Here is a 122,297-nt window from a genome sequence, read left to right as displayed (position 1 = left end):
ACCATTCCCGGTGACTACCTCTTGAAGCTCATCAAGAGAATGCCAAGAGTGTGCAAAGCAGTCATCAAAGCAAAAGGTGGCTACTTTGAAGAACCTAGAATATAAGACGTAATTTCAGTTTCACGCTTTTTTGTTAAGTATATAATTCCACATGTGTTAATTTATAGTTTGATGCCTTCAGTGTGAATTTACAATCTTCATAGTCATGAAAATACAGAGAAATCTTTAAATGAGGTGTGTCCAAACTTTTGGTCTGTACTGTATGTATATCTATATATATAATTGTCTAAGGGTTTTTCCATCTGTCTGTCTGTCCTGGAAATCCCGCGCCTCTGCGCGACAGGCACAGCATGGCGACGATGATGTCATAAAGGTTGCCTCGACCAATCAGCAACGGGCACAGCGACGATGATGTCATAAAGGACGTAGAAATCCCACGTTTCTGATTCAGCGACGGGCACAGTATCGACGTAGATGTCATAATGGTTGCCATGGCGACGATGATGTCAAAGGTTGCCTCGACCAATCAGCGACGGGCACAGTCTGCCGCGAATTCTGGAATCATCATTGTCCATATACTACGGGGACATGCATATTCTAGAATACCCGATGCGTTAGAATCGGGCCACAATCTAATTATATATATATTTTTATATTAGCTATTGAACCCGTTCTACGCCCGGGTGGCTAGCATCTATATTGGTATATGGTCTCCATCCTGGCATGTGCTGCTCCATCCTGCACCCTCATTCTGACATGTGCTGCTCCATCCTGCGTCCCCATCCTGTCATGTGCTGCACCCATCCTGCCATGTGTTGCACCCATCTTGCGCCCCCATCCTGCCATGTGTTGCACCCATCTTGCACCCCCATTCTGACATGTTCTGCACCCATCCTGCGCCCCCATTGTGACATGTGCTGCACCCATCCTGCGCCTCCATTCTGACATGTTATGCACCCATCCTGCGTCCCCATCCTGTCATGTGCTGCACCCATCCTGCCATGTGTTGCACCCATCTTGCGCCCCCATTCTGTCATGTGCTGCACCCATCCTGCTCCTCCATTCTGACATGTTCTGCACCCATCCTGCGCCTCCATTCTGTCATGTGCTGCTCCCATCCTGCGCCCCCGTTCTTTAATGTGCTGCTCCCATCCTGCTCCCCCATTCTGTCATGTGCTGCTGCCATCCTGCGCCCGTTCTGTCATGTGCTGCTGCCATCCTGCGCCCGTTCTGTCATGTACTGCTGCCATCCCACGCCCGTTCTGTCATGTGCTGCTGCCATCCTGCGCCACCATCTATAATATAACAATGGGAGCGTCACTCTGTCCGAAGCCTTTATAGACTGCGCAGGCTGGGCCTCACAGAGTGACGCTCCCGGGAGATCACAGTGTGCGTTCACACTGAACGCACACCGCGATCTCCAACAGAGAAGCAGGGACCGCCAGGAGGGTAAGTATCGGTCATATTCACCTGTCCTGCGTTCCATCGCTGAGCGCCGCCATCTTCCCGGTCTTCGGCCTGCAACCTTCAGTTCAGAGGGCGCGATGACGCGCTTAATGCGCGCCGGTGCCGCCCTCTGACTGAACAGTCACAGCCAGGAGACCGGGAAGATGGCGGTGCTCAGCGATGGAACGCAGGACAGGTGAATATAGTAAGTGCTGGGGGGCCTGAGCTGGCGGCGATACCGGCACCTGACCCCCACAGCGCGCCGGTGTCCCCGCCTGCTCAGGCCCCCGGATGGATGCAGCACATACCAGGGTGGGGACGCAGCACATACCAGGGTGGGGACGCAGCACATACCAGGATGGGGCGCAGGATGGGGACGCAGCACATACCAGGATGGGGACGCAGGATGGGTGCAGCACATACCAGGATGGGGACGCAGGATGGGTGCAGCACATGACAGGATGGGGACGCAGGATGGGAGCAGCGCATCACAGGATGGGGACGCAGGATGGGAGCAGCGCATCACAGGATGGGGACGCAGCACATACCAGGATGGGTGCAGCACATGACAGAATGGGGGCGCAGGATGGAGCAGCACATGACAGGATGGGGACGCAGGATGGGTGCAGCACGACAGGATGGGGACGCAGGATGGGTGCAGCACATACCAGGATGGGGATGCAGGATGGGTGCAGCACATACCAGGATGGGACGCAGGATGGGTGCAGCACATGACAGGATGGGTGCAGCACATACCAGGATGGGGACGCAGGATGGAGCAGCACATACAAGGATGGAGATCATATACCAATATAAATGCTCGCCACCCGGGCATAGAACGGGTTCAATAGCTAGTTGTATTATATGCCCCCCATAAGATGCTCCATTATATATGACCCGTATGCTGCTGCCATATATATAAAAAAAAAAAAAAATACCATACTCACCTATCGTCACCGGGCGCCGAGTGCTGGGGGCCTGAGCAGGCGGGTACACCGGCGCGCTGTGGGGGTCAGGTGCCGGAGTCACAGCTAGCTCAGGCCCCCAGCACTTGCTATACTCACCTGTCTGTCCCGTTCCAGCGCTGCGCGCCACCATCTTCCGGCTCCTCTGGCTGTGACTGTTCAGAGGGCGGCGCCGACGTGCATTAAGCGCGTCATCGCGCCCTCTGAACTGGGAACGTCACAGCAGAGGACCCGGGAGACGGAGCCGCACGCAGCGCTGGAACGGGGGACAGGTGAATATACTTACCCTCCTGGCGGTCCCTGACTCTCCGGTGGAGATCGCGGTGTGCGTTCAGTGTTTACGCATACCGCGATATCCCGGGAGCGTCACTCTGTGAGGCCCAGACTGCGCTGGCGCTTGCGCAGTCTATAAAGGCGTTGGACAGAGTGACGCTCCCAGCGTTCTATTATAGAATATATATATATATATATATATATATATATATATATATATATATATATATATATATATATATATATAAATAAAAATGTTTTATTACATGTGTGAAAAAGTGTTTGCCCCTTCCTGAGTTCAGACTCCCAGATCACAAAACAAAATTCATTAGTCACAGATAACACAAAATGTAGTTTTTAAATGAAGGTTTTTTTTTACTAATAGAGAAAGAAATCCAAACCTACAGGGCCCTGTGTGAAAAACATCATTGCCCCCCCTCCCTTTAAAACAAATGAATCGCGGTTTAGCACATCTCTGGGAAGTGGAGTTCAAATTCCCTAGCCACACGCAAGTCACAATAAATCACTTAAATTGTACGTGACTGACAAAGTGAAGTAGACCAAAATATCCTCAAAAGCTAGACATCATGCCTCGATCCAAAGAGAATCTGGAAGAAATGAAAAACAAAGTAATGGAGACCTATCAGTCTGGAAAAGGTTATAAAGCTATTTCTCAAGCTTTGGGACTCCAGCGATCCACAGTGAGAGCATTATCCACAAATGGCGAAAACATGGAACAGTGGTGAATTTTACCAGGAGTGAACAGATGACCAAAATTACTCCATGAGTGCAGCAACGACTTCTCCAAGAGGTCACAAAAGACCCCACAACAACATCCAAAGAATTGCAGTCCTCACTTGCATCAGTCAATTTCACTATTCATGACTCCACCATAAGATAGAGACTAGGCAAAAATGGCCTGCATGGCAGAGTACCAAGACAAAAACCACTGTGACCAATAAGAACGTAAAGATTTATCTCAAAACATCCATGCCACAAAACATCTTGATGACCCCCAAGACTTTCAGGAGAATAGTGTGTGGACTGACAAGACAAAAGTTAAACTTTTTGGAAGGTGCATGTCCCATTACATCTGGCGTAGAAGTAACAACATATCAGAAAAGGAACATCATACCAACAGTAAAATGTGGTGGTAGTGTGATGGTCTGGGGCCGTTTTGCTGCTTCAGAACCTGGAATACTTGATGTGGTAAATGGAACCATAAATTAAGATGTTTACCAAAAAAATCCTGACAGATTGTCCGACTATTCGTGATCTCAAGATAAAGAACACTTGGCTTATGCAGCAGAACGATGATCCAAATCACACCAGGAAGTCAATCTCTGAACGGCTTAAGAAAAAACAAAATTAAGACTTTGGAGTAGCCTAGTCAAAGTCCTGACATTAATCCGATTGAGATACTGTTGCATGACCTTCAAAATGCAGTTCATTCTTGGAAACCCACCAATGTGGCTGAATTACAATTCTGCAAAGATGAGTGGGTCAAAATTCCTCCAGAGCGTTGCCAGTTATCGCAAACATTTGATTGCGGTTGTCACTAAGGAAGGCCCAATCAGTTATTAGGTTGACACAGCAATCACTTTTTCACACGGGGCCTGTAGGTATGGATTTCTCTTTCCCTTAATAAAGGCCTTCATTTAAAAAAACTGCATTTACTGTTTACTTGTGTTATCTTTGTCTAATATCTAAATTTGTTAGGTGATCTAAAAACATTTAAGTGTGACAAAAATGTAAAATAGAAAATCAGGAAGGGGGCCAACACAGTCACACAACTGTATACACGCACACAAACACAATTTTCAGAGAATTTTCCGTGAGTGCTTACACAAAATTCTGGTATTTCAATTTTGCCACAAGTATTTTTTAAACAACTTTTTTTGTAATCCTTATAGAGGATTTGAACATTCAATCGTCTGATCGTTTGTATTATATACAGAAATACTAAGGTTTTGCTGTACGTAGCAAAAATCATGGTCCATTGTGAACAACAGCACAACAGGCAGGCTAAAGACCCCCAGCTGTCATGGTCCCCTGGGTCGCGAGCTGTAAATCTGCTGTCACAGACTAACTTTAAATATTAATAGCAGATGAATAGCCATGCCATCATCTGCCAGTAAAGATGGAATCTCAGTTCCTTAGCCTGCATTAAGACACGGAAGGGAGCTATGACACACCAGTATGTCACATGTTAATAAGGAGTTGCAATGGTGTTACATACTGACAGATGCTGCCCCACCCCCCCTCAAAAAAAAACCTAGTGGGGCATTCTTGGTTATTATTTAGGTGTTCTAATAAGAGATATACTGTATACATCATTGGCTTTAAGCAGATTGATTTACTCCCCTTTGGTTGTAGGTCATATAAGGCTAGAGACTTGAGCTGGGTAATACATTCCAGTGCATAATGTACACTGCCCTGCTCATTGCCCCGATGCCAACCACTAATCATCCATCATTGGCATAGAATGTCAATAGGAGTCAAATCTTAAATTTTAAACAGAAACTTTTCTAGTTATGTAAAAAGAGTTGTTAATGCAAAGAAAGAAAAGATAATTACATATCTGGTAAAGGTCAACTGTACTTTATTGTAACAAAGTTTGTAGTCAGACGAGAATCACAAAGTCATTTATAAACTTGTACAAAGCTTTAGCTACACTAGCGCTGAATATCCTACAATGAATATATGAAGCTTAAAGACCCCCTCTCCAGTGGAATAACATAGAATACTATCTCCTGGACTCTTTATACAAACACACATACGTCACAGACAAGGTGAGGGATATTGTTCTATTTATATATGAGCAAAGTGATCATGATGGAGAAAAGATTGAAAATTTTAATGAAATAAATGCTTCAGTATAAAAAAAAAAAAAAATAAAAATCCTCCTGAACTTCACATTTTAGATGATCCAAAGCTTCTAGGTTTTATGAATTCTTCTGAGGAATTTTAATGGTCACCTGTAAAAAATAAAGAAAAGTTGGACGTGGCATGAGATTTTAGAAAAATTTAACAGTAGAGTTGATGTGACAGCAGTGATATGACAATGGAGGCTGTATTCAAAACTACAATCAGAAAAAAGCAGTATTAATGCCACAGTAGCCACACACGGACACTTGCGGGACTTACATTTTTCACCTCTGTATACGCTTCCAAGCCATACTCCCCAAGCTCTCTTCCGTTGCCTGAAGCTTTGTATCCTCCAAATGGTGCTTGAGCGCCAAAGACATCATAGCAATTGACCCTGGAAAACGTAATGAAGAACCCCCCATAAAAGTAGGAACCAAAATGCTGAAGCTGTAAATTATTACCAAAGCTATGGCAGAGATATAACCAACTTTGCAGTGATAGATTTTGTTGAAGCATTACAATGAAACCCTGCAAAGTGCTCTGGATGAAGCTGCTCCTCCTATACATAAAACAACTCGGCACAGACGGCAACAACCGTGGCACACGCTGCAAACACGTTTCCTGCAGCGGTGCTCCAGGTGCGCAGAACGTCTGTGGAGAAAATCTAATCTACCCGAAGATTTCATCCATTATAAGTTCATGCTAAAGACATACAATTCTGCCCTTCACCTCTCCAAACAAACCTACTTCAACACCCTCATCACCTCCCTTTCCAATAACCCTAAACGTCTCTTTGACACGTTCCAGTCCCTACTCAACCCAAGAGAGCAGGCCCCAACCACGGATCTCCGTGCTGACGATCTGGCCAATTACTTCAAAGAAAAAATTGACCACATTCGACAGGAAATCATCTCCCAATCTCTTCATACCATGCACTGTCCTCCCTCCCCCACTGCATCTAGTTCACTTTCTGACTTTGAAGCAGTTACAGAAGAAGAAGTAAGCAGGCTCCTTGCATCTTCTCGCCCGACCACTTGCACCAGTGACCCCATTCCGTCACATCTCCTCCAGTCCCTTTTCCCGGCTGTCACCTCTCACCTAACAAAAATATTCAACCTTTCCCTCACTTCCGGTATTTTTCCCTCCTCATTTAAGCATGCCATCATACATCCATTACTTAAAAAACATCCCTCGATCAAAACTGTGCCGCTAATTATAGACCTGTCTCTAATCTTCCCTTCATCTCTAAACTCCTCGAACGCCTGGTCCACTCCCGTCTTACCCGCTATCTCTCAGATAACTCTTCTCGACCCTCTTCAATCTGGCTTCCGCTCTTTACACTCTACTGAAACTGCCCTCACTAAAGTCTCTAATGACCTACTAACAGCTAAATCTAATGGTCACTACTCCATGCTAATTCTCTTGGATCTCTCTGCAGCATTCGACACTGTGGATCATCAGCTCCTCCTCACTATGCTCCGCTCCATCGGCCTCAAGGACACCGTTCTCTCCTGGTTCTCCTCCTATCTCTCTGACCGATCCTTCACTGTATGTTTTGCTGGTTCCTCCTCCTCTCACCTTCCCCTTACTGTTGGGGTTCCTCAAGGATCAGTCCTAGGCCCCCTACTCTTCTCGTTGTATACTGCCCCTATTGGACAAACAATCAGTAGATTTGGTTTGCAGTACCATCTCTATGCTGACGACACCCAATTATACACTTCTGCTCCCAATATCACACCGACCTTTTTAGAAAACACCAGTGATTGTTTTACCGCTGTCTCTAACATCATGTCCTCCCTCTATCTGAAACTAAACCTGTCAAAAACTGAACTCCTCGTGTTCTCTCCCTCTACTAACCTACCTTTGCCTGACATTGCCATCTCCGTGTGCGGTTCCACCATTACTCCAAAGCAACATGCCCGCTGCCTTGGGGTCCTACTTGATTCTGACCTTTCATTCACCCCCTACATCCGATCACTGGCTCGCTCTTCTTACCTGCATCTCAAAAACATTTCTAGAATTCGCCCTTTTCTTACTTTCGACTCTGCAAAAACTCTGACCGTTTCACTTATTCATTCTCGTCTGGACTATTGTAACTCTCTACTAATCGGCCTCCCTCTTGCAAAACTCTCCCCGCTCCAATCTGTCCTGAATGCTGCAGCCAGGATCATATTCCTCACCAACCGTTACACCGATGCCTCTACCCTGTGCCAGTCATTACACTGGCTACCCATCCACTCCAGAATCCAGTACAAAACTACTACCCTCATCCACAAAGCACTCCATGGCTCAGCACCACCCTACATCTCCTCTCTGGTATCAGTCTACCACCCTACCCGTGCCCTCCGCTCCGCTAATGACCTCAGGTTAGCATCCTCAATAATCAGAACCTCCCACTCCCGTCTCCAAGACTTTACACGTGCTGCGCCGATTCTTTGGAATGCACTACCTAGGTTAATACGATTAATCCCCAATCCCCACAGTTTTAAGCGTGCCCTAAAACCTCATTTGTTCAGACTGGCCTACCGCCTCAATGCATTAACCTAACGATCCCTGTGTGGCCTATTTATAATAAAAAAAAAAATAAATAAAAAAAAAAAGGTTCCTCGCATCATGTTCTCATACACTTTATGCAGTATTAGCCCTCTGTGTCTGTACTGCTACATACTTAGGCAGTTAACTGGTTCATGCAGCTTTACATGAACACCTGAGCCTTACACTATAGCTGGTCCGAATAACTAAAGCAATTGTTACCATCCACCTCTCGTGTCTCCCCTTTTCCCCATAGTTTGTAAGCTTGCGAGCAGGGCCCTCATTCCTCCTGGTATCTGTTTTGAACTGTATTTCTGTTATGCTGTAATGTCTATTGTCTGTACAAGTCCCCTCTATAATTTGTAAAGCGCTGCGGAATATGTTGGCGCTATATAAATAAAAATTATTATTATATTATTATTATTATTATTATAAGAAAGAGGGGAAGATAAATATAAAGTTCTAATTGATTGTTAGTTTCAGAAACCATTGATTGTTTAACGCCTTTACCCGCCCCAAGGGTGGTTTGCACGTTAATGACCGGGCCAATTTTTACAATTCTGACCACTGTCCCTTTATGAGGTAATAACTCTGGAACGCTTCAATGGATCCCGGTGATTCTGACTTTTTCTTCTCGTGACATATTGTACTTCATGTTAGTGGTAAAATTTCCTTGACAATACTTGAGTTTACTTGTGAAAAAAATGGAAATTTGGTGAAAATTTCGCAAACTTCCAACTTTGAATTTCCATGCCCTTAAATCACCGAGATATGTCACACAAAATACTTGCCACACACTTGTCACACAAAACATTTCCCACATGTCTACTTTACATCAGCACAATTTTGGAACCAAAATGTTTTATTTTGTTAGGGAGTGAATGGTTAAAAGCCGACTAGCAATTTCTCATTTTTACAACACCATTTTTTTTTATTTTTTTTTTACACTTAAAAATTTTTTTATGGTAAAGTGTCAGATCGCTGATGCAGTGTGTCAGATCAGCGATCTGACTGGCTCTGAGCAGGCGCTTGCAAGTCACCTCCCTGCAGGACCCAGAAAGGAGCCTCGCGGCCATCTTGGATCCGGAGGACACGCTCGGAGCAACGCGATAGACGTACTATCCCATCGGTGGTCATATAGGCCCATACCACCTCGACGGGATAGTACGTCTAATGTCAGAAAGGGGCTAACACGGGAACAATTTGAAAAAAAATTTCAGTTGAGTTAGGTTTTTGAGCTGATTTATACTAAAATTGGCATGCTGATTCCAAAAATGTAGTCAGTTTTTTTCTAGCACAGCAAGTTTTTCCTACACAACTTACCTGCCAGAGAAGCACAATTGCACTGATATCTGTAATAAGACTTATCTGATTACAATTCGACTCATATAGAGCTACATGGCAACTTGTAAGAGTAGTCACAACTTTGTCATGCCTATTTCTTATATATTTCATTTTTTGTTCATATTTGTACTATTTAAAAAAAACAAAACACTTTTTAGGTACAGTAGTTTACATAGTTTTGAGAAGACAAAAATCCTATAGTTCAAAAACTTGACGTGATAGAGAAAAACTGAGATCATTTCTGGATTCAGCATCCAAAAATTAATTAAGGACAGTTGTCTGACCTAACTCTTAAATTGTGTTCCCCAGTGATAAGAAAAAAAAATGAAACTAAAAGAATATGTTCATAAAATAGCGCCAGTATTTGGACGGAATCTAATAACAGCTCCATAATAGTAATGAGCGAACGTGCTCAGATAATGTCTTATCTGAGCATACTTTGTGTTCTCCGAGTATCTCGGGAGTGCTCGTATATTATGTTTGAATCCCTGCAGCTGCATGATTTGCGGCTGTTAGACACAAAACATGCTAGGATTGCCTATTTGTTTGTGATTCCCCACGTGTTGAGGCTGTCAAACAGCCACAAATCATGCAGCCGCTGGGACTCGAACATAATATACAAGCACTCCCGAGATACTCGGAGAACACCAAGTATGCTCAGATAAGACATTATCTGAGCATGTTCGCTCATCACTACTCTATAATACTTTATAGTGTTTGGATTGAGAGAGATAGTCATGTTATGTAGAAGATTCCATTTAGGGAAAAAAATTAAAAATAGAATCTATAAATATAATTTGGGGAATTTTTACTCATTTTATTCCCCCCCCCCCATAACAATCGTATATTCGGGGTATTTTCGGCACACCAGGTGGTGCTTTCTCATATATTCATCAACAGTGCCACACTATTGAATATATCTTTGCAATCTGGCACAGCAGGATGCATGTTATAAAAATAATAATCTTTATTTTTATATAGCGCTAACATATTCCGTAGCGCTTTACAGTTTTGCACACATCATCGCTGTCCCCGATGGGGCTCACAATCTAAATTCCCTATCAGTAGGTCTTTGGAATGTGGGAGGAAACCCATGCAAACACGGAAAGAACATACAAACTCCTTGCAGATGTTGTCGTCCAAGGTGGGATTAGAATTCAGGACTCCAGCGCTGCAGTGCTAACCACTGAGTAAATGGTTTTTTTTGGTGTGTGATGTGTTGACTTCCCATCTATAGCCATAAATGTACTAAGGTAATGCTTTCTCACATATTAGTGAATAGTTTCAGACTATTAAAACAAGTTTGCAATCTGATATAGTAGGTTGCATTATCTACTATATAAAGCTGAATGTGTGTGTGTGTGTGTGTGTGTGTGTGTGTGTGTGTGTGTGTGTGTGTGTGTGTGTGTGTGTGTGTGTGTCCAGGATCGGCATCTGCACCGTCGCAGCTACAGCCGCAAAATTTTGCACAGTCGCACGTCTGGACCCCGAGAGCGTCATAGGCTATATTGTGAGGCGAAATTTTAACCCCGCGCATTCCAATTCACCAAACAATTTTGCCCCTATCTACATAATGGGGAAAAAAGTGAAAGGAAAAGTGTTGGAGGCAAATTGACAGCTGCCAGATGTGAACAAGGGGGACTTAAAGAATGAGAGCGATGGCGCCAAAGAGTATATACCGTACAGTTGCTAAGGTGGGACCCCGACATGGGATACTCACCACACACGGGGTTATGAACACACACACAAAAATGCGCCACACACTACCATGTGCTTGAACACATATACCACGTGCTTGAACACATATACCACCCTCAGCACACATTTCACCACACATACACCAACCTCGCCACATAAAAGTCGAAACACAAAAGTCGCCGCTCAAAACTCACCACGCGCAAAAAATAGGCTCACGCAAAACTCGCCACAAGTGCAAAACTCACCTCATGGAAAACTCGCCACACGCAAAACTTGCACATGCGGAAAAATTGCCACATGCACAAAATTTGCAACACATGCAAAAGTTGCCTCACCAAAACTTGCACATACTCAAAAGGCACCAGACATAAAACTCACCACGCGCAAAACTCGCCATGCGCAAAACTTGCTGCACACAACTTGCTACACTAACCTGTCACATGCAACTCGACACACAAAAAGTTGCTACACGCATGTTGCCACACACAACTCAACACACACAACTTGACAAACGAAACTCGCCCTAAAACACACACAAGTCTGGTATTAGCCTTCAAAAATAAAAATCTGATTAATAAGCAGACAAACTACAAGAGCAACAAATGTACCATATAGGAAATACGGCAGCTGTCAGTCACATGACCTGTCTATTATGTGTATGTGTGAGCTAATATATACTGCCAGGGGGAGGGCTTCCTGTTGGCTGGGGATTTATCAGGCTGCCAATTTAGCTTAAAAATTCTGAGGTAAAAATACTGAGCAAATAACGTGTTAACGAGGTCTAATACAGGAGATCACACAGGTATATACTATATACAGGGGAGATGACATACAGGTATATACAGGAGATGACATACAGGTGTATACTATATATAAGGGAGATGACAAACATGTATATACTGAGGTGAAAATGAGGGGTGTGAGGTGAAAATGAAAAGGTGTGAGTGCAAAATGAGAGGAGTGAGGGAAAATAGTGTAGTGATCGGAAAATGACAGATGTGAGGTCGAAATGACAAGTGTTAGGCGGGAATGAGAGGAGTGAGGGAGAAAATGAGAGGTGTGAGGGAGAAAATGAGAGATGTGAGGGGGAAAATTAAAGATGTGATTGGGAAAATGAGAGGCGTGATGGGAAAATAAGAGAAGTGACGTGCTATAACTAACCACAGATATTTACTATGCCCAGGCAACGCCGGGCTCTTCAGCTAGTTATACATAATGGGGGTTTTTTCTCTCAGTGTGAACTGTTAACTTACCATCTATATCAATAAATGAACTTCGGAAATGCTTTCTAATGCTTTAGTCAACAGTTCCAGATGCTTCCTGGTTTTTGGTATGAACCCAAGCAATAGGGAATGTCTTATTTTGGCTGGTTTCTTTATTTAAATCAAGTCTGTATCACTATATTCATAACAGGACTAAGGAAAGTTTGATGTCAGAAACGCGTGGGTTTTTGGTTAGACGCAATATTTTTAATGTACCTGGAACCTTTTAATTTGTACTAATAAAGAGAAATGTTATATCCAAATGCCTGGATACCTTACTTTGCTTTGTCTACAGTCATGTTTTACTCTTTAACCTGGTCATCTAGAAGGCTATATTTTGGTAAAGGAAAAGAAGCCGTAGAATATGAATACAGGGATTTTTGTGTACTCACCGTAAAATCCTTTTCTCCAAGCCAATCATTGGGGACACAAGACCATGGGTGTTATGCTGCTGCCACTAGGAGGAGGACACTAAGCAAATACACAAAAAAAAAGTTAACTCCTCCTCCGCAGTATACGCCCTCTGTTGGCTCTCTCGTGAACCAGTTCGGTGCCAAAGCAGTAGGAACTCAAACAGAATTGCAATATGTCAAAACCAACAAAGACTACAAGCCAACGGGCTAACAGGGTGGGTGCTGTGTCCCCAAATGAATGACTCGGAGAAAAGGATTTTACGATGAGTACACAAAAATCCCCGTTTCTCCTTCGCCTCATTGGGGGACTCAGGACCATGGGATGTCCTAAAGCAGTCGCTGGGTGGGAAAACGTCACAACAGGTGAAATCTCGCGCACCCAATACTTCTAGAATTAAGTTGTTATGTGAAGCCTACAGATGTGAAACTGCTGATTGCAGAATCTGTCTGCCGACGGCCGCATCAGAGGAGGCTTGAACATGAATGTTGTAATGTTTAGCGAACGTGTGAAGACTGGACCAAGTCGCAGCCTTACACACTTGCTGTGCGGATGCCTGGTGCCGATTGGCCCAGGAGGCCCCCCTCTGACAGTGTGCCTTAATCCCCACGGGGATAGGCTGGCCTTTGACACGGTAAGCTTCTTGGTAAGTTAAGGTCCCAAGGTTCCATCTTGTAGATAGGGACAAGATGAGAAACTCCCTGCATGAAGGTCTTAACCTGAGGCTTGAAAGCTATCCGACGCCGGAAAAGGACAGAGAGGGCTAAGATCTGGCCCTTGAGAGAGGCCAGTGCTAGGCCTTAATTCAGACCCGCTTGGAGAAACTCCAGAATGAAGGGGATAGAAAACACCAACGGGGAAAGACCCTTATCTTTACACCATGAGAAAAAAGTTTTCCAAACGCGATGGTAAATACGCATTGAAATAGGCTTCCTAGCGTTGATCGTGGTAGATGCCACTTGACGGGAGAATCCGGCCTGGGCTAGGATCCAGGATTCAATGGCCAGGCCGTTAAACTCAGAACTCTCGAGTTCTGGTGGCAAATGGGTCCCTGGGAGAGAAAGTCTGGACGATCTGGTAACCTCCAGAGAACATCTGCGACGAGATGCATTAGCTCCGCGTACCAAGCTCACTCGGCGTGGCCAGTCCGGAGCGACAAGGATAACCGGGACGCCTTCCGCTTTGATTGTTCGGATGACCCTTGGGATCAGAGGAAGAGGCGGAAAGATGTAAAGGAGACGAAATTGGCTCCATGGGAGTACTAGTGCATCCGAGCCGATGGCTAACGATCGCGGGATCAGGCTACAAATGCCGGAACCTTGGTGTTCAGCCTGGAGGCCATGAGGTCCACATCTCAAATGCCCTAATGCTGGCAAATCCCATGAAAGACTTCCGGGTGAAGAGACCACTCTCCTGAGGCTATGCCCTGGCGGCTGAGAAAGTCCACACCCAATTCTCTACTCCTGGAATGTGAACTGCGGAGATGAGCGATTGATTTGCCTCGGCCAATTGTAGGATGTGCGAAACCTCGGTCATCTCTCTTCTGCTGCGCGTGCCTCCCTGGCGATTGATGTATGCCACAGCTGTGGCGTTGTCTGATTGGATCCGGATGGGATGTCCCACCAAGAGGTGATGGAATCGATGAAGAGCCAGCGTTAACACTCGGATCTCGAGGATGTTGATCGAAGGTTGGCTTCCTGAGCAGACCAACGTCCCTGAGCCGTGTGGTGACGAAAAACCACGCCCCATCCGAGGAGACAGGAGTCGGTGGTCACTACCAGCTAGTGAACCGGGAGGAAGGACCTTCCCTGATCCAAGGACGACATTGAAGTCCACTACCTGAGAGATGGCCTGATTCTGGGTGCCAGGCGAAAGCGGCAACCCAGGGAGGCTGGATTCTTGTCCCATGCCGAGATCAAAGCCTGCTGCAGAGGACGGAAGTGAAATTGGGCAAACGGCCCTGCCTCGATAGATGCCACCATGTTCCCGAGTACCTGCTTGGCGAACCGCAGAGAGTGAGAGTGGCACAGGGATAGCAATTGGTCTCCCTGGATTAGAGAGGAAATCTTTTCCAGAGGGAGAATTACCAACCCTAGGAAGTGTCCAAGATCATCCCCAAAAAGGGGACTTGCTGGGATGGAACTGGAGACGATTTCTCCATGTTCACCAGCCAACCTAGACGAGACAGTCGACGGTGACCGTGATGCTCTCTTTGCAAGCCCGATAGGACGGACCGACCTTTGACGAGAAGATCGTGCAGATATGGAAGAATCACCACGCCCTGGGAGTGTAGAATAGACATGACGGCTGCCATGACTTGTGAACACCCTGGAGGCGGTGGCGAGCCCGAAGGGCAGAGCAGTGAATTGAAAATGATCATCTCCGACCGCAAGGCGTAGGAATCTTTGATGACTTTTGAAGATTGAGATGTGAAGATATACGTCTGTTGTCGATTGATGCCAGGTATTCCCCTTTTTCCAAAGAAGCGACGACAGTGTGTAGGGATTCCATCCTGAAATGGCGCACTGAGAGGAATTTGTTTAACAACTTCAGGTCCAAAATGGGACGCATGGTTCAGTCTTTCTTGGGGACCACGAACAGGTTAGAGTAGAAACCCTTGAACCATTCTGTGGGAGGAACCGGAACGATGACTGCGCTGTTGAGGAGGGCTTGTAAGGCCTGGTAAAAGGGGACTGCGTGCGCCTTGGACTTTGGAAGAAGAGACTGAAAGAAGCGCGTCGGAGGGGGGGGGGGAGAGAATGAATTCGATCCTGTATCGGGAAGACATGAGATCTCTGACCCACTGGTCGTGAACGACCGATAACCATACTTGGTGAAACAAAAGTAGGATGGCTGCCTACCCTGCCTGTGTCCTCCGGACACTGCCAGAAATCATTGAGAAGAGAATTTTCGGGAAGGGGCACTTCTGGGCCTGGATCGGGGAGATCTGTTTCTCCAGGAATTAGAAGGTCTGAAGGAAGATTGCGACCCCCTGCCTCTGTGTGGGGGGAGAGACGAGCTAGCGGGAGCGGCTGAGAATGACCAGCCTGTGGTACTGCGAAAGGGTCGGAAGCGAACCTGGGATTGGTTCCGAAAGGGGCAAGTGGGCCTACACTGAGTGAGGAATTTGCTCTTTCCGCCGGTAGCATCTGAGATAATCTGATAGAGTTTATCCCCGAACAGGCGCCCGTGCCAACAGGAGTCTGCCTGCCATTCTCGGAGCCACAATGCCCTCCTGATGGAAACAACGTTAGTGGCTGCAAGTGCGGTACAATTAGCTGCATCTAGAGTGGCATGAATTATGTAATCCCCTGCCCGGGCAATCTGACAGGCGAGATTGAGCACCTCGGGCGGTAAGCTATTGTCTCTACTGGATTTCACTTTGGCCTCGGCCCGGGCCACCATAGCTCTAGCTACCCAAGTGGTGGCGATTGAAGGGAATAGAGTTACTCCAGCGGCCTTGAAGACCGACCTAGCCAGGTTGTCAATCTGACGATCAGTGGGATTCTTAATGGAAGATCTGTCCACCAGAGAGGAGAGTGTTTTTGAAGCGAGTTTTGATATAGGTGGATCTACTGCAGGGGACTCAGTCCATTCCTTTCTTCGGGCGGGTAAAAAGGGGTACCGAGCTTCTAGCGGTTTTAGGCCTGAGAAACGCTTAACTGGGCGGCTTCTATGCCTTGTAATAATGTCCGTAAACTCAGGGTGGTTGGCAAAAACCCTGTGAGCCCGTTTTGTAAGCTTAAAGGACACTGGGTGAGCCTGATTAGTACCGGGTACTTCGTCTATTTTTAGAGTGTGATTAACCGCCTCGATGAGGGAATCAATTGTGAGGTTGCACTTACCGAGTGTATTGGGGGACACTCGCTTGGCACGGGATTAACACACAAGACCGTATTTTCTTCTAAAAGTTCAACTGGGTTTATTACTCCATAAACCCCAGTGGCAGAAAACACAAAACAACAATCTTCATAGCATGGCAAAACAAAGTAACAATGTTCACAGCGTGACTCTGTTCCATCAGGACTCTTGGTAGAGCCCAATATTCAGGCTCGCTCTGGACCCAAACACACAGTCTGGTATTACCTGCTTGTCAGCACTGCAGGCCTTCCACTGGCAGTACCACACAGGACCCATTTCTGGCTCTGCAGATCCCTGTCCTCACCTCGTGCTGTTCAGGGATCCAGTCCTCCTCCCAGGACCTCCCAACACCAAGGTTACTCAGGATCACACAGGTGGCCTGTCCGGGTACAACTCAGGACGTCCGTCCCCAGCTGGGACCGTCCAATACCCAGGTCACCAGTAGCAAAGTCCCACCAGGTGCTCTTCAGGGCTTAGCACAGCCAACACCGAGGTACCTGCCAGGACCTTGCACGTGGACCATTCAGGTCCCCTCACCCAGACCATGTAACCCACACCCTGGTCACATTATGTAGGTGTAACCACTCCCCTGGGTGGGAGTGTGGGTGTGTGGCTAGTTTGTCCCACCCATCTCACATCACTAGCCCTGCCATCCTCCCATTATAAACATACCAAATACTTGTGGGACTATAGGTCCCAGAACACCACATTGCTTCAGGTTGGCAGCGCAGAGTCTTCTCTGCGACACGTATCGGCCATTCACAATACTGCCAGACTTTATCATATTACCACAGTCATGCCTGCGATTGCCATATATTCCTATGGCCTCAATACGCCTCCGTGCATATACTCTGGAGACCATGCAGCGCCCCCTTACCTGTTCCAGGAGTCTATTGTGTGATGCAGTGACCCCTGTAACTCAGGGGATTCCAGGTCTGGGGCCACATAGGATTTGTATTCTGAGTTGTGCTCACTGTAAGCCCCTGGAGAAGTGGAACGAGATACAGAACTAGCGGATGAGGAAACATCGGAGTTCTGTGGGGAAGTGGCAAGGGTACGCTTCCTGGAGGAATGTGTACTCCCATCGCCGTCTGGCCCGTCTGAAGACTACTGTTGTGCAGCTGGGAGACCCTCTTTTGGGGGTAAGGCGATGCCCTGGCTTGTGGATGAATCATGAAAGGATTCTAGGGCCCGTGCGAGGGAAGCCATGTACTATGTCGAAGAAGCCCACTCAGGGGGGGTGGCACCGCTGTGTTCTATGGTAGCAGGGGGCTCCCGAGAGCCTGAAGCTTCACAGTCTGTACAGAGTGGTTTTGGACGTTTCCGTGGTAGGGAAGCATTGAATGAGGTACATGAGGCATAGATCACTGTATGCGTTTTATCTGCCTTTTTATTAGCCTGTGGCTGACACATTTTGCAGACTTTGGAGGGAGCTGCAGATGGCTGCTGAGAGGCTGTTGGGCTGAGCCTGGCCTAGCAGAGTGAGCCTGCAGCGGAGGGGTTAAATATGTATCTGCCGTGGAGTGGGTTAAGCAGCGAGCGCTAGCTTACCCAGGTCCTGCGTCCGTGCCCCAAGTGAGGTCATCCTGCCGTGGTGTCAGGCGTTGGGCGGGTGGAAACGTCCACGCTAACTTCCTTCCGTTATCTAGGAAGCAGTCCCCAAGAGTGAAGTCGACACTTCTCGTGGGCAACGAGAAGCGCCAGAAGGAGTAGGCGGAGCTATGGGAGGGAGGGACGCAGCTGCAATGTGTAGCGTCCCAGGAAGAAAAACCGTCCGGCGAGCGTCAGAAAGAGGGGCGGAGTCGGCTCGGTGAGCAGGATCTGGCCTACCATGGCCAGAAGCCGGGGCCTAAATTAGCATCCTCGGCCAGCACTGTGGCATGCCGTGGCCGGCGCACGCAGTGGTCAGGGCAGAGGGGACAGCTCCAGCGAGGACTGGGGGGTGGGGGGGAAGTTGGGGACTCAAACGGCGGTGGCAAGGAGAGAATTATGAAGAGTACTGATCCCCTCTGGGCTCCGGACTTCCACACAGGACCCCTGGAGGGGTGAGGGAATGAGTCTTCCTCCCCCCTGCCACCAGAGTGCATTTGTCTGCAATCTCCAGCTAGGTACTCATGATTTCCATTGTCTGATTGGATCCGTGTAAGGGATCTGTGGCACTTTATTCTTCCTCAATACACCATCCCTAACAGCTTGTCGGTGAAGGCCTGGCTCCTGAAAGGGGTACGTGAGGGCGACACCTCATGTTCCAGTCTGTTGTTGGTGTGGGGAGAGCAGACTCGTTTAAGGATCTGTCACCCCTAAAAGCCCAGGCAGATGCAGAAGTTGCAGGAGGGGGTACGTGGAGGCGACACTCCGCGTTCCTGCCTGTTGATGATTTTGGGAGATCAGGACCTTGAAAGGCCCGTCGCCCATCTAAACCGTGAAAATGGAAAAAAAGAATTGAAAAATAAAATAAAGTCTGGGTCTGAAATCAGACCCTAGTGCCTCCGAAAGACACTAAGCAAGAACTGGTTCACGAGAGAGCCAGCAAAGGGTGTATACTGCGGAGGAGGAGTTAACTTTTTTGTGTATTTGCTTAGTGTCCTCCTAGTGGCAGCAGCATAACACCCATGGTCCTGTGTCCCCCAATGAGGTGAAGGAGAAAAAAAAGTGTTTTCCCTTTATTGATTAAATATTAATACCAAAATGTACGTGCAAACTTTCAAAAGTAAATTTCCAGCAATATGCATGAAAAGATCAGATTCGATAGATGGATTGGAACGTTCAAGTAAGTGAGGAGGGTCAGATATGTTCCTCTGTAAGTAGGGATCTAAACCCATTTCTATAAGTCTTTGCGGGCAAACTTACCAAACTGTTCCTGCCCGCAGTCCTTGAGAAACATAATTAGCTTTATCAATATCTTTTGTGAACACAGCGGCAGCCAAACCGTACATAGAGTTGTTTGCCCGTTCAATAACATCCTCAATGGACTTAAATTTTAATATTTGCATTACTGGTCCAAATATCTAATAAAAACAAAATGAAAATTAAGTTACAGGAGCACAATTTTATCAGAATCCTGTATGATCAAGCAGTTTTAAATGAAGGGCTTAATTTTCTACATGATTTCAGTTTTGACTTCGGTGTACAATTTCTCAAATACATGCTTTATCTTCGTTCTGGCAGTAAGGCTATATTACAGCGCTTTAGATTTAGTGCTAACGAAAGGATTGGGTTTCAATCCTGTGAGATCAGGCAAGCCTTTCTCAAGCTTTCTGATCTGACAGGTCAAAAGCGGATCCAGACTTTAGGCTTTAAATAAATGGCTCCTGCTGTTATACTGGTGTGGGCAAGAGCCTTAATTATATTTAAAGTATTTAAAAAGGTTAACTAGAGGGGGAAAATGATTACAGGTCCAGAAGAATAATCATTCTATGCAAGGCTATTTAAAAAAACAAAACAAAACAACAATTACACATCAAGAATGCACACTGTTCTAGGAATTACAAATTTAATTTGGGGGGAGAGAGAGAATCAAAATGTTTTACCTCTTCTCTAGCAATGGTCATATTATCAGACACATCTCCAAAAATTGTGGGCTGAATAAAGTAGCCGCGGTCTGCAGCAGGGTTCCCACCACAAAGCAATTTGGCACCTTCTTGTTTTCCAGATTTGATGTAGCCCAAGATCTTTTTGAACTGCTCCTCATCCACCTGAAAATGTCAAGTTGTCTTTACTGGCAAAAAAAAATTACCTGCTTCCACTAAATCTTTATCGATCATTTTTAGTGTAATTACAATTGTTGGGCACGTATACGTTGAGTCATTGGTGACGAAATTGTATTGTTTTTACTAATTTTTTCCTCCCAGACCCTTACCTGGGGTCCTTGTTCAGTTTTGAAGTCAAATGGATTCCCGACAATTCTGTTCTTTGCTCGTTGGACACTTCTCTCCACAAATTCGTTGTAGATATCCTCCTGTACATATGTGCGAGAGCCGGCACAGCAGCACTGTCCTTGGTTAAAGAATAGGGCAAAATGGGACTGTTCTACCGCCCAGTCCACTGTGCAGATGAAAAAAAAATATTGCAGAGTATGAATGTCAAAGTTTCTACTGTTTGGACACAAAACAGGTAGTGTGTTTTTATCAGATAAATACTATTTTGCTATACTATTTCAGCAGATAATTACTATTAGACTAGGTGGGTGGATATTGAGTTTACACCTACAAAAAAAAAAAAAAGGATCTTATAGCCATTCTAAAACTGATTTTTCAAAGCTAATCAGTCTTTAAAGATTTCAGGGTTTGAAAGGTCTGTTACAGAATGTGATCTTTCTCCTTAATGTCACTTAGCGTTTCCCCACCTACCCACCTTTAACCCCTTAGTGACAGAGCCAATTTGGTACTTAATGACCGAGCCAATTTTTGCAATTCTGACCACTGTCACTTTATGAGGTTATAACTCTGGAACGCTTCAACGGATCCCGCTGATTCTGAGATTGTTTTGTCGTGACATATTGTACTTCATGTTAGTGGTAACATTTCTTCGATATTACTTGCGATTATTTATGGAAAAAAACGGAAATATGGCGAAAATTTTTAAAATTTTGCAATTTTCAAACTTTGTATTTTTATGCCCTTAAATCAGAGAGATATGTCACGAAAAATAGTTAATAAATAACATTTCCCACATGTCTACTTTACATCAGCACAATTTTGGAACCAAAATTTTTTTTTGTTAGGGAGTTATAAGGGTTAAAAGTTGACCAGCAATTTCTCATTTTTACAACACCATTTTTTTTTTTTTTAGGGACCACATCACATTTGAAGTCATTTTGAGGGGTCTATATGATAGAAAATAATGAAGTGTGACACCATTCTAAAAACTACACCCCTCAAGGTTCTCAAAACCACATTCAAGAAGTTTATTAACCCTTTACGTGCTTCACAGGAACTGAAACAATGTGGAAGGAAAAAATGAACATTTAACTTTTTTTTGCAAACATCTTAATTCAGAACCATTTTTTTTATTTTCACAAGTGTAAAAACAGAAATGTAACCATAAATTTTGTTATGCAATTTCTCCTGAATACGCCAATACCCCATATGTGGGGGTAAACCACTCTTAGGGCGCACCGCAGAACTTAGAAGTGAAGGAGCGCCGTTTGACTTTTTCAATGCAGAATTGGCTGGAATTGAGATCGGACGCCATGTCACGTTTAGAGAGCCCCTGATGTGCCTAAACAGTGGAAACTCCCCACAAGTGACACCATTTTGGAAACTAGACCCCTTAAGGAACTTATCTAGATGTGTGGTGAGCACTTTGAACCCCCAAGTGCTTCACAGAAGTTTATAACGTAGAGCCGTGAAAATAAAAAAATTGCATTTTTTCTACAAAAATGATCTTTTTGCCCACAAATTCTTATTTTCACAAGGGTAACAGGAGAAATTAGACCACAAAAGTTGTTGTGCGATTTCTCCTGAATACGTCGATACCCCATATGTGAGGGTAAACCACTGTTTGGGCGCACCGCAGAACTTGGAAGTGAAGGAGCGCCGTTTTACTTTTTCAATGTAGAATTGGCTGGAATTGAGATTGGACGCCATGTCGCGTTTGGAGAGCCCCTGATGTGCCTAAACAGTGGAAACCCCCCACAAGTGACACCATTTTGGAAACTAGACCCCTTAAGGAACTTATCTAGATGTGTGGCGAGCACTTTGAACCCCCATGTGCTTCACAGAAGTTTATAACGTAGAGCCGTGAAAAAAAAAATTGCATTTTTTCTACAAAAATGATCTTTTTGCCCACAAATTTTTATTTTCACAAGGGTAACAGGAGAAATTGGACTGCAATAATTGTTGTCCAATTTATCCCGAGTACGCTGATGCGCCATATGTGGGGGTAAACCACTGTTTGGGCGCACGGCAGAGCTCGGAAGGAAGGAGCGCCTTTTTGGAATGCAGACTTTGATAGAATGGTCTGTGGGCATTATGTTGCGATTGCAGAGCCTCTGATGTACCTAAACTGTAGTAACCCCCCACAAGTGACCCCATTTTGGAAACTAGACCCCCCATGGAACTTATCTAGATGTGTGGTGAGAACTTTGAATGCCCAAGTGCTTCACAGAAGTTTAGAATGCAGAGTCGAGAAAATAAAAAATATTTTTTTTTTTTTCACAAAAAAGATATTGTAGCCCCCAAGTTTTTATTTTCACAAGGGTAGCAAGAGAAATTGGACCCCAGAAGTTGTTGTCCAATTTATCCCGAGTACGCTGATGCCCCATATGTGGGGGTAACCCACTGTTTGGGCGCACGGCAGAGCTCAGAAGGGAGGGAGCACCATTTGACTTTTTGAGCGCAAAATTGGCTGTCGTGTTTGGAGACCCCCTGATGTACCTAAACAGTGGAAACCCCCCAATTCTAGCTCCAACCCTAACCCCAACACACCCCTAACCCTAATCCCAACCTGATCCACAATCCTAATCACTAACCCTAACCATAATCACAACCCTTACCCCAAAACAACCCTAATGTCAACCCTAACCATAACCCTAATCAAAACCCTAAATCCATCACACCCCTAATCCTAATCTCAACCCTAACCTCAAACCTAACCCTAATCCCAATACACCCCTAATCACAACCCTAACCTTAACCCTAATCCCAAACCTAACCCTAATCCCAAGCGTAACCCTAATGCCAACCCTAACCCTAATACCAACCCTAATCCAAACCCTAACCCTAATCCCAGCTCTAACCCTAACTTTAGCCCCAACCCTAGCCCTAACTTTAGCCCCAACCCTAACCCTAAGGCTACTTTCACACTTGCGTCGTTTGGCATTCCGTCGCAATCCGTCGTTTTGGACAAGAAACAGATCCTGCAAATGTGCCCGCAGGATGCGTTTTTTGCCCATAGACTTGTATTGCCGACGGATCGTGACGGATGGCCACACGTCGCGTCCGTCGTGCACTGGATCAGTTGTATTTTGGCGGAGCGTCGGCACAAAAAAAAGTTCAATGAAACGTTTTTTTTTGTACGTCGCATCCGCCATTTCTGACCGCGCATGCGTGGCCGTAACTCCGTCCCCTCCTCCCCAGGACATAGATTGGGCAGCGGATGCGTTGAAAAACTACAGCTGCTGCCCACGTTGTGCACAATTTTCACAACGTGCGTCGGTATGTCGGGCCGACGCATTGCGACGGCCCCGTACCGACGTAAGTGTGAAAGAAGCCTAACCCTAAGTTTAGCCCCAACCCTAACCCTAAATTTAGCCCCAACCCTAACCCTAAATTTAGCCCCAACCCTAACCCTAAATTTAGCCCTACCCCTAACCGTACCCCTACCCCTAACCCTATCCATAACCCTAACCCTAACCCTAATTTTAGCCCCAACTGCTATTCTCCTGCCGGCCGGCAGATGGAGACAGATGGCGGGCGCACTGGGCATGCGTCCGCCATGTTCTTCTGCCGGCGGCCAGGAGGAGCAGCAAGAGGATCCAGGGACCTAGGCGAGTATGCTAGGGTCCCCGAATCCCCCTATTTCTCTGTCCTCTGATGTGCGATCACATCAGAGGACAGAGAATTACACTTTACTTTTTTTTTTTTTTTTGCGGTCGCCGGTAAACAGTTAATTACCGGTGATCGCAAAACAGGGGTCGGTAATACCGACTCCGATCATGCTCTTTGGGGTCTCGGCTACCCCCGGCAGCCGAGACCCCAAAGATTCTCCCGGTGCCGGCCGGCGGGCGCACTGCGCATGCGCCCGCCATTTTGAAGATGGCGGCGCCCACCGGGAGACACGAGGAGCATCGGGGGAGCTAGGTGAGTATTGGGGGGCCACCTGGGACCCCTTTTCTCTGTCCTCCGATGTGCGATCACATCGGAGGACAGAGAAATTATAAAGAGATCGCTTTTTTTTTTTTTTTTGCGATCGCCGGTAAACGGTTAATTACCGGCGATCGCAAATGCGGGGTGGGTTAAAAAAACCCCGAATCATGTTCTCTGGGGTCTCGGCTACCCTCGGCAGCCGAGACCCCGGAGAAAATCGGCCTCTGGGGGGCGCTATGGACTTTTTCCACAGCGCCGTTAATTAACGGCGCTGTGGTTTAAGTACCCTTAGCGGCCGCCGTTAAAAGGCGTATCGGCGGTCGCTAAGGGGTTAAATTTTTTTTCTGCAAATGGAAAACCCCTTCTTATCAACTCAAGTGTGTAACATAAAATTAAGAGGAAAAAAAAAAAACAAAAAAAAAACCCCCCACAACTTTTACTTCCCACACCAACATTGTCCAATCAATGACAGCACCGTATCTCCTGGCAGTCAAGTGACGTATGCAACATGAAAATTGTGGCTGATTAGCTGCATACTGTATTATAAATCACCAGAGGATGTCGACACTGACTTAATACTGCAGCCGATCAGACTGCTGACTGGTAGATCACGTGACCACTCACTCAGTCACATACCTCCCAACTTTTGAAGATGGGAAGGAGGGACTAAGTTTGCGGCGCGCAACGCGGCAAATTTTAGGCCACGCCTCTGACCACACCCATTCACTAGTCACACCCATATCCATGTCTCAACCACACCCATTTAGCACTGCTGATCACACTATTCATAAAGAATAATTATAAAGAAAAAAATATGGCCACACAGTGCTCCATACTGTATAATGGCCACACAGTGCTCCATACAGTATAATTGCCGCACATAATGCTCCATACTGTATAATGACCGCACATGATGCTCCATACTGTATAATGGCCACACAAGACGCTCCATACTGTATAATGGCCCCACATGATGCTCCATACTGTATAATGACCGCACATGATGCTCCATACTGTATAATGACCGCACATGATGCTCCATACTGTATAATGACCGCACATGATGCTTCATACTGTATAATGACCACACATGATGCTCCATACTGTATATTGGCCGCACATGATGCTCCATACTGTATATTGGCCGCACATGATGCTCCATACTGTATATTGGCAGCACATGATACTTTGTACCGTATAATAGCCACACATAGCTACTCCTACACACGCGGCTGCGCTTCGTACACTTTGCACACACGGCTCCACTCCATACATCTCATACACACACGGCTCCGCTCCGTACATCTTGTACACATTCAGCTCAGCTCCATACACCTCATATACGGCTCCGCTCCATACACCTCATACACACACGGCTCCGCTCCATACATCTCGTACACACACGGCACTACTCCGTACACCTTGTACACACACGGCTCCGCTCTATACACATTGCACACACTCCGTATACTTTGAGCACGCATGGCTCTGCTCTGTACACCTCAGACACGTGGCTCTGCACTGTACACCTCTTACACACACGACTCCGCTCCGTACACCTTTCACACCCTGCTCCGCTCACCTCGTACACACACGACTCCGCTCCGTACACCTTTCACATGCTGCTCCGCTCCGTACATCTCGTACACACCCGACTCAGCTCCGTACACCTCGTAAACACCCGGCTCAGCTCTGTACACCTCGCACACACGCGGCTGTGCTCCGTACACCTCGTACACACGGCTCCGTACACCTCGTACACACGCGGCTGTGCTCCGTACACCTCGCACACACGCGGCTGTGCTCTGTACACCTCGTACACACGGCTCCGTACACCTCTTACACACGACTCCGCTCCGTACACCTTTCACATGCTGCTCCGCACACCTCGTACACACGCGGCTGTGCTCTGTACACCTCGTACACACGGCTCCGTACACCTTTCACATGCTGCTCCGCTCCGTACATCTCGTACACACCCGGCTCAGCTCTGTACACCCTGTAAACACGCGGCTGTGCTCCGTACACCTCGCACACACGGCTCCGTACACCTTTCACAGTACGAGGTGCACCGAGCGGAGCCGCGTGTGTGTACGAGGTGCACCGAGCGGAGCCGCGTGTGTGTGTACGAGGTGCACCGAGCGGAGCCGCGTGTGTGTGTACGAGGTGCACCGAGCGGAGCCGCGTGTGTGTGTACGAGGTGCACCGAGCGGAGCCGCGTGTGTGTCTGTGTACGAAGTGTACTGAGCGGAGCCTCAGCCGCGTGTGTGCACCGAGCGGAGCTGTAGCTTGTAATTAGCACATGATGATACAGTGACTGACTGTCATAGGGGCTTAGCCCTTTTATGCCTGGGGAAATAAAGCAGCCACATTGATGTGTTGTCACTCTCTCCCAGGGAGCTGCAGCTGCTCCTCCTCCTCCACAATGCACTGGATGGAGTGAGTCATCTCTGTGACATCCACTACTCACTGGTCTGCATCTGTCCCGTTAGCAGCTCCAGTCCACTCATGGTCTGCTGCTTACATTGCCGCCGGCACCCAGGCTGTGTCCCGCTGTGTTATGTTCACCTCAGGTGTCCCCTCTCTCTGAACTGTGAGGCACACTGGAAGACTCAGGAACACACCGACGGGGAAGGGGCGTGACCTAACAAAAGGGGCGTGTGACAGCAGCTTCAACTGTTCTGTCTGCGGGAAGCTCTGCGTCCCGGGCAGGACAGCCGGGGCAAGCATCAAATCCGGGAAAGTCCCGCACAATGAGGGACGGTTGGGAGGTATGCAGTCATGACAGTCACCTGACCGCCGAGAGAGACCGTGCTGCCAGTGCAATAACGGCGCTGGTTCGTGAGGCAAGTACAAAGGTTTTTAATTTTTACATTGCACAATGTTAAAGAGGGCTTGTTTAGTAGTGGACAACCCCTTTAAGATAACCATACTGATAACTGGCCATGAGGCACAATAATGTAATCTGCAGTACTGATTTACCACATTAATATTGGACAAAATTCTAGGTTTCTAAATTAATTAATAAAATAAGAACCAAATTGAATACACAAGATAGTGCTAACTTACTATCAGCATCTGAGAGAATGATGTTAGGGCTCTTGCCACCAAGCTCAAGAGTTACCTTCTTCAGGTTGGATTTTCCAGCTGCCTGCTGGATTAGACGACCCACCTACAGAAGAAAAAAACAAACGAAAAAAAAAAAAAAGACAGCATGCACTGTATATCTGTTATAAGAAGGAGGCTGCTTTTTTCTTTTATTATTCTGCATGAATCAGAAACAAGTAAATCTGATGCGAGGACTAATCTCAACATAGACCTGACAAACCCATTACAGTTGGCTGAGCCTTAACCTTTCCCATCTGGCAGGTCTTCGGGGCAGGGTCATGTCTATTTCCCTTTTTCTGTTGATTTACACACTGCATTACAGTTCTTAAATGATAGCCTCTAAAAGGCTCAAAGGATAACAGGATTGTCCTTAATTCCTTAATTATAAAAAAAGCCTACAACAAATCGCATTTTAGAGCTGCTCCTGAAACCTTTACCAACTTAAGGAGCTTCCGTACTACAGGTAACTACAATATGGAAAAGCAATTACCTGTGCTTCTTCATAACATGTTTAACCCTGCTGTACTGTTCGGGTCAATATGACCCGAAATGATTTTTGAGACCCTGTAGATTTTTTTTATATGAGGATTTGAAGCTAGTGGTATCTTGACTTCTCATTTGTGGAGCTCTATATATTTTTTTGTTTGTTTTTTTTTTTGTTTACTTTTTGCTACACGCTGATTGTTACACTTGTACTGTTCGGGTCAATATGACCCAATAGCATTTTATACTGTTCTACAGGTCTCTGATTATTTTTTTTTTTTAAATTCGTTTATTAATTACAGGATAGATTATACACACATTTGCTTGCATTCATCATTATCCATTAGTTAGTTACAGAAAATTACCATACATAGCCATGTATAAAATATTATAAAGATAATAAACTGTGCATGTTAATCGTTAACATCTTATTTGAACCTTAACTACATTAACTTCTAATAAAGCTTCTAAAACTAACATAACATAGTGCCTCTTGCAGGAGAGTTCTAAATAGACTCCGCCCTGTGAGTGAATAGTGTCTGCATAATCATATACCCTTTTTTTTTTTATGCGTATACTGAGTTATCTTGGCCTAAACAGTATGACAGGATGAGTTCCATCTTCCCCATATCTTCTCAAATTTGGCTGGACAACCCCTGTTTTGGTACAGTGTCCGCTCATACGGAATAATTGAGTTCACTAAGTCAATCCATGCTCTAAGAGATGGACAGGAACCTCCCATCCAACGCATTGCCAATACCTTTCGTGCCATAAATAGCGATTCTCTCAGAAAGATTCCCGTGTGGTGATCCCAAGTCTCTGCCTCCCACACCCCAAACAGGCATACCAGTGGTTCAAGTGGAACAGGGATCGACACCAAGGATGTCAACAGTACCGTTACCTCTCTCCAAAATTGAAAAACAACAGGACATTTCCATATCATATGAATGAAATCTGCGTCACTGGAATGACACCTCAAGCAGTCTGATGAATGAAGATGGCCCATTTTAAATAGACGAGTCGGGGTCAAATAGGATTGATATATAATATACAGTTGGATCATCCTATTATTGATTGATGGGGAGACCTTAGTTGGAGATTCCAAGATTTCATCCCATTCTTCTCCTAGTGTATCTGGAAGTACCCTCCCCCATTTTCCCTTAATTAAATCTAAGGTGGATTCTTCGCCTATGGATATCAGATAGGTATATAAAGAGGAGATAAGTCCCTGAGGCCCTTGTGATTTGAGAATTCCTATTAACGGTAGAGTTGAAATAGCTCTACCTGCACCCGTATTCCGTATATATGATTGGAAAGCAGATCTTAATTGTAAGTAGCGGAAAAATTGAGATCTCGGTATATTGTGAGTATTTTGTAATTGTTCAAAAGAAACAAAAATCCCCTGGCTATGTATATCGCTCACTGTGAGGACACCATACGATACCCAAAATTCAGTAGATGGGTGGCCTAATAATCCCGGGAAATAGCTATTGTTCCACAGTGGCATTTCGGCTGCTATATCAACAGATTTTGTTACTTTTTTAATTTGCCTCCATATCGATCGAGCCAATCGGAGCAAAGGAAGCAAACGAGGGACAGTAATTTTCTCCATTTCCAAAAAACCCAGCGGGCAATCAATTTGAGCTGAATGTAATACATGGCTTTCAGAGTTGGGAAGAGACTCCCCGGGCATCCACTTATTTATCATTTTAGCCTGCCCAGCAAGGTAGTACAGATAGAAGTCCGGCACGGCCGCCCCGCCCCCCTGTTTGGGTCTCTGCAGAGTGGATAGTTTAAGTCTAGGCCTAGCTTTCCCCCATATGAAAGATGTGGTAAGGGAATTCAGGGTTGCAAAAAAAGATTTAGGTATTAAAACGGCACTATGTTGAAAACAATAGCTCAATTTTGGGAGTAATATCATTTTGATCAGGTTAATACGACCAGCCACAGATAGCGGGAGCTTGTCCCAGGTAGCAAATTTAGATTTAACCACGTCCAGTAGTGGGTATATATTGAGATGCAAATCTTGGTGACTGCGCTGAGACATATGTATTCCAAGGTACTTAAAATTGGAGACTATGGGTAGCAGCGAGAGGGTTTCAAGGCATGGCATTGGGGTATGGGAGAGAGGCATCAAAGCAGATTTATCCCAATTTATATATAGGCCAGAAAATTTACTAAATTTATCAATCATCGTTATTACTTTTGGTAATATATCTTCTGTCTGGTCCATAAACACCACCATATCGTCTGCATAAAGACCAATAATGTCCACTCGATCAGCAATATGTATCCCTTTAATGTCTACAGAGGACCTCATCCGTATTGCCAGGGCTTCTATAGCCAAGGCAAATAGAGCTGGGGAGAGAGGGCATCCCTGGCGAGTTCCCCTATGCAAGGAAAATGGTGCAGATATAGAACCGTTTACCACCATACGTGCCCCAGGTTTCGCATATAGTGTACCTATCCCTCTTAGAAATTTATTCCCAAACCCATATTTCCGTAGGCATGCAGTTAAAAAGGACCACTCAAGGGAGTCAAAAGCCTTGGCTGCATCCAACGAAGCCAATGCCCACTTATTGTCCGGCTCTAATGAACTATATTGAATGACCGATTGCACTCTAATATTAATAGAAGTATTTTTCCCGGGCATAAAGCCGGTTTGATCTGGGTGTATGAGATCTAATATGATCGCATTCAATCTAGTAGCCAGAATTTTAGTGAAAATTTTGTAGTCCACATTCACTAAAGAAATTGGTCTATATGATCCACAATCCAGAGGATCCTTCCCCTCCTTCCTAAGCACGATAATATTAGCATCATAAAACGATTCGGGTATCGATTCTCCCTCCCATATTCCCCTAAGTACCTTCAGCAATATAGGTGCTAATTTATCACGGTATTTCCTATAAAATTCAATGGGAAATCCATCAGGTCCCGGGGCCTTCCCAGTAGCCATATCTGCTATAGCATGTTCTACCTCTTCCAGAGTAAATTCAGCCTCCATAAGAGCTCGTTGGGATGGACTCAGCGAGGGGAATGTTATATCCGATAAATAATCCAGGCATTCATCGACATCTAAACCACTATTAGACTTATACAACGAAGTATAATAATCATAAAAGCCCTGAAGTATTCCATCAGTAGAGGACACCAATGAGCCATCGGACACCCGGATCTGCAATATTGTGTTGGAGGTGCCATGTTGGCGCACCAAGAAGGCCAGGAGTGTGCTGGCCTGATTCCCTAGCTCAAAGTAGGACTGACGAGTAAAAAATAATTTGCGCTTTGACTTAGCATCTGTATGTTGGGTATACAATCTCTGGGAAGTAAGCCACTCAATTCTGTTACTGCTGGACTGATTAGCTATATAAGTGGCCTCCGAGTCTTTTAATCTTTGCTCTATCTCTTTGTCCTCCCTCGCTGTCACCCTCTAAATATAGGAAATAGTAGAAGACAAGCATCCTCTCAGGTATGCCTTCAGGGTATCCCAGAATAGACCAAGGTTTTGGATTTCTGAATGTGTCAGCACAAAGCCATTCAACTGATCAACCGTCCTATCACTAGAGTCTATCAATTTTAACCAAAAGGGATTTAATTTCCAGGACCTATTACTATTATCGGATTGCCCATATTTAAGTTTAAGAATGATCGGGCTATGATCTGAGATCCCCCCGGTTACCATGTTCAATGCTATTTACCCGTAACGCCAAGCCACCCGACCCAAATATATAGTCTATTCGAGATAAAGACTGCCTAGTAGACGAGTGGCAGGTGTACCCTTTAACTTCTGGATGGTTTATTCTCCATAAATCTAGCCACCCACTCCCTTCCATAAACAGCGCTAATTGTGAGGGGTGTTGAGGCACAGCTTCCCCTGAGTCCACATCGTCCAATCTCAATCTATCCATGGACTGATTCATAATTAAATTAAAGTCCCCCATACAGATAACATTGGCTTCCGGATATTTTAAGGAGAAGCCCAGAGCTATACGTAGGATTGACATGTTAGCAGGAGGGGGGTTATAGATACACAACAACACATACTCTCGTGAGTTAATAAATGAATGCACAAAGACGAAACGACCCTCTGGATCACATCTCGCCTCTTTAGCCTCCCATCTGACCTCTTTGTGTATCAGCAGAGAGACCCCTCTTGAATAGCTAGTGTGGAATGCGTGTAGGGACCATTGTACCCATGGCTTTTGCATACATCGAGCCGTGTCTCTTGTCAAATGTGTCTCTATTAGTGCTACAACTTGAGGGTGATATCTTTTAATCTGCGAAAACACCTTAATTTTCTTTCGAGGGGTTTTTATATCTCGTATGTTCCAGGTCATACATATACCGTATATACTCGAGTATAAGCCGAGATTTTCAGCCCAAATTTTAGGGCTGAAAGTGCCCCCCTCGGCTTATACTCGAGTCACGGTAGCGGTGGGGTCGGCAGGTGAGGGGCTGAGGGCGCTGGGGTATACTTACCTAGTCCCAGCGATCCTCGCGCTGTCCCTGCCGTCCCACGGGCTTCGGCGCTGCAGCTTCTTCCTCTCTTCAGCGGTCACGTGGGACCGCTCATTACAGAAATGAATAAGCGGCGCCACCTCCCATAGGGGCGGAGCCGCTTATTCATTTCTCTAATCAGCGGTGCCGGTGACCGCTGATAGAGAAAGAAGCTGCAGCGCCGAAGACAGGAGGGGACAGCGCGAGGATCGCCAGGACTAGGTGAGTATGTTATATTCACCTGTCCACGTTCCAGCCGCCGGGCGCCGATCCATCTTCCCGGCCGGTGCCTCCATCTTCCCGGCGTCTGCGCTCTCTGACTGATCAGGCAGAGGGCGCGATGACGCATATAGTGTGCGCGGCGCCCTCTGCCTGATCAGTCAGAGCAGAGACGCCGGGAAGATGGAGGCGCCGGAACGAGACGCCGGGAGCTGCAATCAAGGGAGGTGAGTATGTGTTTTTTTTTTTTTATTGCAGCAGCGGCGGCGGCACAGATTAATGTGGAGCATCTATGGGGCACAGTGAACGGTGCAGAGCACCGTATAAGGCACAGCTATGGGGCACAATGAACGGTGCAGAGCACCGTATAAGGCACAGCTAGGGGGCACAATGAACGGTGCAGAGCACCGTATAAGGCACAGCTAGGGGGCACAATGAACGGTGCAGAGCACCGTATAAGGCACAGCTAGGGGGCACAGTGAACGGTGCAGAGCACCGTATAGGGCACAGCTAGGGGGCACAGTGAACGGTGCAGAGCACTGTATATGGCACAGCTAGGGGGCACAATGAACGGTGCAGAGCACCGTATAAGGCACAGCTAGGGGGCACAGTGAACGGTGCAGAGCACCGTATAAGGCACAGCTAGGGGGCACAATGAACGGTGCAGAGCACCGTATATGGCACAGCTATGGGGCACAGTGAACGGTGCAGAGCACTGTATATGGCACAGCTAGGGGGCACAGTGAACGGTGCAGAGCACTATATGGGGCACAGCTATGGGGAAATATGAATGGTGTAGAGCACTATATGGCACAGCTATGGGGAAATATGAATGGTGTAGAGCACTATATGGCACAGCTATGGGGAAATAATGATCTATTTTTATTTTTGAAATTCACCGGTAAATGCTGCATTTCCACCCTAGGCTTATACTCGAGTCAATAAGTTTTCCCAGTTTTTTGTGGCAAAATTAGGGGGGTCGGCTTATACTCGGGTCGGCTTATACTCGAGTATATACGGTAAGTTCAGCCCCCATATTTACTCTTAGAGGAAGAATTGATACATATCATTATCATTCGGGTGCAGTCCTGCAGCATCACACAGAGCAAAGAGTTAGCATTGGAGGCAACCATGCTTAGTAAACATCCAAAACTAGTATATAAAACCAAACTAAACAAAACTTGAACAGTTGGGGAGCATATTTCCATACTCCCACAGTCAAATTGAATAGGGGATACCCTCACTGGACTCAGTGTCCGGTATTGTTGACATTTTCCGCACCCAGGCAGAAAGCTCTATCTATGTTGCCATTAATCAGGGAACTCAGGTTAGGAGTCTTCCACATTCGACCCCCCGCGAGACCGCAGCCACTCGGTCGCCTCCGCTGGATCCGTGAAGAATAAGGAGGAGCCCTTATGAACGATACGAAGCCGGGCTGGATAAAGCATGGAGTAAACGATGTTCTTATCTCTAAGTTGTTTCTTGATATCCATAAATCGTGCCCGCTGCTTTTGAAGTTCCATGGAAAAATCTGGAAAAATCGATATGGTAGCGTTATCGAATTTGATGAGGCCCTTCTGTCGTGCCAAGCGGAGGATGATATCTCTGTCTCTACAATTAAGGAGACGCGCCAGGAAAGGCCGCGGCGGGGCTCCAGGAGGAAGAGGCCTGGTCGGGACCCTATGGGCCCTTTCCACCGCATATGTCGAGGAGAATCCATCTCCCAATGATGACTTGAGCCATTCCTCCAGAAACTGTTCAGGCTGCTGACCCTCCGACCGCTCCGGGAGACCTATAATTCGGATATTATTGCGGCGCAGTCTATTTTCCAAGTCGTCTGCCTTTTGCTTCCAGGCATTTACGGATCCAGCAGCTTTGGTCAGTTTAGCCTCCATAGGGGTGATAGTGTCTTCAATATGAGACACCCTCGTTTCAACCTCCGTGATGCGCCCTCTCATAGTTTGCATGTCATGTCACAGGCGTCCCACCTCAGTATGCACATCTTCTATTTTCTCCGTAAGAGCTGATCTAGTGAGGGAGATAGCCTGCATCAACTGCTCTGATGCCTGTTTAAGAGTCAGTTCATCCTCTCCTCCCTCCTCATTACTGTCAGAGGGGCGTCCTTTACGTTGAGACGGTGTAGGATTATTTCTAAGATTGCGCACATTATCATGAGGATCATCTTTGGCATATTTTTTTAATTTTTCAGCAGCCGATGCTCCTCTAGGGTGCTGCATGATGGATACTCACAAGGGGATTTCACAAAGCGACCCAAGGGGTAATTATGGATAAGCTGTACTCCGATTTTGAGTCTTGTATTATGGAGCCCAAGGTTATAAGACAGGAGTCCACTGGGCAGGCAGCTTAGGGTATCCGGTATATAAAGATAGCTGCTGTAACACTCAAGCCGTGCAATTCCACAGTTACCATAAGGGGAGCAGCTAGAAAGGGGTTAATCCCTGTAATGTTATGGCGCTGGCAGGGAAAATGTCCACCCGACAGGGGGGCGCAGGTCCCACTTTCTCAGGGCACACACTGCACCACCCCTACTTCTTCAGGCGCACACTCACCGCCCAGCGCCGCTGATAAGATTAGAGGCGCACTTTCCCTATCTGTCAGGGTGTGCGCTGAGATGATGGCCGCTACCCCAGGCACGTACCGCCACTTGTGTCAGTCCTCACAGCTCACCGGCACTATCCACCGCCGCTGTCTCCAAGATGAGGGGGACCCGGCTCCAGCAGAGAGCAGCACCGTGTCCCGTATGTCTTCCCTGCTTCCCCTTGCAGGCTCCTCGTCGCGCCCACCAGTGCGGTCGGTCACCGCTGCCTCCGAGATGGCAGGAGGCCCAGCTCCGGCAATAAGCAGCGCCGCGTCCTGTGCTCCCTAGCGCGCGCTCCCAAGATGGCCGCCGCTGCACATGGGGTTCTCCTGCCTGTTTGGCTTCCGCAGCTCCCGGCTCCACAGCGGTCTCCCAGAAGGTCCACCAGACTCTCCGGTATATGGGGTCCCGATCCGGGTTAGTACCGCTCGGTCACTTACAGTATTTATAGCAAAATCAGCTCCGGATATATGGAGCTCTCCTAGGATGCTTCCTTCTTCTTCAGCTACATAGCCACGCCCCAGGTCTCTGATTATTTCTGACTGCAAAAGTTATGTTTTTTTATGTGTACTTCATCTCAAAATGGTGGTTGTTTCACTGTTCTTATCAGTAAACAAGTAATTCTTTAGTATTATCCATAGCCGTTTGTGAGAGAGGAGACTGGTTGTCTATTATTCAAAGGCTGGGGGTTTCACAGTCATCAGTAATCAAGTATTTATTTAGTCAAATGCATTTTCAGTTTGTGAGAGAAGACACTGTTGTCTTATAAATTGGCCACCAGTCATTTGACTTAAGGTACCGTCACACATAACGATATCGTTAACGATATCGTTGCATTTTGCGACGTAGCAATGAAATCGTTATGCGTGACAGCGACCAACGATTAGGCCCCTGCTGGGAGATCGTTGGTCGCTGGGGAAAGATCAGAACTTTATTTCGTCGCTGGATCTCCCGCTGACATCGCTGAATCGGCGTGTGTGACACCGATCCAGCGATGTCTTCACTGGTAACCAGGGTAAATATCGGGTTACTAAGCGCAGGGCCGCACTTAGTAACCCGCTGTTTACCCTGGTTACCGTTGTAAATGTAAAAAAACAAACACTACATACTTACATTCCCGGTGTCTGGTCACGTCCCTCGCCTTCAGCTTCCCGCACTGACTGAGCGCCGGCCGGCCGTAAAGCACGCTGTGCAGCGGTGACGTCACCGCTGTGCTTTCCGGCCGGCGCTCAGTCAGTGCGGGAAGCTGAAGGCGAGGGACGTGACCAGACACCGGGAATGTAAGTATGTAGTGTTTGTTTTTTTACATTTACAACGGTAACCAGGGTAAACATCGGGTTACTAAGTGCGGCCCTGCGCTTAGTAACCCGATGTTTACCCTGGTTACCCGGGGACCTCGGCATCGTTGGTCGCTGGAGAGCTGTCTGTGTGACAGCTCTCCAGCGACCAAACAGCGACACTGCAGCGATCGACATAGTTGTCTATATCGCTGCAGCGTCGCTTAGTGTGACGGTACCTTTACACCTTGAAGCTAAGTCCTGTGAAAGACACTGGAATATCTGAGATTGAGAGCACTGAGCTGTGAATACACATCTTTATTTTTTTTTTTCTTCAAAACTTGGATAAAAAGGTTTCTAAAATGTCTATTGACTGACGCTGTGAATACATATCTATACATCTATTCTTATCTTTTCCAAACTTAGGTAATTCTAATGAGCACAATGCACCATGACAATGCCCTAAGTGATAGAGAAGACAGAAAGCCTGACATTATTTTGGATTATAATGCCACAAAGGGAGCAGTTGATACTTTAGACCAAGCAATATCAACATATACATGCAAACACAAAACCAATCGGTGGCCAATGATTTTATTTTATAACATGCTGGACGTTTCTGTATACAATGCATTTGTCTTATGGAGAGAAATCGACCCCGATTGGAACTGGAATAAGCTGCATAAAAGAAGATTATTTCTTGAGGAATTGGGCAAATCCCTGGTTAGGCCATATATTGAGAGCAGAAAAGTGACTTCCAGAAGTGAAGGAGCAACAGCCATTGTAAAAAGTGTCCAGCATGCTCAAGAAAGGGACTCCACATCCACGGCCTCCACCAGCACAGCTACCAGCAGCACAGCTACCAGCAAAAAAAGGAAGAGGTACCGTATTTTCTGGTGTATAAGACGACTGGGCGTATAAGACGACCCCCCAACTTTTCCATATAAAATATGGAATTTGGGATATACCCGCCGTATAAGACGGGGGTCATCTTATACGCCCAGTCATCTTATACGGCGTGTGGTTCCCAGGGTCTGGAGGTGAGGAGACAGGATCCTTCAGGCCCTGGGATCCATATTCATGTAAAAAATAAAATAAAAATGAAAAATATGGAAATAATCACCCCTCCAACAGACCCTGGCTCTCAGCGCTGCAGGAGTCTGCCTCCGTTCCTAAGAATGCAGTGAGTGAAGGACCTTCGATGACATGGCGGTCACGTGGGTGGTCAGGTGCCCGGTCACCTGACCGCGACGTCATCGCAGGTCCTACGTTCAATGCATTCTTAGGAACGGAGGCAGACGCTTGCAGCGCTGAGAGCCAGGGCCCGTCCGAGGGTGAGTATATCCATATTTTCTATTTTTATTCTTTATTTTTTACATGAATATGGATCCCAGGGCCTGAAGGAGAGTCTCCTCTCCTTCAAACCCTGGGAACCATCCAGGATCGCTCCATGCACCCGTACCCGGCGTACCTGGTGGTCACAGCGCTGTTTCTCCCCCACATCTTGCTTAAGTTCCCGTTGGTGGCATAGTGCTTCTCGCATGCGCAAGTGCCGAATGCACTGCGCAGCTGTAGAAAAAGAGCGCGCTCGCCGCTATTCAGCGGTTTCTCGGTGGGCGCGGCCATCTTCCCGGGGCCGCGCGTGCGCAGATGGAGTCTCCTGCTTCCCAGGGCTTCAGGAAAATGGCCGCCGGATGCCGCGCGTGCGCAGATGGACATTGCGGCGGCCGTTTTCCTGAAGCTGAGTTCGAATCTCGGCTTCAGGAAACCAACCAACGGGAACATAAGCAAGATGTGGGGGAGAAACAGCGCTGTGACCACACCCATCCGACCTGACCAGCCTGATTGACAGGCGAAAAAGGCCACTTTTGTAAGGTATTGCAGCAGCATAGGTAGGGAATCAGGGGACAAAAAATACCCTATTGTAAAACACAGCTCAGGCCCTATTTAACTGTATTTTTATCTCCTACTGAAAAAACGGGGTGACAGGTTCCCTTTAAGACAAGCCTAAACAGAGACCAGAGATTTTACCTCTGTAGAGCCAGTGAAGGCAACTTTATCCACATCCATGTGAGAAGAAAGGGCAGCACCAGCTGTGGGACCCATGCCAGGTAGGATATTGACCACGCCTGGTGGGAATCCAGCCTGAGAAAAGACAAGATATGTTTCGGAGATTATTGGTTCAGTACAAAATATATTTGTGTGTGACTGAAAGGCTCATCCCTTCTACAGGGTAAGTGGGTCAAAATGGTCCTCTAGTTCTATACCTGGCAAATCATGAGATTAGCAGGTTGGGCAGGAGACAGAAGACCGACTACAGGTCTATTTACGTGCTAATACTCGGACCATGCAAACAAGCTGCTGCTTCAGAACCGGATAATTGGTTCAACCAAATAAAGCTCATCCAATTTAATGCCTATAACGTAAAACCTATATTAGGCAATAACTCCATTACCAGGTCTACTAAACAAAGTGGGAATTTAGACTGCATTTAGCAGCTACAGCCGGATTTTCTCTAGGCCGAGAAAAAAAGCATTTTACAGCCCAGTGATAATTCCACCACGATCCCTTTAGAGGTTTTACAAGCAGCATTCAGTTAATGTTTAAGGGAAAAAGTCATGTCCCAAGTACAGTACATGCTCTTTATTGTGCCCATCATTTGACTAAAGCAAAGAGGAAATAATCCATAGTTAAAATGAACCTATAAAGTTTGGAAGCAACTTATAGGGGGTTGTCCCACGAACAAAATAATAGATCTTAGAATAAAAATAAAAGTTGCACAATTGGATGTGTTAAGGAGAAAAAAAAAAAAAAAAAGGTTCGTGTCTCACGAGCACTGTCGCCATACCATAGAAGGAGGGGGAGAAAAAGAAATGGGATAGTGGGGAGGTATATGTACAGTTAGTAAGGGGTAGGAAAGCATGGTGGGAATAAGTATGGATGTTTGTAAGAACCTGCTAAGAGTGAGGTATAGGAAAGGATAAGGTTGTTATGTAGCCAGAGCTACTGTAACTTCTGTTGAAATGACTGATGTTAAGAGGTTGGAGTGGTGGGACCAAAGACCCAGTGAAGATGACAAGTCAGAAAAAGGCAGGTAAAAATATGTACATACACACATATACATACATACATTTATTTATTTATTTATATTGAGCCTGTGCAGTGCACAGGTAAAGATATGTGGTGTGTATTAGAGGGTGAGGGGATATGTATTGGTAATGGACCATGAGCCCAGTAATGAGAAAAAATGCAGATATGCAAGTATGTAAACAAAAATGTCCGCAAACATATCAATGCTACTAAAAGGGTTCCTCCACCATGAAAGGAAGTCCCAAAGGAAGCATAGAAGGGGTGTTGAAACTTACACTAACCCAAGAGATACATAGTATCATATCACACCACTCAGAGAAAATAATTAAAAAGGTAACAAATTTTATTAAAGTACAATAATTACAGAATTCATAACAAAATACAGTAAGAGGAAGGATTTTCTTTTACCCAAGTAGGATGCACAAAAATGGGATTGAGGTAGAAAGTAACACAGGCTGTGGGATTATGCTAGCATGTAAAACCAACCACATAGTGACATGCATAAAGAGATAGCCATATTTCTAAAGTGCTAAGTGCAAGTGCATAAAGAGTTAATACGGCAGCCAGCTCATACCCATATAGTCCGCCTGTCCTCAATCTCCGAAAGCCCCGACGCGCTTTTCGCGTACCGCTTTATCAAGGGGAAAATAAATTGTGTGATATGCAAGAATGGGTGAAAGGATAGGCAGAACGTACTGCAAGCAGAATGGTGAAAATGGTATGCAGTCATGGAGAAGACTTAGCTTATATGGAAAGTCGGGATAAGACCAGTGGCAAAGCATAGTGATGGTGGAATAGTGTGCAAGAGGAAGAATCGGTATAACAGCAGTTAGTCAAAATGGAGGCTTACCTACAGGAAGAACTGGAAGGGGGTCAGTGAATGTGGCATGGAGCATGCCATGTGAAGGTGTGGGGGGAGCTGTGTGCGTATATGTGGATGCAGGCCCCGGAACCCATAAGTGCTCGTGATGTTGCATCATCAAGTGAGTGACATGAGGTGTTTGAGTGTACAGGGGAGAGGACGGTCGCGCCGCGTCAATGGTGTGCGCGTGGTGGAAGCTGCACTGATAGTGTTGATGCCAGATTGTGGTAGAGAAGGAGGACATGAGGTATGCCATTTGTTGCAAGGTCTACTAGCAGGCCAACACTAGTAGACATTGATTAGACAATTACACATGGATCTGGATAAGTTGGAAACTTGGGCTGAAAGGTGGCAGATGAGGTTTAACAATGATAAATGTAAGGTTATACACATGGGAAGAAGGAATCAATATCACCATTACACACTGAACGGGAAACCACTGAGTAAATCTGACAGGGAGAAGGACTTGGGGATCCTAGTTAATGATAAACTTACCTGGAGCAGCCAGTGCCAGGCAGCAGCTGCCAAGGCAAACAGGATCATGGGGTGCATTAAAAGAGGTCTGGATACACATGATGAGAGCATTATACTGCCTCTGTACAAATCCCTAGTTAGACCGCACATGGAGTACGGTGTCCAGTTTTGGGCACCGGTGCTCAGGAAGGATATAATGGAACTAGAGAGAGTACAAAGGAGGGCAACAAAATTAATAAAGGGGATGGGAGAACTACAATACCCAGATAGATTAGCGAAATTAGGATTATTTAGTCTAGAAAAAAGACGACTGAGGGGCGATCTAATAACCATGTATAAGTATATAAGGGGACAATACAAATATCTCGCTGAGGATCTGTTTATACCAAGGAAGGTGACGGGCACAAGGGGGCATTCTTTGCGTCTGGAGGAGAGAAGGTTTTTCCACCAACATAGAAGAGGATTCTTTACTGTTAGGGCAGTGAGAATCTGGAATTGCTTGCCGGAGGAGGTGGTGATGGCGAACTCAGTCGAGGGCTTCAAGAGAGGCCTGGATGTGTTCCTGGAGCAGAACAATATTGTATCATACAATTATTAGGTTCTGTAGAAGGACGTAGATCTGGGGATTTATTATGATGGAATATAGGCTGAACTGGATGGACAAATGTCTTTTTTCGGCCTTACTAACTATGTTACTTTGGGCCACGGGCCTGAGTTTGACATGTATACTTTAAAGGAAACCGCAACCAAGGAAAAAAGTTACCTCCTTCACCAAACTGGCAACATGTAGAGCAGTGAGCGGTGTCTGTTCTGCAACCTTCATGACTATTACATTCCCAGTAGCCAGTGCCGGGCCAAACTTCCAGGCCAACATCAGAAGAGGGAAATTCCACTGCAAGAAGGCAAATGAATTAGATCTGCCAAGTAAGCGGCTACACCGAGGAGAATTTCCACAACGGCTTGCATTAGGAATTATACTACTGTAAGTGATCTAGTACACTTGTAAAGTTTAATTGTCAAGCTAGCTATAAGCCATATTTTCAATGGCAAGTCAGGGATCGAACAAAGCTTACCGGTATGATCTGTGCGCATACACCAACTGGTTCATGTCTGGTGTAGGTGAAATAGTCTCCATCAATTGGAATTGTTTTTCCGTGCCATTTGTCAGCCCATCCTGCGTAATATCTTAAAAGCAAAAACATTATTCAAAACTACATTGGAGCAAACACGTTACCTTAAAGGACCATCACATCCATATTTAATAATCTATACCAGCAATTGAACAGTATAGGAGCAAGATGCAAACCATCCTATAAATAGATGGTTTCAGTTAAAACTTCTCATCTTCTGAAACAATTAATGTGTGAACATTCCCATATTGTGTTGGCATTTGGAAAAAACCATCATGCAATTCAGATTTAAAAAAAAAAAAAAAAATCTGTCAGCAGATTTTTGATATTTAATCTGAGGTCAACGTGAGGCAGAGGTTGAGACACTGATTTCAGTGATGTGTCACTAATTAGACTGTGTGCTTTTCCAATACAATGAGTCTTACCAGCAGGAGATGATCACTGCCAATCTAGGTGCCCTTGTACATCCTGGTCCAACTCCTGACGCACACTACTGATTAGCAGCTTACTGTCATTAGACAATGTATACAGAAAGCTGTGGTAAGGGAAGAGTTAGCTTTCTGAGCTCTGCTACATCTAAAAAGTCAGTATCAGAATAGTTGCACCCAGTAAACTAAGTGATAAATCGTTGAAATCAGGATCTCTTTTCGTACATTATGCTGCTCTCAGATGAGGTGGCAAAAACCTGGTCACAGATTCCGCACCTGACCTCTGCTGACCTGCTCCTCAACCTCAGATCTCTCCTAATAAAACAAGCTGGCCACTATCCTCCCACCTGCTCTCCCTCTCTCTGCTTCTCCTCACTGCTGGCGACATATCTCCCAACCCTGGACCCCCACAGCTCTTACCTCCCATTACTACCCCCTCCTACCGCTCCCTAATATGAACAACCGCAATCTTTCCAACGTAAAACCCATGCCCCTGGCACCCACCCCCCTGCTCCCTCTGTCTGAACACTCTGGAATGCCCGCTCCATCTGCATTAAGCTTTATGTGATTTATGACCTCTTTCTCTCTCCAAATCTTGCATTCCTCGACCTCACAGAAACATGGCTGATACCCTCCTACACTGCCTCCCCTGCTGCGTTATGGCGGCCTCCACTTCACTCACATGCCTCGACCAGGCAACAGACATGGTGGAGGAGTGGGTCTTCTTTCCATTAACTGCACCTTCAACCCAATCCCACCTCTACCCTCCCTTATCCTCCCCTCTTTTCAAGTCCACTCTGACCGCATCTACTCTCCTTCCAACCTCCAAGTGGCCGTCATATACAGACCTCCGGGCCCAGCCACTGCCTTCATTGGCCAGTTCTCCACCTGGCTTCTTCACCTTCTTTCCACTGACATTCCCACTATTCATCATGGGTGACTTCAACATCCCCACTGATACCCTTCAGTCAACAGCCTCCAATCTTCTGTCCCTTACTTCATCTTTTGGACTTATTCAGTCCTCTGCAGCCACCCACACAGGCGGACATACACTAGATCTGGTCTTCACCTGGCTCTGCTCTCTATCTTCACCCTCTCCCTCTATCCGACCACCATCTACTCACTTTCTCATCCCTGACCTCCTCACCTGTCACCCATGTCCAGCAACTTGCGCACCCCTGCAGAAACCTCGCACACCGAGACACGCACACTATATTCTACCACTGGAGTCCATATCCTCACTCCACGACACAGACAGTGCCACTGCTTTCTACACTGCCACTCTCGCATCAGCTATTGGCATGGTCGCCCCTCTCATTCATGGCAGAGTGCGACGTATCAATAAACAACCCTGGCACAATATCGTCACTAAAAAGCTCCAGCAAGGGTCCAGGGTTGCAGAGTGGCGTTGGAAGAAAAATTTGCAAGATGATTTCACTGCATTCAAACAGGCAACACTCGCTTTCAAATTCACCCTCACCTCTGCTAAACAGGCCTACTTCACAACCCTTGTATCTTCCCTATCCTACAACCCTAAACAGTTATTCAAAACTTTTAACTCCCTCCTCTGCCCACCAATGCCCCCTCCAACATCTCTGTTGAGAACTTTGCCACACACTTCAAAAATAAGATCGACCAAACATGGCAAGTCTTTACAGTTCATCCGTCACAACCTCTTTGTATACCAGACCAATGCCCAAACCCCATAACCTCCCTCTCCAACATCACTGAAGGAGAGCTTAATTGTCTCCTCTCCAAATCACACCTCACCACTTTTGCCCTAGACCTCATGCCATCCCACCTCCTCCCCAACCTCACCACCACACTTAGCCCATCCCTAACCCATCTCTTCAACCTATCACTAACTTCTGGTACCTGCCCTTCTGCTTTCAAACATGCCAGTTACGCCCATCCTTAACATGCCAACCCTCGACCCAACTGCTATTTCCAGCTATTGCCCAATATCGCTGCTCCCATTCGCTTCCAGACTCCTGGAGCAGCACGTCCATGCTGAACTTTCCTCCCACCTCTCATCTAACTTGCTCTTTGACATTCTACAATCTGGTTTCCATCCTCATCACTCCACTGAGACAGCCCTGACCAAAATTACTAATGACCTACTTACAGCCAAAGATAATGGACAATACTCTATACTCCTCCTCCTGGACCTGCCCTGTGCTTTTGACACAGTTGATCACTGCCTCCTACTACAGATCCTCTCCTCCTTTGGCATTAACCCCTTCATGACCCAGCCTATTTTGACCTTAAAGACCTTGCCGTTTTTTGCAATTCTGACCAGTGTCCCTTCATGAGGTAATAACTCAGGAACGCTTCAATGGATCCTAGCGGTTCTGAGATTGTTTTTTCGTGACATATTGGGCTTCATGTTAGTGGTAAATTTAGGTCAATAAATTCTGTGTTTATTTGTGATAAAAACGGAAATTTGGCGAAAATTTTGAAAATTTCGCAATTTTCACATTTTGAATTTTTATTCTGTTAAACCAGAGAGTTATGTGACACAAAATAGTTAATAAATAACATTTCCCACACGTCTACTTTACATCAGCACAATTTTGGAAACAAAATTTTTTTTTGCTAGGAAGTTATAAGGGTTAAAATTTGACCAGCGATTTCTCATTTTTACAACGAAATTTACAAAACCATTTTTTTTAGGGACCACCTCACATTTGAAGTCAGTTTGAGGGGTCTATATGGCTGAAAATACCCAAAAGTGACACCATTCTAAAAACTGCACCCCTCAAGGTGCACAAAACCACATTCAAGAAGTTTATTAACCCTTCAGGTGCTTCACAGCAGCAGAAGCAACATGGAAGGAAAAAATGAACATTTAACTTTTTAGTCACAAAAATGATTTTTCAGCAACAATTTTTTTATTTTCCCAATGGTAAAAGGAGAAACTGAACCACGAAAGTTGTTGTCCAATTTGTCCTGAGTACGCTGATACCTCAGAAGTGGGGGTAAACCACTGTTTGGGCGCACGGCAGGGCTTGGAAGGGAAGGAGCGCCATTTGACTTTTTGAATGAAAAATTGGCTGCACTCTTTAGCGGACACCATGTCACATTTGGAGAGCCCCCGTGTGCCTAAAAATTGGAGCTCCCCCACAAGTGACCCCATTTTGGAAACTAGACGCCCCAAGGAACTTATCTAGATGCCTAGTGAGCACTTTAAACCCTCAGGTGCTTCACAAATTGATCCGTAAAAATGAAAAAGTACTTTTTTTTCACAAAAAATTTTATTTTCGCCTCAATTTTTTCATTTTCACATGGGCAATAGGATAAAATGGATCCTAAAATTTGTTGAGCAATTTCTCCCGAGTACGCCGATACCTCATATGTGGGGGTAAACCACTGTTTGGGCACACGGCAGGGCTCGGAAGGGAAGGCGCGCCTTTTAACTTTTTGAATGGAAAATTAGCTCCAATTGTTAGCGGACACCATGTCGCATTTGGAGAGCCCCTGTGTGCCTATGCAATGGAGCTCCCCCACAAGTGACCCCATTTTGGAAACTAGACCCCCCAAGGAACTTATCTAGATGCATACTGAGCACTTTAAACCCCCAGGTGCTTCACAGAAGTTTATAATGCAGAGCCATGAAAATAAAAAATAATTTTTCTTTTCTCAAAAATGATTTTTTAGCCTGGAATTTCCTATTTTGCCAATGGTAATAGGAGAAATTGGACCACAAATGTTGTTGTCCAGTTTGTCCTGAGTATGCAGATACCCCATATGTGGGGGTAAACCACTGTTTGGGCGCACGGCAGGGCTCAGAAGGGAAGGCACGCCATTTGGCTTTTTAAATGGAAAATTATCTCCAATCATTAGCGGACACCATGTCGCGTTTGGAGAGCCCCTGTGTGCCTAAACATTGGAGATCCCCCACAAATTACCCCATTTTGGAAACTAGACCCCCAAAGGAACTAATCTAGATGTGTAGTGAGCACTTTGAACCCTCAAGTGCTTCACAGAAGTTTATAACGCAGAGCCATGAAAATAAAAAAAAAAAAATTATTTTCTCAAAAATGAATTTTAGCCCGCAATTTTTTATTTTCCCAAGGGTAACAGGAGAAATTTGACCCCAAAAGTTGTTGTCCAGTTTCTCCTGAGTACGCTGATACCCCATGTGTGGGGGTAAACCACTGTTTGGGCACACGTGGGGGCTCAGAAGGGAAGTAGTGACTTTTGAAATGCAGACTTTGATGGAATGGTCTGCGGGCGTCACGTTGCGTTTGCAGAGCCCCTGGTGTGCCTAAACAGTAGAAACCCCCCACAAGTGACCCCATTTTGGAAACTAGACCCCCAAAGGAACTTATCTAGATGTGTGGTGAGCACTTTCAACCCCCAAGTGCTTTACAGAAGTTTATAACGCAGAGCCGTGAAAATAATAAATACGTTTTCTTTCCTCAAAAATAATTTTTTAGCCCAGAATTTTTTATTTTCCCAAGGGTTACAGGAGAAATTGGACCACAAAAGTTGTTGTCCAGTTTCTCCTGAGTATGCTGATGCCCCATGTGTGGGGGTAAACCACTGTTTGGGCACACGTGGGGGCTCAGAAGGGAAGTAGTGACTTTTGAAATGCAGACTTTGATGGAATGGTCTGCGGGCGTCACGTTGCGTTTGCAGAGCCCCTGGTGTGCCTAAACAGTAGAAACCCCCCCACAAGTGACCCCATTTTGGAAACTAGACCCCCCAAGGAACTTATCTAGATATGTGGTGAGCACTTTGAACCCCCAAGTGCTTCACAGACGTTTACAACGCAGAGCCGTGAAAATAAAAAATCATTTTTCTTTCCTCAAAAATGATGTTTTAGCAAGCAATTTTTTATTTTCTCAAGGGTAACAGGAGAAATTGGACCCCAGTAATTGTTGCGCAGTTTGTCCTGAGTATGCTGGTACCCCATATGTGGGGGTAAACCACTGTTTGGGCACACGTCGGGGTTCGGAAGTGAGAGAGCACCATTTGAATTTTTGAATACAAGATTGGCTGGAATCAATGGTGGCGCCATGTTGCGTTTGGAGACCCCTTGAAGTGCCTAAACAGTGGAAACCCCTCAATTCTACCTCCAACACACCCCTAACCCTTATCCCAACTGTAGCCGTAACCCTAATCACAACCCTAACCCCAACACACCCCTAACCACAACCCTAACCCCAACACACCCCTAACCCTAACCACAACCCTAATTCCAACCCAACCCTAAGGCTATGTGCCAACGTTGCGGATTCGTATGAGATTTTTCAGCACCATTTTTGAAAAATCCGCGGGTAAAAGGCACTGCGTTTTACCTGTGGATTTACCGTGGATTTCCAGTGTTTTTTGTGCGGATTTCACCTGTGGATTCCTATTGAGGAACAGGTGTAAAACGCTGCGGAATCCGCACAAAGAATTGGTATGCTGCGGAAAATACAACGCAGCGTTCCCGCGCGGTATTTTCTGCACCATGGGCACAGCGGATTTGGTTTTCCATATGTTTACATGGTACTGTAAACCTGATGGAACACTGCTGCGGATCCTCAGCCAAATCCGCACCGTGTGCACATAGCCTAATTCTAAAGGTATGTGCACACGCTGCAGAAAATGCTGCGGATCCGCAGCAGTTTCCCATGAGTTTACAGTTCAATGTGAACCTATGGGAACCAAAAATCGCTGTACACATGCTGCGGAAAAACTGCACGGAAACGCAGCGGTTTACATTCCGCAGCATGTCACTTCTTTCTGCGGATTCCGCAGCGGTTTTACAACTGCTCCAATAGAAAATCGCAGTTGTAAAACCGCAGTGAAATGCGCAGAAAAACCGCGGTAAATCCACGATAAATCGGCAGCGGTTTAGCACTGTGGATTTTTCAAATCCGCTGCGGAAAAATCCGCATAGGACCAGAATACGTGTGCACATACCGAAACCCTAACCCTAGCCCTAACCCTAACCCTACCCCTAACCCTACCCCTACCCCTAACCCTACCCCTACCCCTACCCCTAACCCTACCCCTAACCCTACCCCTAGTTCTTACCCCAACCTTAGTGAAAAAAAAAAATTCTTTATTTTTTTATTGTCCCTATCTATGGGGGTGACAAAGGGGGGGGTCATTTACTATTTTTTTTTATTTTGATCACTGAGATATAACCTATCTCAGTGATCAAAATTCACTCTGGAACGAATCTGCCGGCCGGCAGATTCGGCGGGCGCACTGCACATGCGCCCGCCATTTTGGAAGATGGCGGCGCCCAGGAAAGAAGACGGACGGACCTCGGGCGGCTAGGTAAGTATAAGGAGGGGGAGATCAGGGCACGGGGGGGGGGGGGGCGTCGGAGCACGGGGGGGTGGATCGGAGCATGGGGGGGTGGATCGGAACACGGGAGGGAGGATTGGAGCACGGGGGAGGATTGGAGCATGGGGTGAGGGATCGCTGTGCGGGGGGGGGTGGATCGGAGCACGGGGGGGGGGGTCGCTGTGTGCGGGGGGGGGGATCGGAGTGCGGGGGGGGTTTGATTGGAGCGCGGGGGGTGCGATTGGTGCACGGGGGAAGCGGACAGGAGGACGGGGGAGCGGAGCACAGGACGGAGGGGAGCGGACCACAGATCGGGGGGCTGGGGGGGCGATCGGAGGGGTGGGGTGGGTGCACATAAGTGTTTCCAGCCATGGCCGATGATATTGCAGCATCGGCCATGGCTGGATTGTAATATTTCACCAGTTTTTTAGGTGAAATATTACAAATCGCTCTGATTGGCAGTTTCACTTTCAACAGCCAATCAGAGCGATCGTAGCCACGAGGGGGTGAAGCCACCCCCCCTGGGCTAAACTACCACTCCCCCTGTCCCTGCAGATCGGGTGAAATGGGAGTTAACCCTTTCACCCGGCCTGCAGGGACGCGATCTTTCCATGACGCATATGCTGCGTCATGGGTCGGAATGGCACCGACTTTCATGACGCAGCGTATGCGTCAAAGGTCGGGAAGGGGTTAAAGACCTCGCCCTATCCTGATCCCCTCATACCTTTCCAACCGCACATTCAGCTTCCCATACTACCTCCTCACCCCACCCTCTCTCTGTTGGAGTCCCCCAATGTTCTGTTCTAGGACCCTTACTCTTCTCAATCTATACAATTGGCCTGGGACAACTCAGTCACATGGATTCCAGTACCACCTGTATGCTGATGACACTCAGATCTACCTCTTTCACCCAGACGTCACCTCTCTGCTGTCCAGAATCCTGTATTGTATCAGCCATATCCTCCTTCTCCTCTCGCTTCCTCAAACTCAATGTTGGACAAATCTGAACTCATCATCTTTCCTCCATATCACAGATCTTCCTTACCTATCACAATTAAGGACATCACGCTTTCCCCTGTACCGGAAGTGTGCTGCATCGGAGTAACCCTTGACTCTGCCCTGTCCTTCAAACCGCACATCCAAGCTCTTTGCACCTCCTGTCGCATCTAGCTCAAAAATATCTCCATAATCCGTCCTTTCCTCAACCCTCAATCTACTAAAATGTTTGTGCATGCCCTCATCTCACGCCTCGACTACTGCAACATCCTTTTCTGTGGCCTCCCTGCTAACACCCTTGCACCTCTGCAGTCCATCCTTAACTCTGCTGCCCGACTAATCCATCTCGCTCTTCGCTACTCTTCCGCTTCTCCCCTCTGCAAATCTCTTCACTGGCTCTCATTCTCTCAGTGTATCCAGTTCAAGTTACTAATACTGACCTACAAAGCCATCCATAACATGTCTCCGCCATATATCTCTGAACTAATCTCCCGATATCTTCCCTCTCGTAATCTTTGGTTCTCCCAAGACCGCCTTGTCTCCTCCACACTTAAATCGCTCCTCACCTAATCACCTCCATGACTACTCCCGAATACCCCATCCTCTAGAATTCTGTGCCCCAACACATCCAACTATCAACCACATTCGGATCCTTCAAACGGAACTGAAAACCCACCTCTTCAAGAAAGCCTACAGCCTGCACTGACCCCGCTGCCTCCTCACCACTACAGGATCTACCACCTCACCAACACTGGAGTTGCCGCAACCCCCCAACCTACTGTCCCCTTCCCCTCCATCCTGTAGAATGTAAGACCACAAGGGCAGGGTCCTCTCCCCTCTGCATCAGTCTTTTATTGTAAGTCTGTTTACTGTAATTTGTATGTAACCCCTTCTCATGTACAGCACCATGGAATCAAGCATCAACCAAAAGTTTCCAAAACTGACTTACCGAATGCATTTTATTACAAGTTCCAGATCTACTGCATAGGATATGGCATAGGGCTTTCCATTATCCAGGGTTTCCAAATTCTTAAAAAAAAATAAAACAAAAAACAAACCAACTATTTAAAAAGTTTCAGAAGAAAGACTAAAATTCTCCTTTTTTATGCATTTTAGGAATAGTGTATGGTGGCAGCATGCATTCACTAAAGGGGCCTCTGGGAAGCCGTCGGAGTCACTCTTTACTTATGGGTAAGCATATAGATTTAACTGCAGCGTTGTCTGGCTTATAATGGGCATTTCTCCCATACATTATTTGATGTTTTTGACCGATTTAGCCATTAAACTCTGCGCATTATGATCGTAATCATGATTGTGCCCTCTTGGGAAATACCTCGTCTCCCACTCCTTCCCTAGTCTACTCCTGTCTCCTCTATATCTCCTGTTTTTGGGTCTTCATTGTATTGCGTTGATTGAAATTACTTTTGTATATGTTCTGTCTTAACAAAAAAATTTTTTATTTTAATCATGTTGGTGGAACATTTTGCATACTCCATTTTTTTTGCTTGCATTCACTGAGCATCTACAGCAGCTGCCAGGATTCTGTTTATGGCCTTTTAACGCAAGAAATTTGATTTCACCAATCTTCTAACCTGAACCCATCCAATTTGACAAAAGTCAATATAATAATGGCTGTAAGGCTACATTCTCCTTCTGGCTCACCAAGGATTCATTAGTGTTCCTTTAGGGCACAAACAGGACACGAAGCTCAGCAGAGAACATTATGTAGAGGGTGGGGGAAGACTGCTAACAGCCAAACAAGGGTCTCACTGACGGTAACCTATAGTATAACTAGGCTTTAGGAAAACTCATATCTGAGCTTCTATGAAGACGTAATTAGATAAAAGCCTGAAGAACTTACTGGAGTGATGTGGCCTCTTCATTTTGAGGATTAGTGAAATCCTCAGGGTTGAACCCTCAAAGATCAAAACCTGGTGTCTTATCCTAATGGTAAGCCATTAATACTTTACTTCAAGAAAACCCCAGACATTTCCACCATTGTATAAGATGCAGCAATAACAGATTAGGTAATACTTAACCACTGCAATTAATTTTATTTATTTATTTTTTTTTTTAAACCTACCATAAAAAATAAAAAAAAAGATACTTACAGCAAGTATAGCTCTGTCCCGCTCAATAAGATCGGCCAGTCTATTCATCAACACTCCCCTTTGGGAGGCATCCATTCTCCTCCATGGTGACCCCAGTTTAAATGCCTCTTGTGCAGCTTTCACCGCTTTGTCAACATCCGCCTAGTTGGACAATAATAACCACCATGTAAAGTCTGTACTGATCACAGCATTTACACTTAAAAGATAAGGCATTAATAAAACCAGAATACTGTAAATAAAGTAAAATATCTGAGGAGTTGGTACCAAGCGCAGCTCCGGGAGGACTGGTTTGCAAATGCATATTCTAGGCTTGATAAGATATAATCAAGGTCTCGTTTTAAAGGTACCGTCACATTTACCAACGCTACAGCGATGCAGACAACGATCCCGATCGCTGCAGCGTCACTGTGTGGTCGCTGGAGAACTGTGACACAGACAGCTCTCCAGCGACCAACTATGCAAAGTCCCCTGGTAACCAGGGTAAACATCGGGTTACTAAGCGCAGGGCCGCGCTTAGTAACCCGATGTTTACCCTGGTTACCAGTGTAAATGTAAAAAAACAAAAAACAAACACTACATACTTACATTCCGGTGTCTGTCCCCCGGCGCTGTGCTTCTCTGCACGGTGTAAGCGCCGCCGGAAAGCAGAGCACAGCGGTGACGTCACCGCTCTGCTTTACGGCCGGGGCTCAGTCAGTGCAGAGAAGCAGAACGCCGGGGGACAGACACCGGAATGTAAGTATGTAGTGTTTGTTTGTTTTTTTACATTTACACTGGTAACCGGGGTAAACATCGGGTTACTAAGCACAGCCCTGCGCATAGTAACCCGATGTTTACCCTGGTTACCAGTGAAGACATCGCTGAATCGGCGTCACACACGCCGATTCAGTGATGTCTGCGGGAGTCCAGCGACGAAATAAAGTTCTGGACTTTCTGCGCCAACCAACGATGGCACAGCAGCATCCTGATCGCTGCTGCGTGTTAAACTGAACGATATCGCTAGCCAGGACGCTGCAACGTCACGGATCGCTAGCGATATCGTTCAGTGTGAAGGTACCTTTACAGTGTTATATAATGGTTTGAGACCTAGCATGAGAATTAGGTTGTATAAATTACTAGAAAGAACCCAAATTCAGAGAATATCAAAGATATAGGAATGGCTGGATATGCTTTGTCCCGAAAAGAGTGAAAAGAGATATATAATATGTTGGTACAAAGACCTGCATTAGGTGTGTGACCTCTGAAATTGAACGGATAATTGCTGGCCCTAATTGGGGTAAAATCATCAGAAATGTTGGGTAAGAGAAAAAGGGGGAAAAAAAAAAAAAGTCTTAGTTAAAACGTAAGTGCAATGCAATGTGGTCTCCAGTAGGCCCGCTAAGAGTTGGCCAAGTTCAGCAACAACTTTAACTACTTCAAGACCTACCATAGACTATAAATATCCAGGCGGTTCATGCCCCATTCTGAAGTGACGTTCTAAAATGTCACTGCATAACAGAGCTGCTGCACACATTGTACAGCTGTGAGAGCAGGAACCCAGCTGTCAGACATTTATCAGAATATTAGAATAAAACATCTAATATATAGTTGCCACTCTGCTCTGTCACAGCTTCCGGCGATTGTGTCGCTATCCCACAATTTACTGCAGCTGGATGGCCACGAACTCTGCCTCCACAAGTGACAAAAACGGCACCGCTATTCAAATGGGGTTTTAGATATTGAGCCGTGGGACCTGCAGGTGCCAAACCGTTCAGCAACTGCACCCAGGAGCAACCTGTGCACCTAGTCAAATCTGAGAAAAAAATAAATAAATAGCAACAGCACGGCTCGGAAATGTGTAGAAGAAAATATGCAACCAATGAAGCGTAAAACTGAAATCCTTGAATCGGTGGCATATTTGGTGCAGGCGTCCACTCCAACTTGCTATCACAAGGAAAATAAGGTCAGAAGCAAATAATTCCACTTTTGAATCTATAACGGCCATCAGAAAATGTTGATAAATCTGTTTGATAAAGACACAAGTCCATTGGGAAAATAAAAACCTAAAAAGGCGAAGTAACGGAGTGATTTACCAATAATGGTGGTTGCAGAATGTGTACCTACTATGGAGATCTTTTATAACACCACTTGGCACCAAAATAATTATGAAAATGTGAAGTTTAAGAATATGCCATCTTGTAAAGGTTTCATTATCCGTTCTAATGCTTCATTGTCCGGCTAATCCCGGATTAGAAGATCTTTAAATAGTAGAAGAAAACAAAACTAGCACAAAAGATGAAGTTGTGATCTTTGCACCTAGACCAGATGGAAGGTACCAACAAAGCAGATTACCGGTAATCGGACACATCTGCATGTAAATCACTTAAAAAAAAAAAAAAGTACCGTAATTGAAAAATATCATACGGCTTAAAATACAGGGTAATCATTAAATACATCCATTTCCATTAATCCATTCTCCAGAATGTCGAGAGAGATCGAGAGACATGATTTCTGTTAAAAACTGGATCCAGTTGCCGGATTCAGCCATTTCTACCTGCGTTTCATACGTTCTTAGCCGGATCAGTTGTTGTGCAGTTTTGCGCTGGACAGAAAAGACGTTGCTCTGGACGTTTTCTATGTCCAAAATAAGACTAATTTGACGGATCCAGCAAAAAAAACGGATGAAACATTGAGACATCAGGCACAATCAAGCACTAATACAACTGTATGAGAAAAAAAAAAAAATGATCTGGTGGAAAAAAAACCCAAAAACTACAGATTTTTTTTTTTTTTTTTTAATTTGCCGGATTCTGCCTGATGCTAAAAACCTGATGTGTGAAAGTAGCCTAACCCTTTGTGGCCGATCGTGGGCTGCCGATTTGTTGCAATGGCAGCTGGGAACCTGCGATGTTGATTCTCTTGCACCATACAGCAATACCCTGGGCATCATAAGATTTTGACTATATACTGTAAAGGTACCGTCACATTTAGCGACGCTGCAGCGATATAGACAACGATGCCGATCGCTGCAGCGTCGCTGTTTAGGTCGTTGTGTGGTCGCTGGACAGCTCTCCAGCGACCAACGATGCCGAAGTCGCCGAGTAACCAGGGTAAACATCGGTTTACTAAGCGCAGGGCCGCGCTTAGTAACCCGATGTTTACCCTGGTTACCATTGTAAAAGTTAAAAAAACCAAACAAACAGTACATACTTACATTCCGGTGTCTGTCCCCCGGCGTCAGCTTCCCTGCACTGTGTCAGCGCGGGAAGCTGACGCCGGGGGACGTGACAGACACCGGAATGTGAGTATGTAGTGTGTTTTTTTTTACTTTTACAATGGTAACCAGGGTAAACATCGGGTTACTAAGCGCGGCCCTGCGCTTAGTAACCTGATATTTACCCTGGTTACCAGTGAACACATCGCTGGATCAGCGTCACACACGCCGATCCAACGATGACAGCGGGTGATCAGCGACCAAAAAAAAAAAAAAAAAGGACCTGATCATTCCCAGTGACCAACGATCTCCCAGCAGGGGCCTGATCGTTGGTCGCTGTCACGCATAACGATTTCGTTAACGATATCGTTGCTACGTCACAAAAAGCAACGATATCGTTAACGAAATCGTTGTGTGTGAAGGTACCTTAAGGCGACGTTCACACTTTGTTTTTTCAATGCAAATTTTCAGCTTCTTTTCACATTTACCAGCAAAGTATGAGATTTCATGCACACAGCTTGTTTGTCCTAAGTATTTGTGCAAAACCTTGATTTTTGCAGAATGCAGCATGTCACTTTCTGCATTTTTTTCAGCGTTCACCCATTGAAAACAATGAATGGTGCAAAACACACTGCAAAAACGCAGGTATCAGTTTTTGCTGCGTTTTTTGTGTCAAAACCTGATGAAGTAGACTCAGATTTTTCTTAATGCACTAAACTTTATCTCCATGCATAAGACACAAATGTAGCCTGACAGACGCAGAAAAAAAAAAAAAGAAAAAAAAAAAAAAAAGCGCAACATTTAGGATATGTTCCCACTATGCGTTCAAATACGCCAGCGGCCTCCATGTGTAAACAGGCATGTGGCGCTTCTTTCCAGACCGCAGCATGTCCATGTTGTGGAGATGCGGAAACGCAGCTTACTACCCATGTGAACCAATTTAAATAATGTCTTACATTGTGACACAGCCAGAACTTCGCAGACACTGCAGTTCTTGCGATGAGGTCAGCTGACCGCGAGAACTGCCGTGTACATGACCGCCGGGATGATCTCCGGGCACTTGCCAAGTTTTCATGGTAACTGATCGTGAGAACTGCAGTGCAGGTGACCAAGTTATCTCCGGTGTTCATCTACAAGCTCCGCTGTGTCTGGATGTCAGCATAATGCCACCGTTCAGCCAAAGGCATCCAGATTTAGCAGACCTGAACTCGTCGTGGGACATTATGGATTATCCTATTGGCGGACAGGGAAGGGAAGGCGCGCCATTTGACTTTTTGAATGGAAAATTAGCTCCAATTGTTAGCGGACACCATGTCGCGTTTGGAGAGCCCCTGTGTGCCTAAACATTGGAGCTCCCCCACAAGTGACCCCATTTTGGAAACTAGACCCCCCAAGGAACTTATCTAGATGCATATTGAGCACTTTAAACCCCCAGGTGCTTCACAGAAGTTTATAACGCAGAGCCATGAAAATAAAAAAAAATTCTTTCCTCAAAAATTATTTTTTAGCCTGGAATTTCCTATTTTGCCAAGGGTAATAGGAGAAATTGGACCCCAAATGTTGTTTTCCAGTTTGTCCTGAGTACGCTGATACCCCATATGTGGGGGTAAACCACTGTTTGGGCGCACGGCAGGGCTCGGAAGGGAAGGCACGCCATTTGGCTTTTTAAATGGAAAAATTAGCTCCAATCATTAGCGGACACCATGTCACGTATGGAGAGCCCCTGTGTGCCTAAACATTGGAGATCCCCCACAAGTGACCCCATTTTGGAAACTAGACCCCCAAAGGAACTAATCTAGATGTGTGGTGAGGACTTTGAACCCCCAAGTGCTTCACAGAAGTTTATAACGCAGAGCCACGAAAATAAAAAAAAAAAAAATTATTTTCTCAAAAATGATCTTTTAGCCTGCAATTTTTTATTTTCCCAAGGGTAACAGAAGAAATTTGACCCCAAAAGTTGTTGTCCAGTTTCTCTTGAGTACGGTGATACCCGATATGTGGGGGTAAACTACTGTTTGGGCACATGCCGGGGCTCGGAATTGAAGTAGTGACGTTTTGAAATGCAGACTTTGATGGAATGCTCTGCGGGCGTCACATTGTGTTTGCAGAGCCCCTGATGTGGCTAAACAGTAGCAACCCCCCACAAGTGACCCCATTTTGGAAACTAGACCCCGAAAGGAACTTATCTAGATGTGTGGTGAGCACTTTGAACCCCCAAGTGCTTCACAGACGTTTACAACGCAGAGCCGTGAAAATAAAAAATCATTTTTCTTTCCTCAAAAATGATGTTTTAGCAAGCATTTTTTGTTATTTTCACAAGGGTAACAGGAGAAATTGGACCCCAGTAATTGTAGCGCAGTTTGTCCTGAGTACACTGATACCCCATATGTGGGGGTAAACCACTGTTTGGGCACACGTCGGGGCTCGGAAGTGAGGGAGCACCATTTGACTTTTTGAATACAAGATTGGCTGGAATCAATGGTGGCGCCATGTTGCGTTTGGAGACCCCTGATGTGCCTAAACAGTGGAAACCCCTCAATTCTAACTCCAACACACCCCTAACCCTAATCCCAACTGTAGCCATAACCCTAATCACAACCCTAACCACAACCCTAAGGCTATGTGCCCACGTTGCGGATTCGTGTGAGATTTTTCAGCATCATTTTTTAAAAATCCGCGGGTAAAAGGCACTGCGTTTTACCTGCGGATTTACCGCGGATTTCCAGTGTTTTTTGTGCGGATTTCACCTGTGGATTCCTATTGAGGAACAGGTGTAAAACGCTGCGGAATCCGCACAAAGAATTGACATGCTGCGGAAAATACAACGCAGCGTTTCCGCGCTGTATTTTACGCACCATGGGCACAGCGAATTTGGTTTTCGGTAGGTTTACTTGGTACTGTAAACCTGATGGAACTCTGCTGCGAATCCGCAGCGGCCAATCCACTGCGGATCCGCAGCCAAAACCGCACCGTGTGCACATAGCCTAATTCTAAAGGTATGTGCACACGCTGCAGAAAATGCTGCGGATCCGCAGCAGTTTCCCATGAGTTTACAGTTCAATGTAAACCTATGGGAAACAAAAATCGCTGTACACATGCTGCGGAAAAACTGCACGGAAACGCAGGGGTTTACATTCTGCAGCATGTCACTTCTTTCTGCGGATTCCGCAGCGGTTTTACAACTGCTCCAATAGAAAAATCGCAGTTGTAAAACCGCAGTGAAATGCGCAGAAAAAACGCAGTAAATCCGCCATAAATCCGCAGCGGTTTAAATCCGCAGAGGAACAGAATATGTGTGCACATACCGAAACCCTAACCCTATTCTAACCTTAGTGGAAAAAAAAAATTATTTTTTTATTGTCCCTACCTAAGGGGGTGACAAAGGGGGGGGGTCATTTATAATTTTTTTTATTTTGATCACTGTGATATAATCTATCTCAGTGATCAAAATGCACTTTGGAAGGAATCTGCCGGCTGGCAGATTCAGCGGGCGCACTGCGTATGCGCCCGCCATTTTGGAAGATGGCGGCGCCCAGGGAGAAGACGGACGGACCCCGGCAGGATCGGTAAGTATGATGGGGTTGGGGGGGGAGCACCGGGCGGGGGGAAATCGGAGCATGGGGGGGTGGATCGGAGCATGGGGGGGGGCAAGAGCACGGGGAGAGCGGAGCACAGGACGGAGGGGAGCCGGAGCAGTGTACCGGACAGATCGGTGGCTTGGGGGGCGATCGGTGGGGTGGGGGCACATTAGCGTTTCCAGCCATGGCCGATGATCTTGCAGCATCGGCTGGATTGTAATATTTCATCAGTTTTAATAGGTGAAATGTTACAAATCGCTCTGATTGGCTGTTGAAAGTGAAACTGCCAATCAGAGTGACCCCCCCCCCCCACTGGGCTAAACTACCACTCCCCCTGTCCCTGCAGATCGGGTGAAATGGGAGTTAACCCTTTCACTGGATCTGCAGGGACGCGATCTTTCCATGACGCCACATAGGTGTCACAGGTCGGATTGGCACCGACTTTCATGACGCCTACGTGGCATCATGGGTCGGGAAGGGGTTAAAGAACCTCTAATTATGTAAGTTAGTTCACATGGGTAGTAAGCTGCGTTCCCACACTTAATATGCATGTGACTGTAAAGATAGCTGTGCTTTTACCATATCTAATGAAAATGTATGGGTAATTTACACAGCGGAGACTGAGCGTCTCGGCTACATAAAAACATTCTGCGGTCTGGAAAAATGCGCCGCATGTCAGTCTCCGCAGGTGAGCCGTGGGTATTTGTTCACACATTCTGCAAACATGAAATCACTTTTTTTCCCCCCTTCACAGGAGCCAACTTTCAATTAGCTTTATTTCAAGTGACAAAACAAAAACAAAAAAAAAACCCACATGCAATGAAAAAAAACTTATCAAAAACGCTTGTAAAAAACGCAGGTGACCTGCCAGTGACTTCAGATGCAGATTTCACCTGCGTCAAATCTGAGCAAATACTGAACCATTCCTGACTGTGAAAACATACCACTAGCATGTTGCAAAACAGAGAAATGGAAGCAGAACACATGGAAAGTGAATACATCCATAAAAAAAGTAACAATTTCAGAAAAAAAAAAAAAAATACTGTCAGCCAATAAGTGACGACTGATGTGGGACCACTGGAGTTCCATGCTGGATCCATAGGGAATTGAAATCACAAGGACGGTAATTTGTTATAGGATACTAATTAGACCTCTTGAATAAAAAAATGGAAACTTTTCCTACCTTGTTAAATACTTTGCTTGAATGAGGAATTTTGTACTTATCAGTCCAGCACCGATCTGTGATCAATTGATTAATCCCTACACTAGATACTATCCATGTAGCTAAAGTTTAACAGGGTCTTGAAAGAAAGGGATCACATAAGAAATCACGACCCCCCCCTCCCAAAAAAAAAAACAAAAAAAAAAAAACAAAAACACAACTCTAAACATTTTCTGCATTGTTGCACATGGATAAAATAAAGCTGAACACATGATAAAGCAAATATTTGTGCCATTTTATCTTGGATCTCACCCAAACTGCATCATAGTTATGCAACTCGTCTGTTGATTTCCCTACCTATGAACTGCTACCATTGCCAAAAGTGTTGCTTAAGGCTGTGTTCACACGTTCCGGTTTTTTCGCGGTTTTTCCCTATAAAAACGCTATAAAACCGCAAAAAAACCGCATACAAGAAGCATCCCATCATTTAGAATGAATTCCGCATGTTTTGTGCACATGATGCGTTTTTTTCCGCATAAAAAACGCATCAGGCACAAAATCCGGACATGCTCATTCTTTTTGCGGTTTTTATGCGGATTTTCCACTACAAAATGCATTGGGAAGTGTCCGGAAAAAACGCGTCAAAAACGCGTCAAAAAACGCATGCGGATTTCTTCCGGATTTCATGCAGAAAATGTCCGGTTTTTCACAGGAATTTTCTGCATGAATTCCTGAACGTGTGCACTTAGCCTTAAACTTGTCTAACATTACCTGTTGCCTACAAAGATTGCTACATGAGCGTTATCTGCTCACAATCACAAGATATGTAGTATACACCACTGTTGCTTAAAGGGAACCCATCAGCAAATTTTTAGACCCCAAAGTAACGTCATCATAAGAAAGTACCTATAATGATGATTACTTCCGTACCTCTAAGTTACAACTCCGTGTCTCTGTTGTCTTGTACAGTAATTGGTGAATTGTAAAGCAAATCTGAGCAGGGGCTTGGTCAGCACTTGCAGCTCTATGGCCCCTCTCCCTCTTTCTCCTCCCTCCACCGGCCTCCTGCAAGTGACTGACAGTTCCCTCTTGACTGATCTGTTTCCCCAGCCAACATTTTACACAGTTGCAATCATTTCATGGGCGGCATATAGACAGTAACATCCTGATTACATTGCAAGACTCAAAATACCCATCTGTCCATGCTCCGGCTCCCAAAATGAGCAAGAAATCAGTCTCTTTGACCTGCTTCCCCGCCTAACATCTTGCGTAGGCACGGTCATTCCTGGGGATGTGTGCACAGATGGATATCCTGGCAACGAGATATCGGCCGGGGGGAGCAGGTCACAGAGAAGAGTGACCTGTCAGGAAGGCGGCGAGCTGTAAGTGCAGACCAAGCCAATATATAAATATATCTCGAACGTTTGGTTGGTATCCCAGTAGGGGCTCAAACACTTGCGATTCTCATAACTCATCAATCCATGATTCTCAAGCATCACCTGTGCAATGCTAAGGAAATCCTGAAAACATGACCTGTTGGTGGCTCTTGAGGACCGGAGTTGGGGAACACTGGTCTACAGCCATGTTCACATATCCTAGATTTTTCAGAGAACAAGACCTGAACTCAAGAAAACCCTGATAAAAATTGGACCAAATTAACACTGTCCAGAATAAATAGGACATCCGGATGAATCCTTGCAATAAGGCCACGTGCACCCGTAGAGTATTCTACCTCAGTATTTGTAAGCCAATACCAGGAGTGAGTGATAAATACAGAAGTGGCGACATGATTCTATTATGCGTTTCCTCTGATTGTTCCACATCTGGTTTTGGCTTACAAATACTGCGGTAAACAAAAACCTAAAATACTTAACGTGTGCACGTGGCCCAAGACTACCAAGTAGCACAGAATGCCAACGTGGACAGCAAAGGCCCAAACACAAGACTGTAGACCTGGAATGGGAAATCCCCACACAGACCGAAGGGTTATCCAGGAAGTTGTGTAGATGACATTTTAGTGGGGGTGGAGTGTTTATTTTTAACATCTCCCAATGGTGGGGAGTCGGGGCACATAATCGAACGTTGGTTAGTGAGTAACGAGAAAATTTGGTTGGTTCAGTTAACATTTGTCTAATATATAGGGCCACATCTTTACAACAAGATATTAATCCAACAATTGATGGGATGAAGTGAAGCGATGATTGCATGGACCGAGTCCCGTATTTTTATGCACCAAACCGCTCTGTCGCCTTCTAGCAGTAAAAGTAGGAGCAGCATCAGACTTATCAAGAAAATCTGATAACGTACAGTCTAAAGAACGCTGGCATGCCTGATGATGTGCCCACAGGTACTGGCAGCACTACGGGATATTAAAATGTACTACATAAGAGAATAGAAAAAGTTACTAAATGCCTCATTTCTACAAGGTGGGTGTTTATTTACTGCTGTTGCGATGCGGTCAATTAGCTTTCTTTCTGGAGAAAAACAAACATTTAATTATTATCTGCCATTTCAACAATGTACATTAACCAGTTACCTTATCTGCCTCTGCAACGTGACAGATGACCTCTCCAGTGGAAGGATTGATTGTCGGGAATGTCTTCTTGCTGGCGGCATTTTGAAACTCATTGTTTATGAAGAGCTGAAAAGAGAAATCTTAATATTTTACAAGTCCCCAAATCAGATATTTAATATTAAACGGCATTCATCTGTTTAATGAGGAGTAAAGCTCATCTTTGAATATTAGCTTTTAACCCCTTTGTGACAAAGTACATTTTTTCAAATCTGATGTGTCACTTTAATGCAGCAATAACTCTGAAATGTTAAAAAATACCAGTGATTATGAAAACATTTTTGTGATACATTGTACTTTATGTTAGTGGTAAATTTAGGTCAATATGTTTTGCGTTTATTTATGCAAATAGACATTTGATAAATAAATAAAATGAGCAATTTTCAATCTTTGGATGTTTATACCATTAATCCAGATAGTCAGACCACACAACATATATCAGCAGCATTAATAAAACACCTTTTTATTTTGTTAGAAGGCTTAAAACATTTAGAAGCCTCCCCACCCCACCAGGAAATTTACAAAACTTATATTTACCACTAAAATGTTACCAACATCTGAATAGGTCAATCTTGATAAAAAAAACAAAACAAAAAACAGTACGTTGTATTATTGTGTATATAACAGTAAGTTGTAGTATTGTGTATATTGTATAAAGAACATTTGATGAGTTTGTGGCGTGTAGCCACCCCAAGTCATATTCTCATATATCTCCGGTCAGTAAAAAGATGTATTAGTGGTTGCTAGGGAGTTCAATTTTAAATAAAATAAGACACACTATATTCATCAAAGTACAGTAGATTTTCTAAAAGGATACTCACACTCTGCTCGCGAGACCACCATCACAATACTCCTTTTAAAAGGTTCTCCAGGCTTATGGTATTGGTTATCTCTAAGGATTTGTCACAAGTCATTTCTTTTGGAGTACAACAATTACCATCCCCAATCAATCAGCTGTTTTTAGCTCTTGAATTGTAAAAGGGTATATGAATACGATCTGGAGTTGCTGCAGGTTGGATGCTGCGTAATTATGCAGAGTCAAATCCGCAGTGTCCAGATGTTACAGCAGAGTGGATGGGATTTCAAGAAACCCCATGCCCACTAGCCAACCACAGACACCTGCGGATCACTCAGACGGACATGCAGCGCGCCTTTCCAAACTGCAGCATGTCAATTTCTCTTGCAGTGACGCTAGTCTCTGCGTTACCTGCGTTGGGGTGCCCAACCTCAGACTTTTCATACATTGTGTGGTTGTTCTCTACTGCTAACCAGGAATCACTTTGCCAGTTCCCTGATCACTAAGCGCTCGATGCACCCTTGGCATGGCCAAACATTTAAGAGCATTTTCCACCTACTTGTTTTCCATCTAAATCCACCCTTCTTAGGCCGGCTTCACACTTGCGAGCTTTACGGACGCAAGAGTGCAGAAACTACGTCCGTAAAACTCGCAAAAAATACGGCACAATTATTCTCTATGCCCCTGCTCCTATCTGCCGTATTAAACTGATCAGTATTATACGGCTTTCTACGGCCGTAGAAAATCGCAGCATGCTGCGTTTGTCACCGTATTGCGCAAATAAAACGTCAATGAAAGTCTATGGAAGCCCCAAAAATACGGATTACACACGGACCAGCAGTGTGACTTGCGAGGAATACGCAGCGGTGTTAGCGAGAAAAGCCGGCAATTCAGTGCGGTGTACAGTAAAATCACACTGACAGCTTACAAAAGAATAGGTAGAATAAATGTGTACACATAGAAGATATATATATATATATATATATATATATATATATATAGAGCCAGGGAGCATTCTAGGAAAGTTCCCACGATCTAGGAACAGCCAGCAGAGGGCGCCTCACCCCAAATGAAGCTAAATATAGGTCATTGACCTACTTTACCTTCATTCGCTGGGTTTTTGCAGGCAGGAGTAGCGTTGCATTAGCAGAACTCCTGCCTGCAAAATATTTTAACCCCTTCAGATGGATTTACATCGTTGGACCTTACAGATCCTCGGAAGGTATGTATATTCTTGGTTTATTATTTTTTTTTTATTTACAGATCGAGGGTCTTCAGTGAGTGGATTGAGAGTAGAATAAATTTATACAACAACCTTTGTGTTTTTTTCATTAAATTAATTTTTAATAATGTGTGGGGGTTTTTTTTTAACCCTTTACGAGTATTGGTTTAATAATGGATAGGTGTCATAATTGACGCCTCTCCATTATTAATTTGGCTTAATGTCACCTTACAATAGCAAGGTGGCATTAACCCTTCATTACCCCATATCCCACCGCTACACGGGAATGGGAAGAGAGTGGCCAAGTGCCAGAATAGGCGCATCTTCCAGATGTGCCTTTTCTGGGGTGGCTGGGGGCAGGTGTTTTTAGCCAGGGGGGGCCAATAACCGTGGACCCTCTCCAGGCTATTAATATCTGCCCTCAGTCACTGGCTTTACTACTCTGGCGGAGAAAATTGTGCGGGAGCCCACGCCAATTTTTTCCGCCATTTAACCCCTTAATTTACTAGCTAGAACGGCCAAATTTTGCATAGACACACTACTGACAGTAGTGTGGAATATGCAAACAAAATGGTGATATGAGATGGTTTACTGTATGTAAACCAGGTCTCATATCATGTCGGGTTTAGGAAGGAGAAAGCAAAAGTCGGTAATTGAATTACCGGCTTTCTGCTATATCGCGCTGGATGAAATATTAATATATATATACACATATATGTGTCTACTGATATATATATATATTTTAACACATGCATCCCTTGTATATCCGTATGTCGGTTTTGCAAGCCTGCGATAAAAACACGCAGTACGGATGACATACGGATTACATATGGAGGATGCCATGCGCAAAAAACGCTGAAACACCCTGCCTACGGAGGAGCTACAGACCACTATTTTCGGGACTTTTCAGCGTATTACGGCCGTAATATACGGACCGTATTCTCATACGCTGAGTGTGAAGCCGGCCTTAGGCGCCAAAAGGCTATGTTCCCAGGATGAACCCTCAGTACATTTTCTGAAGGTGTGCTTTTGCTGAATCAAGAATACAGTGTCTTACAGTTCTAGCAAGATGGGATTTATAGAAATCTAATGCCCACTCTACTTTTTAACACAGCATAACTGACCTGCGGTGCTTTTTTCAAATCTGCATCATGTCAATTTCTTGTGCGGGTACACAGAGATTTCTGAGAGCAGTTTCCCCATTGCCTCGCAAATTCCACAAGTAAAAATGCACGTTGATGAAGTGAGGACGAAACATGGGTCGGGATTGATGAGCGCTGGCTAGGACATTCCATGTACGGTATATTGAAGGTAATGACTACAGGCTACTGCCCTATTATAATGGAAATGTTGCAGATTAATTGATTGTGGTATTGTGCCCTATGGAATTTGCACCAGTGACAGTTACTCTAGCACACAATAGGAGTCCCCAGATATATCAAGATGCACTTCATTCATATATGTCGCGGTTGCTAACTTCCATTACAAACGCCGCACTTTTAATAATTATTCAATATTTAGAGGCACTACATGGAATTTATACTCAAAACTGCTAAACATATTAACACAATTAGTCTATGCACAACCTTCTTGATATTCATTGGGTGTCCCCAGCTAATCACATTCCTCACTATTGAGGCATTTGCTTTTATTTTATTTTTTTATGCGTCTTTGAATTTAATAAAATTGTCATTTATTCTTCATTTTTCTTGTGCAACTCCGGTCATTTTGCTCTGGATGAGCATTTAGGGTGATATATGGGGATTAATTTGCTCATATAAAGTAGGGTCAGCATCCTTCAGCCCTCTACTACAGCATTCATTTATTTGTCCACAATCCGCTCTGCAAGGAACAAAAAAAAAAAAAAAAAAATGCTTTTATTATACCCACACTGTGCAGTTCTCTGGTCTTGATCCGGCGCCTCCTCTCTTATTATCGCCATCCTCTTTCCCTGCTTCATATGCAATCTGTGTCCTACACAGTGTCCCCCATTGTATTCCTGTACAGGTGAACTTCCCTCCACAGAGAAAAGTAGTGTAGTGCGCGTGCGGAGAAAGGCCAAAGAGCGCCAATGACCCGTAGATAAAGTCAGCGCATGCACGCTACAGTGATTGTGTTGATCTGCTTGGTTATAACAGGTTCCCTTTAAACAAGAGCAGTTTCTGTGGAGGGCATAAACCAGATCATGGGTAAGATTACATCAAACATTCCGGAAGTTTGGAGATGAACAGCAGATTAGAGACAGGTTTTTCGGCTATTGGTTCAAAGGCTGTTTTACCAGCTTGGTTATACAAACCTGTCAGACTAAATGAAGCGACAGCGGCACTGATTTTTATAGTCAGTCATTTGTCTGTCACAGTTTGTGGTGAACAGTCAGGTGGGTGCTGCTAGGGGGCCACCTTCCAGTCGATGATTGGGGACCTTCTTAACAAATATACTCTGAATTGTAGAATATTTTGGCACCATGTGGCGCATCCAGTATCATCAGGAACCGGTGGTGTTACCAGTACTGTGTACGGTGTCCTCTGGGAGAACAGAGTTGGCTGGTGAGGTTTTACGGTATGAGCAACAGTTTGTTAGCCTTTATTCAGCTTTTAAATTCCCAGAAATCAATTTGAAAGTCCTCTCCAATGTTGCTTGATTTATTGCTTCCTGACAAAACTATAAATATGGAAGGATTTTTGCAGCAGTGTATGAGGATATGGTCTTTAGTTGGGAGAGGGGTGTTGGGACCAGAAGACAAACATGTTCATGCTTACAGAAGATGCATTCATGTCACTCTCCAACATCTAGAAATTTGGGGACCCACTCAAAGATTGCTATGGGGCCCAGCCTTTCCCAGTTAATCCCCTGATCAGACATTTAGGGTTTTAAAAAGTTAGCCTGTGAGAAAAAAACAAACAAATGGTATTTACATCCATCTATAGTGGTAATCTGCGGGTAAATAATAGTTTTCAAGCCGTACGCTTCAAGTCATCATGGCGGTGCAGGGAGCTTACAGTCACAGCTTGTTACTCAGTGAGCATGCTGAAGTCAATCAATTTCCTGCTCTGCACACCCACTACAGAACAGGGTGCCAATCAAGGACATAACAAAAAAATGTGAAACCACTGAAATTAAGTATATAATTCCACATGTGTTAATTCATAGATTTGATGCCTTCAGTGTTGTGAGTTCTGTTTTTGGGCTCCCTCTGGTGGTTACTGATGGTACTGGGTGACTTGTCTTTCCTGGGTTTCTGGGTTCCACCTGTTCCATCAGCATATGGGAGTTTCCTATTTAACCTGGCTTTGCTGGCATTTCCTCGCCGGTTATCAATGTATCCAGTGTGTCTTGTTACCTCTGCTCCCTGCTCCTAGAACCTTCTGGACAAGCTAAGTTTGGATTTTCCTGTTTTGGGTTTTGCTTAATTTGGTTTTTAGTCCAGCCTGCAGATATGTGATTCTCTGCTGCTGGTTGCTCTAGTGGGCTGAAATTGCTTTTCATGTACCATGAGTTGGCACATGAGTTCAAGTAATTTCAGGATGGTTTTTTGAAGGGTTTTTCGCTGACCGCGCAGTTCACTTTTGTATCCTCTGCTATCTAGCTTTAGCGGGCCTCATTTTGCTGAAACTGTTTTCATACTACGTATGTGCTTTCCTCTCATTTCACCGTCATTATATGTGGGGGGCTGCTATTTGCTGTGGGGTATTTCTCTGGAGGCAAGAGAGGTCTGTGTTTCTTCTGATAGGGGAAGTTAGATCTTCGGCTGGAGCGAGACGTCTAGGATCATCGTAGGCACGTTCCCCGGCTACTTTTATTTGTGTGTTAGGTTTAGGGTCGCGGTCAGCTCAGGTTCCATCGCCCTAGAGCTTGTTTGTATCTGTGCTTGTCATTTTTGTGATCCCCTGCCATTGGGATCATGACAGTATAACCGGACCACAAAGTGTTAATTGTATTGGCTGAAGTAGGAGGATAAGTAGTCTGAGGAAGTTTTTTTTTTTTTTCCCCTTTCCCTCAGAGTTTGCTGCCTAGCCTTATTGCAGCCTGGCTACTTCCTCCTCCTCTTAATCTTTGAATGGCTCTGATCTCAGCTGTTTATCATGGACGTCCAGAGTTTGGCTTCCAGCCTGAATAATCTTGCCGCTAAGGTTCAAGATATACAGGATTTTGTTGTACATGCTCCTATGTCTGAACCTAGAATTCCTGTCCCAGAGTTTTTTTCTGGAGATAGATCTCGTTTTCTGAATTTTAGGAACAATTGCAAGTTGTTTCTTTCTTTGAAATCTCGCTCCTCTGGAGACCCTGCTCAGCAAGTCAAGATAATTATATCTTTCCTGCGGGGTGACCCTCAGGATTGGGCATTTGCATTGGCACCAGGGGACCCTGCGTTGCTTAATGTGGATGCGTTTTTTCTGGCATTGGGTTTGCTCTATGAGGAACCTAACCAAGAGATTCAGGCTGAAAAAGCTTTGTTGGCCCTCTCTCAGGGGCAAGATGAAGCAGAAATTTATTGTCAAAAATTTCGGAAGTGGTCGGTACTTACTCAGTGGAATGAGTGCGCTCTGGCTGCAAAGTTTAGAGATGGCCTTTCTGAGGCCATTAAAGATGCTATGGTGGGGTTCCCTGCGCCTGCTGGTCTGAATGAGTCTATGACTATGGCTGTTCAGATTGATCGGCGTTTACGGGAGCGCAAACCTGTGCATCATTTGGCGGTGTCGTCTGAACCGTCACCTGAGATAATGCAATGTGATAGAATTCAGTCCAGAAGTGAACGGCAAAAGTATAGGCGGAAAAAAGGGTTGTGCTTTTATTGTGGTGATTCAGCTCATGTTATATCAGCATGCTCTAAACGCACAAAAAAGGTTGATAAGTCTGTTGCCATTAGTACTTTACAGTCTAAGTTCATTCTGTCTGTGACTCTGATTTGTTCATTATCATCCATTTCCGTCGATGCCTATGTGGATTCAGGCGCTGCCCTGAGTCTTATGGATTGGTCATTTGCCAATCGCTGTGGGTTTAGTCTGGAGCCTCTGGAAGTCCCTATTCCTTTGAAGGGAATTGACTCTACACCTTTGGCTATGAATAAACCTCAGTACTGGACACAAGTGACCATGCGTATGACTCCCGTTCATCAGGAGGTGATTCGCTTCCTGGTACTGTATAATTTGCATGATGTTCTAGTACTTGGTCTGCCATGGTTACAAACTCATAATCCAGTCCTTGACTGGAAATCGATGTCTGTGTTAAGCTGGGGTTGTCAGGGGGTTCATGATGATGCACCTCCGATTTCTATCGCTTCATCTACTCCTTCTGAGATTCCTGTGTTTTTGTCTGACTATCGGGATGTTTTTGAGGAGCCTAAGCTCAGTTCGCTTCCTCCTCACAGGGATTGCGATTGTGCTATAAATTTAATTCCAGGCAGTAAATTTCCTAAAGGTCGTTTGTTCAATCTGTCAGTGCCAGAGCATACTGCTATGCGGGATTATGTTAAGGAGTCCTTGGAAAAGGGACATATCCGTCCATCTTTGTCCCCTTTGGGAGCAGGTTTTTTTTTCGTGGCCAAAAAAGATGGTTCCTTGAGGCCTTGTATAGATTATCGTCTTTTGAATAAGATTACCGTAAAATATCAGTATCCTTTGCCATTGTTGACTGATTTGTTTGCTCGCATTAAGGGGGCTAAATGGTTCACTAAGATTGATCTTCGGGGTGCGTATAATCTTATTCGAATAAAGCAAGGTGATGAGTGGAAAACCGCATTTAATACGCCTGAGGGCCATTTTGAGTATTTGGTAATGCCTTTTGGACTTTCTAATGCTCCTTCAGTCTTCCAGTCCTTTATGCACGATATTTTCTGTGAATATCTGGATAAATTTATGATTGTGTATTTGGATGATATTTTGGTTTTTTCTGATGACTGGGAGTCTCATGTTCAGCAGGTCAGGAAGGTGTTTCAGGTCCTGCGGGCCAATTCCTTGTTTGTAAAAGGCTCAAAGTGTCTCTTTGGAGTCCAGAAGATTTCTTTCTTGGGGTATATTTTTTCCCCTTCTACTATTGAGATGGATCCCGTCAAGGTTCAGGCTATTTGTGACTGGACGCAGCCTACATCTCTTAAGAGTCTACAGAAGTTCTTGGGCTTTGCTAATTTCTATCGTCGTTTTATAACTAATTTTTCTAGTGTTGTTAAGACTTTGACGGATTTGACTAAGAAGGGTGCTGATGTTGCTAATTGGTCTCCTGCGGCTGTGGAGGCCTTTCAGGAACTTAAGCGCCGGTTTTCTTCTGCTCCTGTGTTGCGTCAGCCAGATGTTTCGCTCCCTTTTCAGGTTGAGGTTGATGCTTCCGAGATTGGAGCGGGGGCGGTTTTGTCACAGAGAAGCTCCGATGGCTCAGTGATGAAGCCATGCGCGTTTTTTTCTAGAAAGTTTTCGCCGGCTGAGCGGAATTATGATGTTGGTAATCGGGAACTTTTGGCCATGAAGTGGGCATTTGAGGAGTGGCGTCATTGGCTAGAGGGTGCTAGACATCGTGTGGTGGTGTTGACTGATCACAAAAATTTGATTTACCTTGAGTCTGCCAGGCGTCTGAATCCTAGACAGGCTCGTTGGTCACTGTTTTTCTCTCGTTTCAATTTTGTGGTTTCATACCTGCCAGGTTCAAAGAATGTGAAGGCGGATGCTCTTTCTAGGAGTTTTGTGCCTGACTCCCTTGGAAATTCTGAGCCCTCTGGTATCCTTAGGGATGGGGTGATTTTGTCTGCTGTCTCCCCAGACTTGCGACGTGCTTTGCAGGAGTTTCAGGCGGGTAAACCTGATCGTTGTCCGCCTGAGAGACTGTTTGTTCCGGATAATTGGACCAGTAGAGTCATCTCCGAGGTCCATTCTTCTGCGTTGGCAGGTCATCCTGGAATATTTGGTACTAGAGACTTGGTGGCCAGGTCTTTTTGGTGGCCTTCCTTGTCGAGGGATGTGCGTTCTTTTGTGCAGTCTTGTGAGGTTTGCGCTCGGGCTAAGCCTTGCTGTTCTCGGGCCAGTGGATTGTTGTCACCTTTGCCTATCCCGAAGAGGCCTTGGACGCACATTTCCATGGACTTTATTTCGGATCTCCCTGTCTCTCAAAAAATGTCCGTCATCTGGGTTGTGTGTGATCGCTTTTCTAAAATGGTTCATCTGGTACCCTTGCCTAAGTTGCCTTCCTCCTCTGAGTTGGTCCCTCTGTTTTTTCAGAATGTGGTTCGTTTGCATGGGATTCCTGAGAACATCGTTTCTGACAGGGGATCCCAGTTTGTGTCTAGATTTTGGCGGACGTTCTGTGCTAAGATGGGCATTGATTTGTCCTTTTCGTCTGCATTCCATCCTCAGACGAATGGCCAGACTAAACGAACTAATCAGACCTTGGAAACTTATTTAAGGTGTTTTGTTTCTGCTGATCAGGATGACTGGGTTACCTTTTTGCCGCTGGCCGAGTTTGCCCTTAATAATCGGGCTAGTTCTGCTACCTTGGTTTCTCCTTTCTTTTGTAATTCGGGGTTTCATCCTCGTTTTTCCTCTGGTCAGGTGGAACCTTCTGATTGTCCTGGAGTGGACATGGTGGTGGATAGGTTGCATCGGATTTGGAGTCATGTGGTGGACAATTTGAAGTTGTCCCAGGAGAAGGCTCAGCAGTTTGCTAATCGCCGTCGCCGCGTGGGTCCTCGACTTCGTGTTGGGGACTTGGTGTGGTTGTCTTCTCGTTTTGTTCCTATGAAGGTCTCTTCTCCTAAGTTCAAGCCTCGGTTCATCGGTCCCTATAGGATCTTGGAAATTCTTAACCCTGTGTCGTTTCGTTTGGATCTCCCGGCATCGTTTGCTATTCATAATGTGTTCCATCGGTCGTTGTTGCGGAAGTATGAGGTACCTGTTCCTTCGCTTAAGCCTCCTGCTCCAGTGCTGGTGGAGGGAGAATTGGAGTATGTTGTGGAGAAGATCTTGGATTCTCGTGTTTCCAGATGGAAACTCCAGTATTTCGTCAAGTGGAAGGGTTATGGTCAGGAGGATAATTCTTGGGTGGTTGCCTCGGATGTTCATGCTGATGATTTGGTTCGCGCTTTTCATAGGGCTCATCCTGGTCGCCCTGGTGGTTCTCGTGAGGGTTCGGTGACCCCTCCTCAAGGGGGGGGTACTGTTGTGAGTTCTGTTTTTGGGCTCCCTCTGGTGGTTACTGATGGTACTGGGTGACTTGTCTTTCCTGGGTTTCTGGGTTCCACCTGTTCCATCAGCATATGGGAGTTTCCTATTTAACCTGGCTTTGCTGGCATTTCCTCGCCGGTTATCAATGTATCCAGTGTGTCTTGTTACCTCTGCTCCCTGCTCCTAGAACCTTCTGGACAAGCTAAGTTTGGATTTTCCTGTTTTGTGTTTTGCTTAATTTGGTTTTTAGTCCAGCCTGCAGATATGTGATTCTCTGCTGCTGGTTGCTCTAGTGGGCTGAAATTGCTTTTCATGTACCATGAGTTGGCACATGAGTTCAAGTAATTTCAGGATGGTTTTTTGAAGGGTTTTTCGCTGACCGTGCAGTTCACTTTTGTATCCTCTGCTATCTAGCTTTAGCGGGCCTCATTTTGCTGAAACTGTTTTCATACTACGTATGTGCTTTCCTCTCATTTCACCGTCATTATATGTGGGGGGCTGCTATTTGCTGTGGGGTATTTCTCTGGAGGCAAGAGAGGTCTGTGTTTCTTCTGATAGGGGAAGTTAGATCTTCGGCTGGAGCGAGACGTCTAGGATCATCGTAGGCACGTTCCCCGGCTACTTTTATTTGTGTGTTAGGTTTAGGGTCGCGGTCAGCTCAGGTTCCATCGCCCTAGAGCTTGTTTGTATCTGTGCTTGTCATTTTTGTGATCCCCTGCCATTGGGATCATGACACTTCAGTGTGAATGTACAATTTTCATAGCCATAAAAATACAGAAAAATCTTTAACCCCTTCCCGACCCATGACGCCACGTAGGCGTCATGAAAGTCGGTGCCATTTCGACCCATGACGCCTATGTGGCGTCATGGAAAGATCGCGTCCCTGCAGGCCGGGTGAAAGGTTAACTCCCATTTCACCCGATCTGCAGGGACAGGGGGAGTGGTAGTTTAGCCCAGGGGGGGTGGCTTCACCCCCTCGTGGTTACGATAGCTCTGATTGGCTGTTGAAAGTGAAACTGCCAATCAGGTGAAATATTACAAATCGCTCTATTATAACGGGTGAAATATTACAATCCAGCCATGGCCGATGCTGAAATATCATCGGCCATGGCTGGAAATACTAATGTGCCCCCACCCCACCGATCGCCCCCCCAGCCCCCCGATCTGGCCGGTACACTGCTCCGGCTCCCCTCCGTCCAGTGCTCCGCTCCCCCCCGTGCTCTTGTCCGCTCCCCCCCGTGCTTCAATCACCCCCCCGTGCTCCGATCCACCCCCCCGGTGCTCCGTTCCACCCCCCCGTGCTCCGTTCCAGCCCCCCCGTGCTCCGTTCCACGCCCCTCGTTCTCCGTTCCACCCCTCCCGCGCTCCGATTCCCCCCCCCGTGGTCCCCCCCACCCCATCATACTTACCGATCCAGCCGGGGTCCCGTCCGTCTTCTCCCTGGGCGCCGCCATCTTCCAAAATGGCGGGCGCATGCGCAGTGCGCCCGCCGAATCTGCCGGCTGGCAGATTCGTTCCTAAGTGCATTTTGATCACTGAGATATAATCTATCTCAGTGATCAAAATAAAAAAAATAATAAATGACCCCCCCGCTTTGTCACCCCCATAGGTAGGGACAATAAAAAAATAAAGAATTTTTTTTTTCCACTAATGTTAGAATAGGGTTAGGGGTAGGGGTAGGGTTAGGGCTAGGGTTAGGGCTAGGGTTAGGGCTAGGGTTAGGGCTAGGGTTAGGGCTAGGGCTAGGGCTAGGGTTTCGGTATGTGCACACGTATTCTGTTCCTCTGCGGATTTTTCCGCTGAGGATTTGATAAATCCGCAGTGCTAAACCGCTGCGGATTTATGGCGGATTTACCGCGTTTTTTTCTGCGCATTTCACTGCGGTTTTACAACTGCGATTTTCTATTGGAGCAGTTGTAAAACCGCTGCGGAATCCGCACAAAGAAGTGACATGCTGCGGAATGTAAACCGCTGCGTTTCCGTGCAGTTTTTCCGCAGCATGTGTACAGCGATTTTTGTTTCCCGTAGGTTTACATTGAACTGTAAACTCATGGGAAACTGCTGCGGATCCGCAGCGTTTTCCGCAGCGTGTGCACATACCTTTAGAATTAGGCTATGTGCACACTGTGCGGATTTGGCTGCGGATTGGCCGCTGCGGATTCGCAGCAGTGTTCCATCAGGTTTACAGTACCATGTAAACATATGAAAAACCAAATCCGCTGTGCCCATGGTGCGGAAAATACCGCGCGGAAACGCTGCGTTGTATTTTCCGCAGCATGTCAATTCTTTGTGCGGATTCCGCAGCGTTTTACACCTGTTCCTCAATAGGAATCCGCAGGTGAAATCCGCACAAAAAACACTGGAAATCCGCGGAAAATCCGCAGGTAAAACGCAGTGCCTTTTACCCGTGGATTTTTCAAAAATGGTGCGGAAATATCTCACACGAATCCGCAACGTGGGCACATAGCCTTAGGGTTAGGGTTGGAATTAGGGTTGTGGTTAGGGGTGTGTTGTGGTTAGGGTTGTGGTTAGGGGTGTGTTGCGGTTAGGGTTGTGATTAGGGTTATGGCTACAGTTGGGATTAGAGTTAGGGGTGTGTTGGGGTTAGTGTTGGAGGTAGAATTGAGGGGTTACCACTGTTTAGGCACATCAGGGGTCTCCAAACGCAACATGGCGCCACCATTGATTCCAGCCAATCTCGTATTCAAAAAGTCAAATGGTGCTCCCTCACTTCCGAGCCCTGACGTGTGCCCAAACAGTGTTTTACCCCCACATATGGGGTACCAGCATACTCAGGACAAACTGCGCAACAATTACTGGGGTCCAATTTCTCCTGTTACCCTTGTGAATCTAAAAAAATGCTTGCTAAAACATAATTTTTGAGGAAAGAAAAATGATTTTTTATTTTCACGGCTCTGCGTTGTAAACGTCTGTGAAGCACTTGGGGGTTCAAAGTGCTCACCACATATCTAGATAAGTTCCTTGGGGGGTCTAGTTTCTAAAATGGGGTCACTTGTGGGGGTTTCTACTGTTCAGGCACACCAGGGGCTCTGCAAACGCAACGTGATACCCGCAGACCATTCCATCAAAGTCTGCATTTCAAAAGTCACTACTTCCCTTCTGAGCCCCGACGTGTGCCCAAACAGTGGTTTACCCCCACTCATGGGGTATCAGCGTACTCAGGAGAAACTGGACAACAACTTTTGGGGTCCAATTTCGTCTGTAACCCTTGGGAAAATAAAAAATTGCAGGCTAAAAGATCATTTTTGAGAAAATAATTTTTTATTTTCATGGCTCTGCGTTATAAACTTCTGTGAAGCACTTGGGGGTTCAAAGTCCTCACCACACATCTAGATTAGTTCCTTTGGGGGTCTAGTTTCCAAAATGGTGTCATTTCTGGGGGATCTCCAATGTTTAAGCACACAGGGGCTCTCCAAACGTGACATGGTGTCCGCTAATGATTGGAGCTAATTTTCCATTTAAAAAGCCAAATGGCGTGCCATCCCTTCCGAGCCCTGCCGTGCGCCCAAACAGTGGTTTACCCCCACATATGGGGTATCAGCGTACTCAGGACAAACTGGACAACAATATTTGGGGTCCAATTTCTCCCATTATCCTTGGCAAAATAGGAAATTCCAGGCTAAAAAATCATTTTTGAGGAAAGAAAAATTATTTTTTATTTTCATGGCTCTGCGTTATAAACTTCTGTGAAGCACCTGGGGGTTTAAAGTGCTCAATATGCATCTAGATAAGTTCCTTGGGGGGTCTAGTTTCCAAAATGGGGTCACTTGTTGGGGAGCTCCAATGTTTAGGCACACAGGGGCTCTCCAAACGCGACATGGTGTCCGCTAACAATTGGAGCTAATTTTCCATTCAAATAGTCAAATGGCGCGCCTTCCCTTCCGAGCCCTGCCGTGTGCCCAAACAGTGGTTTACCCCCACATATGAGGTATCGGCGTACTCGGGAGAAATTGCCCAACAAATTTTATGATCCATTTTATCCTACTGCCCATGTGAAAATGAAAAAATTGAGGCTAAAAGATAATTTTTGTGACTAAAAAGTTAAATGTTCATTTTTTCCTTCCATGTTGCTTCTGCTGCTGTGAAGCACCTGAAGGGTTAATAAACTTCTTGAATGTGGTTTTGAGTACCTTGAGGGGTGCAGTTTTTAGAATGGTGTTACTTTTGGGTATTTTCAGCCATATAGACCCCTCAAACTGACTTCAAATGTGAGGTGGTCCCTAAAAAAAATGGTTTTGTAAATTTCGTTGTAAAAATGAGAAATCGCTGGTCAAATTTTAACCCTTATAACTTCCTAACAAAAAAAAAATTTTGTTTCCAAAATTGTGCTGATGTAAAGTAAACATGTGGGAAATGTTATTTAACTATTTTGTGTCACATATCTCTCTGGTTTAACAGAATAAAAATTCAAAATGTGAAAATTGCGAAATTTTCAAAATTTTCGCCAAATTTCCATTTTTATCACAAATAAACGCAGAATTTATTGACCTAAATTTACCACTAACATGAAGCCCAATATGTCACGAAAAAACAATCTCAGAACCGCTAGGATCCGTTGAAGCGTTCCTGAGTTATTACCTCATAAAGGGACACTGGTCAGAATTGCAAAAAACGGCAAGGTCTTTAAGGTCAAAATAGGCTGGGTCATGAAGGGGTTAAATAAGGTGTGTCCAAACTTTTGGTCTGCATGTATTTTGCATGCATGTATCTATCAAGAGGTCTATAGCAACATTAAGGCTATGTGCACACGATGCAGATTTTGCTGCGGATTCGCAGCGTTTCTGCAGCTGCGGATCCGCAGCAGTTTCCCATGAGTTTACAGTACAATGTAAACCAAAAACGCTGTGCCCATGCTGCGGAAAAAAATGCGCAGAAACAGTGGATTATTTTCCGCAGCATGCCAATTCTTTGTGCTGAATCCGCAGCGGTTTTATACCTGCTCCAATAGAAAACTGCAGATGTAAAACTGCAGCGGAATCCGCAGTAAAAACCGCAGCGGTTTTCCACTGCGGATTTATCAAATCTGCTGCGGAAAAATCCGCAGTGGTCCATTCTATGTGTGCACATAGCCTTAAGGAGCTGCAGGAATTTCTGTTAAGTACTGGTTGTGTATTGCATGTGTCGATAATCTGTTGTATTATTCATATTTCTGGCCTGTGCTGTAGGGGGGCAATACAGAAGCCTTTTCTTGCATAGATTGTGAGCCCCAATCGGGGACAGTGATGACAATGTGTCTAAATTGTAAAGCGCCACGGAATATGTTAGCGCTGTAAAAAAAAAAAAAAATTCTTCTTTGTAGGATTTTGTTTTTACATGACAACCCCCCCCCCCCCCCCAGACATTTTAACAGGGGTGTGAAGCTGTCTATATCTACTGTACCTTTCAGCTGAAATATAGGGAAACATCAGTTAATTGCTGCATTTGTACTATAGCTTTATTGAGCCACCCTCATTTTGCCACAAATCTAACAATTTCATAAAAGGATCCTGGCGCACTATAAGGGTAAGTTCACACAGGGCGTTTTTGCTGCTTTTTTATGCTAATTTTCAGCTGCTTTTTACAGAACCAGAAAAGCCTATGATATTTCAGTAATCTCATGCACACACAATGGTTTTTGTTTGATCAGTATTTTGTGCTTTGCTGCGTTTTTTGGACATAGAGCATGTCACTTCTTTCAGCGTTTTTTACCCATTGACTTGAATGGGTGTTGGAAAAAAAAAAAAAAAAACGCAGCAAAAACGCAGGTATCTTTATTTGCTGCTGAAAATTCAAGGACATTAGCATGGACAAAGAAAAAAAAAAATGCACCAAATACGCACCTAAGCCTGCGTTTTTGACGCAGATTCTTTTGGCCAAGAAGATCCGGTTTTGCTGCAGAAAAAAAACCAAAAAAACAAAGACACCCAGTGTAAAGTTACCCTAACAAGTAATTTGACGTCAGCAATGCCTGAGGTAACACAGACATCGGAGAGAGGGGGTGGGGATAAGAGTGAAAAATAAATGATTGCTTCATATACTACAGTAAGTATGTGTACCGCTAAGGCATTGCAGAAACAGGGCTGCAACACAAGTATAGTCAACCTCTATGGGAGTACTCCATTATCTAGCAGAAATAACTCCGCTCTACCCTTTAATGACCGCCAATACGCCTTTTAACTGACCTGAGATATAAGAGAATATCCTCCCCATACAGGTAACAATCCAGCATCTGTCGGCTGTACACTACAGCTGACAACTTTCTGCATCAGCCACGATCAGTGTTTGCATCGTCCAAATCTGTTTAACCCCTTAGATGCTGCTGTAAATAGTGACTACACCATTATATATGGTTAACAGAGTGTGGGGGCTTCCTCTTTATCCAAATTTGTGCCCTCAGATCATGATTGTGTGGTCCTGATGTTTGCCGTGGCAATTCATGACCAAATAGCGGCCTTAGAGTCTGGCGGCTGTTGTAACCTGTTCAGAAGTTAGAGGCATTTAGGTGGTAAAAAAAAATGCACATTTTCATTTCTGTCATACCACTTTGCATTAATTCCTGTAAAGCACCTGAAGGGTTAATAAACGACCTGACAGCAGTTTTTGATATGTCTGGGGGTGTTGTTTTTAAAATGGTATGACGTTTGGGGGGTTTCCCAATATTTGAGACCCCTAAAGTCACTTCAAACATGGATAAATCCCTAAAAAAATAAATTTAGTAAATTTCCTTGAAAATATGAAAAATTGTTGCTACAATGTTAAGCCTCCTAAAATGCTAAAAAAATAAAATAACATTTTACAAATGGTGCTGATGTAAAGCAGACATGTGGGAAATGTTATTTATTAATGGTTTGCTGTGGTATGGCCATCTGGATTAAAGGGATAATCATTCAAATTTTGAAAATTGCTAATTTAACATTTTTCTCAAATTTTTGATATTTTTTATAAATAAACACAACATATTGACCTAAATTTACCATTATCATAAAGTATAATATGTCACGAAAAAACAATCTCAATATCACTGGGATTTGTTGAAGCGTTGCAGAGTTATTACCACATAAAGTGACACTGGTCAGATTTCAAAAATTTGGCTCTGTCACTAAGGGGTTAAGGCTATGTGCACATGTAGTCTGGGTCCACTGGATTTTTCCGCAGAGGATTCCAGTAGAACTGATAAATCCGCAGTGGAAAACCGCTGCGGATTTATCGCGGTTTTCCTGCGGTTTCCATTGCGGTTTTCCATAAGGGCAGTTGTAAGGCTACGTTCACATTAGCGTCGCGTCGCTGTTGCGTCGGCGATGCGCCCCTATGTTTAACATAGGGGACGTGTGCGTCTTTTTGCACGCGTTTTCCGACACGTGCGTCGTTTTAGACGCTAGCGTCGGACGCAAGAAAACGCTACAAGTTGCATTTTTCTTGCGTCCGATTTCGTCAAAAAACGACGCACGCGTCGCAAAACGCGCGCGTTTTTGCGCGCGTTTTTCCGTGCGTCGCCGACGCAGGGCGGCGCAACGCTAGTGTGAACGTAGCCTAAATCCGCAGAAAAGAGACATGCTGCGGATTGTAAACCGCTGCGTTTCCGCGCGTTTTTTTCCGCAGCATGTGCACAGCGTTTTTTTTTTCCCATACGTTTACATTGAACTGTGCTGTAAACGCAGGGGAAACTGCTGCGGATCCGCAGCTGTGCAAACGCTGCGGATCCGCAGCAAAATCCGCATCGTGTGCACATACACTTAAACAGAAAATATTAAAACCTGAAAGACCCCTTTAATTTCCATTTAATGTGAACACAGGAAGATAAAGGCAGTCAGAAGTCTCTGATGCTGCTCATATGTTAGGGAAACAAACGTAAATGGCCTGCCAACACCCACACATGTGATAGTCAGTGGATGCTGATGAAGCCACTAAGAACTGCTGACTAAAATCAATGGTCTTTTGCGACTTCTGCCTACAGCCAGTCCAAAGCTCCAGTAAGAACCGTAGTATTCATAGGATATTCACTCAGTCAATGGAAAAATGTGAGCCAGATTTTACCCCTCAAACTACTTATACGCGCATGTAGCTCTTTCAAAGAAACGTCCCGCAATACCTTTACATGGCCAGTCAGTTCCTGTGTTTGAGAAATCAGCATTTAATTGATATGGAAATGAAGCTGAAGAGCTACTGTAGATCTGAAGTCTCTGCCACTCCAGCTCTATTTCCAATCTAGCACCACATGCTCCTGCTTAACTAACAAGTAGTTTCCCCGACTCCTTTGCCCAAAGTCATTTGTCAGTCAAGCAGGAGGAGATTGTACTGGGCGAGGAATAAAGCTGGTGTGAGAGGATTCAGATCTACAGCCTCATTTATATGTAATAAATAAATAATTAGTGATGAGTGAATACACTTGTTACTTGAGATTTCTCGAGCACGCTCGGGGGTCCTCCGAGTATTTTTTAGTGCTCGGAGGTTTAGTTTTCATTGCCTCAGCTGAATGATTTACAGCCATTAGCCAGCGTGGGGGTTGCCTGGTTGCTAGGGAATCCCCACATGTAATCAAGCTGGCTAGTAGCTGTAAATCATCCAGCTGCGGCTAAGAAAACTAAATCTCCAAGCACTAAAAAATACTCGGAGGACACCCAAGCGTGAAATCTCGAGTAACAAGTATATTCACTCATCACTAATAATAATCTTTATTTTTATATAGCGCTAACATATTCCACAGCGCTTTACAGTTTGCACACATTATCATCGCTGTCCCCAATGGGACTCAATCTAAATTCCCTATCATTATGTCTTTGGAATGCAGGAGGAAACCGGAGTACCCGGAGGAAACCCACCTAAACAGGGGAGAACATACAAACTCCTTGCAGATGTTGTCCATGGTGGGATTTGAACCCAGGACTCCAGCGCTGCAAGGCTGCAGTGTTATCCACCGTGCCACCCGTCAATTCAAACACTGATTTCCCAGTAACAGAAGAACTGACAGACCAAGTTAAAGGTATTGCTGGACTGGTCTTTGAAAAACCTAAATGCTCATATAGTTTGAGGTGTGAAATTATGAAGACAGATTCCCTGGGGCTATAAACAGATAACTGTTGGGACAATTGATCATTCATCCAACAGATATAACATGGGTCAAAAGATGGGATACACCCCTGTTTATGCGATGGTTGTCCTTGTGCTCATTGTGCACAGTGTAGATTCAGACTGTAGGCAGCAAAATCAGTAATGATCACATGTGTAAATTAACACGTGTGAAACAAACCAGAATGTATGATAGCCCACCTTAAATTGCTCAAGCTACCTCCTTTTCTCCATTGACAGCTTTACACCCCCTTGGCATTCACTCAAACAACTTCATGTGGTAGTGATCTGGAATGTCTGCTAATGTCCAGGCCCAGTCAAGAGTTCATTTGTGGAATCTATGGCATTCAGAATGTGTTTGCAACAATCTGGAGTGTTTTGCAGAAGAACTATTGGTACACAGTTCCATACAATGCCGAGTCATATTCCACAACTGTTGTAAGCCAGAATATGACAACCCCTCAACCGAGTAAAGAAAAAATAGTCCATCAATACTTTTAAGATATCAAGGCTAGTCAATCTGGAAAATTCCTAGAACCTTGAAGATCTCAAGTGCAAGTCATATAAACCATCAATCACTATGATGAAACTGGCTCACATGAGGACCACCCCAGAAAAAACAAACAAACAACTAATTACCTCTGCTGCAGAGGATAAGTTCAACAGATTTACCAGCCTCAGAAACTGTAAATTGACAGTACCTCTGATAACAGCCATCATAAGTACACAGATGTGGAGATGTGTCCGCTACTTTACATCTAGTGCTCAGTAGAGACTGCTAAAGGCAAGACTTTATGGGCGAATTGCTGCAAAGAAGTCACTGTTGAGCTCTGCAAACAAGAGACTTGTTTGAGACAATACAAGAACTGGATATTGGATCAGCAGAAATATGTACTGTGGCCTGAAGAGTCAAAATATGAGAACAAACATGGCTTTGCAAAAAGGTGAGCAGATACAGCTTCTACTTGTTTGGTTCCCACCATGAAGCAGGGGGAGGTGTAATGGTGTGGTAGTGCTTTGCCACTGAAACTTGTTGATTTATTCCAAATTCAAGGCATTCTTGTCCAGCATGGCTACCACAGCATTCCACAACATGCGTTTTGCATTCAATGGGATCATTATTGATGTTGCAACACGTCAATGACTCCCCACCCTTAAATAAAAAAACCCTCCAGGCAATGTGCCCAAGAAGGAGAGGAATGGAGTGCTGCATCAGATGACAGGACTCCACAGTCACCAGACAGTTTAGATGGTTTGGAATGAGTTGGAGCACAGAGAATTCAAAGCAGCGACGTGTGCTCAGCAAGTTTTTCAGGGCAGTCAGAAAGCCAATCTAGGGACTGCCTGATGAAGCGGCTTGAGAGAATGTCAAGGGGGTGTAAAATTATTAAAGAAGGGGTACCTTCAGGAATCTAAGGTTTAACATATTCGGTTTTGTTTTTACACACATTTCTTAACCCTTTGGTTCCACATGTGTGTCTTCACAATTTTGCTGCCTTCAGTCTGAATCTACAATATGTACATTACAATAAAAATCAGGGACACCCATTGCATCAACATGTGCTTTTCATACTATTCGTCCCTGTGCTTTCCTGCGCATGCCTGAAAAAGGAAAGCACAGCGCAGGCGACGGGTACGTTACTGAAGGTAGAGGACGCGCGCCGGACAGGGCTGAGTGATGGCTGGGAGGCGGTTGTGTCCGGGGGAAAAGATGTGCCCCCCCCAGACAGACTAAAGGTATGGCGCACAAATTATAAAAAGTAGTATTGCAGCGTTAGAAGGGACCCCAAAAAGAAGAGCCACCTTCACAGAATGCAGCATTAGTGCTCTTTTTAGTTAAAAATGCCTGGGGGGGAGTGACAGGTTCCCTTTAACCCTGCTGTTCTGTTCGGTCTGGGGAGACCTATTTTGAACTTTGGTATTTTTTGGGGTGTTCAAGATGCGGTTCTGAAACTTGTGGTTGATTGACTTAAATGAGGATGGGTCGGTCGGCCACGAGTTTCAGAGCCGCATCTTGAATATTTTAAAGAATATTGAAGTTCAAAGTCGGTCATTTTTGACCAACAGAACAGCAGGGTTAATGGAATGCTCTGCGGGTGTCATGTCATGAATGGAGAGACCCTGATGTGCCTAAACAGTGGGAATCCCACAAAAGTGACCCCATTTTGGAAACTAGACTCCTCAAGGAATTTATCTAGATGTGGGGGGCTCTTTGACCTTTCCCGCACGGCACACACTGCAGTACTTTACTCTGCACTCAACGGGGTGGTTAAGTACGCCTGTGCAAGAGCGCGATGCCAAGGAGATTGTGTGGATGACGAAGGAAGACGTCATTCACATGAAGCAATGAGGACAGGGATCGTAAGAAGATGGAAGGCGCCGGACCAAGACCTGAGACACCCCTCGGACCGGACCGCCCCGCAGATGAGTATAATTAAAGTCATCTTTCTTCTCTTACAGGTTGGGGGCAGATATACGTCATTATAGAAGGCCATCAGTCCCGAAAGGTGGTGGTCTTACTTCATACCAGCCAAAACTGGTGACAGATTCGCTTAATCCCTTACTGACATCGGACGGTATAGTACGTCCGATGTCAGCTCCCCTGCTTTGATGCAGGGCTCCGCGGTGAGCCCGCATCAAAGCCGGGACATGTTAGCTGTTTTGAACAGCTGACATGTGCCCGCAATAGCGGCGGGTGAAATCGCGATTGACCCGCTGCTATTAACTAGTTAAATGCCGCTGTCAAACGCAGACAGCGGCATTTAACTACTGCATCCGGCCGGGCGGCCGGAAATGACGTCATCGCCGACCCCCGTCACATGATCGGGGGTCGGCGATGCGTCAGGATGGTAACCATAGAGGTCCTAGAGACCTCTATGGTTACTGATCACCGGTGGCTGTGAGCGCCACCCTGTGGTCAGCGCTCACAGCACACCTCCATTTCTGCTACATAGCAGCGATCAGCAGATCGCTGCTATGTAGCAAAGGCGATCGAGTTGTGCCTGCTTCTAGCCTCCCATGGAGGCTATTGAAGCATGGCAAAAGTAAAAAAAAAAGTTAAAAAAAGTGAACAAAATAAAAAAATATAATAGTTTAGATCACCCCCCTTTCCCCCAATCAAAATAAATCAATTAAAAAAAAATAAAATCTACACATATTTGGTATCGCCACGTTCAGAATCGCCCGATCAATAAAAAAAAGCATTAACCTGATCGCTAAACGGCGTAATGAGAAAAAATTGAAACGCCAGAATTACGTTTTTTTGGTCGCCGCGACATTGCATTAAAATGCAATAACGGCCGATCAAAAGCACGTATCTGCACCGAATTGGAATCATTAAAAACGCCAGCTCGGCACGCAAAAAATAAGCCCTCAACCGACTTCAGATCATGAAAAATGGAGACGCTACGAGTATCGGAAAATGGCGCAAATTTTTTTTTTTTTAGCAAAGTTTGGAATTTTTTTTCACCACTTAGGTAAAAAATAACCTAGTCATGTTAGGTGTCTATGAACTCATAATGACCTGGAGAATCATAATGGCAGGTCAGTTTTAGCATTTAGTGAACCTAGCAAAAAAGCCAAGCAAAAAACAAGTGTGGGATTGCACTTTTTTTGCAATTTCACCGCACTTGGAATTTTTTTCCTGTTTTCTAGTACACGACATGGTAAAACCAATGATGTCGTTCAAAAGTACAACTCGTCCCGCAAAAAATAAGCCCTCACATGGCCAAATTGACGGAAAAATAAAAAAGTTATGGCTCTGGGAAGGAGGGGAGTGAAAAACGAACATGGAAAAACGAAAAATCCCACGGTCATGAAGGGGTTAAACCCCGGACCCCAGAGCTGCAGTGCTAACCACTGAGCCACCGTGCTGCCCATACATAGCACAGATTGGACAGAGAGTCTGTGTACCCCCAGTTTTTATTCCTCGACATATGTTTATAAGTTGACAACAGAAGAACAGCAGCAATATTCTCCCAAATGGTTTTATGGTGGGAATGTAAATACTTACTAAATAGACCTAGGAGGAGAGCTGCCGGATCATGTGTTAGGGTATGTGCAGACGTTCAGTAACTGGCAGCGCTTTGGACGCAGCACATGTCTGCTGTGTACAAAGCGCTGCCGGCAGGTGACTCCTCTGTGTTCACTGAACCTTGCGGATTCACTGCGTCCAATACATTGTGATATTTATCTTGAGGAGGCTCACATCTCTGCAACATAAATAGACATACTGCAGTCTGGAAAGATGCGCCGCATGTCCGTCTCCGCAACTGAAACCCGGGTGTCTGTGCACACATAGTGGATACGGCATTTCTTGAAATTGCATCCTCTATGCTGTAACATCTGGATGCTGCGGGTTGGAAGATGCACAAGTACACGTCTGCACATACCTTAATAGGAAACAAAGTCACAAAGTATCAGTCATTCTTCCATGGGACATCTGGCGGCTCAGATGAGGCTGTTACTCCGGCTCTGCCCATCACTCCGCCTGTGTAATACTAACGATCGCTGTAATGGCTGATCTCACCCGCCATCATTACAACATTCCTATGAAAAATTATTTCAAAGCTGCAAAAAGTGAGAAACATCTGGTGCTGCGACCGATCACTGCGGTGCCATTGTGTAACACCAGAGGCACAGGGCTGGGTGTATACACTGCAGCCTATAGAGCCCACACTCCAACTTACAGAGCCAGGAAATCGCAGGACTGAGGCCGAGATCTGCGCCAGATCACACTGCAGAGAGACGGGAGATCGGTAGGACGATCAACTCTAGTCCGACATCGCAGCGATTTCAGCCTCAGCGTCTACATTTACCATAGACTTCCATTGTAGCCCATACACAACACAACCATGGGGTCATTACCTGGTTATAGTGGACGTCGGGCTTAGGGTTGGGGGCAGGAATGGCAGCAGCAGAAAATCTGCCGATCTGGACCCCCAGAGGCACCGGTGATGCCCTGGAGCAGAGTTTCCCCAGCACAGCTCGGAACATGGTGCCGCCTCGTACACACAGAGCAGCTGCAGTCCGGTCACCAGCGCCACAGACTGAGCGGGGAGGAAACTTCTGCAAACTCGGAGCCGCACAGACCACGCCCTCCTGTCAGAGAGAGCAGAAGTTCAGGATTCTGACCAATCAGCGCGAAGATTAGAGATGAGCTCGACCAATGGGAAGAAGAAAAAGACCCCTCCCCCAGAGGTAAACTTCCCCGCAGCTAACAGGAGTGCTGTGTCATGTCAGACAGACAGTGCGTGCAGCGGTGGAATGCGGGGCGTGTATATAGCTGGTGTGTGTGTACATAGCTGGTGTGTGTGTATAGCTGGTGTGTGTGTGTACATAGCTGGTGTGTGTGTGTATAGCTGGTGTGTGTATATAGCTGGTGTGTGTGTGTATATAGCTGGTGTGTGTGTATAGCTGGTGTGTGTATATAGCTGGTGTGTGTGTGTGTATATAGCTGGTGTGTGTGTGTATATAGCTGGTGTGTGTGTATAGCTGGTGTGTGTGTGTATATAGCTGGTGTGTGTGTGTATATAGCTGGTGTGTGTGTGTATATAGCTGGTGTGTGTGTGTATAGCTGGCGTGTGTATATAGCTGGCGTGTGTATAGCTGGCGTGTGTATATAGCTGGCGTGTGTATATAGCTGGCGTGTGTATAGCTGGCGTGTGTATATAGCTGGTGTGTGTGTGTATATAGCTGGTGTGTGTGTATAGCTGGCGTGTGTGTATATAGCTGGTGTGTGTGTATATAGCTGGTGTGTATATAGCTTGTGTGTGTATAGCTGGCGTGTGTATATAGCTGGTGCGTGTATATAGCTGGTGTGTGTATAGCTGGCGTGTGTATAGCTGGCGTGTGTATATAGCTGCTGGAGTGTATATAGCTGTTGGTGTGTGTATATAGCTGTTGGTGTGTGTATAGCTGTTGGTGTGTGTATATAGCTGTTGGTGTGTGTATATAGCTGGTGTGTATATATAGCTTGTGTGTATATAGCTGCTGGTGTGTATATAGCTGCTGGTGTGTGTATAGCTGCTGGTGTGTGTATATAGCTGCTGGTGTGTATATATAGCTGCTGGTGTGTATATAGCTGTTGGTGTGTGTATATAGCTGTTGGTGTGTGTATATAGCTGGTGTGTATATATAGCTTGTGTGTATATAGCTGCTGGTGTGTATATAGCTGCTGGTGTGTGTATAGCTGCTGGTGTGTGTGTATAGCTGCTGGTGTGTATATAGCTGCTGGTGTGTATATAGCTGCTGGTGTGTGTATAGCTGCTGGTGTGTGTATAGCTGCTGGTGTGTATATAACTGCTGGTGTGTATATAGCTGCTGGTGTGTATATAGCTGCTGGTGTGTATATAGCTGCTGGTGTGTATATAGCTGGTGTGTGTGTATAGCTGCTGGTGTGTATATATAGCTGCTGGTGTGTATATAGCTGCTGGTGTGTGTGTATAGCTGCTGGTGTGTGTGTATAGCTGCTGGTGTGTGTGTATAGCTGCTGGTGTGTGTGTATAGCTGCTGGTGTGTGTATAGCTGGTGTGTGTATAGCTGCTGGTGTGTATATAGCTGGTGTGTGTGTATAGCTGGCGTGTGTATATAGCTGGCATGTGTATAGCTGCTGGTGTGTATAGCTGCTGTTGTGTATATAGCTGGTGTGTATATAGCTGGTGCTCTGCGATCTGTCACCGAGCGAAGGCGCCGCAGCCCGGAGAGCTCGGGCTCATCCCCACTGTTACCACGCACAGGGTCACTGCAGTGCAGGACGCAAAAGTTGGGTTATTCAGCCTTTTTTTTTTTTTTACAGGTTTCACAACAAAAATCACAATAATAAAAAAAATAATACAGCGAGGTGGAGTGATGTGAAAAGTGTATTCGGCTACCAAAATTATAACGCTGGCACAAACATGGGCATCAAAGTGGGCAGCAAGGGCGTCCTGATCCGATGGGCATCACGGTCCAGTCCGGGGCCTCCCATCTTCTTACGATGACGTCCTCTTGTCTGCACGCTGTGGCTCTGGCGCAGGAGTACTTTGCCCTGTTTAGAGCAAAGTACTGCAGTGCGCAGGCCTCGGGAAAGGTCAGAGAGACCCAGCGCCTGCGCACTGCAGCATCTTGCCCTGCTATCAATAGGGCAGAGAAGTACGCCTGCGCAGGGGCTGCATGCGTTTTTGCATGTGTTTGCGGATGATACGCTGCGCACATAGACGCAAATGTGAAACTAGCCTTACTAACTATTTTGTCTGCATGGCTGACAGTGCTGGTGCATTGCACACTGTATGCATTAGAACTGCAATCAGACTGCAGAAAAGAAAAAAATCGTAAAACTTTTAAAATCACAAAATAATTAAAATGTATTGTACCCCAAAATAAACAAAAAAATACACATATAGCAGCATCCGGAACAACCCGACCTACAAAACTGTTCCATCAGTTAACCCCTTCAGTGAATATCGTAAAAAAAAACGCAAAAAAATGCCGCCAAACAAAAAGTGGAATAAAATGTGATCAAAAAGACCACTGTAAATGAAAATGGTATGGATGAAAACATAAACTTGTCCTTCAAAAAATAACCTGCCACACAGCAGAAAAACAAAAAAGTTGTAGTTCTCAGAATAATGCAATACAAAAATAACAATTTTTTTCTATAAAGTATATTTTATTGTGTAGAAGTGACAAAACATAAAAAAAAGATACAAATGCAGTATCGCTGTAATTGTACTGATCCGAAGAATAAAGCTGCCTTATCAATTTAACCACACGCAGAGCGGCATAAAGAAAACCCCAAAAAACAATTCCTGAAATTTCTGATGTCTGTTCATTCTGCCTCCCAAAACTTGGAATAGAAAGTGATCAAAAAATGTTATCTGCCCAAAAATGGTACCAAGAAAAACGTCAACTTGTTCAACAAAAAAATATAGCCATAACATAGCTGTTGAAATATGGCTATGCACAGTGCGTTTTACCTGCGGATTTTTCAAAAACTGAGCAGAAAAATCCAATTGCATAAAAGTGCTGTCAGCCACAGGTTTGTGCACCTCTGAAAGGAAGGACACAGCTGAACAGAGACCAGACAGAGTCCAGATTAACTGTGCTGCCTCATTATAGTGAATGGATCCCTCAGGGGTTTCATCTGAATCAAGTCACTTGGACATTTAGATGGAAACCCTGATGTGAGTGCTATGCATAGAACGCCAGATAAGGGCCACTTTCCACTTGTGTGAGAAAAAAACGGTCCGATTTACGGACCGAAAAAACAGATGTAACGTGTGCGATTGTCATGCGAGTGTCATGCGAGTGTAATGCGATTTTTTAATCGCATCATCCGTTTTTACATCCGTATGCAATCCGTTTTTTTTCTCTGCAACTATTTTTATACAGTCATTTACAGGACTATTTACAGTGTTCTGTGCCACAGAATGGTAAGGTATCCATAAAAAACAGATGGAATACGGATGGTCCGTATTCCATGCGGTTTTTTTCTCACACCCATTGACTTGCATTGGCGAGTCTCGTCCGAGAATCTCAGCAATACGCAGCATGCTGCGATTTTTTTCTCAGCCGACACAGATTTTTCTCAGTCCGATTTCGGCTGGGAAAAAAATCGCAAATGGAATGTCACCTATTGAAAAACATTGGTCCGAGTGCAATCCGATTTTTTATCGGATTGCACTCGTCCGTTTTTCTCACAAGTGGAAAGGGGCCCTAAATGTGATCCCAAACGTTATGTAAAATGTTCCTAACAGATTCAACTCAATCCACAAAAGAGCAAGACCTGTAGCCAGTTTGTGAATAACTGGATGTACTCAGCTGTGACACAGATGTGCTGCTGCTCTCTCTCTTCAGTTGTATGTACAATAGGTACAAAAAGTATTCAAACTCCTTTACATTTTTCACACTGTTTCATTTCAGCCATTTGGTAAATTCATAAAAGTTTATATTTTTTTTCACATTAATTTACACTCTGCACCCCATCTTGACTGAAAAAAAAGAAATGTAGTAAGTTTTGCAAATTTTATAAATAAGAAAAACTGAAATATCACATGGTCATAAGTATTGACCCTTTGCTCAGACACCCATATTTAAGTCACATGCTGTCCATTTCCTTGAGATCCTCCTAAAGATGGTTCTACTCCTTCATTGGAGTCCAGCTGTGTTTAATTAAACTGATAGGACTTGATTTGGAAAGGCACACACCTGTCTATATAAGACCTCACAGTGCATGTCAGACCAAATGAGAATCATGAGGTCAAAGGAACTGGCCTAGGAGCTCAGAGACAGAATTGTGGCAAGGCACAGATCTGGCCAAGGTTACAACAGAATTTCTGTAGTACTCAAGGCAGTGGCGTAGCTAGAGCTTTTGCCGCCCGGGGCTGTTCCCGAGTTTGGCGCCCCCCCCCCCCCCCATGCGTGGACGGAACTCCGCCCCCACCTCCCCGCACCTTACAATGGGGCAGCGGATGCGCCGGAGACATGCATCCGCTGCCTCCGTTGTGCAAAGCGTTAAACGCTAGCGTCGGAATCTCTCCCCGACGCATTGCGACGGGGAGATTCCGACGCCAGTGTGAAAGTAGCCAGCCTAAGGCTACTTTCACACTGGCGTTTTTTTTAATACGTCGCAATGCGTCGTTTAGGGGAAAAAACGCATCCTGCAAAGTTGTTTGCAGGATGCGGTTTTGCCCCATAGAGTAACATTAGCGACGCATTGCGACGTACGGTATTGACACACGTCGCAACCGTCGTGCGACGGTTGTGCCGTGTTGTGGCGGACCGCCGGGAGCAAAAAACGTTAAATGTAACGTTTTTTGCTGCCGACGGACCGCTTTTTCAGACTGTTCATGCGTGGCCAGAACTCTCCGCCCCCACCTCCCCGCACCTCACAATGGGGCAGCGGATGCGTCGGAGAAATGCACCCGCTGCACCCGTTGTGCGGCGCATCAAACGCTAGCGTCGGAATCTCGGCCCGATGCAATGCGACGGGCCGAATCCGACGCTAGTGTGAAAGTAGCCTTAGTGTTGCACTGGTCACAACATACAATATACATTTAGACAGTACCATAAGGAAGTGGTACATAAACCCTAGATGCCTGGCCCTCTCTAAAGTCACAAACCAATATTAAATTCCACATAAAAACTGTGCTTAAAAATACCTGTTAGGGACTGCAGCTGCGCAGCATGCCTGAGAGTCTGCTGCTCTGAATGAATCTGATCCGAATCTGATGTGATCTGTAGCTGCCTGCTGCTGCTGTGCATGCAGAGATCCCCAGGACCCCAGCGCAGCGAGTCTGCCTCTGATGATCTGACTGAATGAATCTTCTGATCCGATTCGAATCCGATGTGATGTGATCTGTTACTGTAGCTGCTGCTGCTGTGCAGCCAGTCAGAGATCCCCAGCGTTAGCCTTCCTGGAATCGCTGCAGTGGCAGCCGCCTCAGGAGATGTGAAAGTGAAAGTTAAAGTGAAAGTTAGGGCCGGCGGGTAATAATAAGATGCGAACACATGGGCACACGGCTTCAAGAAAATGGCCGCCGCGATCTCCAGCTGCATCCCGCGGCCATTTTCCTGAAGCCCCGGGAAGCACTACCATCATCTGCGCACGCGCGGCCTCCGTAAGATGGCCGCCGCCGCCCCACCAACAAATGGTATAGCGCAGATAGCGCTCTCTCTCTCATCTTCTTCTTCAGCCAGCGCCGGCCCACCCCCCGCATTGTGCCGCCCGGGGCGGCCCGTCCCCCCCTTCCTACGCCACTGACTCAAGGTTCTTAAGAGCACAGTGGCCTCCATAATCCTTAAATGGAAGAAGTTTGGGACCACCAGAAGTCTTCGTAGACCTGACCGTCCAGCCAAACTGCGCAACCGTGGGAGAAGAGCCTTGGTGAGAGAGGTAAAGAAGAACCCAAAGATCACTGTGGCTGAGCTCCAGAGATGCAGTAGGGAGATGGGAGAAAGTTCCACAAAGTCAACTATCACTGCAGCCCTCCACCAGTCAGACCTTTATGGCAGAGTGACCTGACGGAACCTCTTCTCAGTGCAAGACATATGAAAGCCTGCATAGTTTGCTAAAAAACAAATGCAGGACCCCCAGACTATGAGAAATAAGATTCTCTAGTCTGATAAGACGAAGATAGACCTTTTTCGTGATAATTCTAAGCTGTATGTGTGGAGAAAACCAGGCACTGCTCAATATAATCCCAACATTCAAACATGGTGGTCGCAGCATCATGCTATGGGGGTGTTTTTCTGATTCAGGGACAGGACGACTGGTTGTCATTGTAGGACTTTAGAAATACCCTGGTTTAGGGAAAGAGGGGGAAAAAAAAAAAAGAGACAAGTGCGGCGCTTCCTCTGAGCGTAATACGTTTTTACCAACAAGTTAAAAACATTTCTTTTATTTGTAGTTATGCTCACCTTCTATCGGTAAGAAATGCACGTTGAGATTCTCAAGGAATCAATTCTTTAGGCAACTCTTCTTCGTATGTTGTATAATCCAATAAGGTGTGCAGCTCACTTTGGAGAACTATGTGTTGATCCTGCTTCAGATCCACATAAGTGGCAATTTCAAAGAGAAAAAAAAAAAAAAAACTCCAAGTAAATGTGGCGCTAAGCACCTACGGATTTTTTGAATTCATCCACTTCAAGTGAAAAATGTTAAAAAATTCATTTATTTTCTCAAAATAAAAAAATAAAGTATATTTGTAAATTTTTTGAAAAAACAGTACAACGCGTTTCGGCTGCTATTTTTACAGTGCAGCCTTCATCAGGTAGTAAAAAAACAAAAAGAACAAACAATACAATAAGCACTATAAAATGATCATTTTATAGTGCTTATTGTATTGTTTGTTCTTTTTGTTTTTTTACTACCTGATGAAGGCTGCACTGTAAAAATAGCAGCGGAAACGCGTTGTACTGTTTTTTAAAAAAATTTACAAATATATTTTATTTTTTTATTTTGAGAAAATAAATGAATTTTTTAACATTTTTCACTTGAAGTGGATGAATTCAAAAAATCCGTAGGTGCTTAGCGCCACATTTACTTGGAGTTTTTTTTTTTCTCTTTGAAATTGTCATTGTAGGAAACATGAATGTGTCCAAGTAAAAAGATATCCTGGATGAAAACCTCTTCCAGAGAGCTCTGGACCTCAGACTTGGCCGAGGTTCATCTTCCAACAAGACAATGACCCTAAGGGCTCATACCCATTTGTGCAAGAAACAAATGAGTGCAATCAGATAAAAAATTGGATTGCACTCGGACCAATGTTATTGAATGAGTTACATCTCATCTGCTATTTTTTTTTTATTTCAGCTGAAATCAGACTTGAGAAAAAAATCACAGCATGCTGCGAATCTCAGACGAGACTCGCCAATGCGAGTCAATAGATGAGAAAAAAACGCACATCACTCGCACCATGCGAGCGCTGTCTGATTTTTACGCACCGGTGTCCATTGAAAAGCGTGTAATTCATATGCTGCTACTGTAAAAATCACACTGACAGGTTATAATAGAAAAGATAGAATATACATATACACATAGAATATATATATACATGTGACACAGATTATATATATATATATATATATATATATATATATAAACAGAGATAGACAGAAGAAAAGCAGGTAATTAACCCCTTTCTGACCTCGGACGGGATAGTACGTCCGAGGTCAGATCCCCTGCTTTGATGCGGGCTCCGGCGGTGAGCCCGCATCAAAGCCGGGACATGTCAGCTGTTTTGAACAGCTGACATGTGCCCGTAATAGGCGCGAGCAGAATCGCGATCTGCCCGCGCCTATTAACTAGTTAAATGCCACTGTCAAACGCAGACAGCAGCATTTAACTACCGCTTCCGGCCGGGTGGCCGGAAATGACGTCATCGCCGACCCCCGTCACATGATCGGGGGTCGGCGATGCTTCAGAATTGTAACCATAGAGGTCTGTGAGACCTCTATGGTTACTGATCACCGGCAGCTGTGAGCGCCACCCTGTGGTCGGCGCTCACAGCACACCTGATTTTCAGCTACATAGCAACAAACAGCAGATCGCTGCTATGTAGCAGAGGCGATCATGCTGTGCCTGCTTCTAGCCTCCCATGGAGGCTATTGAAGCATGGCAAAAGTGAAAAAAAAAAGTTAAAAAAATGTGAAAAAAATAAAAAAAAATATAAAAGTTTAAATCACCCCCCTTTCGCCCCAATCAAAATAAATCAATAAAAAAAATTTCAAATCTACGCATATTTGGTATCGCCGCGCTCAGAATCGCCCGATCTATCAACTAAAAAAAACATTAACCTGATCGCTAAACAGCGTAGCGAGAAAAAAATTTGAAACGCCAGAATTACTTTTTTTGGTCGCCGTGACAATGCATTAAAATTCAATAACGGGCGATCAAAAGAACGTATTTGCACCAAAATGCTATCATTAAAAACGTCATCTCGGCACGCAAAAAATAAGCCCTCAACCGACCCCAGATCATGAAAAATGGAGACGCTACGGGTATCGGAAAATGGCGCAATTTTTTTTTTTTTTTAGTAAAGTTTGGAATTTATTTTCACCACTTAGGTAAAAAATAACCTAGTCATTTTAGGTGTCTATGAACTCGTAATGACCTGGAGAATCATAATGGCAGGTCAGTTTTAGCATTTAGTGAACCTAGCAAAAAAGCCAAACAAAAAAACAAGTGTGGGATTGCACTTTTTTTGCAATTTCACCGCACTTGGAATTTTTTTCCCGTTTTCTAGTACACAACATGCTAAAACCAATGATGTCGTTCAAAAGTACAACTCGTCCCGCAAAAAATAAGCCCTCACATGGCCAAATTGACGGAAAAATAAAAGTTATGGCTCTGGGAAGGAGAGGAGTGAAAAAGGAACACGGAAAAACGAAAAATCCCAAGGTCATGAAGGGGTTAATTTGCCGGTTTCAGTAAAAATCACTGCAGGAGCTGACAGGATAGAAGAGATGGATTACATACAGTAAATACATGTAGGTCGATATATAGATGTCCGGGACAAATACAATTAGTACAGTGTGTGCGCTAATTACTGGACATGTATTTAATAAACTATTTTTTTTTTTAAAAATGGTGTGGGCTCCCACAGTTTTCAAAACCAGTGACTGGGGGCAGATGTTTATAGCCTGGGAAGGAGATAATACCCATGGAGCTTCCCAGGCTATTAATATCAGCTCATAGATATATACTTAGCCTTTACTGGCTATTAAAATAGGGTCCCCCTATAATTAGTAACCAGCAAAGGCTATGCAGACAGCTGCGGGCTGATATTAATAGCCTAGGAAGGGACCATTAATATTGCCCCCCCCCCTCCCGGCTTAAAACATCAGCACTCAGCTGCCCCAGAAAAGGCACATCTGTAAGATGCACCAATTCCAGCACTTAGCCTTGCTCTTCCCACTTGCCCTGTAGTGGTGGCAAGTGGGGTAATAGTTGTGGGGTTGATGTCACCTTTGAATTGAAAGGTGATATCAAGCCGGTTTAGTAATGGAGAGGTGTCAATAAGATACCTATCCATTACTAATCCTATAGTTGGTAAATGGTTAAATAAAGACACAGCCAGAATAAAGTATTTTAATTAAATAAAACACTGAACACAGTTTGACGATTTTATTGTTACTGCTAATCCATGCGACACCCTCAATCTCCTGTAATAAATGAAAAAATAACAAACTAACAATATACCATACCTGTCCGGCGTTCATTCCCACACCGTAATCCATATCTAGGGGATATACAGTTTACAACTGTGATCGGTGCTAATGCGACTGTCACAGCTGTAAACCACTGATGAATGAATGAGAAACAGCCGGCAGCAGCATCAGTGACTAATGCTGACGTCACTGATGCTGCACTGACTCACAGCTTGACCAGCGGTGAAATCCTGAGCGTGGGAAAATGAACTGGCAAATGGGGTGCAGAGTGTACATTAACGTGAAAAAAAAAGAACTTTTTTGAATTTACCAAATGGCTGCAATGACACAGAGTGAAAAATTTATAGGGGTCTGAATACTTTCCGTGCCCACTGTATGTGTAGAGTGAAGCCAGTGCTGATTGGCTAGAGGGATCACATAACGTAACGCTGGTACATGGTCCAAGTAGGAATTGGAGGAGTGTATACATTTTATTATTTTAAAAGGGGGAAACATTTGGATTGATAAGAGGTTGTCTAAGTAGTATACATCCCCTTTAAAGTGATTATCCAACACATTTAAGCAAGTGGGGTAACAAGTAAAACAAAATTCGACACGACCTGTCAGTGTTCTACGATTTGAGTTGAGAACTTTTATTTTATATGGGCTATTGAATTTTGTGTACCAAAGCTGCTTTTCATCCCAGCCTGGCCCTGAATCACCCCCATTATCTGAATGCAAGTAATAGTGTGAACTTGCGCTAATTGTGCAGTAACCCATTGTCGTCTGCTCCATCCTGTCTTCCAGCACGAGGTTAGAAATGCTCCAGCTCCATATCTGGCTCCATGGCTTGATCATAGATGCTGAATCCTGATTCCAAAGAAAATCCCGCCAACCCAAGATTGTGAAAGAAACGAAGAAAACACTTTTATTGGATGTTAAATCGACCAAATTTTATAACAAATCACATTATTATTTCATTCAGTGTATGAAATTTAGAATCAGGCAATTGCTATGAAAAAGACAGTGAAAATGGCACAACCCCCGACTCACGAAGAATCATCCTTCAGCACTCAGGAGAGGAAAACCCCTGTGGAGGAAACCTCTAGGGAATCATGGCTGGAGGACTGCCCTTCCCTTGGGCTTAGAAGGTTAATGCCGAACTGTAACAGAAAATTGTACCAGCATTTGTACATTGTTTCATATTTACAGTGAGACATAACATACATCCACCATAGATATGATAGCAGTGACATCTCATAGTCACACAGGTTACACATTACATCAACAGAAAACAGACAGTAATGGAGGTCAAAGCCGTGCCCTGTACAAGCGCTGTATGGAGAAGCCTAATGCGACCTCTCCAGGCAGTACATATAAAGGAGAAGGTGGCTAGTACCAGACATGAGGGAGATCTGGCTGCAACATCTGTCACCTGTTATGAAAGGCAATTCAGAATCACAATGGACATGGAGGTCAGAGCACATACAGTGAACTGACAATAACCCAAAATAATAGAACGAGCTCTGAGACGTGGGAACTCTGCAGACCGCAATCCCTAAGCCTATCAAACCACACTAAAGGTAGCCGTGGAGCGCTCCTGACCAGAACCTAGGCGCCTCGTCACAGCCTGAGAAACTAGCTAATCCTGAAGATAAAAAAATAAGCCTACCTTGCCTCAGAGAAATTCCCCAAAGAAAAAGGCAGCCCCCCACATATAATGACTGTGAGTAAGATGAAAACACAAACATAGAGATGAAACAGATTTAGCAAAGTGAGGCCCGACTAGCTGAACAGAACGAGGATAGGGAAGATAACTTTGCGGTCAGCACAAAAACCTATAAAAAACCACGCAGAGGGGACAAAAAGACCCTCCGCACCGACTAACGGTATGGAGGTGGTCCCTCTGCGTCTCAGAGCTTCCAGCAGGCGAGAAAAACCAATAAAGCAAGCTGGACAGAAAAATAGCAACAAAATAACATAAGCGAAACTTAGCTTTGCAGAGCAGCAGGCCACAGGAATGATCCAGGGAAAAAACAAGTCCCACACTGAAACATTGACAGGAAGCATAGATCAAAGCATCAGGTGGAGTTAAGTAGAGAAGAAGCCAACGAGCTCACCAGATCACCTGAGGGAGGAAACTCAGAAGCTGCAGTACCACTTTCCTCCACAAACGGAAGATCCCAGAGAGAATCAGCCGAAGTACCACTTGTGACCACAGGAGTGAACTCTGCCACAGAATTCACAACAGTACCCCCCCTTGAGGAGGGGTCACCGAACCCTCACCAGAGCCCCCAGGCCGACCAGTATGAGCCACATGAAAGGCACGAACAAGATCGGGAGCATGGACATCAGAGGCAAAAACCCAGGAATTATCCTCCTGAGCATAACCCTTCCATTTAACCAGATACTGGAGTTTCCGTCTTGAAACACGAGAATCCAAAATCTTCTCCACAATATACTCCAATTCCCCCTCCACCAAAACTGGGGCAGGAGGCTCAACAGATGGAACCATAGGTGCCACGTATCTCCGCAACAATGACCTATGAAATACGTTATGTATGGAAAAAGAATCTGGAAGGGTCAGACGAAAAGACACAGGATTAAGAACCTCAGAAATCCTATACGGACCAATAAAACGAGGTTTAAACTTAGGAGAGGAAACCTTCATAGGAATATGACGAGAAGATAACCAAACCAGATCCCCAACACGAAGTCGGGGACCCACACGGCGTCTGCGATTAGCGAAACGTTGAGCCTTCTCCTGGGACAAGGTCAAATTGTCCACTACCTGAGTCCAAATCTGCTGCAACCTGTCCACCACAGTATCCACACCAGGACAGTCCGAAGACTCAACCTGTCCAGAAGAGAAAAGAGGATGGAACCCAGAATTGCAGAAAAACGGTGAAACCAAGGTAGCCGAGCTGGCCCGATTATTAAGGGCGAACTCAGCCAAAGGCAAAAAGGACACCCAGTCATCCTGATCAGCAGAAACAAAGCACCTCAGATATGTTTCCAAGGTCTGATTGGTTCGCTCGGTCTGGCCATTAGTCTGAGGATGGAAAGCCGAGGAAAAAGACAAGTCAATGCCCATCCTACCACAAAAGGCTCGCCAAAACCTCGAAACAAACTGGGAACCTCTGTCAGAAACAATATTCTCTGGAATGCCATGCAAACGAACCACATGCTGGTAGAACAAAGGCACCAAATCAGAGGAGGAAGGCAATTTAGTTAAGGGTACCAGATGGACCATCTTTGAAAAGCGATCACAGACCACCCAAATGACTGACATCTTTTGAGAAACGGGAAGGTCAGAAATAAAATCCATAGAGATATGTGTCCAAGGCCTCTTCGGGACCGGCAAGGGCAAAAGCAACCCACTGGCACGAGAACAGCAGAGCTTAGCCCGAGCACAAATCCCACAGGACTGCACAAAAGCACGCACATCCCGCGACAGAGAGGGCCACCAAAAGGATCTAGCCACTAACTCTCTGGTACCAAAGATTCCAGGATGACCAGCCAACACCGAACAATGAAGTTCAGAGATAACTCTATTCGTCCACCTATCAGGGACAAACAGTTTCTCCGCTGGGCAACGATCAGGTTTATTAGCCTGAAATTTTTGCAGCACCCGCCGCAAATCAGGGGAGATGGCAGACACAATTACTCCTTCCTTGAGGATACCCGCCGGCTCAGATAAACCCGGAGAGTCGGGTACAAAACTCCTAGACAGAGCATCCGCCTTCACATTTTTAGAGCCCGGAAGGTACGAAATCACAAAGTCAAAACGGGCGAAAAACAACGACCAACGAGCTTGTCTAGGATTCAAGCGCTTGGCAGACTCGAGATAAGTCAAGTTCTTATGATCAGTCAATACCACCACGCGATGCTTAGCTCCTTCAAGCCAATGACGCCACTCCTCGAATGCCCACTTCATGGCCAGCAACTCTCGGTTGCCCACATCATAATTACGCTCAGCAGGCGAAAACTTCCTGGAAAAGAAAGCGCATGGTTTCATCACTGAGCAACCAGAACCTCTCTGCGACAAAACAGCCCCTGCTCCAATCTCAGAAGCATCAACCTCGACCTGGAACGGAAGAGAAACATCTGGTTGACACAACACAGGGGCAGAAGAAAAACAACACTTCAACTCTTGAAAAGCTTCCACAGCAGCAGAAGACCAATTGACCACATCAGCACCCTTCTTGGTCAAATCGGTCAATGGTTTAGCAATACTAGAAAAATTGCAGATGAAGCGACGATAAAAATTAGCAAAGCCCAGGAACTTTTGCAGACTTTTTAGAGATGTCGGCTGAGTCCAATCATGGATGGCTTGGACCTTAACAGGATCCATCTCGATAGTAGAAGGGGAAAAGATGAAGCCCAAAAATGAAACCTTCTGCACACCAAAGAGACACTTTGATCCCTTCACAAACAAAGAATTAGTACGCAGGACCTGAAAAACCGTTCTGACCTGCTTCACATGAGACTCCCAATCATCCGAGAAGATCAAAATGTCATCCAAGTACACAATCAGGAATTTATCCAGGTACTCTCGGAAGATGTCATGCATAAAGGACTGAAACACTGATGGAGCATTGGCAAGTCCGAACGGCATCACGAGATACTCAAAATGACCCTCGGGCGTATTAAATGCAGTTTTCCATTCATCACCTTGCTTAATTCACACCAGATTATATGCACCACGAAGATCTATCTTTGTGAACCAACTAGCCCCCTTAATCCGAGCAAACAGATCAGATAACAATGGCAAGGGGTACTGAAATTTAACCGTGATCTTATTAAGAAGGCGGTAATCTATACAAGGTCTCAGCGAACCATCCTTCTTGGCTACAAAAAAGAACCCTGCTCCTAATGGCGACGATGACGGGCGAATATGCCCCTTCTCCAGGGATTCCTTCACATAACTGCGCATAGCTGTGTGCTCAGGCACGGACAAATTAAACAATCGACCTTTTGGGAATTTACTACCAGGAATCAAATTGATAGCACAATCACAATCCCTATGCGTAGGTAGGGTATTGGACTTGGGCTCATCAAATACATCCCGGTAATCAGACAAGAACTCTGGGACCTCAGAAGGAGTGGATGACGAAATTGACAGAAATGGAACATCACCATGTACCGCCTGACAACCCCAGCTGGACACCGACATGGATTTCCAATCTAATACTGGATTATGGGCTTGTAGCCATGGCAACCCCAACACGACCACATCATGCAGATTATGCAACACCAGAAAGCGAATAACCTCCTGATGTGCAGGAGCCATGCACATGGTCAGCTGGGTCCAGTATTGAGGCTTATTCTTGGCCAAAGGCGTAGCATCAATTCCTCTCAATGGAATAGGACACTGCAAGGGCTCCAAGAAAAACCCCCAAAACGCTTAGTATATTCCAAGTCCATCAAATTCAGGGCAGCGCCTGAATCCACAAATGCCATGACAGAATATGATGACAAAAAGCAGATCAAGGTAACGGACAGAAGAAATTTTGACTGTACAGTACCAATGGTGGCAGACCTAGCAAACCGCTTAGTGCGCTTAGGACAATCAGAGATAGCATGAGTGGAATCACCACAGTAGAAACACAGACCATTCAGACGTCTATGTTCTTGCCGTTCAACTCTGGTCAAGGTCCTATCACACTGCATAGGCTCAGGTTTAAGCTCAGGTAATACCGCCAAATGGTGCACAGGTTTACGCTCACGCAAGCGTCGACCGATCTGAATGGCCAAAGACATAGACTCATTCAAACCAGCAGGCATAGGAAATCCCACCATGACATCCTTAAGGGCTTCAGAGAGACCCTTTCTGAATATTGCTGCCAGCGCAGATTCATTCCATTTAGTGAGCACTGACCACTTTCTAAATTTCTGACAATATACCTCTATCTCATCCTGAGCCTGACAAAGAGCCAGCAAATTTTTTTCTGCCTGATCCACTGAATTAGGCTCATCGTACAGCAACCCAAGCGCCAGGAAAAACGCATCGATATTACTCAATGCAGGATCTCCTGACGCAAGAGAAAACGCCCAGTCCTGAGGGTCGCCGCGCAAAAAAGAGATGACGATCCTAACCTGTTGAATTGGGTCACCAGAAGAGCGAGGTTTCAAAGCCAGAAATAGTTTACAATTATTTTTGAAACTCAGAAATTTAGTTCTATCTCCAAAAAACAAATCTGGAATAGGAATTCTCGGTTCAAGCAAAGAATTCTAGACCACAAAATCTTGAATATTTTGAACTCTTGCCGTGAGCTGATCCACACATGAAGACAGACCTTTAATGTCCATTGCTACACCTGTGTCCTGAACCACCCAAATGTCTAGGGGAAAAAAAAGACAAAACACAGTGCAAAGAAAAAAAAAATGGTCTCAGAACTTCTTTTTTCCCTCTATTGAGAATCATTAGCACTTTTGGCTTCCTGTACTGTTATGAAAGGCAATTCAGAATCACAATGGACATGGAGGTCAGAGCACATACAGTGAACTGACAATAACCCAAAATAATAGAACGAGCTCTGAGACGTGGGAACTCTGCAGACCGCAATCCCTAAGCCTATCAAACCACACTAAAGGTAGCCGTGGAGCGCTCCTGACCAGAACCTAGGCGCCTCGTCACAGCCTGAGAAACTAGCTAATCCTGAAGATAGAAAAATAAGCCTACCTTGCCTCAGAGAAATTCCCCAAAGGAAAAGGCAGCCCCCCACATATAATGACTGTGAGTAAGATGAAAACACAAACATAGAGATGAAACAGATTTAGCAAAGTGAGGCCCGACTAGCTGAACAGAACGAGGATAGGGAAGATAACTTTGCGGTCAGCACAAAAACCTATAAAAAACCACGCAGAGGGGACAAAAAGACCCTCCGCACCGACTAACGGTACGGAGGTGGTCCCTCTGCGTCTCAGAGCTTCCAGCAGGCGAGAAAAACCAATAAAGCAAGCTGGACAGAAAAATAGCAACAAAATAACATAAGCAAAACTTAGCTTTGCAGAGCAGCAGGCCACAGGAATGATCCAGGGAAAAAACAAGTCCCACACTGAAACATTGACAGGAAGCATAGATCAAAGCATCAGGTGGAGTTAAGTAGAGAAGAAGCTAACGAGCTCACCAGATCACCTGAGGGAGGAAACTCAGAAGCTGCAGTACCACTTTCCTCCACAAACGGAAGATCCCAGAGAGAATCAGCCGAAGTACCACTTGTGACCACAGGAGTGAACTCTGCCACAGAATTCACAACAGTCACCCCATTGATCGCTTGGATTAGTTTGATTTAGCTGGCTAGGTGGTATGGCTGATCTGGCTAGCTAGGCGGTGTGGCTGATATGGTTGGCTAGGCGGTATCCCCTTCCTCCCTTGCAGATTGTCGAGTGATGAAGCTCCAGATCTCCAGCCACATCAAGTACTGCTCCTCATATGGCTGAATGACCTGTGGTTAAGGAATCTTCTTTTACATCTATGCTATATGTGTTTATGACATCAGCATAGTTGCTGTAGTTACCACAGGTGTTTATTACTGAAGCCTCATTGGCTGGAAAGTCCCTCGCAGTGTTGCAAAAAAAATAACTCTTGCGTGACTGGCATTGTGCTCTTCTCCAGAAGTCTGTAAAATAAACTTGTCAATAAGCAAGGCCATTATCAGTATTACATTTTAAAGTTGCCTTAACCAAAGCCTAATTAGTGAACATAGCTACAGATGTAATATGTAACAAGCACAATAATTCCCTTAGGCCTACTAAATGCATAAAGGCACAATTTGAGTACAGAGCAGTCCCACAGAGAAAGGATGATACAGAGGATAATGTAGTTAGATAAAGAATATTTCATCCAAAGGTGTCCAACTTCAATAAAAACAGTCCATTAGAAAAGCAATTTCTGTTTATTAATTTTATGATAAAAGGGGTGACAAACTTTAAAGTAAATTCTTCAAAACTTTCAACTATGATTAAATAAACTATGATTAAAATGATTGGCCATTTTCTGTTTATTATTGAAGAATGTGTTTGAAATGATGATGAGGCACTTACTACTATGGATTTTCTTGCATTTTGGCACTAAATATTAAATATGAGAAATAGAAATATAGGCTTGTACTATTTCTCCACTATCTGTGGACGGGGAGCACTCACTTGGCCGGATGTTGGCCAAGCATACGCTGGGACACTCAGGGTTAAAGCAAAAGTCCATTCGGTTTATTAATACGCAGCATAAACCGCTCAGGTACTTGGTAACATGATGCACCCTGTGCACCGTCCGCCCCCCGTTCGGCTTTACAATACGGTCCTCGCTAAGCCTTGGTGCGCCTAACATGGATTAGTGTCAGCTAACTGTCCATGATGACCGCACAGGTTCCCGTATACCTCATCCTCAGAGACGTCCTCTCCGAAGGTATACCACAGGCCTCCTCTCCCTGGCTCAGCCTAACCAGCACTAAATATGCACATACACACAGCCTCCATCTTGGGTGCCTAGACATACCCTGTTGGGTGGGGTATGTAGGTGACTGGACCCACCTACCTCTCCAAGTCACCTGGAAATCTTCCCAATGTATAGTGACCTACAGCAGATCTGCTGAGCAAAACAAGCCCAGGCTTCCATCACAGGGCCACCTACCTCTGTGATACATACCACCCATTAACCACATGGCCACCCACCATACCACAGGCTATTCTGTATTTCTGCAGTCAATGCTTTTTAATCATATCACAAACACATTGGGTAACAATAACCAGAGAGATCACAGCCCTTTACATAAAAGCTTCATAACACGTTCCCTTCCCACTAAACATTTCTCTAAGTAAATCTAATTTTCATAAGAATCATTAAGTTAAATCCTTTTGTCAGTTACGTAAAGTGCAAACTGAAAAGAAACAAACAAATAACCAATCAATACAACGAAAATAAGGTCATTTTGTGAGGTCAGAAAAACATGATATAAAAACAACAAAGTATTGCACATGATCTAAGGAACTGAACCATAATAATGAAAACAAATTTACATAAATCTAGGAACAAATAATAGTGCACAGAGACTTCCGGGAGGCGGAGCTGTAAGATGGCCGCGTTTAAATCGAGCTCCCCGACGGCAGATCATAATCTATTGCCATCTCACTGCCAACTTTATCAGGTGACGGGGTTAAGGCTCGGGAAAGGATGCCAAGCATCGGATCTAGCTCTCCGGGGATCCCGCAGGAACCAGGCGCGGGCAGAGCTGAAAAGTGCACAGCCTCACGGACGGAGATGGCAACTGTAGGCCGCCTCGGCGCACACAACAAAATCTCCTCGGGCCACGAGGTATGAGGATGAAGGAAGCTTAGTACCGGAGGAGCACGGAGAAGCGGCGATTGCCATTAAGGAGCACGTACCCAAGTAACAATAAAGGCGGGAAGCGGTGAGTGCGGGGCTGCAGGCTGATGCAAATTGGTGGCGCGGCCTATGAGATTTGGGAGCGGCGGGGCTGGAGCACGCGAGCTGTACCCATCTCTGTAAGCTCATAGCCTAGAGGAATTATATAGCACAGAGGAAAGGATAATGGTGCTGGACAATAAACCCTGCACTACTCAGTGCCTTTGTTCAGACATTACAGATTAGCACACGGTTCTCACCTTGGGAAATGCTGCCCCCCTGCTGGATTTTTGGTGTTGCCTTGTTATAATAGTGGTGCACAATTAACTCTGTCTGATCTGTGACTTAGTTCTCTTACAACAGGCCGGCACTCAAATCAGACCTTGGATAGCGCTGCCCCCTGCTGGATTCGGATGTTGCCTTACACTGATAGTATGTGTCATGCTGCTGCAGTACAGTATAACGCAACCTCCACCAGAGGGAGCTTGAGAGGGAAGCGAGACTGCGTACACAGAGAAGCACCACAGAGCAGCAGCACAGGCGCCACCACGTGGCGAGAGAGTGGTAAGACAAGCAGAGTCAAAATACAATCAGAGGCAGAATTACCAAAAGGGATAAGCAGTAAACATGGTCAGGAACAAGCCAGGAGGTTCAGCAGCAGTCAGAAGCAGATAAGATAAAAAGTCATAAGGCAGAAGCGAGTCCGAATACGAGCCAAATTAGGAGCCAGAGAATCAAACAGACAAACAGGAAAACACTGGGAAAAGGGCAGGCAGAGGGAGTCAACAGACACGGGGCAAGTCAGGGATCACAGCAGGACAAATAAAGAGCTAGCAGAGTCAGGTTCAGCAGGATGTATGGGAGCTAAATAGCAAACCTGAACCCAGAATGAGGCAGAGCAAAGTTAACCCTTGACATGATCCGCCCGGAAAAAGGGCAGACAGGATTAAACCCTGGAACGGATCATGACAGTATGTATAATTAACTCTGCATTATTAAAGGGACACTGTCACCTGAATTTGGAGGGAACAATCTTCAGCCATGGAGGCGGGGTTTTGGGGTTTTTGATTCACCCTTTCCTTACCTGCTGGCTGCATGCTGGCTGCAATATTGGATTGAAGTTCATTCTCTGTCCTCCGTAGTACATGCCTGCACAAGGCAATCTTACCTGTCACAGTCGTGTACTATGGAGGACAGAGAATGAACTTCAATCCAATATTGCAGCCAGCATGCAGCCAGCGGGTAAGGAAAGGGTGAATCAAAAACTCCAAAACCCCGCCTCCATGGCTGAAAATTGTTCCCTCCAAATTCAGGTGACAGTGTCCCTTTAACTGGAAGAACATACACTGTTGTGGGGCAATCCCTATACTTTTTGGCAGGAGAACATATAGTGCCTCCCAGGACAGCTTCTTTACTATAGGTGCGGAGTGCTCGATTTTTTTAATGATTTTTTCAATTATCTTTTCAATGTGAGTGGAATCTATAATATAACGCTGGGAGCGTCACTCTGTCCGAAGCCTTTATAGACTGCGCAGGCGCAAGCGCCGGCGCAGTCTGGGCCTCACAGAGTGACGCTCCCGGGAGATCGTGGTATGCGTTCACACTGAACGCACACCGCGATCTCCAACAGAGAAGCAGGGACCGCCAGGAGGGTGAGTATCGGCCATATTCACCTGTCCTCCGTTCCACCGCTGAGCGCCACCATCTTCCCGGTCTTCGGCCTGTGACCTTCAGTTCAGAGGGCGCGATGACGCGCTTAATGCGCGCCGGCGCCGCCCTCTGACTGAACGGTCACAGCCAGGAGACCGGGAAGATGGCGGCGCCCAGCGGTGGAACAAAGGACAGGTGAATATAGTAAGTGCTGGGGGGCCTGAGCTGGCGGCGATACCGGCACCTGACCCCCACAGCGCACCGGTGTCCCCGCCTGCTCAGGCCCCCGGATGGGTGCAGCACATGACAGGATGGGGACGCAGAATGGGTGCAGCACATGACAGGATGGGGACGCAGGATGGGTGCAGCACATACCAGGATGGGGACGCAGGATGGGTGCAGCACATGACAGGATGGGGGCGCAGGATGGGTGCAGCACATGACAGGATGGGGACGCAGGATGGGTGCAGCACATACCAGGATAGGGACGCAGGATGGGGGCAGCATATGACAGGATGGGGACGCAGGATGGGGACGCAGGATGGGTGCAGCACATACCAGTATGGGGACGCAGGATGGGTGCAGCACATGACAGGATGGGGGCGCAGGATGGGTGCAGCACATGACAGGATGGGGACGCAGGATGGGTGCAGCACATGACAGGATGGGGACGCAGGATGGGTGCAGCACGACAGGATGGGGACGCAGGATGGGTGCAGCACATGACAGGATGGGGACGCAGGATGGGTGCAGCATATGACAGGATGGGGACGCAGGATGGGTGCAGGACATACCAGGATGGGGACACAGGATGGGTGCAGCACATGACAGGATGGGGACGCAGGATGGGTGCAGCACATGACAGGATGGGGACGCAGGATGGGTGCAGCACATGACAGGATGGGGACGCAGGATGGGTGCAGCACATGACAGGATGGGGACGCAGGATGGGTGCAGCACATGACAGGATGGGGACGCAGGATGGGTGCAGCACATGACAGGATGGGGACGCAGGATGGGTGCAGCACATGACAGGATGGGGACGCAGGATGGGTGCAGCACATACCAGGATGGGGACGCAGGATGGGTGCAGCATATGACAGGATGGGGACGCAGGATGGGTGCAGGACATACCAGGATGGGGACACAGGATGGGTGCAGCACATGACAGGATGGGGACGCAGGATGGGTGCAGCACATGACAGGATGGGGACGCAGGATGGGTGCAGCACATGACAGGATGGGGACGCAGGATGGGTGCAGCACATGACAGGATGGGGACGCAGGATGGGTGCAGCACATGACAGGATGGGGACGCAGGATGGGTGCAGCACATGACAGGATGGGGACGCAGGATGGGTGCAGCACATGACAGGATGGGGACGCAGGATGGGTGCAGCACATACCAGGATGGGGACGCAGGATGGGTGCAGCATATGACAGGATGGGGACGCAGGATGGGTGCAGGACATACCAGGATGGGGACACAGGATGGGTGCAGCACATGACAGGATGGGGACGCAGGATGGGTGCAGCACATGACAGGATGGGGACGCAGGATGGGTGCAGCACATGACAGGATGGGGACGCAGGATGGGTGCAGCACATACCAGGATGGGGACGCAGGATGGGTGCAGCACATGACAGGATGGGGACGCAGGATGGGGACGCAGGATGGGTGCAGCACATACCAGGATGGGGATGCAGGATGGGTGCAGCACATGACAGGATGGGGGCGCAGGATGGGTGCAGCACATGACAGGATGGGGACGCAGGATGGGTGCAGCACATGACAGGATGGGGACGCAGGATGGGTGCAGCACATGACAGGATGGGGACGCAGGATGGGGACACAGGATGGGTGCAGCACATACCAGGATGGGGACGCAGGATGGGTGCAGCACATGACAGGATGGGGGTGCAGGATGGGTGCAGCACATGACAGGATGGGGACGCAGGATGGGTGCAGCACATGACAGGATGGGGACGCAGGATGGGTGCAGCACATGACAGGATGGGGACGCAGGATGGGGACGCAGGATGGGTGCAGCACATACCAGGATGGGGACGCAGGATGGGTGCAGCACATGACAGGATGGGGGCGCAGGATGGGTGCAGCACATGACAGGATGGGGACGCAGAATGGGTGCAGCATATACCAGGATGGGGACGCAGGATGGGTGCAGCATATGACAGGATGGGGACGCAGGATGGGTGCAGCATATGACAGGATGGGGACGCAGGATGGGGACGCAGGATGGGTGCAGGACATACCAGGATGGGGATGCAGGATGGGTGCAGCATATGACAGGATGGGGACGCAGGATGGGTGCAGCACATACCAGGATGGGGACGCAGGATGGGTGCAGCACATGACAGGATGGGGGCGCAGGATGGGTGCAGCACATGACAGGATGGGGACACAGGATGGGGACGCAGGATGGGTGCAGCACATACCAGGATGGGGACGCAGGATGGGTGCAGCACATGACAGGATGGGGACGCAGGATGGGGACGCAGGATGGGTGCAGCACATACCAGGATGGGGATGCAGGATGGGTGCAGCACATGACAGGATGGGGACGCAGGATGGGTGCAGCACATACCAGGATGGGGACGCAGGATGGGTGCAGCACATGACAGGATGGGGGCGCAGGATGGGTGCAGCACATGACAGGATGGGGACGCAGGATGGGTGCAGCACATGACAGGATGGGGACGCAGGATGGGTGCAGCACATGACAGGATGGGGGCGCAGGATGGGTGCAGCACATGACAGGATGGGGACGCAGGATGGGTGCAGCACATACCAGGATGGGGACGCAGGATGGGTGCAGCATATGACAGGATGGGGACGCAGGATGGGTGCAGCACATGACAGGATGGGGACGCAGGATGGGGACGCAGGATGGGTGCAGGACATACCAGGATGGGGACGCAGGATGGGTGCAGCATATGACAGGATGGGGACGCAGGATGGGGACGCAGGATGGGTGCAGCACATACCAGGATGGGGACGCATGATGGGTGCAGCACATGACAGGATGGGGGCGCAGGATGGGTGCAGCACATGACAGGATGGGGACGCAGGATGGGTGCAGCACATGACAGGATGGGGACGCAGGATGGGTGCAGCACATGACAGGATGGGGACGCAGGATGGGTGCAGCACATACCAGGATGGGGACGCAGGATGGGTGCAGCACATGACAGGATGGGGACACAGGATGGGGACGCAGGATGGGTGCAGCACATACCAGGATGGGGATGCAGGATGGGTGCAGCACATGACAGGATGGGGGCGCAGGATGGGTGCAGCACATGACAGGATGGGGACGCAGGATGGGTGCAGCACATACCAGGATGGGGACGCAGGATGGGTGCAGCACATGACAGGATGGGGACGCAGGATGGGGACACAGGATGGGTGCAGCACATACCAGGATGGGGACGCAGGATGGGTGCAGCACATGACAGGATGGGGGCGCAGGATGGGTGCAGTACATGACAGGATGGGGACGCAGGATGGGTGCAGCACATGACAGGATGGGGACGCAGGATGGGTGCAGCACATGACAGGATGGGGACGCAGGATGGGTGCAGCACATACCAGGATGGGGACGCAGGATGGGTGCAGCACATACCAGGATGGGGACGCAGGATGGGGACGCAGGATGGGTGCAGGACATACCAGGATGGGGACGCAGGATGGGTGCAGCATATGACAGGATGGGGACGCAGGATGGGGACGCAGGATGGGTGCAGCACATGACAGGATGGGGACGCAGGATGGGTGAAGCACATGACAGGATGGGGACGCAGGATGGGTGCAGCACACACCAGGATGGGGATGCAGGATGGGTGCAGCACATACCAGGATGGGGATGCAGGATGGAGCAGCACATACCAGGATGGAGACCATATACCAATATAAATGCTCGCCACCCGGGCGTAGAATGGGTTCAATAGCTAGTACTCTATAATCAGAGAATGTAGGGGGTGCTCACTGCTAATGTGAGGTGCTCAGGAGAAAAATAGCCAATAGATATAAAAAAATAACTCCGGCACACTTAAAGTTCCAAATAAATGATAGTTTATTTTGAGTTTTCAAAAAGATGCAATTTATTGTGCATCCAATACTCGGTTGCCAAATATTATAGGTGAATAAGGTATATAGAAGTCGTTTCAGCTTGTTAAAGCCTTTATCAATTGTTCCAAATATGAGATCTTATTTGAAGGACACCACACATTTTTTGCGACTACTTAAGGATATGGGCCTCCCCCCCCCAGAATGTCTATTAGTAACCATGGACGTCACCAGTTTGTACACTAATATTGGGCATCAAGAAGGTCTTGAATCGGTGATCAGATTCATTACCACATATGCACAGATAATCAATTAGAATTTTGCAAAGACCTGCTCAAACTGATTCTTCATTATTCTTGATCATTCATTATTTGTAACAAAAGGTCGGACAATATAAGAAATTATCTTGTTTGGGCGGATGTTGGCCCCTCGAGTACAACACTAAAACAAAGATTTTTAGTACATCACGTAATGGGACCTTCCTGTGTCTGGGATTTTTGCAATGTTCTAATATTTCAAAAGGAGACTCATTCATGCATCCACGTTCAGGTCGGAGATTCCCAATTAAAGGACATTTTACTTGTGAGAGTCTTCATATGTAGTGTATCAAATTAAATGCCCATGCGGTCTCGGATATGTTGGCGAAACCACCCAGCATATCCGAGACCACATATCTCAACATAAATCAACAATTAGATGTGGGGGCACTCTGCTACCAATTCCTGCCCACTTTTCCCAATATAATCACACCATTGCCCAACTTAAGTATCAAGTTATAGACTCGGTTCCTTTAACTAGAAGAGGAGGTGATAGGGTTAATAAATTGAAGGCACGCGAAGCCTATTGGATACATACATTGCAGACTCTTTCTCCATTGGGTCTGAATAAGGAATACAAAGTTATATATTGAGTTATATATTGAGTTATTATCACATAGCAGTGGTATACCATTTGTAGATTCTTAACTATGTATTTCGATATAAAACTCATAAATTTCTGTCAGTATTGTTATCTTACTTGTAATATGGATGTTATTTATTTTCTTTTATCTGTCATTTACATCTTGTTTATATGCGGTCTACATTTGCCCGCTCATTTGCATATCTTATCAATAGATGTTCAACATTGGTTCAACATATACAGTGGGGCAAAAAAGTATTTAGTCAGTCAGCAATAGTGCAAGTTCCACCACTTAAAAAGATGAGAGGCGTCTGTAATTTACATCATAGGTAGACCTCAACTATGGGAGACAAACTGAGAAAAAAAAATCCAGAAAATCACATTGTCTGTTTTTAACATTTTATTTACATATTATGGTGGAAAATAAGTATTTGGTCAGAAACAATCAAGATTTCTGGCTCTCACAGACCTGTAACTTCTTCTTTAAGAGTCTCCTCTTTCCTCCACTCATTACCTGTAGTAATGGCACCTGTTTAAACTTGTTATCAGTATAAAAAGACACCTGTGCACACCCTCAAACAGTCTGACTCCAAACTCCACTATGGTGAAGACCAAAGAGCTGTCAAAGGACACCAAAAACAAAATTGTAGCCCTGCACCAGGCTGGGAAGACTGAATCTGCAATAGCCAACCAGCTTGGAGTGAAGAAATCAACAGTGGGAGCAATAATTAGAAAATGGAAGACATACAAGACCACTGATAATCTCCCTCGATCTGGGGCTCCACGCAAAATCCCACCCCGTGGGGTCAGAATGATCACAAGAACGGTGAGCAAAAATCCCAGAACCACGCGGGGGGACCTAGTGAATGAACTGCAGAGAGCTGGGACCAATGTAACAAGGCCTACCATAAGTAACACACTACGCCACCATGGACTCAGATCCTGCAGTGCCAGATGTGTCCCACTGCTTAAGCCAGTACATGTCCGGGCCCGTCTGAAGTTTGCTAGAGAGCATTTGGATGATCCAGAGGAGTTTTGGGAGAATGTCCTATGGTCTGATGAAACCAAACTGGAACTGTTTGGTAGAAACACAACTTGTCGTGTTTGGAGGAAAAAGAATACTGAGTTGCATCCATCAAACACCATACCTACTGTAAAGCATGGTGGTGGAAACATCATGCTTTGGGGCTGTTTCTCTGCAAAGGGGCCAGGACGACTGATCCGGGTACATGAAAGAATGAATGGGGCCATGTATCGTGAGATTTTGAGTGCAAACCTCCTTCCATCAGCAAGGGCATTGAAGATGAAATGTGGCTGGGTCTTTCAACATGACAATGATCCAAAGCACACCGCCAGGGCAACGAAGGAGTGGCTTCGTAAGAAGCATTTCAAGGTCCTGGAGTGGCCTAGCCAGTCTCCAGATCTCAACCCTATAGAAAACCTTTGGAGGGAGTTGAAAGTCCGTGTTGCCAAGCGAAAAGCCAAAAACATCACTGCTCTAGAGGAGATCTGTATGGAGGAATGGGCCAACATACCAACAACAGTGTGTGGCAACCTTGTGAAGACTTACAGAAAACGTTTGACCTCTGTCATTGCCAACAAAGGATATATTACAAAGTATTGAGATGAAATTTTGTTTCTGACCAAATACTTATTTTCCACCATAATATGCAAATAAAATGTTAAAAAAACAGACAATGTGATTTTCTGGATTTTTTTTTCTCAGTTTGTCTCCCATAGTTGAGGTCTACCTATGATGTAAATTACAGACGCCTCTCATCTTTTTAAGTGGTGGAACTTGCACTATTGCTGACTGACTAAATACTTTTTTGCCCCACTGTATAACCATTGCTCTTCCTTTTTCTCTTTCCTTCACAGAACGAACGCACAAACTCACATTTGTGATTCACCAGATTAATCACCATGCGCAGATGCAATGATGTCACTCAGCTTTTTCCGTTTACACTTGGCTCCCTTTTAGCTTTACACGCATGCGCACTCAGCACGACGATTTTCCCCGGTCACCCGGAAGTTCCTCTTCACAAGGGTCACCGCACGAGTGTATGAAGAGACCCGTGCGATCAGGCTGTACCTTGCCACAAACTCGGATTTCCTGGGAACTCTTTTCACATAAGGTATTGCATCTGTTTACCCGTGGACTGTGTGAGGCAGTGACCCCTGTTACAGCTAGGGGGCGCTGTATGTGCTCTCCAGAATGTGCAAGGAAGCGTAGTGAGGCCATGAGGGCGTACTACCGACACAGGTGTGGCTGTAATTAGAATAGTGAAGCAGTGACTGATTAAAAAGCCCTGTAGTACTGGGGGAGGTGTGTCAGTGTGTTCTTGGAGGCAGACAGGGGCAGTAGTCTGCAGAGCTCTCTCTGTGTGGAGCAGCACAGAGGCTAAAGGAACCAGAGACTGACACCATGCGTCTTGGGCTGTCTTATATGTACCCGGCTGCACTCCAGAGGATAAAGAGTGCAGTGCGCTGAGTGAGTACAGAGACTTGTTACCGGCGTGCGGTCACCCAGGGAAACTGGACAGAGGGAAGTTCGGCCTGTGTATTGACTGCGTCATATAGCCATGCATTATTAATGGACTGTATGAAGAAGCTGTATACTATATTGACTGTGTGAAGTAACACAATAAAAGAACGTTTTGCTTGAACTTGCTTGGGTCACTGCCGTTTCACTGTGTATGGTCCTACCGCTGCATCACAACTGTCTCCTGCATCACAACTGTCTCGCATTGGTGGACATTTCGTTGTGGCCTGGGATCAGCAATTATGGGCACCAAATCTCAATTATAATACCCCCTAATATGGCTTGTGTCATGATAGTGCACCGATCACACATGGAGCACTAACTAGTGGTCTTTTTTCATGGCACGTATATTATTATTCTACCTTAGATTTATATAGGATTCCCATTTATACTTGTTTTCATTTCTTATGGGCATATGTTGATTCATATATGGATAAAGTGAAAGCATATAAAAGTTTCTCCAAATGGAATTTGACACAGATAGTTCAGTGATCTGAATTATGATGGATGCGATACCCATACAAATATAAGTTTATGTATAAATATATAATTATTGACAACTGAGATGGTTTATTCTTTATGGATTTTTCCACTTATTTGTTCTTTTTTTCTTTGAAATTTTAATTAGCTTATGTCATTACAGATATAGGTATATCTTGATAAAGGCTTTAACAAGCCAAAACGTTGACTTCTATATACCTTATTCACCTATAATATTTGGCAACCGAGTATTGGACGCACAATATATTGCATCTTTTTGGAAACGCAAAATAAACTAGTTATTTTTTGAATCCTCTATAATGACGTCACCGACATATCTACATACGTGCATAAGAAAACGCAGGCAATAAGTATCAGCTGTATGCGACACGCAGTGATAGAGGGAGGCTGATATGACGCTGACAGGGAGTGACAACTACTATATGGGGTAATAGAAGGAGGCTGACATGATGGGGGAGTGACAACATGGGTGAAGCTGGGCGGGGGGAGGTGGGGAGATGAGCGAAAGAGTATTGGCTTAAAGAAAAAGGGGAAATGACAGACTGGGAAAGGGCGGGTAAGGGGGAGATTTACAAAAGGGGCTGGTGTAGGGCGAGTGGCCCTCTTTGACCCTTGACGACCGGACAGCAAGACCCACCCACGAAGAAATTCCGGGTCACAGTGGCAATTATCGGCGGTGTTACCATATCAATAATGGTTTTGTTATATATATATATATATATATATATATATATATATATATATATAGATATATATAGAAATAGTTAATTTGCATTCACCTTCTAAGCCCAGGGGAAGGGCAATTCGTCAGCCATGGTTCCCCGGAGATTTCCACCACAGGGTTTTTTTTCCTCCTGAGTGCTGTCGAATGGTTCTGCGTGAGCCGAAGGTTTTGCTACAATGTGTTTCAGGATTATTTTGAGGCGTTGTTGGGTCCTCGAAGTTGAATAAAAATTCGGGATTGGAGGATTCTTTGAATACATGGATCCCCTGTTAGGGACTGGCGGAACGCACCAAGTAAAAGGAGATATGAAACTAGGTGCGTTCGCAGTCCGAGGTCCACCGTGCAGGAGAAAACCCTGCTGCTAGTAAGAACGGACTATATGGCGGTACTATCAGAATACACACATGGGTTAACTTCACCCAGCGTGAAGGAAGCGACCCTGTTGCATCACAGGACCGCGGTACCGCACAAAGAGCGCAAGCAAACAGTCAGCGAACACAACCCCAAGACTCAGGATTGAAGTCCGATTAGACCACTTGCTGACACTACACCGCAACTGGGTGTGTTAGGTAACTATAATAATAATATAAAGGCACAAGAGTGCGTGCGGTGCCGCACTGACGGACGCCACTAACCACCCAGGCTTGGGTCAGGAAAGCGCAGAGCAAGCGCACGGCGCCGTACTGGCGGACACAGCAACTGGTAGCTGTAATGTGTGTTACATGCTGTTGGATAAGTCGGGCGCTAGATAGCAAACATACACCTTCCGCGAACAGTCATCCAATAGGGAGGGTTATTTAAAGAGCGACTTTCACTCACAACACACACACATATTTACAAGACAATACTAGCGCATGGCCGTGCGGTCATGCGCAGTTTATATAGCTGCAGCACAGGAAACAGCTACAGAAGTTTTGCCCTTTCAGGACCTGCCAAAAGGACCAATGGGATGTGCTGCAGTACCTGAGCATGTGACCCTCGATCTCCAACGGGAGATCCTGCCCTGGGCATGCTCAGACAGAGAAAAGCAGGACTTAGATCTAGAAACGTCCACTCGCCACTGCCCAGCACTGGCTTCAATGGCAGAAGCAGGAAAAGCAGCAGTAACTCTTCGCACAGAGTCAGACTGAGCGAGACGCTGGGATCGACGTCCCTGCTGAGCAGACTCCACTGCGGCTGGAGAAGAATGGGAGACCGCAGCGGAGATGGATCGAGATTCCACCTGTGCAGCAGAGGAAACTCGACTCCTAACATTACCCCCCTCCTAGGGCCCCCCCTCCTTGGGCCTCGCTACGTTCGAAGGCAGCAATGAGCTGCGGGGCCCGAATGTGCTCAACAGGCTCCCAGGACCTGTCCTCGGGGCCATAACCCTTCCAGTCTACCAAATAAAATTTTTTGCCACGTACCACCTTGAACCCCAAAATAGCGTTCACCTCATAATCGTCCGTAGACGAACCCGATGTCCCAGCAGATGACTCGGAAAACCGGGACATATACACGGGTTTCAAGAGGGACACATGAAAGGTGTCGGTGATACCCAGGCGTGGTGGAAGGGCCAAACGATAGACCACAGGATTAACCTGCTCGAGGACCTTGAATGGACCCAAGTAGCGAGGAGCAAATTTAGTGGACTCAACTCGCAGCCTGATGTTACGGGCGGAGAGCCACACCAAGTCGCCAGGAGCAAAGGTCGGAGCGGGGCGCCGATGAGCATCGGCGGAGGACCTCATTTTTTCCTTCGAGGCCCGAATGGCATCCTGAGTGCGGTTCCAAATGTCCCGTGCCTCCACTGCCCAGTCTGCCACCCTGGAGTCAGCAGAGGACACGGGCATAGGCACAGGAACCCGCGGATGCTGGCCGTAATTAAGGAGGAAAGGAGTCTGACCGGTGGAGTCAGCTACAGCGTTATTAAGGGCGAACTCTGCCCATGGTAATAAAGATGCCCAGTCATCCTGCCTGGCAGAAACAAAATGTCGCAGATATGTGACCAGAGTCTGATTGGCCCTCTCCACCAACCCATTCGTCTCGGGATGATATGCGGAAGAGAGATTTAACTCAATGCTGAGAAGACGACAAAGCTCTCTCCAAAACCGAGACGCAAACTGGGGACCCCGGTCACTGACAATTTTGTCTGGCATGCCGTGTAGGCGGAAGATGTGTCTTATGAACAACGCTGCCAAGGCCCGTGCAGAAGGTAACCGTGGGAGCGGCACCAAATGCACAATTTTCGAGAAATGATCGGTAATTGTTGTGAGTTCTGTTTTTGGGCTCCCTCTGGTGGTTACTGATGGTACTGGGTGATTTGTGTTCTGCTGTCTCTGGTGTCCACCTGTTCTATTAGGATTTGGGAGTTTCCTATTTAACCGGGCTTTCTTGTCATTTCCCCGCCGGCTATAAAGGTTATCAGAGTGTTTTGTTACCTCAGCTTCTGGCTTCAGTAATCTTCAGGACAAGCTAAGTTTTTGATTTTCTTGTTCCACGTTTTGCTTTATTTTTGTCTTGTCCAGCTTGCATATAATTGTTTCTTTGCTGCTGGTTGCTCTAGTGGGCTGTAATTGCTCCTCATGTTCCATGAGTTGGAACATGAGTTCAAGTAATTACAGGATGGTTTTTTGAAGGGTTTTTTGCTGACCGTGCAGTTTACTTTTGTATCCTCTGCTATCTAGTTTTAGCGGGCCTCATTTTGCTGAATCTGTTTTCATACTGTGTATGTGCCTTCCTCTCATTTCACCGTCATTATATGTGGGGGGCTGCTATTTCTGTGGGGTATTTCTCTGGAGGCAAGAGAGGTCTGTGTTTCTTCTAATAGGGGAAGTTAGATCTTCGGCTGGTGCGAGACGTCTAGGATCAACGTAGGCACGTTCCCCGGCTATTGTTATTTGTGTGTTCAGGTTTAGGGTCGCGGTCAGCTTAGGTTCCATCACCCTAGAGCTCGTTGGTGCTTGTCCTTTTGTGATTCCCTGCCATTGGAATCATGACAGGTAATAACCCAAATGACGGTACAGCCGCGAGACTTGGGCAAACCCACCACAAAGTCCATCCCGACCATCTCCCAGGGCCTGTCTGCGACCGGCAAGGGATAGAGTAACCCAGACGGCCGTTGTCGAGGAGACTTATTTTTGGCGCATGAGACACACGCCAGAACGTAATCTCTGACATCTCGGAGCATATGCGGCCACCAGTACGTCCTCGCCAGCAGCTCAGATGTCCTTTTTGTCCCAAAGTGTCCACCCACCCTGGAAAAATGAGCCCAAGAGAGAACCTCCGGTCGCAAATTTATCGGCACAAAAGTCTTGCCCGGAGGCACAGACTCAAGCGACACCGGAGCCACGGTTCTCAAGCTCTCAGAAGGAACAATAAGCCGAGGCTCTCCTTCCTCCTCCTCAGATGACACAACAGAGCGAGAAAGAGCATCAGCTCGAATGTTCTTCTCCCCAGCGAGATAATGGAGGGTGAAGTGGAATCGGGAGAAGAATAAGGACCATCTGGCCTGGCGAGAATTTAGCCGCTGGGCTGTTTGCAAATATAGCAAATTATTGTGGTCTGTAAAAACTTGAAAGGGAAAACGAGCCCCCTCCAAGAGATGTCTCCATTCTGAGAAAGCCAATTTCATCGCTAGCAACTCCCTGTCCCCGATGGAATAATTCCTCTCCGCTGGTGTGAAGGTCTTGGAGAAGAAGAAGCACGGATGCTTCCGACCTTGAGCATTCTTTTGGAAGAGGACTGCTCCAGCACCAACGGAAGAGGCATCCACCTCCATTATAAACGGCTTATCGACATCGGGACGATGTAGGATGGGAGCGCTAGCAAAATGAGACTTAGTAGAAGAAAAGGCCCTGGAGACCTCTTCAGACCACACTTTGGGATTTGCTCCCTTCTTGGTGAGGGCTACCAAAGTTGAGAAATGGGGAATGAACTGGCGGTAATAATTAATGAACCCCATAAAGCGCTGCACCGCTTTAAGTGAATGGGGTTCTTGCCAGTCCATCACAGCCTGTAGTTTGGCAGGATCCATAGCCAATCCCTGGGCAGAGATGATATAGCCCAGGAAAGGTAAAGACTCCTGCTCAAACACACACTTCTCCAACTTTGCGTAAAGAGAGTTTGCCCGTAAGAGGTCGATGACTCTGCCAACATCTCTCCGGTGGGAGTCAATATCTGGTGAGAAGATGAGAATATCATCCAGATAGACTACGACCGAGTTGGAAAGCATATCCCGGAAGATGTCGTTGACAAAGTCTTGGAAAACGGCTGGGGCATTACAGAGCCCGAAGGGCATCACCAGATACTCATAGTGCCCATCTCTGGTGTTAAACGCCGTCTTCCATTCGTCCCCCTCACGGATGCGAATCAGGTTATAAGCTCCCCGCAGGTCTAATATGGTAAATACCTTAGCTCCCCGTAGCCTATCAAAAAGCTCAGAAATCAGAGGCAGCGGGTACTTATTCTTAACGGTGATGGCGTTAAGACCCCTGTAGTCTATGCAAGGACGCAATTCTCCATTCTTCTTCTGTACGAAGAAGAACCCTGCCCCTGCTGGTGACACTGACTTCCTAATAAACCCTCTTGCCAAATTCTCCTGGATGTATTGGGACATAGCCTCCGTTTCCGGGAGAGAGAGGGGATAGACACGTCCCCGAGGAGGTTCTGCTCCAGGCAAGAGATCTATAGGACAGTCATAGGGACGGTGAGGCGGAAGGGTCTCCGCGGCCTTTTTGGAAAAGACGTCTGCATAGGATCAATAGTATTTGGGGAGAGTAGAGAGATCTGCGGGTATCTCAGTGGTGGAAACCTGAATGCACTCTTTCACACATCTGCCCTTACAGGATTCACTCCAACCCAATATCCTCCCAGAGGTCCACTCAATATGTGGGGAGTGGAAACGGAGCCAGGGTATTCCCAGCAGAATCTCATCCATTCCCTCGGGAAGGACAAGAAGGAAAATAATCTCCTGGTGGGATGGGGACATGGCTAACGTGAAAGGGACAGTCTGATGTGTGATCTGTAACGGAAGTGTCGACCCATTCACACTCTAACAGTTACTGGTTTGGCAAGCATAACCAGAGGTATTGCGTGGCGCAGAGCAAAAGCAGAAGACATGAAATTTCCCTCTGCTCCTGAATCCACACAAAGCTCTACTGTAAGAGTGGATGTGCCTAACAGGATTGTCCCTTTAAAGGACAATTTGGAGGAAAATGCCGCTGTGTCCAGTGAACCTCCTCCAATGGTCACTAGACGCGACCGTTTTCCCGACCGCCGTGGACATTTATTAGCGTAATGTCCCGGTTGCTGGCAATTTTTACACACCACAGGTACTCGAGCGGCCTGAGACCTAGGTCCTGCTCGAGAAACCTCCATGGCCTCATGGGATTCGGACGCCATAACAGGAGATTCTAGAGGTTTGGCAAAGGTGGGAGCCAGCCGAAACCTCTGCCTACACTGGGGTCCGCTCCAACCTCCGTTCGTTAAAACGGAGATCGATGCGGGTAGCAATAGTAATAAGCTCCTCCAGTGTGGCGGGAATCTCCCTGGTGGCCAAGGCGTCCTTTACATGATCTGCCAGTCCTTTCCAGAACACCGGAATAAGGACTTTATCCGGCCATTCCAGCTCAGAAGCTAGAGTCCGGAATAGGATGGCGAACTGGCTGACCATGGACGAAGCCTGAGTAATTGCCAACAATTGGAACACGGTATCGTGGGTGACACGGGGTCCCAAGAAGACATGCCTCAGAGCGTCCAGGAAGATAGGAGCACTCTGTACCACACGATCACCACGTTCCCAAAGCGGCGTTGCCCACTCCAACGCCCTGCCCGACAAAAGAGATAAAATGAATCCCACTTTCGCCCGTTCTGTAGGAAAACGTGCAGCCAGCAGCTCGAGATGTATGGAGCACTGGCTCACGAATCCCCGACCTAGCTTACTGTCACCAGCAAACTTGTCTGGAAGCGGGAGACGGGATAAGGTCGGAGCAGGGGTGGCAGTGGACAAACTGGCTGCAGCTGCACTTGCAGCCTGAACAGTGACAGCAGTAACGTCCACAGCTGAGGTTGCACGCTCTAGAGCCGCCAACCTACCCTCCAACTGCTGGATGTACCGCTGTATACGCTGATCGTCCGCCATTTACTAGCCAG

General features: G+C 45.9%; 1 protein-coding gene across 1 annotated transcript; it reads right to left on the bottom strand.

The window, feature by feature from the left end:
• Positions 1-5,269: 5,269 nt before the first annotated feature.
• Positions 5,270-86,853, bottom strand: LOC138666905 (aldehyde dehydrogenase, mitochondrial-like). Its single transcript, XM_069755090.1, has 13 exons — positions 86,633-86,853; positions 62,500-62,604; positions 52,031-52,171; positions 50,869-50,948; positions 42,154-42,265; positions 41,844-41,972; positions 38,686-38,799; positions 27,538-27,640; positions 20,520-20,704; positions 20,191-20,355; positions 19,511-19,668; positions 5,832-5,946; positions 5,270-5,662 (listed from the first exon to the last, which is right to left on the bottom strand). Exons 1-13 carry the CDS (start codon positions 86,759-86,761, stop codon positions 5,630-5,632), a joined length of 1,569 nt encoding a protein of 522 aa, XP_069611191.1. The 5' UTR covers positions 86,762-86,853; the 3' UTR covers positions 5,270-5,629.
• Between the last annotated feature and the right edge of the window lie 35,444 nt (positions 86,854-122,297).

The sequence above is a fragment of the Ranitomeya imitator genome, chromosome 1 (genome assembly GCF_032444005.1).
Source record: "Ranitomeya imitator isolate aRanImi1 chromosome 1, aRanImi1.pri, whole genome shotgun sequence".
NCBI lineage: Eukaryota > Metazoa > Chordata > Amphibia > Anura > Dendrobatidae > Ranitomeya > Ranitomeya imitator.
Note: the sequence above shows the minus strand (reverse complement) of the source record. Positions and strands in the feature narration are given on the sequence as shown.

What these genes read in the sequence shown, in the direction of transcription:
- LOC138666905 (XM_069755090.1), bottom strand. Translation starts at nt 86,761, where the DNA reads ATGTTCCGAGCTGTGCTGGGGAAACTCTGCTCCAGGGCATCACCGGTG. An exon ending in CATTCTCTCAGATGCTGATA is followed by an intron (nt 20,705 to 27,537) that starts GTAAGTTAGCAC and finishes TCATCTGCACAG; the next exon opens with TGGACTGGGCGGTAGAACAG. An exon ending in AAACTGAACAAGGACCCCAG is followed by an intron (nt 20,356 to 20,519) that starts GTAAGGGTCTGG and finishes TGACATTTTCAG; the next exon opens with GTGGATGAGGAGCAGTTCAA.